At 53.8% G+C, this 110,373-nt stretch overlaps 3 protein-coding genes and 1 long non-coding RNA gene across 8 annotated transcripts; 2 read left to right on the top strand and 2 right to left on the bottom strand.

Annotated features, from left to right (window-relative positions):
* Positions 1-7,647: 7,647 nt before the first annotated feature.
* On the bottom strand, positions 7,648-22,356 carry LOC127391008 (uncharacterized). Its single transcript, XR_007890990.1, has 3 exons — positions 22,262-22,356; positions 10,450-10,840; positions 7,648-9,731 (listed from the first exon to the last, which is right to left on the bottom strand). It is a non-coding gene; the product is annotated as an uncharacterized LOC127391008 (long non-coding RNA).
* An 18,501-nt stretch (positions 22,357-40,857) lies between these two features.
* On the top strand, positions 40,858-56,972 carry RGS19 (regulator of G protein signaling 19). 3 transcript variants are annotated; one of them, XM_051632998.1, is made up of 6 exons: positions 40,858-40,898; positions 51,871-52,013; positions 52,559-52,695; positions 54,378-54,452; positions 55,343-55,577; positions 56,419-56,972. In XM_051632998.1, the coding sequence occupies exons 3-6, from the start codon at positions 52,595-52,597 to the stop codon at positions 56,605-56,607; spliced, it is 600 nt and encodes a 199-aa protein (XP_051488958.1). In that variant the 5' UTR covers positions 40,858-40,898; positions 51,871-52,013; positions 52,559-52,594; the 3' UTR covers positions 56,608-56,972. The 3 variants fall into 3 exon arrangements, with proteins under 3 accessions (XP_051488958.1, XP_051488959.1, XP_051488957.1); XM_051632999.1 differs by having other exon boundaries at positions 40,882-40,907; XM_051632997.1 differs by lacking the exon at positions 40,858-40,898 and adding an exon at positions 49,525-49,595.
* A 3,339-nt stretch (positions 56,973-60,311) lies between these two features.
* Positions 60,312-76,344, bottom strand: TCEA2 (transcription elongation factor A2). Of its 3 annotated transcripts, XM_051633046.1 has the most exons (11): positions 76,176-76,326; positions 75,016-75,108; positions 74,715-74,922; positions 73,495-73,557; positions 72,733-72,838; positions 71,306-71,396; positions 65,648-65,781; positions 64,474-64,530; positions 63,563-63,717; positions 63,145-63,291; positions 60,312-61,290 (listed from the first exon to the last, which is right to left on the bottom strand). In XM_051633046.1, the coding sequence occupies exons 4-11, from the start codon at positions 73,546-73,548 to the stop codon at positions 61,189-61,191; spliced, it is 846 nt and encodes a 281-aa protein (XP_051489006.1). In that variant the 5' UTR covers positions 73,549-73,557; positions 74,715-74,922; positions 75,016-75,108; positions 76,176-76,326; the 3' UTR covers positions 60,312-61,188. The 3 variants fall into 3 exon arrangements, with proteins under 3 accessions (XP_051489006.1, XP_051489005.1, XP_051489004.1); XM_051633045.1 differs by lacking the exons at positions 74,715-74,922; positions 75,016-75,108 and having other exon boundaries at positions 60,312-60,600; positions 61,219-61,290; positions 76,176-76,338; XM_051633044.1 differs by lacking the exons at positions 74,715-74,922; positions 75,016-75,108 and having other exon boundaries at positions 76,176-76,344.
* Positions 76,345-91,995: 15,651 nt separating this feature from the next.
* On the top strand, positions 91,996-96,363 carry SOX18 (SRY-box transcription factor 18). The gene is made up of 2 exons (XM_051633349.1): positions 91,996-92,626; positions 94,292-96,363. Exons 1-2 carry the CDS (start codon positions 92,215-92,217, stop codon positions 95,140-95,142), a joined length of 1,263 nt encoding a protein of 420 aa, XP_051489309.1. The 5' UTR covers positions 91,996-92,214; the 3' UTR covers positions 95,143-96,363.
* Positions 96,364-110,373: the final 14,010 nt, after the last annotated feature.

Here is a 110,373-nt window from a genome sequence, read left to right on the forward strand (position 1 = left end):
ACTGCTCCAATTTGCCGTGGCTGAAACAATTACTTTCTCCCACACAGTGTGAGTCAGGCTGCAGCTCCCCCAGCCTTTGCCTGCAGAGGTCCAAGGCAGTGGCTGATGGCAGGGAGGGGTGACCTGGTTAGGCTGATGGTCTGATAAGGGGAGAGCAGAAATCTGTGAGAACACACTGTAATGAACTGAACTCACTGAACCACTCACTGCTCCTGCAGAGCTCTTCAAAGCAGGCACTTCTTCCATCATTCTTCAAACCACGACCAGGTCTGCAGCCTCCTCCCCTGGAAGGTGAGTGACGGAGCAGCACCAGCACGAGGGGCAGGATGGAACCAGAGTGACAAGGGCAAGGGCAGGCATGTGAAGGACAAAGTAAAAACACCAGGTTGCACTAGCTCAGCTACTGCCAAAGCATTTAGAAAACACCCATCTGCACATCCAGCCTGTCTTGAGGGAGGACACGAGCAGGACTTTGGCTTTGCCAGGTCACGGCCACCTGGACAGACCAGAGGGAAGCTGGGCTGGGTGAGGGTTTGCATTCAGCAGCTGCCTCTCCATGCAGCCAAGAAATGACTGCAAACTACTTGATTCCACACTTATTTGCAGAGGAAAGGAAAACTACAGCAGCCCTGCAGAACAGCAGATGCCTGTGCTAAGCTTCCAAGCTGCTCCTCAGACTGGTCCCCTGCACCCTCTGATGTTTTCCTGATGAGTCTCACAGGGTGTAGCTCAGAGGTTGGACACTTCAGGGCAGAGGTTTGGGATCAGCTCTCTCCTGGCCCCTCCACCTGCCACCCTGCAGGAGAAGGGAGCTGGGATGCTTTGGGGACAGCAGCTCCCAGGTAGCTGAACCCAACCCCACACCATTTCTACAGCACAGGGTGTGACTTTTTCTCCTGAAAGGCTTAAGCATCCTCCAAATACCCAGCACACCTGAGCAACCCCTCTGCAGTAGCCAAATTGTGGAGAGCATCCTCCTAGCTCCAGGAGGGGAGGCACCTGCAGCAGCCAGGCTGGGGCTGCAGGAGTGCCCAGGCAACCAGAGCCTCCCAGTCATGAAGATCCACTCCCCGAAACCTGTGGATGGTTGGAAAAAAATTCAGCTCAAATGGAGAGCTGCTGCCTCTCCTGCACGGCCATCCCGCACGAGGCAGAGCCCACAGATTTCACGTGGCAGCTCTGAAGTGGCTCTCCCCACTTCCTCTGCCATCTGCTGAGCAGGTTTCTTCACCAGCTGAGATCTCAATTGCTGCACAACCCCTGGCCCGAGCAGGGAAGCCACAGCTCTCCTGCCACCACACCAGCACTTCCCTTCTAGCATGATTAAAGGTTTGCTTCAGGGGTTCCGGGCATGGAAGAAAGGGATGGGTCTGGGCTTTTTTAACTTTCTTCTGGAAATTGCTGCTGGAAATCACCCCCACGTGTCAAAACACGGGCAGGGAAAGAGGGTAATTTGGAGGTTGTTTGTGTGACTTTTGTTCTGTTATTTTTTACAGTGGCTGCTCTCCAAGTATGAAACAATTGGCTGAGTGAGGGATCCCACTGCGAGGTCGGGAGGGATATTGATGTTTCGGCTTTCCCAGCAAGGCTGGATTCACCAAGGAAGCAGGAAGGATTAGGCACCTCTTTCCTGGAGAAGTCCATAAAGGAGCAGAGATGTTCCCTGTTGCACCACCAGACCAAAGACACCCTAACGAAGCTGTGTTGTCCACACAGACATTAATTAAACCCTTGCAGCAGGGTTTTTTGGATGCCTTATGAACTATTGCAATGAACTACTGAAAGCCAGAAAAATCACCTTGTGCCACAAATTCCAGTGGCACTAGAAAAAGGTTATTTTTAGCCACAGAAGAGAAGACATTTCCCTCTGTTCAACTGCCCTCTGGTCAGTATTCAAAGCTCAGTGGCTCCTGCAAGCAGAAGAGAAGTAGGAGAGCAAAGTCTTTGTCCTCTGACTTCTTTTGCTGCCGGGCTCAGCAGGAGAGCCTTCCATCAGCACCATGTGGGGCTTGGCAAGCTCTTGGTTTTCACACCCACTCAAGCAAAAAAGTGTATTTTCTAGCTAAGGAAAGTGTGTCAGGCCATTGATTTCTTGGGCAACTGCACAGCAGAACAGACAGAGCTAAACGCAGCGATGCATTAGTCTGTTGGCTGCAAACCAAACACTTAGAAAAAAATGCTTTAAAAACTTTGTTGTTGTCTTCCTGCATCCGGAGAATATTCTCATTATTTGGAGAATATTCTCATTGTTTGGAGAATAACCTGCTCACTCTTAGGCCTCCCCTTCTGTCCTTGGCTACCCCATGCCAATAGGAAGGGGGTGTCACCTGGCATCACCTCACAGAGGGATGCTTCTATTCAAAATTAAGCAAACTGGAGAGAAAAAAACAACATTAAGTGATCTATTAGGAAGTGGTGTTTGCAGCCATGGTGGGGTGAAAAATTATCCCCAGAGATACTGCCTGGGGAGGGTGGCTTGTCCAGCATCCTATCTGCGTGGAGCCGGAGGGAGCCTGAGCTGCATGTGGAGTGGGGTGACACACCAGGATGTGTCCTCCTTGCCACAGACCATCACCACCAACCTGTGGTCAAACCAGGACCATTCATAGGCTGACAAGCTCAGGTCCATGGCCCCCTGTGCCAAGGAGCTCAGCACCTGGCAGCTGAAAGGGCAGCAGAAGGCAGCATGACACCTTTGTCCGGAAGGATTTCCAAGCCGACTCTCAGCAGCCACACCACGAATATCCAAAGAGGATCACGTCAGCCCTGGCTCTGGGAAGCAGTGGAAGATCAATAAAGACACATTTAATCACCTGCCTTAACAGCTCTGCATCTGACAGTAGCTTGTCATGGAGAGAGCAGCCCCCAACAGCCAGAGCTGCTACAAGCCACCAGCAACCAGCCAGCTTCCCTCTCTGGAGGTGCAGAGCCCTGTTAACACACTAATGAGAGCAGCCCCCCCTCTGTAGGGACTGATGAGCGCTGAACAACACTCCAGCTTTCATTTCACACAGCATTTGCTTGGTAGGTGTTGGCTGTGTAGGGCTCTGCTGTGCCTCTGATGGACACAAAGCCTGGCTGTGTCCTGGCAGGAACACAGGGTACAGCCAACATCTGAAGCCCTCCCCAGATTTTCCCTCCTTCTCTTCCCCATAGCTGATGATGTCTTGGGATTTTGGATGCTTTGATTATGAGCACGCTGAGTCTTTCCTTCTGGCCTCCAGTCCCTCTTGGCAGGCTTGGCCAGATGGAGAACCAGGATCACAGGAGCAGGAGCTGGCACCGCTCCTCCAGCCGCTCCGCTTTGGTTTGCAAATGTCGAGTCACAGGAAGGAACTGGCTGGCAAGACTTGGCCACCACAGGCTCCATCTGCAAGCAGCAGCATCTAAAATGCACCCACCCATCAGAAGAAGGCACAGGCAGGCCCACCTGCACCCCACACGCTTGGCTCTGATGCTCTCTGTACTCAACTGAACCACAGCAAGCAGAGTTATTTCAGTCCAGAGATGCAGAGGTTGAAGTTGCACTGATTTCATAAGGCAAATTTTACAAATACAACTGAGTTACACTCACAACGTTCATCCACAGTAAAGGTGTTCCTTGGAAATCTCTGCAAAGTGGCCTAGATAATCAACCCAGACACACATCTAGCAGGACCTGGAGGATTTGCCCCACACCGAAACGGATCCCTGCACGGCTCAGCCACCCTCCTGCACGGCAGGTAGATGACGCCTGGGTGGACCACATGCCTTGTCCACACCAACGCTGCCCACCTCACTCTCCCAACCCTCCCAGGCTCCTCTCCCAAAATCCCAGCACATCCCAGCACCATGGGCTTGTTCACACACAGAGAGAAAACCACTTAGCTGGAAGGACAAAAACGTTCCCTAGCATCAACAGGCAGCATCAGTACAGATGTTTTAAGACAGTCATAATTCCTTTAGAGAACATTTCCAGGCATGCCTGGATAAATTATTCACAAAGAATAAGAGATGAACCCATCTGGAAAAAAGGAGAAAAGGCCACTGGGATCAGGCCAGCAGCTTTTTCCTGTAATGCTCCTGCCAGCTTCCAGCATCAGTGTTTACTCTGTGAAAGAATATAGCAATTATTTATATTGGTTTAATGGAAAGGGGCTTCATAACATGAAATAAAACACGAGCAGAGTAGAGAATGAAGCTGTACTCCTGGACTGGCAGGGCAGTAGGAAGCAGGGAACACACCTCGCCCTTGCAATAATAAATAAAAGTCACCTTAGAACCAACATGGCTATTTTTTTACTCCATTTCCTTGTTAGCATGGAGGATATTAAAACTCTGTTGCCATTTTTAGAGAAGAAAACATATTTCAGTAATGTTTGCTGGAAGCCCCATTAGGATAACAGTCACCCCCACAATGTTTTATTGCAGGCATTTACTTCCACGCTGCCATTTGCAGTGATTACTCCCCAAATTACTCCTAAACATCCAAACTACAAAGGGAAGGAGTTAGTCTGGTGCTGGGATTGATTGGTGTGGTTTCTCTTGCAAGACTAATATGAATATATCTCTCTCTTCAGCAGCATTGTGTTTGAAGAGATCCTGGAGCACTTGGCAAAGAGGGGTAAGTGCTTCTCCAAGGCAGCAGAGCTGGCTGCAAAGATGCAACCTGTCACCCTCTGGTGAAGCCAAGCAAATCTGAAAGCAAATCAGAAGGACAACCCACTAATCTCCCATTAAAAAGCTATTTCTCTAGTGTTAATGTATTTAGAAGGTGGGGGAAAAAAAAACACCACGAAAAATAAAATTACACCAGGCAGCTGAAGAGTGCATCTCGCAGCGGTGACAGGTAACAAACACCTGGGATTTCAGCTTTTAATCAACATTTAGTGCAGGTTTAATGACGTGTATTAAGGGCAGAGAGGCAAAAGGAGTTTGGGAAACGACAGGAAAACAAAGTAGATAAATGCACTAATTGCAGCGTGTCTGACAGCTCCGCTCTCTCCTCTCCAGCTGAGGCTCCAGATCTAATATTTATACATTAGGCAGGATTGATTCCCTGGGATAAAGCAAGACTCTGGGTAGGGGTGACAGGAGCTGATGGATGGGCATCATAGCTCACCCAATCCTGGCAGATTGCTTTGTCCAGGTACTGCAAGTTGAAGAAGAACACATCCCGCAGCAGACACCAGCTGTTTGCAGCAGGGAAGACTTGATCCACCTGATTCCACAAGACATGTGGGCAGGGTTGCTTTACACTCTGAAGTAGCACCAGTTTTTTCATGTATTTATGTGTTCAGGAGGGGGGAAGTGGGCTCCACTCTTCTGTATCTAAAGAAGAAGCCCCAGGCTGGAAATCTGTATCTCAACCACACCCCATGAAGAAGAAAAGAGCTATAAATGGAGAAGGCAGATGCTGATGGACACAGCCCTGCAGAGGTCAGCAGGCAGCAGCTCTTTGCCTGGCATGAGGGCAAAAGGCAAAGCCCACCCAGTTCAGCCCAGCAAAGGCACCATTGTCCCAGGGTCTGCTGGAGGACACCCTGGGGCTGTCACCCTGCAGCTTCACATCTTGACTCATCCAGAGCTCCTCTTGTCGAGGGTCCAGAAGTCACCATCTCTGAAGCTCAGTTTTCTCTATAGCTCCATCAATTCAGACGTTGTTAAGCCAGAAGTCCAGAGGATCTCCCTGCAGTTAGGCAGCCAATGTGCACACTGGCTTTCCTGCAGGGTTCTTCTCCAAGCAGTGTGTCCAAAGGGCTTGCTAAAACGTTTGCTTCCATTTAGTGCTTAAGCAAAGAAACAGCTGAATCTGGGGTGGCCTCAGCTTGTTGCACAACTTGAAGGGAAGGCCTGGGATAGGGAGGGGGACTTTATCCATGACAAATCCCAGGCAGATAGCATATTCCTGGATGGCAGAAAACAGCTCCCTGTTCTTAAATGCAACCACAGCATCTGCAGACCCTTTTGTGCAGTAATCCATCACCAGGAGACTTGGTGGCAGAGCCCTGGCAGAGACTGTGTCAAAGTTCCTGAGCTCATGCATTTCCACAGAGAGCAGGATTTAATGAGGAGAAAAGCACAAATGGAAATAACAACCAGCAGCCAAAGTGCTGATCCAGCAAGTTCAGAGAAGGTTTGCTTTTTCTTTTCTTCTCTTTTAAAGAAAAGGGTGCCAAAATGATTGTTCTTGAAGCTCATCACTGACAAATTCATCATGAATGCTTCCAGCTCATCACTGATAGAAAGGAGATGAAAACGCAGGAGTGAAATCACTGCCCTCCTCTGGGCTTTGGGCTGTGCTTGACAGCAGGTTTCTCCCCTGGGAGAGCCCTGGCAGAGGACACTCATGGGTTAATTCTCCTGAACCCGTGGTGCAGAGTGCAGTTGTTGTGAACACAGTCTGCTGAGGGGCTGCCAATAAACAGGAGCTACCTAAACCCAGGAGGAACCCAGAAACAAGCCAGCCTCACCCCTCCCAGTGATTTCCCCTGCAACTTGTGCCAACATCTCAGAAAGAAATCCTCCCAGCCAGCTCCTGAGCCAGCTTTGGAGGGAGCAGCATCCTTTCTGCTTCCCTTCCTCTTCCTGAAGCACAGTTGCTCCCACTCCCCTGGGAAAAGCAGCCAGATGCCCAAGGTGGGGTTGCAGGCAGCAGCTCGGCCGGGCACTGCCAAACCGCTCAGCAGAGCAGCTCCAGCTTTTTGTTCTCTCTGCAGTAGCCAAGGATTTTTCTCCTCCAAAAGCTGCAGGGAGGCTGTGCCAGGAGGCTGCAGAGCCCAGCAGCGCACTGGGACGCGTCCTGTGGCACAGCTGCTGAGGCCACAGGTGAGTCCATGCACTGCTGGGATTGCCTGGAAGTTGGGCACGTTGCTCGGAGACAGCACAGCCCCTTGGTTGGTCCTCACTGAACCAGAGCATGGAGCATTTCAGCTCTGCTAACCCCACTTTGCTGCTTCCACCAAACCAAGGACAGGAGACTAGGCTTCTGCAGGCTGAGATTCAGCTCTTCTCCAGCTGTGCTAGCCCTCATTTTCACAGTGTGTGCAAAACAACATGAAATGTAATTACAATCCTGCGCTCACCCACGCCTGCAGTGCTGGGGAGGCAGGGATGCTCCTGAGAGAGCTGCCCAAGTGGACAGAAGGAACATCCAGTGTCTTTCCAAGGGTTGACCAGCCCCTGAAGAACGAGGACTTTTGCTGGTTTTCCAGCCAAAAGGCTCCAGTAAATCCTCTCCTTAGTGACCCTGCTCTCACAGTGAGGTTGGTGCAGGGGAGGACAGGAGACTCGAGGGTGCTGGGCTGGGACCCACGCACTGCAGGGCCACCAAGCAGCATGTGTGGCACCATCGATCAAGGCTTCCCAGCCATGTCCCAACTCCCCCTGAAATCCCTGCACCTACCTCAGATGTGTTGGGACCTCTCCGTGCCCTATGCCACAGTTTGCCCTAGGCAGAGCATTTGCTGGGTATTTTCTGGGGGTGGCTGCAGCCTGCTCTGGTGCAAAGGGGACTTCAAGCCTTTACTGGCACCATGGCCTCTCCGCCTGGCACATCTTGCCCACACCCATGGTTTGCAGAAGAGAAAAGCCCAGGTCTTGCTTGGCTTTGCAGGAGATCTCCCTTTCCCAGCCACAATGTTCCCCAAAGCCCTGTGCCCAGCCCTACCCCCCATCCCCGCCAAAACCAGTTTCCTCCGCTCAGCCTCCTGGGCTCTCCAGCCGGGTTCCTGGTGAGAAGAGGAGAAATTCAGTCTCCCAGGCTGTGATTTTCAACCCGGAATGATTTTCATTACGTCTGTCCCCGAGGCGCAGAGGGGGACAGGCCACACAGGCGCTGAGCAGCCCGGAGGTTGTTGGAGTAAGAAGAAAAAGCGACAGAGAGTTTCTTTGCAAAGTTAATTTGAACCAACCGGCGCCTGGCGGAGCAGGCAGGAGAGCCTGTCCTACAGCAACAGCAGGCATTTTCCAGGGATACCACAGAGCTGAGATGCTAGCAGGGAGGGGAGAGCAAAGGGCTTAAGCAAAATGTTTGGGCACAATTCTATCATGGGCACTCCAGGCGTGTGGAGATGGGCTCTGGCACACGTGGCGGGGACGTGCCCTTGTCTGGGCGTGCAGCTCCACGCCAGGCAGAAGCACCAGGAGAGCCCCACAGGAGGGTTGTGGAAAGCTGACCCCTCCTGTGGGCAGTGCTGGTGGCAGCAAAACATGGCATCCTACACAGGGTATGACAGTTGTTCAATGGGCATCCTCTCTCCAGCCTCCACTGCTCTCGCTTTGTGCCTAATTAATGGAGTTCTATTATTTTGCGTAATACAAGAGCTGCAATAAAGCAGCAATTACTCTGGATGGAACTTGCACTTGGGGAAAAAAATTGTACTTTGGGCTTAGTGAGACACGTCTCACCGTGAGCTGCCGATGGGGAGAATCAAGTGTAAAGAAAACAGGTAAGGACCAAGTGGCTGGAACCAGGGCCAGGCAGGGCTGGGCTCTCAGCTCCCTTGGCCAGGGCAGATGTGGGAACAATGCCTAAAGTATCCTGGGTTAAACAGCCAGGAAAGGAGCTCCAAAGCAGGGCTGGGAAGTAACAGAAGGTCCTCAAGCCAGGATATCAAAGTGGCTTTTCTCAGGACTAGGAAGAGAGATGGAGGGTTTGGGTCTGCTGGAGCAGAGGGATGGCAGAGCAGAGCAAAGATGCTGGGGCATCCAGGCGAGGTGAGCAAGGCCCAGGGATGTATCCTGCTGCTGGCAGGATCTGTGGTAAAAAGAGTCTTTCCAGCATCTCTCCTGCTTTCTTCAGCTCTGTTGCCCTGCCTCTCCTGTTTGGGCAGGAACTCATCCTCACCCCAGGCAGGTAAAACACCCAGCACAATGCTTGGGGCACATCACACAGGGCTTCAGCACAAGGCAGGGGACAGCAGAGCTCCCACCAGCCCCCCCTACTTGCAACACCACCAGGACACAGCCCAAATTACCTGGCTCATCCCAGCCTCTCCCCCCAGGCAGCCACAGCACTCAAGGGAAATCTCAGAGGCTGCTGCAATTGGCTCTAAACCACCAGCCCTGCCAGCTGGTTTGAATTTTCCTTGTGTTTGCAAAGGAAAAAAAAATATATTAAAAGGCCTTTTAATACTTATTCAGGATCACTCTGAAGGCTTCTTTAGCTAAACTAAAACGTATCACTCATGCCTTGCTGGTTTGCATTAACAGCCCGAAGGGGAGTTAGAGCTGGCTGGGCTTGTGTGTCCAATGCCCCAGAGAGCTCAGCCCAGGCAGGCCCTGTGCAGGGCCCAGCAGCTCTGATAGCCCTTTCCTGGTTTATTCCCAGCTTGCTGACACTGCAGCTCCTGGTCCGGGTTAGCTGCCTGCTCTAGCCTCCCAGCTCCAGCTCATAAAGGTTTGCATGTACCTGGGAGGTTCGGTGTGAAGGTAACAGCTCTTCTTGTGTCAAGGCCGGTCATACTGAAGCTCCAAGTGATAAGGATCCAAGTGCCAGGGCTGCTCCCAGGTCCTGCATGGCCCTGCCATCCCCTGGGAGCAAGAGCTGGACACACAGCAAAGGCCAGAGGGTCCCAAAACATACCTGGCAGCACCGTATCAGCTCCACCTGCACCAGGAGGAGGGGGCACAACACCCCACAGCAGCATGTTCCACCCTCCATCTCCCTTCACATCCCGTCGTCCCGGTGCTGCCAGAAACAGGACAGAGCTGCCCAGTGGTAACTGACTTCCAAGGGAGGTCTAATGAACCTGCAGGAAGCACAGCAGAATTACAGCTCACTTTGGCATCTCTCTCAATCCATCCCCTTGCCCCTGGCCCACACACCCACAACATGCAATTCCTCCAAATATGTATCAGGTCAATGGTATCCACCAAACTCATCTTGTTCAGCATCTTCATGCCATCTGGCCTCAGTCTGTCCCCTTTTCCTCTCAGGCTTTGTCAGATTTAATTAAATTTCCTACACATGGCTATTCTTTCACTCAGGGCATTGTCTCCCATGTCTCTATTGCCTGCCTCGTCGAGCTCATTTCATTAGGAATCCACCTCTTGGTGAATGGAGCCATATTCAGGAGGCAATACCTTGCCTGTGTTTGTGTCTGAGTGGGTCTGTTCATGCAGCCCCAGGACAAGACAGATGCCCCAAGGACCCATTCTCAGTGCTTTCAAGAATAAATGGGGTTTCAGATCAGAGCTGTTCATGCTCTGCATTTATTTCCATCGAAGCCATGGTTTGCTTTGCTGCAGGAAATTACAGCCAGGAAGGAGGAGATGGAGGTCAGCCTACCCTGCCCCTGCATTCATTGCTCTCAGAGTTGCAGGTCACACTGCCCAGCACACTGCTGGGACCCAGATGTGCCCACCCTGAGCACAATAGCTCTGTGGGTCTGTGTTTTACCCATCCTGAAGTCAACAAACTCCTTCAGAGCTTCTCTCTCCCTCCCTCCCAGGGAAATCAGATCTCACATGGAGGTGACAATTGATGCTGCCTTCTCTGGTCTCACACATCACATCTCGAGGGGTTCCCCTTGGTGCCTCATTGATCCAGCAGACTCAAAGGAGAACAAGGAATGGTCTCCAGGAGATGAAGGATGAACCCTCCAGAAGAAAGAGAAACGAAGAGCAAAAAGCAGCTTGAAGACCAGCAGGCACCAGCTCCTGGAGGTGTTCATCTGTGGCTTCATCAGCACACTCCTCAAGTTTCCATCCCTCCAAAGAGCCAGGGCTGAGCCACAGCGGTTGACTCCAGGTCGATGCAACAGGAGCACGTTGCCTCCTGCAGACTCCCAGGGGCACTGCAGAGAAGTTGGGCTGACATCCCCAGCCAGCTCGGACACTCCCAGAGCCTCCAGCCGCCCTTCAAAAATGGCAAAAAAACCTCTCGTCACCCAAGAGGCTACACGGCAGGCAGAACCATGCAGGGAGGCACCGGAAACCTGGCTCAGCACCAGCCATCTCAGCGTCATCCAGCCCAATGCCACCAGTTCCCAGAGGCTGGGACTGTCCCCAGCACCGTGAACTTCCCAATAGACACGCAGAAGCTGGAGGTGGCATTAACAATGTGCAACACTGTCCCATGAACACTAACTGAGCCACACACCTTCATCCAGCTCCCCAAGCCAAACATCTCTCTTTTCTGGAGCCTTGAAGTTCAATTTACATCTCTAACCTGACAGAAATGGCAAAATGATGACCAGGCTGGGGAAAGGAACTGGGAAAGCAGTAGTACTAACAGGAACTTCCTGGTTTGGAAATAGTCAAACATGGCATTGAAACACATTTATACTGAAATGTTCTTTACCAATTAAAAAAGATATTCTGATTTGTCTGAAAAGCCTAAAACATAGCAAATATTTTAGATCTCAGCTCAACCCCAAATGAATTTTTCCCTGAGCATTTTTAGTTCAGCCACCGAACAAGGAAACCTGCTCTTCACTCATCTCTACTGTTCCCAAGATAAAGAGTTCAAAAAAATCCCTCAAATGCAGACTTTATTATCGACGGGACCTGTGTTGGGTTGTCAAAGGTGGGGGAGAGATGGACCCAGCACCAAAGCAGCAAGAAAAGCAACACCAAAGCAAAGGCTCCCAAGGCCAACCCTGGAGCTGCAGTGCAAACCCAGGGGACTGTCACAGCCATGGGCTTCACAGGGGCTTGTCCAAAGTCCCCAGGACACCAGCCCCTCTCCTGCTGTGAGCAGTGGACCCGCACAAGCAGGAGCCTCAGGCCAAGCACTTCGGACACAAAGCACTTTTTGGGCCCTAACTCAATCTCGAGCCCAGAATTCAAGATATGCTCCAGATACAGAGCAGTGAAGCAACACAACAACTCCTCTTCCTCCTCCCCCGAGAAGTCCCCATCATCCTTAGAGGAACACATGTTCCAGCAGGCTCCTCTGGTCCCCATCCCATAAGCTGAGACACCCCCAGTCCCCCAGCAGCCCCCTTCCCTGCCCTCCCTGGCCATCCCACCCCTCCCCATGCTCTCCACTCGCAGAAGTAGCTGCTCACTCCCTCTGGCCATTCCCTGCTGGTTCCCATCCCATACATTCCCTTCCATTTAGAGATATTGTCAGTTGAGAATTAGAGCTCAGATGTTTGTTATTTCTAATGTAATTCCAAGCCAAAATACGAGGCAGGACTGTTTAGTCTTTCCCTGCGCTCTCATCACAGAGGCATGGCAGCTGAGTCAGCATTCCACATTCCCCAGCCTGGTGCATTCCCCACGGACAGATGGCAAACTCTTAACTCTTCCAGCAGCTCCTCAATACTTTTACTGCCTATTGCTTTTTTCGCCTCTGTTTATTATTTTTTTTCGAGCTGAAACAAGCAGAGTGATGGGAAAAAGAAACCTCCTGCAGAGCGCTGCTTCAGAGAGCAGATTCCCATGAGGATTCATTTCAGTGGAAACAGCAAGACCTTGGTTTTTTTGGCAGGGTGAACTCAGCAAGGGCTGAGCCCTGGATTGCCCAGCACAGCAGAGCTGGCTTCCTGTGCTGAGCATCCCTGGACCCTCCTCAGGTCTGGCTGCCCTGCCAGCACCTTCCTCATGTCTCTGCCCCCTCCTGGGCCTGCTTTCTTCTCCCAGCAGTGTAAGAAAAGCAGTGAAGAAATTTTTTACAATGAGGGTGATGAAACACTGGCACAGGTGTCAAAGAAGTGGTAGAAGCCCCCATCCCTGGAAACACTCAAGGCCAGGCTGGACAGGGCTCTGAGCAACCTGATCTAGTTGAAGGTGTCCAGTTGCCCTGCGGGCAGATTGGACTAGATGGCCTTGAAAGGTCCCTTCCAACCTAAACTGTTCTATGATTCTATGAGTCCTCACTGTCTGTGCCATTGGCTGGAAGGTGAGTAGGGATGGACAGACATTGCTCTGGCCACCACAGGCAGCAGAGCCCAGGGAGCAAGCTGGTTTCTTCCCTCATGTTGCTTTGCCTTTGTATAAAGCACGAGAACAGCTGCTGCCTGCAGGGCACTTTCCTGGAATTTAATGTAATGCTTAACAAGGATCCTTGGGTTTTTTATTAGTTTTATATTTGTCAGAAGAGCCAGGTCATCTTTGCCTCACTCTAATGCCCTGAGCAGCAGAACTGGCTCTTGTGACTGATGAATATTTCTTACTCAGTGCTCACATCTGTGAATGAGGTGCTAATGCAAAGTAATATCCTGCAGCAATTTCTGCATTAGGAAGCTGGAGAACATCAGCAGAAACTTCCACACAGTTTTCTTAGGAAAGGAAAGAGCTTTGACAGACCAGAACAGACACGAGAGCCCATTACTCCATTTCTACTTTACCTAAGAGAGTAAAGGGGAGCTTCAGGACCTCATTAGTAGAGAAGAGGTAAATGTGTCAAGACACAATCAGAAGACCTTGTTGATTCAGATCATCACTAAAGATGCTCCAAGCACAAACCATCAGATAGGCAGAAAAGCCCCATCCAAACTGTTCTGGGCTTGTCTGAGCTGGCCTGGAGCTGAGCAGCCAGGTCACCCTGGGGTGTGGGTGGCTCTGGGCAGACAGAGGTAACCTAAGGAGCACACCAGACCCCAGCCACACAGACGCCTGCCATCCCTCCAGGCTGGCTCTGTGGGAACATTACAGAGATTTGGGAATGCACAGGGATTTCCTGTCCAGCACTTTCACTGACTTCTGGAGTGGCATCGTGTGGCCCCAAGTCAAGTTCTCTGAAATGGGGATTGTGACACCAATTTGTGCCTCCCAGGAACTGTGCTGTGTTACGTGCTGCAACCCAAACTGCTCAGGGCCCAGTAGCTGATTTTAAGGCCAGGCAGGCCACGGCCATAGAGTGAATTCCCAGGAAAAACAAACAGCTGACACTGCTTTTTGCTGTGCCATAGCTGAAATCCACTGAAGGCAGAGTACAAGTAAAGAAATCCCAGCTGGGAGGATCTGGGGGATGAAGAAAGAGCACAGCTAGGCAGCAGTTAGGTTGTGTTAGCACTTCTACCCCTACATTTCATAGAAATCAATAACACCTTCTGGAACTGAAGCTTTCCCCAGGAAAAAAACAGAAAGGATCACAGCAAGAAGTGAAGATGTGCCTCTTCTGCGTCCACACTAAAACCATCCTTAGGATTGCTCATCTGGGAAGGGCAGCTCTCATGAGAGCTGCAGGGAGGCCTGGCACAGGGCTGGGAGAGCTGCCACCAATCCCTGCAGACAGAGATGCACATCAGCCCCAGCACGGGGGAGCCAGGGATGAGCTGCTGCAGAAACGAGCTCTTCACATCTCAGCAAAAAACCTCTGTTGACACATACCTGCCTGGCTCCTGCCAGAAGAGAACAAGAAGCTGCTTTCATCCTTCTGCATGAGCAGAGATGAAGCTGGAGCCCAGCATCAATAAATTAATGGAACGAGAACTGCCTTTTGAACAGGGGTAGTGCAGTTCTCAGCAAGCCCATCACAGCTCCTGCCATTGCCTCAGTGCATTCAGCTGGCAGGGAAACCACCAAGACAGGCTCTGCTGACACCACAGCAGCTCTGCCCTGATTCTCTGGTGTCCCCTTTGCAACAAACTGCCTTGAGGCCAGGCCACAGCTGTTCTGCAGCACATGTCACGTTGGTAGAAACAACCTCCTCACTGCCCGCTGTGGGGACCAGAGCCAGGAATCCAGGCAGCTCTGAGCCCTCCAGCATTAATGCCCCTGAGTGCAGCAAGCCCCTGCTGACAGCACAGACCCTGGGGCAGAAGCCTCCTTCCCAGCCCCGCTCAGCTCACAAAGGCTCTACCCCCTTGCTCCCCTCACACAGTCTCCCACTGCCTGTCCCCACTCAGTGATTTATTTCTCCTCTGGGGTAGCTGCACTCCCACAGCTGGGAGAAAAAAAGTCGTGTCCTTTGTGCCTGGGGCCAGGGCTGTTTATTTGCACTTCAAATCCCATCCCCAAGGCTGGGCAAAGGGAAGGAGGCTGGCAGGGACACCCTGCTGCCAGCAGCCCCCAGCAGCCCCGTGTCTGCACCAGCAATGGTGAGGAGAGGATCAAAGAAAGCTGCCTCTGACCCCTGCATCTTATAAATGAGAAATAAAATGAGCAACAACTAAGAGGAGGATACACCTGAGGGGCACCAAGACACAAGGGCTGAGCAGGGCTGCAGCCCTGGTAGCTGGCACAGCCAAGGGGCACTGGTGGGATGTGAGGGGAGGCACGAGGGTGGCCCGGAGGCAGAAGAAGCAGGAGAGGTGGGAAAGTAATGCCTGAAGCATCTAAGTGGATGCAAACTGGCCCACAGAGAGTTTGTTGAGTCCAAAAAAGGGATATTGCAGCAAGTGGAGAGGGACGTGATGAAAGACCAGGCAGAAGTTTTAGTTTTAGGAAAGGCTTAACAAGGTTACGCAAGCTCTTGAGGTGGCCAGGATATGAAGACACAGGAGGAGGCAGGAGATAAAGACAGGACTCAGATCCTGGCAGAGAAGCAGCATCCTGGTGTTGCTGAACTCAGGGAAACACTAAGAAGGAGAGGTTAAAAGCTCTGATTTTACCATGTTGTGCTTGAGCGGGTGGCGAGACATTCATGGGATGTCAGAGAGCTCCTCCGAGATATGAACTTGGGCACGAAGCAGAGAGCCTGGAGCAGGGATACATGCCTCTGAGTCATCACCATAGAGATGGTATTTTAGTGTAGCTGCAATGAGATTGCCCAGAGACAGGATGCAGAAGGAGGGACACAGCTCCATGAGCTCCTACAGCAACCCAGCCTCCAGCAACAGCCCAGCCATCAGCCACTGCAGAGGACAACAGGTGGCCAAAACTGGGACATGCTCCAGGCAGGGCTCAGAGCCAGACCACAGCCATGGCCCTGCCTCGTCTCCAGGGTGTGATTTGGGCCCTCTTCAGAAGATGTCCACCTCTTCTCCATCAGCCACACAGGAAATCAAGGTCCCCAAACCATCAGACACTGAATTCAAGCACTTTGAAGAGGACAGAGCTGAGTCCTCCCTCTGTAAAGCAGGGGGATCCCCACGCTCACACAGAATCACAGAATCCTAGAATCCTAGGGGTTGGAAGGGACCTCGAACGATCATCTAGTCCAACCTCCCTGCCAGAGCAGGGTCACCTAGAGCACATCACACAGCCTGCTGTTAAGTGACACAGCAGCCCCATCACCACTTGGCTGGGAAGAGAAACCCCACACGGAGCAGAGCTGAGAGAGGACTGAGACCTCCTGGCCTCCTCCTCCTGCACATCCTCTCTGACCTCCAGTGCCTGGAAGTGCCATCTCATCTCCCTCTCCAGGCAGGGGTAGGAAAAAGGGTGCTTATGGTGCTCTGGGCATCACCCCCAAGCATTTTACCCCCAGGCTTCATGCCCCAAGCTGTGGTTATTCCCGGAGAATCTGACCAGAAGGTGGCAGGCTCAACTCATCTGTGGATGATGGCATGGGACGATGGCCTTGGGACAAAATTGCTGGTAACACAGTTCTATCCCCTCACCTCAAAAGGAAGCCAGAGCACCAAAGTACTGGAGGAAGAGGAGAAAAACAGACTGTTCAAGCTTCCCTGAAAAGCAACCTGGAAGAGCAGTTCCTACAGTCAAGGCCAACGCCTGCTGGGGACACAGTCGGACTCAACACCAGAGCTACTGTGGGGAAAATGGCCAAGCTGGTATTGTAGGAGATGGTTTCTCTCTGCTCCCGTTTCAAATAACTCACATGGATCAATGGAGAGGAGGAATAAGTCTGCATTTCCAGCCATCCCTCCCCACCCCCAGCGTTCTGGTCCCTGGGAGAGCATTTGAAACACTGCAATCGCTATAATTAGAAGTAACACTCACTTTCCAAGAGGAAACTGTGCAAAAGGTTGACTTCCTCTTTAATGCCATTTCAACTCGTTAGCAGCTACATCTCTGCAGCTCCAGAGCAAGGGGATTTGCTGAGCAGCCTGGATCACTAACAAGAAATGAGTTTCCTCCCACTCGGGTGGGGATTACTCGCTCCAGGCACCAGGTACTAAGATGCAGAGAATACTGTGATATTCTGTCCACTCCCTTTGCAAGGAGCAGAGGCCAAAAGCATTTTCAGTTACTCGTTATCTCATCACTATTATGCATTGTCCCCCAGGGCTAATTAACACCACTGCACACAGCACTGGCTTGGGAATGCCAAAGACATTGGGAACTTCGTTGCTAGAGCTTTCAACAGGGCTACAAGCCACCAGCAAGCTCCTTGTGATTCCATACAAGGAAATATTCACAACATTCAATAAAAATAGCCTCCATCACTACATGTTATAATCACATCAGGGAGTTTCCAATCTCTGCAGTAATAAATGATGCCCTCCCTCCTCACCAAAGCATTCACCCGGAGTGCTCTGCAAACACTGATTAACCCTCCCGACACCCGAGGATGGGCACAGACCCTAGTCAGCAAAAAGGCACAAAAAGCATGGCAGGGACTCAGCACCAAAGCCTGGACAATAATGGCCATTTTCTCTAACAAACTCAGCAACACAAGGCAAGCTTACACTGTCTCCTGCCTTTTCCAGCCTTTCTGACACCTTAAGGCCAAAAGAAACTGCTGCATTCTCTCTGCAGGTTCCCCTCTCAGAGTTATTTTTACTCTGAGCCCAGGAACTTGTGATGGATAAAAGCACCTCCCGAAAGGCACTCAGCCTTAGTGCAGGATTATGGAGAGGTGAAGAAACTCCTCAGCTCCCTTTGGCAGAGTGTTCCAGTGGTTAAATCTCTCGCTGTTCCAAATGTTTGCCTCCTCTCTAATTGGAACTCATCTGCATTTTGCATCCAGATGTTGATCCTTACTGATCCCTTCTCTATCCCATCACAGAGCTACCTCCTCCGAGCAGCATGTTATTCAGACACCACAATCAACTTTTTGCTAAGTTAAAGGCCACTTTCATCTCAGAAAGACATCAGACTCACTACTGAATGCTCCTCTGGCCATGGCAGCTCACGACAACAAAACCTTGGGAATTTCTGTAATTAATTCAGAACCCCTCCCTAGCCCCTCATTAAATTCACCAGATAAACTCAGGCTCTCTCTCAACCAACACTGACATGGAGGGCATTTCAGCACCCAGCCCTAAGATGGTTTTCTGAATACAGATTTGGGCTCGGTTCATTTATCTACAGAAACCCCTTAAAATATTTTTTCCCAACTTTTTTCAGGCAAGTAATCAGACCACATTTTTTTTCTCACTCACTTAAATCCAGCCCCAGAAGTCAGACGTGCTATCCCCATGTTGTGTGTCACCTTTGACCTCCTCTGTAATGCCAGAATTAGATGCGTGTGTGTCAGCCTGAGCTGCTGATTCCTCCTGCCTCCCCAAAAACATCTGCAAGGCAGTGAGAGGTTTCTATGGAAGCCATGGCTCCCATACAAGGCAACTGCTCCCAGGCCAGCGAAGGGCAGCTGGGAAGGCTTGACCAAGTAAGAGTCTTACTTGGCTGGGCATCACTTCAATCTCTACAACAGGGAGGGAAGGCAAAATACAATCAACTCACCCAAAAAAATATCCTGTGTTTCTTGTTTCCAAAGGGTGCTTGAGTTTCTGCAAAAGTTACATTCACCCCAGACAAGTGCAGAAGAAACTCTGTTAAATATCTTCCCTTCTACCCCTCACTTTGCAGGGAAGAGTGCCTTGGACAGGTAAGTTCCTCCACCAAATCTGTTGGTGTTTGCTTCAAATGTGCAGATTTGGTATTTAGGAATATAGTTTAGCACTGGACTCAGCAGAGTTGGGCCAATGGTTGGTAGATCTGGGTTATGGTTGGACTAGATGATCTTCAAGGTCTTTTCCAACCAGAACAATCCTATGATCCATGGGCTGTACCTCCCCTTGCAGCATAGCTGGGGTGTGCAGGGGCAGGCTCCCTGCAGCAGGGCTGAGCACCAGCTCCTGTCCCTGGCCAGGCTGCGCCTGCCTGGGAGAGTGCAGGACCCTGGGGAAGCTCAGGTCACCCCACACACCCCTGTGCAGACCTGGCCTCATCGTGATTTGAAAGAGAATTGCACATGTCAGGCAGATTAGGAGGTGACAGGCAGGCAGGCTGCCTTTTAAATAGTCTTTGTATTCTTCCCATGACATCTATCTGCCAGAGTTTAAATTATGATTCTTACTTACAGCTTGCAAAGGATTTAAAATGCTTACATCCCTGTTAAAAACTGAACTACCAAAGCTTGGCTGGATACTACATTTTTTAATCCACAATGAAAGCAGCTTGCTGCATTTTAAGGGCTGCAGAGCTCTCATGGAAATACCCTGCAAACACTGAGCTCCTCCTAATGACCAACCTGCTACAAAGGCAGTTTGGAGCCAGAGTTGGATCCCAGATACATCACATCTGTGCTGAAGGGAGTCCACCAAAACTCGTTCCTCCTTCTGGGTGAGGGATCAGAGTCTGGATGTGCAGTTTGTCCTGTTTTGAGACATCACACAGGCTTTAACTTTGATCAAGCGGGCCCAGATGCTGGCAGGGACACAGAAGAACTGATTTAGCTGCCTCTCACCCCAGCAAGTGCAGGCAGGGAGCAGCAAGTCCCAGAGCTAACTGCTTTCAGCAGGACAAGCTGCTGTTGCCCACCAAGCAAAGCAGCTCTATGTCCTACATGTTATGCTTCCCCACAGGGAAGTGTGGCAGCAGTGGGGTACCATGGTGCCCCGAGCACTGTTCGGGCACTCTCCAGCTGCAGCCAGGTCCGAGGTTCTCCACCTGAACAGACTGCAAGAAGGTCTTCAGCTTCCCAGGCTGCAGTAGCCCTGCCAGCCCCTCCACACCCAGGCACAAGGGGGACACAAGGCAGGTTCCCAAGGGCATCACTTGCCCAAGCCTTTGGAAAAGCTCTTTTGTAGCATGAACCACAGATGATGAAATCCCAGGGCAGACCTTCAGTTCTCCTTAGCCTTTACTTATCATCCTCTTTAAGACAGCTGGTTTAACTTCCACCTTCCCATGCTGAGCATAGCCTGCTGTCTGCAGGAACTTCATTGCTCCAGGCAAGCCCCAGACTTCCCAGATTCTGGCCAAAAACCAAAGCATGGCCAGAGCATGAAGAGCACAGCAGCTCTCAGCCCATCCCCTGCCCAGTCCTCACACTCTTCGCTCGCTCTCAAGCTCTGTCCTGGTTTAACTGTTGCACTGACGGAGAATTACAGACCTTGACCTACCAGGGAGGGTGAAAAAGGGAACAGGAGTCCACCCCTGACTGAGATACAGAGACACTCTCACCATGAGGGACCTCCCCACCAGAGGCACATGATCACTGCCAGATACAGTGCCTACAGCTGGATCTCACTGCCAGGGAAAGGTCTCTCACTTCTGACTATTCTGTTTATCCTGCTGAAGACCATAATCATTTTACTAATTGTTTGCGTTTGTTTGGGTTTTGTTTATTTTGGGTTTTTTTCTTGCAAGCTCCTATTTCCATCATGTGCCACACTCCCTCTGCTGGCAGGCTGGCTTGGGCTGGGGAAGGGGAAAAAAACAATCCTGTTCCCACTGCCTGGAGAAAGTCACACCACACTGCCCAGGCCTTGGCTTCACTGAATGTAAGCACTGGGACCTGAGAGTGGCATTCTTCTGCCAGCTCTGCTCCTCACAGCCCGGTTGTGCTGTCCTGCCAACAACAAGAAATGGGCAGTTTGCTGAAATTCAAGCAGTCTTTGCTTTAGGGGGAGAGGTCCTTACACCTGAGTCACATCAACAGCAAAGAGGCTGGTATTGCTGATGGTTTTGAGCTGTGGCCTTCAAAGGAAGACATGAGTCGTTAACACCCATGACAAACTGTGAGCAAAACCATGAATGAAAGCAGGTCTTGAAAATCCTGATGCCAGCAAACCTCCTGAATGGCAGGGAGCATCCCAAGGGGAGGCCACAGCAGGGAGCCCTCCCAAGCCCCCAGCCAGGAAACATGCTTCCCAGAATCCCAGCAGCACGTTCTCTGACTTCAGGCTACCTTTTTGTTTTGTGTATGTGACAAACAACCCTTAAACCCACCCCAGCACAGCAGGGAGGGCTCCTCACACCTCACCCTTCTCTGCCCCAGCGCTGTGAATTCTTCACAATCCAACACCACAACTCGCCCAGTTTTCCCATGGGGGTCCTTCCTTTCTGTGATACCTCAAGCAAAGCCCAGTGCAAGAAAGTCCTTTATGCTTCAGAGAAAGTTCCTCATCCATAGAATGACTACTGGGAGCCTGGGAGCTGCCTCCCCTTTCTGGAAAGGTGGAGAATGGGATCAAGCCAGGGGTCTGGCAGCATCTACAGTGCTACTTTCATCATCAGAGGAGAAATCTTTCCATGGACATGAGTATAAGCCAGCAGCCAAGTCATTAACCTAGGAGTAGACTGTTTTACAACCCTATTCAGCAGGGAAGTCAGGAAATGCTAAGGGCACTCTTAAAAAAATCAGCCAAATAAAAGGCAAGACATCCCCATATAGACACTTTCTTGCTACAACTATTAATAAACATTGCGTCAATCTCTGAAGGTCAAAGCAATCTTCTCCCCTGGTGGAAGCTCTTATGGAGATTTTTGAGCTGCATTTTATGCCTAAATGTGCATCTTTAATGGTGCAATTTTACATCTGCTCAGGTAAAATGCCTTGTTGTGCCTTTACTTCCTTCCCTGGCTTTATTATACCTATTTGGCTGATGATACTTAGCCATGAGAAAGGAGAGAAGCTGGGGAATAGGAATGGAGTACCTGAGAGTACTTCTCTTCGTAGTAATAAAAAAAAAAACAAACCCAAAACAGCCACATGAAGCAACGTACTTCAGTACCCGTTTACTGAGACTTCACCATATGCCTTATCCTAATACCAAAAAAAAACACTTAACTAACGTAAGACCCCTGCATTCTTCTGCTAAACAAGCCATTTGCTTCCAGCTGCAACATGCAAAGGAAAAACAAAACGACTGTGAAGGGCCCAGAGAGGCACAAAGGCTGCTTGACACAGACACCCTGCTCCAGAACCTCCTAATGAAATCTCCCGTGGCTGGAGCACGGAGCAGAGATCAAGGATCCTGCACACAGCCCAGGCCTGCAGGCAGGAGCTGCTGCTGGAAACCCCTCTAAAAAACTCCAGTAAATTAAACCACAGAAAAACCGGCTCTTCTCTCTGCTGGCAATGAGAAGGCAGTAGAGAGCAACGGATGAGGAAAACTCAAATTGGTTCGCCCATGAAAATAACGGCAATTGGGAAACATTGCCGCAGCCAGGTGCCCCCCAAGAGCTGGGCCGCCGCCCCGGGGCAGGGCTGGCCGCCACACCCGCGCCCACACCCGGGCAGGACAACGATTACCAGGATCACGACCGCGGTTCCCGGGGAGCTCAGGGGGCAGCGAAACAGCCCGACCTCGCCTCGCAGGCCCCGCAAGGCCCCGCAGGCCTCGCCCCCACAGCGCCCGCCATGGCCGCCCCGTCCCTGGCAACCGCCCGTAGCAACGCCGAGCCACGCCCCCGCCTGGCCACGCCCCCGCCTGGCCACGCCCCTCCCGCCTGGCCACGCCTCCTTTAAACCTCGGGGGCCCCCCCCGCAACGCGGCCGCGTTGCCTAGCAGCGCCGTGTCCATGGCAACGGGCGTCCGCAGGCGGCGGGATGCGCAGGCGGGAAGGGGGACGCGGGGGGACCGGCACCCCCGGCACCGGCCGGACGGGCAGGGGCCGCGGGGAGGGGCGGAGACGCGGCCCGGCTCGGCACGCTGCCCCCCCGAGGTCCCGGGGCCTCCTCGCACTGGGAGCGGTAGTGAGGGAGGAGAAGGGAAGAGGGAAAACCCTGCCGGCAAATATCCCTTTGGGGCTGGGGGCAGCCCCGGGGCCTCGCCCTGAAAGGAAACCCCAAATCTGTAGGGGGGGGGGGAAGGCGGGGTGTGGGGATTCCCAGCAGGACATGCCAGAGCTGCCAGCCCAGGCGGCCAGGCCTGGTGAGGAGGGGTGCCAGGGTGCTGCTGTGCCATGGCCCGGGTGAAAGTTTCCTCTACATCACGGTGGGCAACAGCCTCTGCTGTTAGGAAGGGTCTCAGCCCAACGCTGGGGGCAGGGGCAGGTCCCCACGATGCCTTTTCCCAGGACACCAACCTGTGGGGTGTCAGGATTCAAAAGGTAATTCCCCAGTGATTTTGGATCAGGTTGTATTCCTCAATCTGTCATTTCTCCCAGGCCTTTCTGGGGAAAAAGGCAATTAAAACAAACAAATAAATAAATACATATACATCTGTATATCTATTTCTGGCCTGTTTCTTCAGTGTCCATGGGAAATTAGACTCGTGGTGTTTGAACCCAAACACCTTCTCCTGGGGTTGTTCTCAGGCAGAGTCAGCATCAGCTGTGTCAACAGACAGACCTGTGAGGTTGTCTGTGGTTTGCTCCAGCAATGTGTGTGTTACAGAGGTTTTCTAGAGAGCTTGGCTGGGTTTGGGGTTTGGTTGGGGCTTTTTTGAACCTTACGTTTTATTTAGGAGACGTACTTACTATAAAGGATAGTTCTTGAGGTAAAAGGGGCTTTTTGCTGCCAAGAGCAACATCACAAAAACCGGATTTCTGTAGCTCTCATACCCTCTTCCCTGCCTGTTATTGGTAGTTACATAATGTTCAAAGAACCTTAGGCAGAAGATGTAGGAAGACACAATTTCTGCTACCAAAACCTACTGTTCTGAGCTACAGAAACAACAGTGAGTGACAGGTGGCAACAGGCAGGCCAGGGAGAAGGCTACAAGAGATCTCCAATTGTATCAGTTTAATGAGTTCTTTCCTTATCAGCTCCAGTCCTTGTCCAGATCTGCTAAGCAGCTTTTCTTAGAGATCGAATTACTATGAAGTGTGTGGCAGCTCCTTTTGTTACACAACTGACCAGATTTTTCACAATTCAGTCTCTAAAGAGCTGAACTGTTTTCAAAGCCAGATTTGAGGCCGTGGGGCCTCCACTCTCCCAGGCAATACCCAGGGCCTCACAGGGAGCCTGTGGTTGTATCCAGGATGTCTTGGGAAATACTTTGGAGTAGCCTAGGAAATGCCACTGGAAAATGAAGTGCACTGAAGCAATCCTTACTCTCCCTTCTTCTGCCCAGGGAATAAATCCAGCTCAGGAAAGGCATCCATGGGGATTACCTTAGCCCCAGGTCTTCCTTCTCCAGGGCTCTTTGGTAACTTTCAGAGTAGTGTAGAACAAGGACCTCACTTGTCTCATTTCTACCATCATGAAAACCAATGTTTTACCATGGACCACAGGAACACCAGGGGCTGGACCTGCTCTTGAGAACCTGGGTGAGCTCTAAACCTCAATGTGCAACCATTTTTAGACCTTCAACCCTCACAAAGACCACCTCCATCAGCAAAGAGAAACCTGGAAACTAAAAAGCCAAACCACAGGTGGACTTTGTTTGTGAGGTACTTCTTTTTCCCCCAACAGATCTGAAATTGACTTGTGCTTTATAAACTGCAAATGTAAAATGTGACTATACTGATACCTTTTGTGCATAATATTTTCTTAGAGGTGCAAAAGCTTTTCCCCTCAAGGTTCTTAAGATGTTTTTTTGTTTAGCTATGAAAGTCAGGAAATGAAGTGACATTTTGCATGGAAGATGAAGGCTCTCAACACATCTCAGGTGCATGAGGACAGGTAGGGCTGCTGATGCAAGGGACCCTTGCAGCCCCACAGCTGAGGGGGGGGTTTTTTCTCCATGAAGACTCATCCCTCCAATGCTCAGGTGACACTTAGCAGGAAAATATATTTCAGCTTTGTAGCAGGAGTTGACAGAATTGATGCATTACTGCATTTGGAGATTTAAGACACATGAACAGGCAGCCAGATCTTCACTGGCTCTGATTAAATTAAGTCCTGAGAAATCAGTCTCCTGAATTTCTATTTGCAAGTAACCAAGAGCATGGAGGTGAAAGCCTGCACTTTGCTACAGGCTCACCAATAAAATGTTTTAATGAACTATTTAAGAGCAAGTCTTATCAAAAACTATTTGAGTTTGGCTTTATTTAGGGACCTTGACAGAATTTAAGGTTTTCCAGCTTCTGGTGGCTACTGACCTGACCTGCTTTGAAGCCATATAGATTATCTGCAAATCAGCCACATTTCCTACACAGTAAAAGAAGTCCATGCAGAAATGCACAAGCACCTTCACTGAAAAAATGCCAAGTGTATATATCCACACACACAGATTTGTACACAAATTCTGGAGGTGCACCCTGTGCCCTGCTTGTGTGCACAGTTGTTTGTAGGTGTTTTCAAAACCTGTAGCAAACGACTGGCTGGAACCGAAACTCTGCGCTGGCAGTTGCAGTGGCTGCACAAGCTGGCATGTCAGCTTAGAAACCACCTCATGCCACTCGAGGCAAAGAGGTATTGTGCTGCTGCCTTTGAACCTGCACACCACATCAAGAGTGAAAGGAAAACAACACGACAAGGACCTCAGTAAACAGGGATTATCTTGTTTACCGAGCGCTTAAAAATGGCCAAGGCAGCCTCGAGTGCTGCAGGAGCCAAGTACTTTGCCCTGTGTCTATAACAAGGTCTCCTCATGCCTTGCCTGCCTCCCACATGGTGTATTGAGTCGAACAGGACTCCCAGTTGGTGGGGCCTTCACCAGACAGCTCGGTAGAACTTCAGAAGTTTCCTGAGCAGGTTTGGCAGGAGCAGCGAGAGCTGGGAGACAGAGGGGCTGTATCCCACCAGGAGCCAGGGAGGTTTCCAGCAGAATTCCCTGGGCTGTGGGCAGAGCCAGAGGGAGCAGGAGCAGCTCAGGGGGTATTAACTGAGGGAGGGACACCTCAGTAGGTCAGCCATCCCACTTGCAGAGTCCAATGTCATCCTTAAAACCACTTCCTCCTTCTCAGCAGCAGCATCCTGTGCCATTTCCTGCCCTGTTTTGTAAGAGCAGCACAAATGAAAGGATTCCTCGTTTATAGAAAGCCATTTTCTGTCTTGAGCAGCTTTTCTTTTAAATCTGCTTACAAACCCCCTTTTGAAAGCAATTTTCTATCAATCTTTCTTTCTCTCTTTCTTTCTTTCTTTCGGAATTCAAGTTATTTCTCTTCACAGTCAAAATCCTTTTCCTGGCTTTATGTTGGTTTGGTTTGTGCTTTGGTGTTTTGTTTGTAATACAGTTATTGTTAACATAGAATCCCCCAAATTCACTATTTCTGTTACAAAATACATTTTCTGAGATGCACCAAGTTTTCATTGCAACCATAAGAGCTAATTTTCCACTTAAATCACATCCTGATCTTAATAACTACATTCAACTCAGGCTTCATTTCAAAAAAGAAATTAATTTCCTTTCCATCCTCATCCAAAATCCACTGCAAAGAGCAAATGTAGTCGGTCATTTACATGCCCCATGCTCCACTGCTACAATGGTCAGGATATCACTCCCTCTCACAAGCAGTAAAGCTGCTTATTCAGTGCTTAAGGCCAAACTCTAACACCACTTTGGTAGATCCCAAACTGAGGAAAGCTGGCATCTTCTGGCAGCTCCTGAAACAAGCTTTTGGCAGAAATTTAACCTCCTTTTCACTCAATTAGATTATTTTAGTCTCACTTAAACTGCCACCCACCTTCCACTGTGTTATAAAGCCTCCAAACACCTTAAATTTACTTCTTTTGTATTAATATGTAAATTAAATCAATTTCCCTTCCTGCTAGTCATGTTCATCAGGGTACAAATCAATCTAAGGAGAACCCAGCTGAGGCAAAGGCAGACAGCTTGTACTCCACCAAATCCCACTGCTCTGAACATGTTATTCTCCATGTCTTGGCTTGTCTGCTCAGAGTCAAACCCATCTACCCAATTTCTTTTGTTATTGAGAATATTGTCAATGAAATAAGCCTGAGGATCTGTGTGGCACAGACAAAGTAGAAGGTTAGTCAGGGCTGTGGGGACCAAACGCATCTGTTGCTCCTGACCAGCAGCATTTCCTGTGATAAGAATAGTCTCTGGTTACCACAGGCTGTCACATATTTATGCACAAATTCCAGTTTCTGAGAACTCAATGAGTGTGCCTCGGGCTGCCCTTCGTGTGAAACTTGACAGGTTTGGTTCACACGGCTTGGGGAAAAACAATCTCAGCTCCTGTAGTGAGTCCATGGGTTTGTACCCATCCTGCCCAGGGCTCTCAGCTCCAGCAGGCACCTCACCACATTCCAGCCCTTATACCTGTGTTTCATCCACCTTTAGTATAATTTTCACCTGCAGCCACTGGCCACCTCGTGTCAATCTGCAGTCAGTTATGTTGAACGCTGAAGGTTGAAACCAGGAGCTTCAAGTTTCATTCTAGAATTCAGCTATGACTCCATGGAACCTGTTTCAGTAGCAAGAAGCCAAATTCAACAGTAGTTTCTATTTTGCACAGACTGTTTTCAGTTGTTGTTGATCTAATCCTGTCCGACTTCTCTGCCTTGACAACATCCTAAATGTGAGCCCCCTGTGTTTATGTCACAGTCCTTTATTCAAGAGCTGTGGTTCCTCAGTGCTGGGATCTGGCCAGTGCTCACCAGCTGCCTTGCGTGCTGCAGGTCCAGGTCAGCAGCAGCAAGTGAGGAGCCTAAGAATGCTCCCACTCCCAATTTTCATATGGGTGCTGATGTTTGCAGTCGTTACTCAGCTAATTACTCTTCGTGGTCTCAGTAAAATGAGGATTTTGCTGCTTGGGATCTTCCCAGGCCTCTTATGAGGATCAGTTGGTTAATGTATGTGGAAGGTTAGAATAAATATGATGCTTTCTGAACAACAGATGTATTTCTTGATTGTCCAAGTATTTGATGTCCAGTGGCTTCTACCTTCTCTGTCACTTTCAGCCAGAAGTAATCAGCACCCACCAGTCTCTAGCATCTTTGCACATTTATACTTGGCAAGCCTTTTGTGTCCTTGACTCATGCTCTCAGCTCAGGCTGGTGCTGGGGCAGCCACTGGTGACCTTGGTGTTTGGACTAGGATTGAATAGAGTTCCAGGAACCCTGCCTGGCCCAGCCTCCTCACTGCTGTGAGCTGGGGTTGCTCCAGCTCCTCAGTGGAGCTGTGCTGACTGACTCTGCCCAATTCCTTCCTTAGAGTGCAGTTTGGAGCAGGTCACAGACTGCCTTGGAATCAAGGAGCACTGTGACTCTCTCAAGATGCCCTTGACAAGCCAACATGGCCTGAGCTACTGAAACCAAACACAAGCCATGGACAACTTTCCCTGTGGTCCCTGAACATTTCCAGTATTTCACTGTATAGGTGAAATCATTCCCTGTTGTGTTTCTGCTGTGGGTTTTCTGCTTCCATCTAGAGATGGCTTTCCTCAGAGCTTGTAAACATCCTTCTTTAATCATCTCAGTTGGACTTTGAATCTCCTGAAGTAGCAGGGACCAAGTGCAGTGTCTGTAACGCCCCATCTGTCTTCTCTGGAGCTGCACAGAGCAGAGCCAGGGGACCTTCGGGCTCATCCGAAACTGTTACACTCAAATGAAACCTGAACTAAAAGAAGTAATTCCTGGAAAACAAAGGGGAAAACCTGAGGCCAGAGTTGGCAGCCTTAGTGCAACAGCAGTGATATGTCATTGTCTGCATATTTCTAAACTACACTCGAGAACAGCTTCCAGGAGCTCCCAAGTAGAGGTGCACACACACATAGCTCTGGCAGATGGTTTCTCCTTACAGGAGAGAGGGCTCCTTGGGCTATCCAGGCTCCATCCCAAATACAGACTAAGCTGTTTGGCACATTGCAGCTCAACTACCTGCACAAGCTCTCAAGTGGACCAGAGCTGGCTTTTTCCTGAGCAGAGGATTTGAACAAAACAAAATAACCTTGATAAAGTAAGACTGGGTCACTGTAAGAGCGATGCCCCGTGTGGTGCAGGAATCCCAGTGGAGGTCAGGGTCCTCTATTATTAGGCAGCCAACAGATGTCCTGCAGTCAAGGTGGAGAAAACAAGCACAGTATGAGAAATGACAAAGATTTGAGTTTGCTGGGGTTAAAGCACAGGTCAGCATCAAAGCCACAGGCAAGCTGCATAGCTTCTGAGCCTGAAAGCAATACTTTTATTGACTGGCTGTACCAGAGAAACAACTGGTGCCATGATTAGTACTAATGCCAGTGAGATCTCTTCTAGCCACTGCCTTGGCCCGATGCCTGGATATTTTTTCATGTAAAATAAACCAGGTAATTCAAGAAACCTCTGTCCTCATACACAAATGCAGTTCTCCTGTCGTCTTTTTCTGTTTTCCCCTTTAGGTTGCTTTGCAATTCACAGCTGAAATAAAGGTGGTTTCAAGACAGAGATTCACACACACAGAGGGCTGTCTCCAATCCAAAAGCATCCCTCCATTTAACACAGCCCAAGAGAAGGCAAGGTATCTGAGTCCAGTGCTGAGAAAATGAAAACCACGGTGGCCTCCCACCTCTCCATGATGGAAAACTGCTACTTCAAAGAAGCCAACCTAGCATAGACAGAGAGTAGAAGAAAGAGGCCAGGGTCTAAAGGCTAAAGCCACAATGACCTTGCAAGCTGAGATTCTGCCATCAGGAGCTGGGGGTAAGTGAGCTACCCGTGGATCTCCCAGCAGGGATCAGGCTGCAGCAGGGAGAGGCAGGGCTGATGACTGCAGTGTATCCACCAGACTTGCTCAGACTACCCCAAAGTGTCACTCTTCAGATGTTCTCTCTATGATTAGGACCAGGAAGAGCAGAAATAAAAAGTACTTTTTTTATGTACTCTGTGTGTTCATGTTTCTCCCCTGCTTTTCTTGGGGGGCTCTAATGAAATGGCATGAAACGGAGGGAAAACATTGCAACAATTATCACAGACATTTTTGCACGTGGCAAAATTCTCTTGCCTTGCATTGGAGGAGACACGAAATTTGATACAGAAGTTTGAACCACAGCTCTACGGCCCGTTATGCCAGGTTTGAGCACTACTGGATCATTTAGCAGGACAAATTCAATCCAGATCATGCCTGGGCACACAATGAGGTTTCTGTGGAATTAGCCAGAGTCCATAACACAGCGTTGATGCTGGCTTGGTGCCAGCAGCAGGAAGAAAGACAATATCTAATCTGGCATGAAGCCTGCCAGTGCAGACTTCATGGCAGAACTTCTTGAAGAATTCTGAATGGGATCAGTGCTTTGGGTTCTGTGGTCTAGCATTTTGCAACTAGGAGCCCTAGAGCCAGATTTCTTGTTTCATTAACCTGTGACCATTTCTGCAAAGTTCAAAGTGTCTGTTTCTCCATAAATTCTCCTCTGGTTCTGCCTCCTCACATGAGCCCCTTGTCCCATTTGAGGTTCTTGCTGTAGCACATCACAGGGCTGCACAATACGTAGCACATATTCAGGATCTCTCTCTCAAGAGCCTTTCTGTGTTGCTCCCAAGGTGCTGCAGAATTGTACCTGCAGGGAATCGTGTGTAAGTTCTGTAACACAAACATCAGAGCTGTTAGTTAGACCAGCCCAAGGGATGCACGTTCACTGTCCTCTGCTTGCACAGCTCCCACCCTGCAGCCATGGGAACTGTCAGCACCCATCCCTCAATCCACCTCTCTGGTGGTCATCAGTGGCATCTGATTGCTGCAGGGACCTGAGCTCCTGCAGGTCTCCATAAGACAGACCTGGTGTTGGAAAAGCCTGTGCTTGCTGCCACTCACAGAGGTGCTGTTTCCTAAGAAAGCTGACGCAGTGCCAGGCTGCCATTCACTGAGGAACTTGGAAGAGTCTTCCCTCTGAGCTGTTTTACCTGCTGACACTTCTCAGCCAGTCGGTTTTACCAAAGTAATCCTTCAAATTTACAGCTACAGGCTGGAGTTTTCTCTGTGTATTCTCTGGGAGAAAACCCATTCTGGAAAAGGTGCTTATTTTAGAACACACAGCCTCAGGGAAGATATTTTCCCCTAATCCTAAACTAAATGATATCATACTTGGCTAGTGCTGTAACCATGGTACTGAAGTTATTTATGACTCTGAAATTAACGCTATAGTTAGCAACACTGGAACAGGGTTTCTTCTATGCTACTGTCCAACTGCCTCCCTCCCCCTGCCCGAGGCTACACTGGAAAGCAAGACAGAGTGTCTCCAGAGGGTCTTTAATTTACAATAAACATGTCAGCCTTTACTGATTTCCCCAACTTGGCAGCACACAAGTGGATATCCACAAAGACGCATCTTCTAAGCAAAACAAAGCACTTGGCTACCTTCTTATTGATCTTATTTTGTTAGGAGATTTATTTGGTTTTGTTTGGTTTAGTTCCTCAAGTAAATGTTAATTTCTGTGAAAGGACCTGGAGCTCCAGCGTGCAGAGCCAGGACTGGCAGGAAGAGGGAGGGCTCAGTTGTAAACTGCTCATCAGCTCTAACATCAGGGAATCACCACAAGAGCAAAGAGGAGAGGTCAGTTTTTATGCCTGGGACGCTCTGTGAGAGTGGCTTCATAGAAATGGATAGCTTGTGTACACATGACATCTGGGGACCAAACCAACATTAGTTCAGGCTGATCCATCTGCAAAGATCCCAAAGAGAAGGTTGGGAAGAATCCAGTAAAGCAGAGAACTGAAGAAACACAGAAAACCACAAAATGCTGTATCTCTCCTGGTCAAAGATCAGACAGCTCCCTGCTGCCAGGGCACAGATCCCTGAGGGAAAAGCTCTTGGCCACATCCCGAGGCTCGGGCAGCAGCCTGGTGGTCCAGGCACCTCCCTGCTCTCCTAAGGGACTCACTCCAGCAGCAGCAGCTTCTGCATCCCTCACACAGCTCATCACCTCTCACCAGGGAACAAGGAGAAGTGTAAAACAAAGAGTCAATAAAAATATGGCAAATAAAATGAATACATCAATAGTGAAATGCAAAAAGAAAAAAACGGAGGAGAAAGGAGATCCAGGCAGAGAAAGTCAAGTAGCATGAAGAAGTGATGGGATACTGTGCTGGGATGCAAGGGGAGAAGGGCAGCCCATCCTCTGATCCATGACAAAGGGCAGTTGGAGAGAATTTAGCTCTTGTCACGAAACAGGCAAGCCTGTCCCCACCCTCAGTGCCTGCCTTCAGATAGCAGCCTGGCAGACACAGCCTGGCATTTTTGGTCTCTCATGCCACTACCTTGCTTCCATCTGATACAGCAGTCTGACTTCATTAACCTTCTTATGCTGTCTTTGCACACAAGTTGACACAGCAGTCTAGTTCTGCTCACCCCAAGAATAATGAGGAGCCAAAGCCCCCTGGTTTGGAGCTTTTCAGGTGCTCTGGCCTTGGGCCCAATCTGATTTACAGCTCAAGTTGATGGAAGAATGTCCCGAGGCCTTCAGGCAGAGGTAGGTAAGGCATTCTGGGAAAGTTTCTTGGGGAGAATGCAGCATTTCTTTGGGGTTTCAGTTTTATTTTGGTTTACAGTCTAAACTTCTAATTCCCAGAGCCACGAATCTCCCGTTGCCTTCGTGGGATTTATACTGGAGCCACTTGGCTGGGTTTTGCTCTGTCTGACACGATTGCCTTCTTTCTGGTTTGCTTTTTTTTAAAAAAAATAAAAATAAAAAATTTCTCCTTTTGACCACAGGCAAAGGAAATAAATCAACTGATACCCTGCCAGCAAACTGCCATGGGTTCTCTGAGACCCAAGGCATTTCTCCTGCCCTGACAGAGCATTAGAAAAAAAAAAAAAAACAACCAAAACCTGGCTGATAATTTGGACAGGGTTCAGGTATGTTTGTGCACATACCAGCAGTTAAACTGATTTCTTGTACTATCTTATCTGTCCATTTCTGGTTTTAAAAGGGAGAAAGTTTGGCAGGCAAGTTACTCTTGGAATGCACTCAGTAAACCATGGGCAAGAAAAGCGAAGAGCATAAATAGAAATAAGCATAGGTGCAGCAGCTGGGAGCCTGGCTGCTGCCTTCTATTCCTGGCTTCACCCGTGACTCACTTGGTGACCTCAGAAAGCCACTTCACCTCTCCCAGCTCCAGCTTTCTCACAGGCAAAATCCCCCACTCCACAGGTCACCCCAGGCAGAGGAACCCTCTGCCTGGGAGCTGGTGTCTTTGGAGGAAAAACCCCATCCTGCTCCCCCTGCCAGCCCCACCAGGCAGGACCAGGGCGCAGCAGATGTGGCACCTCCCCAGGGGAGCTGGCAGCTTCAGCCCAGTGCGTTTTGTGAAGCTTTTTGGGATACTTCAAGAAAAGGAAAAGCACTGTAACAAAATGTCACTAATTATAGCCTGACAGCCTACAACACATTCCTGCTCTGGAGAGAACTCTGCTATCAGCCAACTTCATTATACAGTACCTTTGCCCAGTTCCCTCCTTATTAATTACGGCCAAAGCACAGAGGAAAGCCAATTTGCTGCTTGCTCTCTGCTTCTCCTTATTTAAGACAAATTTCTTGACAGCAGCAGCTAAACAGTGAGACTGTTCCACTGGGCTGTGTCTACTCCCCCACCCGACACCTCCCAGCAGTTGCAAACATGCCTCTCCACTTTATTGCTGCCTGCCTGGAGCAGATTCCTGGGATGTTAATGCCAGATACAGCCCTAGCCTTGGACAGGCAGTCCCATAGCTGGAGCAGGATGGAGCTGCAGTGCTGTGCTGAGAACCTGCAGACACCCTGGAATGGGCCACTGGAAAAGCAGACCCTGTTTAGGCAGGGAAAAGCTTTTTAGTGATGCTTGGGAGCCTCCCGTGCTGGTCAGAGAGATGGCCCTCCATCCATCTCCACCCCAAGGTGAGGGAGGGACAGAGGGTGGGTGCCACCAGCAACCAGGAAAGCTGCCCTGAAAGCCACAGAGCTCACAATCACTGGGAGCCCCTCTGCACACATCAGGACCAGCAGCAGCAGAAAGGCATCCTGGATCAATCTAATTTCTCTATAAAAACAGGAAACTACCCCTCCCTTTGCCAAAGCAGAGGAAGGGCTGCATGGCCTCTATCTGTGTCACCAAGAAAAGGGGCAGGGGAAGGAGCAAACTGTTCCACTCACCCAGGAGCGTGTCAGAAAGAGGACACCTCAGTCTGTGTGTTCTAGGAATGCTTTTAAGTCTGTCCCCAGCACAGGTCTTGGAAAACAGAAAGTGAGAAGACCTCTGCTCCAACAGGGCTTAAGACCAGACAGGCTCTGACCTCTCCTAACACCCGTTTCCAGCAGGAGAAGCAGATGGGGGTTTGCTGCAAGCAGCAGGGCAGGGGTGCCTGCCCAGACACCCTGGGCTGCAGGCATTTCAGGTGGGGCCTCCAGTTCCAGTTCGGGCTGGTGGCAGCTGAACCCTAGTGCTATCTGATGGTGGGCTGGTGACCTGGAGGAAACGAGTCTTCACACAAGCCCACCAGCCCTGCCCTCCTGCTCCAGCACTCACAGCAGGAAAAGCTGAGATTGCTTCAAGACTGAGAAAAAACAAACCCTTTCCCTTCAGAAACTCTGCCTTCCAGACTAGACCCAGCATTTTAAGGCAGGGGGGAGGTTCTTATTTTTGACACTTCTGTGATGAAAAACATCTTAAGAGTGCAGGGATGTCAAATAACACCTTCCCTCTGTCCCACATCCATTCCAGAGAGAAGAGGGGAGAGTGAGAAAACATCTATATCCCTACTCCTTGTCTTTATTCCCCTGGACTGAGGTGAATCAACCACCAAAGGATGGAATTTGGGAACCAGCACCTGAGCCAACATCTCCTCAGTGCACCCTGCTCTCCTCTAGCCCACCATCTCATCCACTGTTCTGCTACAGAGGAGTCACACAAAGGCAGTACCAGAAGATGAAAGAAGCAGAATATTTATCAGAAGACCCTGAAACTTTGAGGAACTCTTCAAACTAGTTCAAGACAGCTGATGAATTGGGACAGGGGACCAGGGATAGCCAGATGTTTCAGCTACCAAGGTAAATTAAGTTTCCCAACATGTGCAACAGCTTTCACTCCAGTAGAAGAGCCTTCAGTGCTTGCAGTGTGGAAGAGCTAGAGGAACAGGCAGGTTGGCCACAAGAGTTAGCCCAGGATCTTACTAACATAAGATGCAAATGTAAGTCCTGCAACTTGGTTGTGTTTGCTCTGGAATTGCACGCACATAAATCAGGTCATAATCCAAGTTTTACCCATTTAAGCATCACCTGATTAATTAGAAATAGGGATTGGATGGTGTTAAACCAAAAGCCACATACAAAGAATTGTTGTTCTGCATATGGAACTTTTTCTCAGCTCCCCACATAAGTGAGAAACCTCAAAGTCATTGTCCTGGTTTGGGCTGGGACAGACAATGAGCCCTGTTCCTCGTTGGGTTAAAACAGAAGCATCAGAATGATCCCTGTTCACACAGTCATAACCACCCTTGTTTTTGCTGTCTTGTAGCCAGCAGGTCATGTACACTTGTGCTTAGATGTATCCACAGAGGAATCCAATCTGCAAATAAAAGAACTGCAGCAGAAGTTGTGGTTTTGTTATTACTGCTCAAGACTGAGATTGTGTGAGAAAAAGATTTTCTAGTTCAGAGTGAGGAAGTGGAAAGCATGAACATTCATTGACTTTGCTGTTCAACAGGACAGATTTCTAATGAATTCTGTCAATTTAGAGATGAGGAAGTGATGGAGGGATGCTTTTCATGCAAGTAGACTAAAAACCAGAGAATACAGGTCTTGTGTTAGATTATGCAGCCAATGAGATCTTTACCTTACCCTCTTGTGCAAAGTGTTACTTTTTTTAATTAAAACACTTGACCTTGACTTCTAAAACCTTCCCCTGAAGTGCATGCTTCCCATTTCTAATAATCTACATCATCTTCCCCCTTCAGGCAAAGAGAAGAGACTTTCCACTAGTTCTCCAACATACCAGCAGGAGCTGTTCCACCTGCCTGTGGATTTCTGTTCAGACACCAGACCAAACTGTGCTTGTTTGCACAAGTGGAAGGTCTCCAAAGAGTCTTTCAGCTCCTTCTGTCCTGTGAAGAGTCAAATACGCTTTTGAACCATCAGGATATTGGAACAGACTGGATTAGGTCCAACTTCCTCCACTTGTGTCCATTTCGTGGTCAAGAGAAGGTCACAGCTGTCTAGATCTCCTCTGCAGGTCTTAATTTCAGCCAAAAGAGTAAATTAAGAGTCCCACCACCTCCATTTTGTCCTTATTGTCACCACTTTTCAACTTCTTTCTGACATACTTCATAACAGCTCTTCAGCCATCTCTCAAATAGTGCTGAGAGTTTGAGACAAAGTCTGTAGATCACAGAATCATCGAATAATGGTTTGGGTTGGAAGGGACCTTAAAGATCATCTAGTTCCAACCCCCCTGCATGGGCAGGGACACCTCTCACTACAATGGGTTGCTCAAAGCCCCATCCAACCTGCGCTTGAAGACTTCCAGAAGCTCAAGTGAAAACCACAGTGGTAATGTGGATTAGTGCACCCACGGGTCCTGCCAGCTTGTACCACTGGCAGGAGTTGAAAATTTGCAGTGATTCCTTCAAGGGGGACATCTCTACAATTCCAAAGGCTTTTGGGGCTGCAGTGCCCACACTTTTCTTCATCCCATCCTCAAGTTCCAGCACCAGCCCTTTTGGCTAAGGCTTCTGCTGAGCTCCTTCTCCCTGCCTGCAGCCTGGCACTGAAAAGCAAACAAACAGCTCTGTGAGCTGCAGGATCTGCAGAGTCTGGCTTGCAGCAGGCTGGCGTCTCCTGGGGGACTGACCTGGGTGCCTGAGAGGGCACAAACTCTCACTGAAGCTTTTCCCACGGTTTGGGCATCCATCAAATGTCAGCTCCTTGTGGATTCTCTAGTGTCTAATAAGGTCTGACAGCATGTGTTGGTCTTTCTCACAGTTGCAGCCCTGGCAGGGTCATTCCTTACCCAGCTGATTGTAAGTGTAGAAGCTGAGCTCTGGACCTCTGTCAGTTTTGGACAAAACTGGCCAAAGGGTTAAAAGGTTTTAAAAAGAGAGGAATTTTGAAGAGAATGAGTGTGCTGATCTACAATGTGATTGCATAAGCTGTTACATTAGGAAATCAAAATAATCGGCCCTTTTCCCTCAAAATGTGATAGAATTTGTAGCTGTGTTGCTCCTGGTGGTGCAAAAGCCTGTAGTAAACTTTGCTCTACAACCTGCAGAGAGCCACACTCTAGAACTTCAAGCTGTTGCTTTATCTTCAAGCTTGAGTACAAGAGAAAAAATCCTTACACTTCAGGCCCTGTGGGAAAAACGTGACCCCAGCCAGAATGACTCTTGAGTCAGCACGTGAGCAGTCACGGGGAGCTGAGGAGATGGCAGGTATACAGCTAAGGTAGAGATCAGTCTGGGAAACCTGGCTCTGACATTCCCCGGAAGTTCTGGGGCCTTTAAAAGGGCAACAGAAAGGCCATAGAGTGCCCAGGTGTTTCTCAAAAGGGAATGAATTAGCTGTGGTAGGACTGCACAGCCCAAACCAGGTGTTCTGCAAGGACAGCTGTGAGACTGAGACACACAGGCTGGGTTTCTGCCCCACAGCAGGGCTGGGCTCCAGGGCAGCTCTTGGCCTCCTGCACCCATGTGCCAGCTCTTTGCACACATGTGTGTCCTCAAGGCTGCCCTCAGCAGACAGGAGATGCACATTCAGGGACAGGATGCACACGACCTTTACAATCTCAGCTCTGATGCGTGCTTCCTGCAGGGTGACAGCTGAGTTGCTTCTCCTGTAACTCCCACCAGGGCTGTAGTTGCTCAAGGAACTTTGTCACCTCAGAGCTCCAAGCCCAGGTGCATCTTTTTTTGCTCAATCCAGACAAAATACACTCTGCTGCTTGGAAAGGCTTAAAAATCTCAGGTAGCTAGTAGGAAAATAAAACTTTTCTGAAGCAAAACATCTCAACAGCCTCTATACATCCCGTTTAATGACCTGCCAGCCTCTCAAGGAGCACACAAACTGGAAGCATCCCAGGAGGGACCAGCCCATTCTGCTGGTCCAGCAAGGCTGATACTGCAGAGCACTTCGGAGATGAGTATTGAGCAACTATTGACAGGATTTCTCCACCAAATGGTGCTTTGCAGACCCATCAGGAGCCTTGCTGTATATCTCAGTCCTGACACAGGCTGTCTCCTCTCAGATATTTGTCAGAAGAGGTTTCCTGCTCCCTAGCATCCTGCCTGGAGTTACTGGAGTTCTCTTTGAGGAGGAAAACAAGCTTTGCAGGTGCTTGCTTGGAGCTGTACTCACAGTTCCCTGCTGCCCATGCACAGGTCATGGAGTCATAGAATCACAAGATGGTTTGAGCTGGAAGGACATTAAAGACCATCTAGTTCCAACCCCCCCTACATGGGCAGGGACACCTTCCACCAGCCCAGGTTGCTCAGACCCCCATCCAACCTGCCCTTGGACACTTCCAGGGATGTGGCAGCCACAACTTCTCTGGGCAACTTGGGCCACTGTCTCACTACTCTCACAATAAATAATTTCTTCTTTAATCTAAATCTCTTTCAGTTTAAAATCATTTCCCCCTCATCACTCCCTGCCCTTGTCCAAAGCCCCTCCCCAGCTTTCCTGGAACCCCCCTCAGACACTGGAAAGTGCTCTAAGGTCTCCCTTCTCTTCTCCAGGCTGAGCACCCCAACTCTCCCAGCCTGTCTCCAGAGCAGAGCTGCTCCAGCCCTCAGATCACCTCCGTAGCCTCCTTTGGACTCACTTTGGAGCCTGTGGGATGGCTCATGGTGATGTTCTCCTCAACCACGCTATCATATGACAACACCAGCGAAAACGTAGAGAAATTGCCCACCCAAACCCCTTCTCTATGCCTCCAGAGCAGGCGCCTCTCGGGTACCAAACGGACGCACCGAGCAGGATGGTGCCCGGTGTTCTCCGGGGCGGGAGCTGCTCTGCAACACGCAGCGAAGCCTCCGCTCTCTGCGAAACGCCCTTATCCCCCCGGGAGAGCAGCGGGTGCCGAACCGGCCCCCCACCCCGGCAGCGCGGAGGGTCCCGGTTCGGGTTGGCCCGGGGGGAGCAGCAGGGACCGGACCGGACCGGGTCCCCGCCCCTCGCCGCTCCCGGCCGCGCTCCCGGCGGAGTCGGGCGGCCCCTGCGGGCGGATCCCGCCGCTGCAGGCGGGCGCGGGGGCTGGAAACCCGCTGGAGACGGGAAAGGCTGGGAAAGGGTCGCGTGGGAGAGCCCGGGGGAGGCGGAGAAGCGGGAGCGGCAGAGGGTGGGGGCGAACCGGGGGCGGGGGGGGCGGTCCAGGCAGCGGCTCCGCCACCGACTTGTCGCCGTTTAGCGCAGAAACGGGTCGAGCGAGGCGAGGCTGCCGCTTCCCTCCCGGGTCTCTGCGGGCGCGGGCAGGACCCTGCCTGCGCTGCCCGGGGGCTCCTGCTTCCCAGCCCAGGCTGGCACCGGGGGAAAGCGGCTTACCGGGCTCCCAGCCGAACCGGAGCGGTGTTCCTGGCCGTTTATGGGAGCGATTTGCAACTGCGAGACAGGACGCGTTTCCCTGCCCGCTGGGTGTGTTTGCAGAGCGAGTTGTCTAGGCCGAGCTGCAGCACCGTGAGCACACAGGGCTGGGCTGGGAGCTTGGCTATTTATTGACAGCCCTGCTGCACAGGTGATTCGGGAGCTCCAAACACGTTTTCCCAATCTACACCTTCTTTTTAAAAAGGTGATTTATTTTAAAGCAAAACCTCGTCGTCTTTTCACCGTCAGAAGGGACAGGCTGGCTCGAGAATCACAAGGAATCACAAGCCTAAATGTTCCCGGGCATTTCTAAAAAATCCCCAAGGCACACTGCACAACAGTTCCTGAAGATTTAGGAGCCTTTCCAGGCATTTGTGAGCTTCCAGTGAATTGCTAAAGCAAATCGAAGGGCTGGCTGCCGGGTGGCCCGGCGGGGGGAGCAGCCCCGATGACCCCGCTCCCCTCTGGAGCTGGTCCCGAGATTTGGAAAAGTTGACAGCAGAGGAAGGACCCTTCTACACCCGCAGGGGTCCTCGGGCAGGTCCTCCCTGGGCAAGCGCTTTGTAGCTCCCACCAGAGAGAGCTGGGTGGCTAAAAAGAGGAAAATTCGGAGTATTGGACAGGGCAGGTTGGAATCCTGCGCAGGGCAGGTCCAGCTCCGAGGTGCAGCTCACAGGGTGGGTGTTTTCAGCTGAGCAGCCACATGGAGGGTCCTATTTTAAACACATTCTCCACCTAGAACTGTGCACGTCTGGAGGATCGAAATAGACGATGGTTTTGATCATTGTCTCTCCCAGGGAAATGGTTTTTAACGAGGTTTTAAATAATAAAGTGGGATAATTTCCCTGGCTGGCAAAATCATGAAAATTTTATGCCTCCTTTCTCTCCCAAAGTTTTATCACCCTTTATTTTTAGCGACACACAATCCTTCCTTTTGGAAAAAAAAAAAAAATTAAATTTAAAAAATAAAGCAGAGAAACCACGGATTTAGGGAAAGTCACTCCTCGGCAGGGACTCTCGTCTGGAAAGCAATCAGGGGACAGCTCCAGAGGCACCCCCCAGGGCGGGCAAGGATCCCGCAGGGGCAGAGGGGACCCCCAGTGCTGATGCAGCAGAGTTCCCATGTTGGGTACTGGGAGTTGATGGAGGGTGCTGGTACGGGGTGCAGGGTGCTGGTACCGGGTGCATGTAGTAGGTGCTGGTGCAGGATGCCAGTACTGGGTGCATGCTACTGGTATCGACTGCCAGTATTGGATGCATCATCGTGCTGCTGGGTGCCCATCCTGGGTGCCGGTGCTGGTACCGGGTGCCCATCCTGGGTGCCGGTGCTGGGCGCTGTGTGTGCGTGTATGTGTGTGTGTGTGTGTGTGTTTTGACGTGAGGAAGTGCCAAAGCTGCAATTGCTTTAGGAAGTCAATCGCAGGGGCCGGGGGACGCCTGCGCAGTGCAGCCGCTCCGCTCCGCTCCCGCTGCCTCTCCCTCTCCCTCCGGTGCCCAGCCCGGAGGCAGCGCAGGCGGCGGCGGCGGCGGGGGCAGCGGGGCGGCGGCGGCCGGGGCTGGCGGCGGAGCGGATGCCCGGCCCGTGAGTACCGTGCGTCCCGGCCCGGGGATGCCGCGGAGGAGAAAGGAGGGGAGGGGGGGGGGGGGACACACACACGGACGCGGGCCCATCGCCCCCTCCCTCGCCCTCTTGCCCAGCCCAACCTCCCTCGCCTCCGGCTGCGGGCGGACCCCGCTCTCTCGGGGCGGACCCCGCTCTCTCGGGGGTCCCCGCTTTGCACACCCGCCCCCCTTTGCACGATCCCCTCTGCATGCACACACCCCCACCCCGTGCATCCTCCTTTTTCAATGCTTACACCGCGCCCCCCCCCGCTCCCCTCCGCTCCCTCCCCCCGCATCATCCCTCCCGGACACGCACCGGGATTGATGGAGAGCTCGGGCTGTGTGTGCGCCTGTCTGGGTGTGCGTCCGTGTGTCCGGCTGCTGCCTGTCAACCGGCCCCATGTGCGAGGGCTGGGAAGGGGGTGGGGAGGCAACGGGATGCTCCGTGGGGACTGCCCGGCGGGGCGGGGGGGATCCCCGAGCACCGAGCAGGGAAGGGACCCTCCCCTCCGCATCACCCCGCGGGAGGGCAGGGCTCCGGCGAGGAGGATGGAGAAGGAGGGGGGCACCCTCCAGCCGCAGGGCCGGCTGCACCGGGGCTTGCCCAGCCCAGGATTGCAGGGACCCCCTGCGGAGGCCTCCTCGGCCCAGGGTTGTCCCGACCCTCCCTGCACCCACAGGTGGGTGCCGGGGCGATGCTGGAGCATCCTTCACCCAGGCTGGGCCAGGCAGGCTCTCTTCCCGTGCCCCGGCTCCAGAGAGGTACCGTGCCTCATCGTAGAGAGCCACCGCAACCCGGAGCCCCGAGCTGGCCGGCCGGGGGGCGGGAGGTTGGCTGAGGTCAGGGCAACCGCGGGGTCCCCTCCCTGCCGCGTCCTGCGGCAGCGACACGGCCGAAGGCTTGTGTGGAGGGACCGGGCTCGCTGGTGTCCTGGCTCTGCCCCGCAGGGACGTGGCATCCCGCTGTCACCCAGCACGAGTCCACCGTGTGGGCAGTGTCGCGGGATGCCAGGACTCGGCGCCACGTCCCCAGGGCCCGAGGGATGGAGAGGGCCAGGCGCGGGCGCCGGAGCGGCTCCGCCTGTGGATCACGGCGCATCCCTGGGCACGGAGAGGTTCCCCCGGGAAGCTCCCTCTCTCCCGCCGCTTCCATGAGGCTGCTCTGGCACGGATCCATGGCCTTATTTAAGAAACCAAAAGTGTTGAGTGGGAGGGATTTCCCTGCTGCGAGGGGAGTTCATTCCCCTCTGGATGCGTCTCTTCCATCCCCGTTGGCGGAGACGCCCGCCCGGTGTCGCGCTGGATCAGTGGAGCCGGTGGTGTTTGCTGACCTGGTGGATATCATTTTCTTTGGGAAAACAGGTCGCTCCAGTGGGCACATATTTCAGAATATCTCCCAGGGGAGAGTGCCACATCAGATTTCCCTACAAGGATTTTAGCTCCTCCGCGTCAGCCCTTCCCCACAAATGACTCAAGCCGCTAATCAAAATACAGTCGTGTTCTTCAGCAATTAGACAAACTCCACCTCATAAGATTATAGTGGAGGATCAGGAATTTAGTGACATGATATCTCAATCAGGGTGTGGGTGCCGATTTTGATACTGTTATTAAAAAAAAAAAAAAAAAGGGGGGGGGGGGCCGAAGGCAGATAATCAGATAATGCAACTCAAACCTAGAGAGGGTAAGAGGGAAAAGTACCTTGACAGAGTAGTCCATGCTGAGCCTGCCTGAGGTGCAAGGCCAGCACCTCTTTGCCTCCTCCCAAAGTGCATCTTCTCCTGTCTTTGCTTGTCTTTGGTTGTCATCTCACTTTAAGGCTGTACTTGTGCTACAGCATCTTGGGTTTCCACTGGGCTTGTGCACAGGGGGCAGCTGAGCAACAGGTTTGGCATGGCAGCACAGCCACCGTGTCACTCCTCGACCTCTGCAGAGCATCAGCTCAAGCTGCTGTGGCTCTTCCTCTTTTGTTTGTTTTTTTTTCCCAAATTTGTATCGTCTGAATAAACTTATTTTGAAAATTCAGCTCAAGAGGAGGTCAGAGCCACGCTCGGTGCTGGTGCCGCTCCTGAGCTATCCCACTGGCTGCCCTGCCTTTCCCTTCCAGCTCCTCGGGCTGGTTCCTTGCAGCACCCCCTGGCCACGTGTGAGCACCCCGGAGCAGAGCAGCCAGGCCAGCAGGCACTGCTGCCTTCATGCCACGCACGCTCAGCCTTGGTGCTTCGGGCTCTTGCCTGGAATAACAGCAGCTTCCGGATGAGCCGGTGCCCGCGGCCTGTGCCCAGACTTCCTATTACTCAGTTCCTTATTCAACTCTGCACATCCCTCTATGCATTTCCATTACAAAAGCTCTTCTGAATGGGCTGGACTTAAAGCCAGTTGTTTATATACATTATTTTGTAGCTACCTCTTAATTTAGCAGGGGGAAGAAAAGATACTGGACCTTATCGCTGGTTATTTTTGTCCACCAATGTGTTACAACGTGGTTTTCGCCTGTAGAGAGGACATGGTAGGGGAAGAGTGTCCAACATTTGTGGAGTAAGAGGGGAAAAAACTGGACTCGCTGGCTCACAGGGACCCCAGCAGCACTGCTGCAGATAGGGAAGCTGCTTTGTGGTGGCCATCACCACTCCTGCTCCAGCCAGCTCAGAGAACAGGCATCCAGCACTGTGAGCATCTCCCTTTTCATACCATCCTGCACCCAGCACTCTGTGAGCCTCCTCCAGCTTGTTTCTAGCAGTACTGGTCTTGGCCAGCCCATTTCTGCTCCATGCAGCACATGGAGCTTCCTGCAGGAAGTTCCAAATCCTTATTGCCACAGCCATGTGATGGTAGCATTGAGCTGTGGTGTCGTTTTGCTGCAAATAACCACATCAGCTGGCTCTTCCTACCATGCCCACCAGTTTCAGGACACCCAGAACTTTTCACAGGGTTCAGATGCCTTAGATGCCACTGTGCATATGCTGCAGGAGCTGCCAGCCCTGTGCTGAGCTGGGGCCATGCCAGTCCACGAGCTGTGGGGTGAGTCCCCTGTGCAGCCCCCTGGTTTGCCCAGGTGCTGCGTGGGACCTGGGTACAGGGGAACTGGTGGCTCTGGGGTAAAACTATAGTGAAGTAAAATCCTGGCTCTTGCCAGATTCAGAGCACCATGTAGAACAAGGCAGCAACCCTGGAGTTTTGATTGTCATGTTGCATTTCTGCAAAAGCCCTCTCTGGGACCACAGAATATTATTTTATTTCTGTTATTTTGGGCATTAAATTCACTGGGTTCCTTCTTTTGGGGGGACCAGTGATGGTGACCTCCCAACTGTGACTTCTCCTCTCCCCGGGTGGGCATGGAGGGTGATGCCCCAGGCCATCCCATCAGCTCCTGCAGTCCATGGGAACACAACTGTCCCATGAGTTTCCCAGGAGAGGAAGGGAGCACTTTGCCTCTCACCCATCCTGCAAAACCTCCTGCCTTTGGCCATTCCATGAAAGCAGAGATTTAACTGGGGGGAGGGTGGAGCAGCAACAGCAACTAAAGCAACAACAAAAAATCCTTTGGGGTTCAAGTTAACATTCATCTTAGACATGGAAAAAAGGGGGTTTCCTGACAGCAGGAAAATGCTTGGTAGAGTTTTATAACAAGCCACCCTTCCAGTTCTCTCAACTGCATGGAAACAGCCTTGGTTAACCTTTTGAGGGCTCTCTGCTCAGGCTATGAAGATCTGCTGGGTTTGGGAGCCCAGCTCTGCACGCTCCTGACTTGCTTGTCAGCACTTGCCTGCTCCAGAGGCAGAAACACCACAGATGCTCCAGGGCAGTGACAGGAACAGAGTTCCCAGTGTCCCTGTGCATGGCTGTGGCTCTGGGCTCAGAGGACAGGCTGTGGGTGCACCAGCAGCTCGCTCCCTGGGATGGACCTACTGCTGGCTTGGTGTGAAGTAGGTCAGGGAACCAGCAAAGTGATTTGGGGTCAAGGGTTTGGGTTTTCCCGTTGCTCCTGCAGCCATGAAACCAACTGGGGCTTAAGTAGTTTCCTCTGGCAGAAGGGAAGTGCCCCAGCAGTGTTGCAGTGCAAAGGGCAGGAGAAGAGCAAACAGGTACATACTGGCATTAGCGGGCAGGATTCCTGGGAAAGGAAGGGAACGCTTCAAACTAGCCTTGGAAAACAAGAAAAAACAAAGATGCCACCTGTGAGTCTGGTGTGGATTCCACCGTGAGGAGAGAGCTTGCAAAGGGGATCTCGGGCCGGGGAGAGGTATTGCTGTGGCAGTGGTGGCAGGTGAGCTCCTGTGTCCGATGGCACAGCCGAGCCCTGCAGCATCCCAGGGGCTTGGCAAAGGGCATCACCGTGGCCTGGCACCTTGGGGTTCTCACTGACATCCCCAGCAACGGCCTCTACCACCATCTGAGCCCAAAATGTCTGTGGTGGGCACCCACCTGTGGCAGAGCTCCTGCTGCCCCAGCCATCTCCCACCAGCCTGTCTGGCAGCAGCAATGCCTGGCAGTGAGATGCAGCCCTGCGGCTGCCTGGCACTGCCCTGGGGCCAGGGGCCACCTCTGAGGCACAGGGGCCACACAGGGTGACAGCTCTTCCTTCCTCCCTGTGCATGGCTGAGCTGAACCCCACCATCCTTCTTCCCTTTTGGTTAGGTATTAAATATCAGCACAGACTGTCTTGGAGGACAGGAGCTGCTCACAGAGCCCCCCATTGCTTGTCGTGGCTGGGGCAGGGCAGAACATCACTGCTGCCCTGGCACCTGTGAGGTTGCCATGACCACAGCACAAGGATCACCAGTGTCTCTTGGGATGCTCCAGAGCTGGGACAGGGTGCCAGGTCACCAAATCCCCCTTGCCCTGGGGATTTGCCTGCAGGAAAGTGTCCTGGGGAACTCCTTCAGCACACCCACACTGTTTTAACATGGAACCAAAGTTTGATATAAGAGGAAGCTTTCTTACTGGTACAAGAAACAGCTCATCTCAGCAAGCTCTGGTGCGTGGCTGGAGAGCAGGGCCAGACCTGTTCTCAGCACGGCTGCACCCTCCTCCCTCTGTGCTGGCACAGGCTCCAAAACTTCCTCCCTGTGCCTGGCCAAGTCTCTGGATCCAGCTGATGGGGTTTGGTTTTATGCCAGGGCTGGAGGGAAAATCACTCATCGGCCACATCAGGAATCACTCAGACTTGTGGTGAGCGACCCCATTGATCCAGAGTTTCCCTGTGATGCAGGCTCCCCCCTTTTCATCCCAATCCTGGGCTGATTCTCTGCCTGGTTCCTCATTTCCTTATAAGAGGCAATTCCTTGTCTCCATATTCTCCATCCCTTTAGCATCCCTGTTCCCCCAACTTACCACTGATGCCCCCTCCTCTGCCCAGTGGTGCCTGGAGGGGCACAGTGCTGCCCACACTGAGATGGGGATGAGCAGGTTCTGGGCTGGCAGCACCCAATGGATGGTCACCCTGCCACCCATCCACCTCAGCTCTCCCCCTGGCCTTGCTGATGCTGTATCCCACCCTTTCTTTTTCCCTTCCCTCCTGTCAGCCTCCAGGCTCGATCTGTGGTCCATGTGGTTCCACCCCTGCTGAGTATGGATTACCATCATCTTTCTTCTCCTTTCACATGGATTGTTACCAAATGCTTAACTGGAGTCTGTCTTAACACTGCCACGAGACCTCTGCTAATAGAAACATAATTGTCAGGGCTTGCCTTATTAAATCCCCCAGCTGATTGCTGCGGGTGCTATTTTTATGCTATGAAATAATTAACCCCATTTCAGTGCAAGAGCCAGGGGTGGAGGGGCAGGTGTTGCCCATCATGCCACCCATGGTGACCATCTCAGCCATGCCAGGACAGAACCATGGGTCTGCTCATCTCTTTCCAGCAGGTGCTGGAGAGGTTCCTGGGATACTTTCAGGGGAGCTCAGAGGATGCTCAGTGTGGAAATACACCCTGGCTACAGGCAAGGAGAGGGGCAGGGAGGAGAGGAGGTGGCTGGTCCAGAGGATGACCCCAGCATCGTCCTTATCCCAGCAGGAGAGGTGCCCACAGGACTGTCAGCCCTCATTGTGCAAAGGACTGGGGAGGTGTTGGGACACGCTGCAGCATCTCCCGGTTGCCCACCTTCAGGACCTGCCCTTCCAGTCTTGGGATGGCAGAAAAATCACAGCTGGGCAGAGAAACTCCCCAAGAAGTGTCTGCTCACCACTGCCACGTGCTCAGACACATCTGCCAGCGTTACCAGCAGCGCACACCCGGCAGGGCAGCGGGGACATGGCTGGGGTGCAGCCACCTGAGCATTGTCACCCCTTGTCCCAGTGGGACCAGGGGAGCCCAGCTTAGCTGGCACCTCTGTGCTGGGAGCATCGGGGTCATCCCAGCCCTGTCCCCGCAGAGTGTGAAGGGGGCGCTTGAGCCTCACCTCTTCAGTCTTTTTCTAATAGATTGCTAAAGGGGGCCGGGGGGGGGGGTAGTGTGGGGAAAGCCAGGTCTAAAAATAGCTCCTAAAACTTCCTGTGCCGCTGGCAGGTGGCTGGGGCGGGCTGCGGGGGCGGGCGGCAGCTGCGGGGCTCGGCGGCTGCCCACGGGGTAACCCCAGCAAGAGGGGGGCCCGAGGACTGCCAGCCCCCCACCGCCCCCCGGGGCTGGCTCACCTCTGGGTGCGCTCGGTGGCCGCTTTCAGCCAAAGTTGCAGAGGTCGGAGGTGCCGGGTCCTTCCCAGGAGAAAGGCAGGGAGGAGGCGGAGGAGCTGCAGGCTGGGCTCAGCCTTTATTAGCCGCTGGAGAAGCCAGCTGGGTGCGCAGGCGGCCGCGGCTGCTGCGCTTTGCGAGCGCTGATCCAGCAGGGCCGGTCCCGCAGGTGATGGGGCTTTGCGGCTCCTGCCGGGCACGGAGCGGGGCTGGATCCGGCGCGGGGCCCCGCCGAGGCAGCGCCCGCATGTGGCGGGGCTCGGCCGTGCCGGGGGCTCGGCTGGGGACACTCTCTCTGCCAGCACCGGCGGGGTTTTGGGTGTCACCCATGGCTGAGTGGTCTCCACGGGGGTCTGTGATGAGCAGCAGAGCTGCTCTCCCGCTTTTGTCCCATAAAAACCAAAGTGAAGGTCCCTCCTGGGGAAGAGGGGTCATACTGTGGATTGAGGCAGCTGGAGAGTAAAATCTCAGTGCCAGCAAGCTGGGGGTGCTGGGGTGTCCCCATGGGAGCATGGCCACATCCTGGCATCCCGAAGCTCTCAGAGCTGGCTCCACCTGGCAATGACAAAGGGAATCCTGGAAAACCCGCTGGAAAAGAAATGAGGTTCAGGAGAAGCAGAGCCACACTGGGTGCCCCTGAGGACAGCAGCGATGGTGGGGCAGGTGCCGGCAGGAAAAGGGGCTGCCAGAGCAAAGGGTGACTTTTGAGTGAGGGGGCATTTGAGATAGTGTTGGGGGTGGCAGCGCCGTGACCGGGTTGGGTTTTGGGTACTGGGGTATGTGGTGTTGGGAAGAGAGGAGATAACAGCTCAATATCCCTGAGGAAGGCGAGGGAAGGGGCTGTACCACGCTGGGGTGGGCTGATAACAGGCACGTGCCATGGTCGGGTGCCTTGCCCAGCCCTGGGGGAGAGAGTGGGGGTGCCAGCATCCCCCCATCCCTCTTCCTCCCCTTTTATCCCCTTTTCCACCTGCAGCCAGTCCCTGAGGGCGAGGGGGCAGCTGCTGGCTGGGACCACAAACTGGTTTCGGTTGCCGGTGCGATGCTGGGGCCAGAGCTCCCTGTGCCCACAGGGGTGCTGAGGACAAATTTAATCAAGGAAGTGGAGGTTGGGCATCTGATTTGTCTCTCTCTTCTTTCTCTTTTTTTTTTTTTTTTTTTTTTCTTCTGAAGAGGTAACAAAAAACAAACCTAACAACTTTGTTTGTGAGTCACTCTTGGCCGAGGGAGCCGGGCTCTGCTCGACACGGCAGGCAAGGCTGGCACATCCCTGCCTAGCAGGGATGATGCTGCAGGGGGCTCTGACTCAGCCCCCCCACGGGCACCCACTCCCTTCTCTCACAGCCCACCCTGCTGCCTTCATCCCCACCCCACGAGCAGCACCAGAGCCCCAGGGACACCTGCGGCACAGCATGGGGGAAAGCACCAGTGCTTCCAAGTGGCCTCAGCTGGATGCCAGGGACTGGCCTATGCCCATCCTGGGGACATATCCTGCCCATCAATCCCTGGCAAAGCCAATTCCATGGCCATGGGGTTATTCCAGCGCCAGTGTGCCCGGACTATCTCCGAGGTGCTTGGTTGCAGTTGGCATTGTGGTCAGTCGTGGTGGTGGCTGAGGAGCCCTGCCTTGGCTGCCCTCCTGCCTGGGACAGCCGCTGGATCCAGCCGAGGGGCGGGAAGCAGGAGGATGACCTGGCTGAGCTGCTGGTGGATTCACTCTGCCCCGCTGCTGCCCCGATGGGGCGGCCGGCCCTGCCGCAGGGAGAGCAGCCGGGCCCTGCCGGGGCTTTCCCAAAAAAGGTCTGAACTCTTCGGTTGAGTTTGCCACTTCCCTTACCACTCCCTTTCCTGTGAGAGGATGTGTTCGGCCGCTTTTCTTTTCTCTTTCTCTCTTCTTTCCTCTCCCGTCTCCCTGACCTCAGAGCCGCCGGTCCTGGCAATGCCGCCCACCCCCTGAGCCGGCCGGGGTCACCCTGGCTGGCACCCGCCGCCGTGATGGCCAGGCTGCAGGTAGGGACATGCTGGTGGCTTCCTCCATGTCCTCCCGGGTCCTCTGGCCAGCCATGGCACGGGGTCGGGTGAGCACTCAGGGGGCTCAGCACGGGCTGTGCCCGGGGGTGCCCCTGCACTGGGGTGGGCGCTGGTTTGTGCCCCACTTGGCAGAGCCAGGGGTGGCTGGGACGGAATGCCACACTGCTGGGAGCATTGTCCTCTGCACTTGAGGAAAGTGGGGGGCATGGAGGGGAGTTATCCCCATGGCTGGTGTCTGCCGTGGCCTCAGCTTTGCCCGTGCAGGCACCCCAAATGCCACGGCTCCTGCAGCAACTGGCACAGGGTGATTTTGGTGACTACTTTGCCCAGGGTGAGCAGGACACAGGGTGCTTGCTGACCCAGTGCCCCAGCAAGGAGCACCCTGATGGAAGGGGAGGTTTCCCTTCCAAAGCCATTTTAAGGAGTGCTCATCTTGTCTGGTTGCATGAGGGTTCCCGTCTCTGTTTGGGGAGAAGACAGGGTGAGAATGCCATGGGTGTGTGAGCTGGCACAGCCTGGTGACACCCAGTGCCCAGGGACTCCCTGACCAGGTGCTGCGGTCACCAGGCACCCATGGAAAAGGCTCATGGGGGGGTTGAGGAGCTCATGGGGTTTGAGCAAGGGAGGCTTTTGGGGTGTCTCCTCTCTCTGCTGGGGAAATGTCCCCTTTTTGTCAGCCTTCCTCTTTTTGCAGCCTGACATGCGTGTCCTCGCTGTCCCTCTGGTGCTCATAGGTTCCGCTGGGACTTCCTTATCTGCTGCCCCAGGGCAGCCAGACATGGCCCTGGGGCACAAGGCCCCTGCCATAGTGGTGGGATGGGGTGCTAAGGGGTGCACGGGGCTGGGAAACAGGCCCGGCAAATCCAGCGTGTGCTGGCATCACCCTCTGGTGCCACAGGCCAGGAGGGTGCTTTGCAGCCCCACATCTCTCTTCCCCTCGCCATCCCCCTGGGTGCAGCCCACACAGCTGAGGTGTCCCCAGAAGGGTGCCACAGCACCCAGGATGGTCAGGGAGCTGATCCTGCCTCCTGATCGGGTGCTGAGTGCACTCTGTGGGGTGCACCCTGCTGGGGGCTGCTGCTCCATCCTGCTGCCTCACTGGGGTGTTTCAGCTCAGCCACTTGAGGGGCTGCTCTGACCGAGGTCAAGCACAGAAGCAAAGTGCTTGGGAGCCCCCCAGAGTGATGCCATGTGCTGTCCCCACAGGGGACAAAAAGAGAGGGGTTAAATGGACCCGAGGGCAGTTGGGTGCAAGAGGGAGCAGAGCCTGCTGCTGCTGAGGCGGGTGACAAGGTCGCAGCTGTCCTGCCAGCACTCGGGGCTATAAATAGGGACAATTGGGAGCGAAAGGCAGACTCTCTCCTTTTTCGTTCCTGTGGGAGCAATGGGAGCCAGCGGGAGGGTTTGGAAGGGCCCAGACAAGGAGCTCATGGAGAGCACTGCTGAGCAATGGCCATGCTGGGGACAGGGAGGGGCTGGACCCACAGTGGTGGCCATGAGCTCAGAGGAGCTCTGGGGACAGCCTTGTGGGACCTGCTCCCTGGCTCCGTCCCCCTTACTGAGTCAGCAGCAGGACTCGGACCTGATGTGATGAGACCTGGGCCAGCTCAAGTCAGGGATGCTGGTGCTGAGGGGGCCAGGGGCTTTCCCTGCTCACTGCCCCCCATTTCCTTCCTTCTGGCAGAGGAAGGACCATGATTGCTGCCCACCACCCTCAGCCAGCCATGACCACATCCTTACCACCACCGTGCACAGGGGTGGGCACTGGACAGGCAGGGACAAGCAGGCCTGTGAGCAGAGGGGGGACAATTCTGCAGCAGTGGTGAAGAGCACTGGACTCTGCCAATGATGCTTGGCATGGGGCAAGTTTTGGTTTAGTGCTGGGAGCTGTGAAACTTCCCCCCACCCACCCCGTTTCCTTCCACTCACATGATGCTGTGGAGAGGCTCTGACTTCCCCATCCCAGGCCCAAATGCACCAGAGGGTCTGTCCCCACTTCCCCATGGCATGGGGCACAGCAGAGGGCTCTGTGCCCATCTCGTGTCCCCCATGCTGTGCCCAGAGGGGTCCTGGGTGAAGCATGGGGCTGGCAGAGCATCTGCCACCGTGTTTCCACTCCTCTGTTTCTTCTCAGTTCCTTTTCTTGCACTCTTTATTTTTGCCTGCCATGCCCTGGCCTTGAGCATCCCCCTCCCCAAAACCAGGGGGTCCCTCTGTGAAGGTAACAGGGTGCTGCTCCTCTTCCTCCCCACAGGCTCCGTCCAGGAGGCGGCAGGAACATTAGCTGGGGAATCCCGGCAGCACGGCTCACGGGGGGGCTGGGAGGAGTGGAGAGCAGCAGAAGAGCCCCCGAAGCAGGACCCAACCCCGTCCACCGTGTATGAGGCTGGGGCGCAGGTGAGGTGGTGACCATCTCGGGGCCGGGATGGCAAAATGGGAGCTGCAACTAAACCCCAGCAAGTCACAGCATGGGGATCCCGTGTTTAGAATCATAGACTGGTTTGGATTGGAAGGGACCTTAAAGATCATCCAGATCCAACTCCCTGCATGGGCAGGGACACCTCCCACCAGCCCAGGCTGCTCCAAGCCCCATCCAACCTGTCCTTCAACACTACCAGGGATGGGGCAGCCACAGCTTCTCTGGGGAACCTGGGCCAATGTCTCACCACCTTCATAGTGAAGAATTTCCTCCTAATGTCTAATCTAAATCTCCCTTCTTCAAGTTTTAATCCACTGCCCCTTGTCCTCTCACTAAAAAGTCCCTCTCCAGCTTTCCTGTAGCCCCTTCAGGCACTGGAAGGCCACTATGAGGTCTCCATGGAACCTTCTCTGGGCTGAACACGCCCATCTCTCTCAGCCTGTTTAGCTCCAGGTGTTTGCAGATGGTGGGGGATAAAAGCAGGCAGGTTGCTGACCCTGCTCCCTGCCCTGCTGCCTCTCAGTACGCAGGACCCGCGTCCGCAGAGACACCCCTTCCGATGTCCCGGCATGAGACTTCACCGACAACGGTGCAACCCGCCAGCAACCACCGCCCCAACGCCTGCTGCTTCTGCTGGTGCTGCTGCTGCAGCTGCTCCTGGTATGTCCCACCACCCGCCCCGGCCCCACCATCACCCACCATTGCCTGGTATTCAGGGATTCCCAAAAGCAGGGGAAATGTGAGGGTTGCCTGCGCGTTGCCTGTCCTCTGTGCTTGGTGCAGCACCAAGTGCTCGGACACGGCTGCTGCCCAGGCAGGCTCCTGGACTCAAGGGAGATGGGCTCTTGTGGCAGCTCCCACCCCTGGGTGCTCTTCAGCCCTTTGGTGCTTGCATTGGGTTGGGAGTAGAGAGGAAAATGGTTGGGAAGGCTGTAAATAGTGTTTTGGAGCATCAGCAGTGCCATGGCACGTTGCTCTCCTGGCGCTGCCCAGAGCCCAGGACATAACCAACCATTTGCCTGTGGCTGCATCTCCCATCCTCTCCATGGATCCCTGGCTCCTTATTCTCTGGATAGCCCAGATTTTGAAGAGCATGTCTGCTCTTCTCCATCCTCAGCCTCAGCCCACTCCAAGATTGCTGATGGCTTTGAGCTTTGCAGCAGCTTTGGTCTTTAGGGCCACCAGCAATGCCTGGAGGAGCAAACAGCCCCACAGCTCATCCCCAGCACCAATGTCAGCCCCGTGCAAACCCCCACCGTGTCCTTGGGGCCCCACTTCACCTGATCCCATTTCAGTTTCTCACATTTGCAAGGCAGTGAGGGCTGGTGAGCAGCTCCCATCATAACCTGCCCCAAACATCTCCCTCCCAGATGCTGGCCCAGGCTCGGTGGCATCCAGCTGTGGGCAGGGTGACCCTTCCCTGCGTCCTTCCTCCATCTCTACAAGAGCCTGTGAGCAGAAATGGGGAAGAAATCCCTCCTGTACCCCACTCCCAGAGCAAGCAGTGACCAGTGCCAAACATCTGGGGGCTCAGGCGTGCTGGGCAGCGAGCCCAGGGGTGGCCTGGACAGGGATGTACCCGCAGCTTCACCCACACCAGCCGCCCACGCCGCTGGGGGAGAGGTTTGCACACAGAGGTTGTGCGAGGGACGCTGTCGCAAGCAGGAAGCGCTGCGGTCGTCGCCAGGCGCCGAAATTTGAGGGCTTGAGGGAAGTAGGCTGGAGGCAGCTCCCCCCCCTTGTGCCACCAGCACCCCTAGGGGCGAGGGATGGGGGGAATAAGGGAACACTGGCATCCTGTGCTCAGCCTCCAGGCTGTACGGGCGCTGAGGTGTCCCCGGGGGTGCAGGAGCGAGCCCTTCGTCTGTCTCCATCTGTCCTGCCCACGGTGAGCTGGGGACATCACCAGCTGGGGACGGTGATAACCGAGCAACACCAGGGCACGGAATTCTGGCAGCCACAGCCCCGAGCCCTGCAGCCACCCCCATTTATTTATTTATTGATGTTAAGCTGTGACTGTCCACGGTGACTTTGCCACGGGCTGAGCCGGCACTGACCTCTGCCGGCTGCTGCCGCCGGCTCCGCTCGGCCCTGGCACACGTCCCGGGCGCTGAAGCAGGAAACACCTTTGCTGGAGGGCAGAGAAATTGCACAAGGAGCCGCCGGGTGTCACCGGGCAGCGGGTGCCAGGGCGGGCAGGGTGCTGGGGAGGAGCTGGCATGGGGAAATGCTGGTGCCCACAGAGGAGATTCCGTGGGCAGGGCCAGTTGGGGGGGGAGGGTGCGGTTGGGGGTCTGGGTGCATCCCCAACACCCCTGACTACCTTTCCATCTCCCTGTTAGGAACGAGGACCGGGAGCGAGCGTGGCGGCCGTCCCGGGAGACCAAACTGGAGACCATCCCAAACTGTGAAGCGTGGTGAGTGCAAGGGCAGCACCGCGGGGACGGGGGCGGACCTGGCACGGAACAGCACGGCACCCAGCCCTGCTGCCACCATCCGTGGCACCCAGCCCTGCATCCTGCCTGCTGGTCACATATGGGGAGCAGGATCAGTGTGCCAGGACTCAGGGTTCCCGGTGCTGCTTCCAGTGGTGTGTCCCCAGCTCCCACCAAGAGCCCCACTACAGCCCCCTGCGATTCTGGCCCCTTGCAAAGGGAAACTGAGGCACACAAGGACCCCAGTAGCTTTCAGGCCATGTCCCGGGGGCCAAGCCTTGTCCTGCAGGCACACTGCTCTGGGAATGCCCTGCACTGAGCACCCACTCCCTGGGGGACCCGTACAACCCCCTACCCCACAGCCCAGCTCTGGGTGCTCTGTGCCGTGCCTGGCATTGCAGGGTTAGAAGTCAAACGTGCTAATTAGCCGCTGATAGTGATTGCTCCTACCCTGCTTTAGCAGGTAATGAGTGTTTGCTGGGGAGCAGCCTCCCTCCCTCCCAGCTGTGACGGATGATGGAGCAATGTCTGTCTCTCCCCAGCTGGAGCTGCTGCTCTGCAAGGGAAGGGCTTTTGCTCCCCTCTGTGTTTGTGCATCAAAATATCTGTCAGCCTGGGAAATTCAGCTGAAACCAAGCCCGTGCTCCAGCCGGGAGCCGGGACAGACCCTGTGAGTGACCTCCGAAAGCCTCCCTGATACAACCGGAGCCCGAGCAGGAGTGGCCTCGGTGGGAGCACGGGGGGATGCGTTTGGGCAGGACCGGGGACAGGGCACGGCCGCGCTGCGCGGGGAGGGACACGGCGGGGAACCCGCAGCCCTCCCGGGCTGGCTGTAACACTGTCCCTTTGCCGTTCCCGCGGGGACCCGGCAGCACCAAACCCACGCCGGAGGAGGTGCGGGGCTGGGCACAGTCCTTCGACAAGCTGATGAAGAGCCCGGCAGGTCGCAACGTCTTCCGGGAGTTCTTGCGGACTGAGTACAGCGAGGAGAACATGCTCTTCTGGCTGGCGTGCGAGGAGCTCAAAAACGAGTGCAACAAGCACACCATCGACGAGAAGGCCAGGATGATCTACGAGGACTACATCTCCATCCTTTCGCCCAAGGAGGTAGGGGGCAGAGCCCCTCCGGAGGGCTCCTGGGGGGTGGCTTGGGCTAAAATGGGGCGGCGGGGCCCATTGTGTTTTGTAGGGTAATGGCTCAATCCCGGCTGCCCCCTGCAGCCCTGCGGCAATTTAGGGATGGGGTGGGTGGTTGGGAATGAGTTTGGCAGGGCAATGGGTTTGCTTCGTGCTTGTGGATGGCGGTGGGGAGGACATCCCCGGCATCTCCGGCAGGGAGACCACGGGCCGGGTTGTGCTGCGGGGCTGGAACCTCAGGAGGGCACCAGCGGGCCGAGATGCTGCTGCATCCCAGCTCTGCATCCCGGGGTCGGGGGGAGCGCCCCAACCCACCTCCCCGTGCCCAGCCAGGGGACACAGGGACGCCTGACCGGACCCCGAGACCTGGCCCCTCTTCCCTGTCTCCCAAACATCCTGACTTTGCTGCAGATCGTAACAAGTGATAGGACAAGAGGAAATGGCTTCAAGTTGTGCCAGGGGAGGTTTGGTTTGGATATTAGAAGAAACTTCACTGAAAAGGGTTGTCAGTCCCTGGTACACACTGCCCAGGGAGGCGGTGGAGTTACCATCCCTGGGTGTGTTTAAAAGCCGTGTAGACGTGGTGCTGAGGGAGCTGGTTTAGCACCAGACTCGGAAGAGTTGGGTTAATATTTGAACTCGATGATCTTCAAGGTCTCTTCAACCAGAACAATTCCATGATCCACTGTGATCTCCCTGTGTCTGGCCACGCTGATACCCAATTTCCCACAACAGTTTGTGCAGGGGTGGGTGCTGGGGGGCTCAGCACTAGGGGTCCTTCACCTCTCCACTTTCTCTCCCTGCTGCCCAGGTGAGCCTGGACTCGCGGGTGCGGGAGGTGATCAACCGCAAGATGCAGGACCCGTCCTCGCACACCTTCGACGACGCGCAGCTCCAGATCTACACGCTCATGCACAGAGACTCCTACCCTCGCTTCCTGAACTCTGCCATATACAAATCGCTGCTCCAGAGCGTTTCCCGCTCCTCCTCGGAGTCCTAAGGCTGCCCACCAGCCCTGGGGATGCCAGCAGGGACAGGGTGGCTGGGGTTGGGGCTCAGTGCCCTCCTCCCCTTCGCCGCCCTCCCTGCCAGCCCACCCTGAAGTTTTTAGCTTTTTACCTACGAACCGTCACCCTGGTTTCTGGGCCACCCTCCAGGACTGTCCCTGGGGCTGGTGACAAGGTGGCAGCGCAGCCCGGGCCGGCTCCTACTACTGAAGCCCTGCCCCATCCCTGCCGCTGGCCGGAGCAGCCGGGGAGGCTCCCGGGAGCACACGGGGCCGATTTGAAGAGGTCACTTTATCCCCTCTCCACCACACCTGGGGACACCCGTGTCCCACCCGAGACCCAGCTCGGGGGAGTGGGTTGGGGGGTTTTAGGGTTGAGGTGTTTTAGGGTTGAGGTGGGGGGGGGGGGGGAGGGGGCAGGGAGGTTGATTGTTGTTGGTTTTTATTTTAAATGCTTTTTTTTTTTTTTGGTTGGCTTTTACTGGAGGGACTCGAGGGGCGGGTGGGGGGTTTGACAGTGTCTGTACAGATAAAAACTTGTCAGGTTTATATTGCTCTGTCTATTTGAGGCAGCCCAGGGGGCAATGCTGCTGCCCTTTTGCATTCCTGGTGGATCCAAGGGGGGAAAGCAGCCACTGTTGGATGGAGCAGAGAGGAGGCAGCTCCCTGCCCTGGGGCCTCAACTTCTCCCATCTCCAGATCTGCCCCAAGGGGCTAGAAGGGACCATGAGGATATGCCCTGCTGGTGAGCAGAGGGTACCCTCCAGCTGCCCCCTCCATGGCACACATCAGCCCTGGGACATCACACACTTGTCACCCCCAACCCCAGAGCATCCAGCATCCTGGTTCCTCGACCTCAGGGAAGGAGAAAACAGACTGGGAGGCAATGCAGGGCTGTTTGGCCTCCTGCAGAAACCCACAGGCACCTGGACCCCTGAAAGTGAAGGCTCCTGGCTGGCCCCCCATGCCCCACCAGTGGGGAGAAGCCCAGGGGCCTGCCCTGGTCCCTCAGGACCAGCTTGGCTCCAAGCAGGGGCACCAGGTGGGATGGGAAACATCACATGCAAGATACTATGTGTGGTTTTATGCAGCATGAGGAACAGTTTACTGGAGCCTCAGCACCTGGAATTAAAGCAATTCTGCTGTGAGCCCCTGCCCTCACATGAAACCAACACCAGGGTCCTGCCACCCAGCTCAGCCCTGCAGCAGACCAACATCAGCCTTTGCTTTTCCTGATCCAGAACAGCCCCTGGTTTCCTATTTATCTACCCCTTCCCCTCCTTCTTCTCTCCTCCTCTCTTTCAAAGAAAAAAAGAGCAAGCACTGGTTCTTTTTATTGAAGATATTTTTTAAACAAACAAACAAAAAATTCTTTCAGCTTTTTTGTTTGTTTGTTTGTTTCCTTCCTCATGGCACAACTGTGTGGAAATTCATGTCAGTAAATTTAGTTTTGTTTGCCAAGCTGGAAATTCAGTTCAAGAAAATGTATTTTTGAGAGAGACCAGAGATAGTTCATTTGTTCAGGAATGTTGGTATTGTTATTATTTGGTTGTTTTTGGCAGGTTTTCCCCCCACAAGTGCCAAGCCTGCACCACCACAGCCCTGCAGCATCCCTGCCCTTCAGTGGGGAGGTTTTAGTTCTGGGCTTGTTCTGAGTAAAGGAAATATTTCATGTGGGCTTAGCTCCAGGTTTGGAGATGGAGCATCCCTGAAGCTGTTCAAGACCACAACAAGGCAGGTCAGAGCCACTCTGCATACCATGAAGGTCTTGACCCAGGGAAGCCGCCTGTGTCACTAGTTAATTTAGTCTCTTGCTCCCACTCCTCACACTTCTAAAGACCTTACAAGTGAATCTTTACAGTGTTGTCCAGTGGCTTTCCCCTCACTAGCTCTCCTTGGTGTCATCCCAGAAAATGGCATGGTGAAATGCCCCGAGACACCCTTCCTCCCTCACTTCCAAGGGGCTCCTGCTGCTTGGGACTCTCCATTCCTAACTCAGCATTGTCAGCAAACCATACCCAACTCCACTTCCCTTCCTTACAGTTACACAAGAAGAAAGGCAACAGCAACTGGTAATGAGTTGGCTCCTCTTCACAGCGCACAAGCCAGAGGGCTTGGGCCAGCTTTGGTTTCAGATCCTGAAGCTTTTTTTAAGCATTACTTTGAGGACACTGTTCCCTCCCAAGCCTGGCTTGAATAACCCCATTCGCCACAAGACTCGTGAGGCTTAAATGACTTGTCAGCATCTTTGAACCTTTTCCTTCTTGGGAGACTTGGCTGCATCCTGTCAAGTGAAAGCCCTGAGCAAAGGATCCTGTTGGGATTCCTGCCTCTGGAGGAGTGCAGCCCTCAAAGGGGCTGGGAGCACGTTTTCCGTGGCTTTCATGTGGCTGCTTACTCCTCTCCAAGGTCTCTGCTGAATGTCTGCTGTCTGGCATGCTGAAAAGCCAGTGGAAATACTTGTTTTTAGCTCTGGAAGAGGGTAGCGATGCCACAGGAGATGTGACTGCAAATGCTCCTGTTCTGCCTGTCAGCACAAGAACTGCAGAGCACAGGGCTGCTCCCGAGCAGCCTCAAACTCAGAGGCTTTACTGGGGTCCCCCCAAACACTGTATCACTCCAGTTAAAGGCTAGGAAAAGGAAAGAAGAGGGATTTTTCAGTCTCAGGCTGAAAGCTGTTCAGAGGACAAGCAGAATTTCTCCACCAGGTTCCAGTTACCTCCCAGGAAAAGCCTGATCCTGCAGGTCCCATTCAGCCCTGGCTGCAGATTTGGCACCTGCTTTGCTCCAGTTCCAAGCTCACTTCAAACCTCATCCATTTCTAGAGCTAAGTGCTAACAGCTCCCACCAATACCCATAATCCCTACCTGCCTCCTCCAGGTCCAAGCCGCTGGCCAGTTTCCTCTATTTGCAGCATTTCCCCCTTCCTGAGCCTCTCCAGCCAGTCCCTCTGAAAATTCAGGCTGCCTTTCAGCTGTCCAGCTCAGAGCAGAGCATCGATCAGCAGCAAAGTGCATGGATTCCCTTTTAACACTCCCACCAGCCAGTGGACTCCCTCCACCTCCTTTATTGATGGCTTCTCCCTGTATCAAGATTAACTGTTCCCAGGTTCCCTGCATGATGCCCATGGGGAGCAGGGGGTCTTGGGGAACAGCCTCCTGCCAGGCAGCAGGAATGGCAACAGGCTTCCTAAGACTGCTCTGACCTCTCTGCTTCCAGCCAGAGGCAAGGGAGCCCTTGGCTGAAGGGTCTCCTTCCCCAGAGGGATGGAGTGCTAGGAAAAACTACCACCAGCTGGGCCCAACAGATTCCTCCTTCTCCTGGTCCCCCATATGGGTTTGGGGTTTTTTTGTGGCTGGTGTCACCCTGTTTTCTATCTGTTACCATAGGCAGCCTGTGCTCATCTTTGCAGCAGCCTTTGCTGCTGGCATTGAAAGGCCTGAAATGACAACATAACACATCACTGCAAAATCACATGAATGCTGCCAGGATGGAAAGCAGCATTTAGATTTCATGAGCTGACCAGGAACAAGCCTGCCTGTACCTACAAGTGGCTTTTCCCTGCCTGGTGATCCTGGTGATCTCCGTGTTCAGTCCTCATCCATCTGGACACTGACCATCTGCCAGGCTCCTATGCAGTTCCACACCACAAGAAAGCAAAGTGCTGCAGGCCCACAGTTCAAACAAAAGTCAGAAACTGACCAAAAAAACCCAAAACACATTTAATTAGTTTAAAAGAAAAAGTGACCGTACTTGCTTAGATGAGAAAAATAAACGACTAAAAGTGTGTTTAGTGAGCTCTCCTGCCAACCTGCCAGCCCTTGGCCCTGGCTCTGCCCCGGGGCCCGAGGGCACTGCTCTCTCAGAAGGTGACAATGGCAACTCACTCGGGACACAATTAAGACAATTGCTGGCGTAGGGAGGGTGTGCTCTGTGCTCTGCTCTGCATTTGGCTGCCGCTCGTGGCCATGGCACAGGTCAGCAGAACTGCAAGAGAAGGGAGGTCAAACCCCGATTAGAAAAAATTGCCCAGGGGAGCCTGCAGGTCATGCACGTGCTGGCCTAGAAGAAGACAGGAATCCAGGTCTTGTTCCTGAAGCTGGCAAGGGCCTGGGGGTCCCACAGAGACAGGGCTCAGCTCCTGGAGCAGGGGCCAAGCAGAGCTCCCCTTTGAATCTCTTGGATGTGGCTCTGTGGCACTGGGTAATGGTGCCATTGCTGCTCACCACTGACCAGAGATCTCTGCTCACCCCCAGCTCAGTGCACAGCATGGAAAGAGCTGGCTTCAAATCCTGCAGGATGTCATCACCACCATCTCTTGGGGCTGAGGGGTGACAGAGGGAGGATGGAAAGCACAGTGAAGTTGGTCATGGCAGAAGAGGGTATGTGAGGAGGGAGGCAGGGAATGCAAAAGTGAGACTTGACCCCAAGCTGGTCTGCAAAGGTGGGATGAACCCAGGAGCTCCTGCCTCTGTGCTGGGAGGAAAGATCACTTGCTAGAGGCAGTCAGTGTTTGCAAGCAGCTCTGAGGGCAGCAGCTCAGCAGCATGGTGGGTGCAGCTACCCCAAGACCCCTCAGTGCCAGTAATATCCTTGGTGTGCTACCTTCCAGCGATTCCCACACTCGTTGCAGACGACGAAGGTGGTCATGGGCTCATCGGAGCTGCGGGTCTGCACCTGGGGAGGACACGAGGGGCATGAGAGCCCAGCACTGCACGTGGCCCCCCTTGGGGGGGACATGGGGAGCTCCTTGTCCCTCTGGCCACCAAGGTCACACTGTCAGAAATCAATGACAGACTTGGGAGGGCAAAAGGAGCTTCCCTGTAAGATGAGTCTGTTGTTTTGCACACAGATACACACCTCCATACACATCTCCTGACCTCTCTCTAGTCTGACACTACCTGAGGGACATGTTTTAGGGCAGCAGATTTCCCTCCTCACCACCCCTGCTGCCCATTCCTTGTGGATGGATCTGGAGGTGGACCAACCCACAGCCAGTCCCTCTCTATCATTCCCCAGGAAGGGAAAGAGCCCATGTTAAGACAACAAAACCCTCAGCCCATCAAGCACCTGCTCCACCACAACAAAAAAAAGACCAGTCCCATGTCCTGGCCTCACAGCAACATGCTCTGGGTTACCAGGTTCTGCACATTTCCAGTCTGTTTTGTATTTAAGCCATTAAGGAACTCTGCTATTTAACCCAGATGTGACTGCTGCCTCTGACTGGTTCTTGCCAGAAGCATACACTTTGCTAAAAAGCAGATTTTCATGGCATTTGAACACCACAAGGCAGATCTACACTGAAAATACTGGTACTCCCTGCACAAGTCAGACAGCAGAACCGTCAAGGGGTAATTATGGTGATCTACATGTGTAATTACCCAATATGTAAGAGTGACAGTATTTGCAAGATGCAAATGAAGCATGTTTTGCAAGAATGCTGGATAGCTAAATCCTGTAATTCTCACCCAGTGTTACTGCCTGGCTTCCTACACTTCCATAAATGTCAGCTCATCTACTCAGAACTTAAAACACCTCAGTCACCAAATAGTGATTTCACTGGAAAACCAATAGAAACACAGAAAACCTCCTGACGTTTCTATTCAGAAGACACTCTTGCCAGTAGCCACAATTCCAGGCAGTTGGACTCCAGACTGCTACAGGTGGAGACAACAGTCCCATGCTGCTGAGGTGAGCCAGTCGGCCTAGGCAGCACCTCCACCTGAACTGGGATGCACTGGTGGAGCCAGGCCTCCAGCCTGAGCCAGCCTGTGGGATGTGAGGCTGTGCTGAGTCAAAGGAAAAAACCCCCTCAGCTGCCTGGCTCTGGCCTGCACGTCACATCCAAGCGCATGGAAGAGTCTCACCCAGTGAGACACACGCAGCCTGCACACCAGCTCAGAAGCCATCATGAGACTGCTTGGTGCATTTTTAGGTATCTGCACATTCTGAAACACTGACTCACAGAAAGGCACGTTCATCTCCAGATGCCCTGGAGCCAAGATGGGTACTAAAAAGCTCTGGTAATGTACAAGGCTTCCAGCAGCTGCTCACTGAGGAGAAAAATCCCCACCACCTGCTCACATCACTGCTTCGCTTATTCCCTGTGGTTCACCTTTTTCATGTTTGATTTTAAAATCAGTTGGGATTTGTCCAGCCACAAGTAATCTACATTCTTAATCTGCACTTTTAATACCACCAACGTGCCTGTCTCAGTTTCTACAGTCTCTCCCCTCTACACTACCCACTCCTTTCTTGTCTGCATTTCCACATCCCCAGCACCTGCTTTCAACAAGCAGCTCTCCCGAGCTGTGCAGCCAGCAAGGGAGCTTCCTTGGTGCTGCACAACCCCTGCTCTTGCACCAAGGAGCCACAAAAAGTTACCCAAGCTCCAAAGAAAGATGTGTGCAAACTCACTGTGCAAAAGCAGCACATTTTAGAGAGCCTCAAGTGTGCAACAAGCACTAAGAGCTCATGACTGTCCTGTGCAGAGGTCAACAATGTGGAAGCTGAAGGAGCTGGAAGACTAACCTGGGTGTAGGTGCAGTTCTTCTTCTTGCATTTCCCACAGGTGAAGAGGTCAGTCTGTGTCCCTCCTGTCTTGGCCATCTGATGCTCCCGGATTGCTTCTTTTGTCATGGCTTTCCTGATCTCTTTCAGCTCATTACTGGCCATTTCCTTTCAAAAAATAAAAGCCAGTAATAAAATCGTATCTGTCCAGTTTTGCCACCACACCCACTACAGGTGGAAAGTCAACAGGACAGGGTGCCCTAACAGATAGGTATTCCCACAGAAAGCCTTTCAAGGCTGGTTTCTGGATCTGAAGTCCCAACAGATTACCCTCCCCATCACCAGCTCCCTCTCCCTGCACTCCAGCAGAGGCTGCTGAGAAATCTGCAACCCTGGCAGATCAGCCCCTTGCCTCCAGCCAAAACAAAAGCCTCCTCACCTCCGAGGTCATCACGGCGATCTGCTCAGGGGTGATGGCCCCACAGAGCACGTTCTTCTTCAGCTCAGGGTTTTTGGAGTCCTTCAGGTTGGAGATGCGGCTCCTCACCCGGTTTTTGTATTTCATGTCGGTGTTCTTGACATCCTGGTATATGCGTTCCTGGCAGTCAAGGAGTCTGAAACCAACACAGAGGCCTCCAAGCACTTTCTACACCACTCATGAAGAGCAGGGAGGGTTTACCTGCTGGCAGGACACAGAGGAGGGTGCTGGAACCCAATAGCAGTGTCTGCTCTGGGAGGTTAATGCTGGAGTTCAGAGCAGGCTCATTCAATCCCAGAGCCTAGGGGATGTCAGCTCTGGCTTTTTCACTCTGCTGGAAGTAACCTTAATTTTCAGTTATGCTTCAGTTCTTCAACCTGCTCTCACTCAGCAAGGTAGCTGGAAATCCCTCCTACCCCACAGCCCCAAACCAAGCAGACTCCTGGTTTCTCTCAGATGGACATGCAACTTCATCCTCATTTCCCCATCATTCCCATTGCTTTTGTCTATATCAGCACACCCTCCTCATCAGGGAGACATGTACTTGGAAGGAGAGCTGAGGGCAGGAAATAGCATTTGGATGGGAAGGACAAACTGGGGATTACAGTCCATTTCAGGTGCAAACAGGGAGGAAATAACAGTGTCCATCACATCACCAGGGGGTCTGTCCTGAGCTCCCAACTCCACACTGATAGTTCCTTAGTGACCCAGGACTCAGCTAAGCAGACCCGGAACCAGACCCAGAGCTCTGACAAGCAGAGTTGCAGCAGAACATTTATGCAAAGAAACACTGCCCCATTTTTCCTCCAAGCACATGAATCCCATGGCCTGGAGACATGCAGGCCCTCAAGAAAGCCCTGTGCAAAGGATATATTCTTCAATCTGGGCTGCTATGTGCTCACAGTCAGCACCAATGGCAATGTAGTCATCTGCAAGACAAGAGAAACACAAGGTCAGCAACTTCCAACCAGGCAAAGGGGTCCCCAGGCTCACCATTTCTGAGATACAAATCTAGACAGTTTGCTATTCTGATTTACATGCTCTTTCCATTAAATGGTGTCTTGGCCTTTGCTCTAGCAGCCCTTTGACCCTACTGAAGAGGGCAGAGACAAAAACAGATCAATCCAGGCAGTCTCTGCCTCTCTAGGAGATGGACAGGAGTAGACAAAGCCAAGAGGAACGTGGTCCCCAAAACACACAGTTCTCCAATATATTCTTGGTATAGCTGAAATCAAGCACATATAGGCATGAATTCTCATCAGATATTGGTATCAATGAGAAGAAGCTCTACTCAGACCAACAACCTGGCAGTGCCCCAAAGCTTGCAGCATCAAGCCTTTATTTCCCTTCTCAGCTCAGGACCCTGCCTGCCCCTCCCTCCTCCTTCACACACCAATTAAACAGCATCACACAGACTGCAGTAACTGCTGTGAGTCTGGACACTGGGTATGGTGACCAACACCATTAGGCAGGGGAGACAAGGCAGAGCTTGGTGAAAGACTTTGAGGGGCCCATTTCCCAGACTTCATATGGAAAGGGTTTTTCTAAGAGTTATACAAAGTATTTAATGGATCCTACATGCTGGAGCACTGGAAGGCAATAAATAAAGACTTTGTGAACTTCTCCATCTGCTGCCTACATCCCTGGCTCCAAATTAATTAGACTCTGCAGCATTTAGACCCCAGTTTTCCAAAGGGCTCTGCCATTTGGACACAAGCACGTGTTCAGCCTGAGGTGTTTAAAATCTGACTCTCAGAGATGCCGAGCACCTGCAGCTGCCTCTCATTTTAGATGGCATAGCCTGAGCACAAGAGAAACCTGTTCTCTTGTGATCCTTTGGATCTGCTCCACTCCAGACCCACAGGACCACAGTATTTAAGAGTCTAAGAGCAGATGTTGAGCTGATGGCAATAATCCCTTGACAAGGCTTCTCCAGAAGAGCATATCTAAAGAGGAGCTGGCACTGATCTCCATGCAGGGGTCTGTCTGAATGCACCAGGAGCTGTGAAGCACCTCAGGCAAGGCAGGGCTTCCCTCAGCACTCACCATCAGCCTGCAGAGCTGCTGTCAGCATCTCCCTGCACTTGTTGCGAACAGCATCGCAGGTGACGGGCGCCGGCGGGAATGTGGTGATTTTGGGGGTGGTGGGAGTCTTCGGAGGCTCCTGCCTTTTGTTGGAACTAGAAGAGAAACTTCACCTGTCAGGATGTCTCAGTTCAGGTCACTGAGAGCAGAGAAAGGACCAGCAGGGATGCAGCCAAGCATCCTGTTAATCATAATACAAAACCAGTCAAGGGAAAATCGAGTAAAACCCCATGCCCTGAAGCAGCACAGAGCAACTAACACCACTCACCCAAACACCAGCTCTCTGTGGACTCTGCTGGCTGTCCATGGAGCTCTAATCCAAGAAGCAGGCCTGTCAACCACCTCCTGGTATTGGACATGTATCACTACTGCTGCATCACCAGGTCTGGTTGCCTAGATGGATGGCACTTCATTCCTCAACCATTTTGCAGGACAAAGTCCTCAACTGCTCTCAGCAGCAAGGGAGCAGAAAGCAACATGAAGGTGAATCTTGGCAGGTGCTGGTTCCTCATCTCACCTCCTTTATTACCAAGATGTCAGCAGCAAGAAAGAAAAGAGCTGAACAAGAAAGCTCTGACTCTCTGCAGCAGACAAGGAGCACAGCATGCTGCCTTCTGGGGCAGAGATCAGGGGAGCTTTCACCAGCCCCTCCAGAAGGAGCTCCTATGCTAAGGAAAAGAAAGAAAATGGCTCCTTCAGCTCTGGTATTTTTAAAAACCAAAACACCAACAAAGCATAACACAAGAGAATCTTCCTTTCTCCTGTAATCTGAACAAGACTCAGATTACTCATCTCACAGGAGCACACCCCTACACAACCACACACCATTCCAAGGCTGTTGTGCTAGAGAAAGAACCTCACCCAGCAGCTCCTCTGGGTGCACACCCACAGCCTTGAGATATCTTGCCCATAAAGCCCCACATCTGCTCCTAGGGTTAGTTAGCCCTGTTGGTAAAAGATTTGAGCTATTATGATTCCCAGATGATTTTATAGAGCTTTTTCCCCTCCCCCTTAAATCTAAGCAGCAGAACAGCAATTTTTTTTCAGCAGAAGTTGCTCTGACTTTAGTGTTTGGGCCATAAAATACACTGTATTTATGGCCAATGCCTGGAAACATTAATGCAGCCAAAGACAAAAAAAACAAGAGAAACCCTGGTATTTCAGCCATGCCATACTGGCAACACCTTGAAGATCCAAGTGTCTTGATAATCACTTAAGCTGGGTCACTACTAGCCATTCTGTGCCACCAAAAATAAACCTGTTATGAACAGGCACCTCCACCACACTGTCCTGGAGGAGATTAGTCAGCCCACAGAAACACAGCACTAAGCTGGAAACCTGAATCCACTGTTGAACAAACTGAGCCAGGCAACTTCAGGGACTTACCCTGGGATAAGCCTGGCTCTGCACTGCCTCAAAGCCCATAAGACCATCTTTAGGGCTACTGGATTTCCACAGTTCAAAACCTCACCAGGCCCTTTTAAGAAGCATCCACCTCTGCACCTTCAGCAAAGTGTTCAGCTCAAACTGTAGCAGAAGATTAACTTCTTGCTCAGATGAAACATTCTATCAGGGAGATCATATTCACAGAATCATAGAATGGTTAAGGTTGGAAGGGACCTTAAAGATATTGTGAGCTTAATTAATTTTTCTTTGACCACCAAATGAATAAGAACACTTTTTACCAACTAATTTTACTGGTCAGTGCTGCAGGAGACTACTGAGGAACAAATTTGTGTCAAAACACTCAATAAGATCTACACTGCACATATTACAAAAAGAAGAAACAACTTAGCTTGCAAATAATCCATTAGATGATGATCTTGTCCCATCTGGGATGTGCAAATCACCATCAGGTCCTTTGGTGCTTAAGTTGTGCACAGACCACAGGCAGCACACATGGGGTGCAGAGCAAAGCACACACAACTCAGGAATCAATCATCTGAAAATCACAGCTGATCATGTTGCATAAAACAGCTTGGAAAAATGAGACTTCCCAAAGGACAAAGGCAGAAACCTAGAAAACATGCCCACAACAAAAGGGAAGACTGAAGGAAACAGAGTGGTTTGCAGGAGGGAGACTTAAAGGAGACAGGTCCTGAAACACCCAAAAACTTGTAACAAGGAAGACAGCAAGAAAAATCCTCCATGCTTGCTAAAGACAAAAGCATGAAAAAACAGTCTTAACAAGGCAGTTTTGATTAAGTTTCAAATCATAAAGGTGAATTATGAATTAGAAGATATTACCAAGGGCAGCTGTGGAACTGTTTCACCCTGAGGTTTCATAAGGGTTTGTCCAGGACAGCTTGGGCAGAGGTTGTGCTCTCCTGGGATGGGGTGGCAGGACAAGCTTTCCTGAGAGCTCTTCTAGCTTTAACTTTTGTCTCATTTTGCAAACAATAGCAGGTCTCCCAGAGCAAAACACTTCATGCAGACTCTCAAGACTCAGCTTCACCACATTCTATCCCTCATGTCAGGTGTCCAAACTAATATTCACACATGTGACACTTGATTTTCAGGAAGATTCTACCTGCAAAAGCTACTGACTGAAATATTGAGATTTTTTATTCCCTGAAGGTGAAAAAAAAAAGCTAGACAAGATGGATGGTTATCCCAGTTCTGTTAGCTGATGAGTAAAGACACATTCGCCTACACACACATACATGTCATACATGCCCTGAGATGACAACTGTTCACTCATAAATTAGATGAAACAGACTTCTCAGCCATTCCAACGACTGTACAAAAAGTTAGCAAGCTTTAGAAGTTAGTTTATAATTAGAATAGTTGGGAGATAGACCTCAAACACACCTAGAAGACTTATTTCAGGAAATCCTTGTGGTTCACACTGTTCCTGTTAAACAGGAGAAAGGAGCTTGTAAATCTGTCCAGGCAACAAAAGTTTATACATTAAAAAAGGCTATGCTGGAACAAAATGGTGGCAAAGGAACAGCCAGGGACTGCAGGAACTCAGGGCTGCACTGGAAGAAAATCCCATGGAAGTGCTGAATTCAGGCCACAGACACAAAACCTCCTAATAAAGGCAGTTTAGAGAATCCTGGAAAAGAGAAAGCTCCTGCTGCCAGAGACAGAGAAACATTAGACACAGCCCATTAAAATGTACTACCCTAATGCTCTAAAGTACTACAGCACAACAGAATATGCCTTGGATTACAGAAATGCAGCAGATAACTCCACAGCTCCACACTGGCTGGCTCAGAGCCCTCAGGTCTCACAGTGCTCTAAGCTGTCCAGTCACTACAGAGGGATTTCCACATCTGTGTTCCAGAAAGCAAGACAAGTTTCAGGCCAAGAGCTACTCAAGTATTTCTCCCTGACAGAAGAGGAAGGCCTAGCCAGAATCTATCAAAGTAAGTGGCTGAAATACCTGAATACCAGCTGACCTCTTTGGTGTCCTGAGAGCAGCCTCATCTGACCTAGCTATCACACACTGAGCAACTACCCAGACTCCCTTCATCACAGTCTTTGCTTCCAAGAGCAAAGCTCTTCACTGCTAATAAATGATGTTTTCTTGTCAAGGCATATTAGTAGCTTATTTTGCAGCACTGGAGAATAAACACTCCTGTCTCTGGAAAGAGAGCCTGGTTCAACAGACTGACACCAGGATCTAGCCACTTCTGCTGCCCTGTGTTACACTAATCCATTTGCCTCTGTTTATCCTGCACAGCCAAGGGGATGCTTTGCCATTCAGAAGATGGAGGCTGAGTAAGTGTAGAGAGCATAAAGGAGAACAAACTCTGCAGTAGCTGCAGCACATCCTTAAGGCACAGGGAACAGTTAGCAGCACAGGCCAGAATGCTCCACTCCACACACCCCACAGTAACTGTCTGACACCACAAGGAGACAGTGGGGCTTTGCCTCTCTGCCTCCAGCCAGGATCCTGCTCTGAGTGAAAATACTACAAGCCTCAGCCTCCAAACCAGCTGTCCTTGTCTTAACAGGCCCAGCTCACTTTGCTCATGAAGTGTCTTCTGCAAGGAACACCTGACATTTCCCTCCCTTCAGGTTTCACATTCCCCAAGGGCAATTTTCCAAAGGTTAAATCAGAAGCTTCCCTTTCTCTTTGAACTGCAACACTCCTTCCTGGCTTGAGCAGTACAGGCAAGTCAATAATTCTTACTTTCTCCTTTCCCCACCAGGAAGAGCCAACAAGTCCTTCCATGCAGGCTTCTGCCCTTTCCCTGGAGGGAAATCTGCCTCCCTCTACCAGTAAGGGCAGGCACAAAGGCTCTTACTGTGACTGATTCTGTTTCTACCTTCACCAACTCTACAATAAGGCCTCCCTGTGTCCACATCCTGTGGAAGGCAGTGCCAGTCTGCCCTTGAGAGTACAGGGATCATGAAGAGAAGGGATGTGCACCACAAGGCTGGTGATACCACTCAGACCAATTCTCTCAGCTCACAACACAACCCTTCCTTGCTATCACTGACTGCTCTAGGGCCTCCAACCTCCATCTCTCTCCAGGACACACAGGAAACAGCAGCTGGGAGACTCCATCCTCCTGCTTTTATCTCAGTATCCCTGCCACACACCAGACTGGCACTGGACATGTCACACACAGATGTGGACTGCCCTTGCACTACATCCCTCAAGACTCAATTCTGGCTGCGAAGTCCCCCCAGTACTTTCATTCCAATACTCAGCAAATCCTTTTCCACATTTTATGGAAGTCAGATAACCAGAAGTGCAAATCAGCTGAAGTTATGTAGCTCAGCACCAGGAGCCTTCTCTGTCAGCAGTTCTATGTAGAGCTCACAAAGCATCAAGCCTTGAAAGATCTGAGCAAAAAAACAGGAGAGCCTGCAAACCAGTAGGACTCTAGCCTCAATAGTCTAAATCTTCTGGCAAACTTGAGAAATTGGCTAAATCACTGAAGGGTCAAACCCACAAAGCACACACCCTCCTGGGATCTGAGGCTGAGGGGACTCTGTCTCCTCTGGAGCAAAGCTTTAAATTGCATTTGCCCCCTCCCCTTTATCATCACTGTCTTCACTCAACTGCTTGGCAAGTGCACTCACAGACCATGGGAACAGGATGGAATGTTCCAGTCATGGCAAGAAGTGAGTGTGCAGCAGACCTGCCCCATAGGTGGACACCAGTCCAGGGTGAACAGGGGACTTCTGCTGGGACTTGTCCAGAAGAGAACAGGGAAATGGAAGCTTTACTGTAGTGATGTATAAATCAACCTCATCCACCACTTGAGATTGCAAAGGCCAAAAATAATCTTCATTCTGAGGAGTTCAAAGTTGGAAGTAAGTAAAAAGATAGAAAAATGCAACACAAGAAAAAAGAGGATTGTTTTACAAACAGAAAAATCAACATATAACCAAGAGTAGAAAAACATGAAATAAGATGTGAATAAGGTCAGAAAACTCCCTAAAGCCAGTGTATTGTGTAGGAGTATATTTCTGCATTACAGTTTATGAAAAACACCACTCAGATCATCTCTGAAGAAGTCTATACTTGTGTTGATTCTGACCAGGACTTTGGCTGTGCAAAATACCCAACTCAGACACTTAAAAATAAAAATTAATGTTAAGTTGCCTTAAGGAAATTAAAATTCTGTAACATCACCTTTGGTGAGAGGGAAGCTTTACCTTTGGTCTCTCGAGTTACCAGCCTCCTTGGAGGAAGATGTTGGCAAGGACAGGCTTTTCTTTTTCTCCTCACTTTTCTCCTCAGAAGCATCTATGTTCAACAGAAGAGAAACAGATGCTAAAGGTTCAGAACTACAACCCTGCACACACTGATCAATGTCTTAACACTACAGAGTGTTGGCCTAAGTTATTACTCTCCAGAAAGAATCAGGGGAAAGAACACCTTTATGACTCTCCATACTTTCAAAAGACCTTTTGCTTGCCTTTAAGTAGACACTAATTGAAACTAAAAGCTTTCCTCACCAACCTAAAGAGCCATCACCTTCCCTGTCTAGGAGATAAGCTTCCTCACAAAACATGCCTCATCACAAAAGCTTCTTTCAGAGACACCCGGGCTGCTACATACAGATTAGATCAAGTTCCCTAAAGCACCACTAAAAGCAGCTTTTACAGCCAACACCACCTGAAGGGCCAGTGCAGGCTCGTCCTTCTGGGAATCCAGCTTCTCAAGTTGTTTCTCAAGTGCTGCTGAAAGCCAAGAGTACAACCCTGGAGAGGACTTGCATTACACTGCAGAACAAGTCTGACCCAGAGGTAAACTGTCCCAGCCTCGCCAATACACATCAAGCCTGAGGTGCTGCTCAGGACAGAAAAACAGTGCTCTGAGCACTCATTTAGCCTGCTAGGAAATGGGGAGTCCTGGGGTGCAGGGCTATGTGTAATACTGCACAATCAGCTGCACATTTCACCACATCCCTCTTGTCCTTTTTATGAGCAGCTGCCCAAAAGAGCTGCCCTTCCAGTCTCAGATGCCTCATTCTTTTCTCACAAAGGTAGCCACCAAGACCATATTTGTAATCCCTCCATCTGTAATTTTGATATTTGTGCTATATTGAGCATTAGTATTTCCCAGACAGAATTACAAGCTTCTGCTTATCAGCATGCATCACCAGGAAAGCCTCCCCAGCAGGAAAAAGTCCACATGAATTTGTCTACAACGTGTTAAACTGAGGTTCCTTTACCTCATCACCCAAAAATCATCCCAACTTTCCCTTTCCAAGCCACTGCACAAGGTCGACAACAGATGCTGTACTAATGCCACACAGCACACGTGGGGATGGAGGGTCCATGGTGCAGATATTGCTTCTACAAATAATGCTGCTAATTATTATATGGACAGGTACACATTAAGAATAGTCCTGAAGTGTTCAGTGCTCTCTGGAGGCAGAGCTAGCTGTTGGGCTGACAACAGGAGATAAACCTAGAGGAAGGGAGGCAAAAACTTGAACTACAAATCAGCTCACAAAGCCGATTTGCTAGAAAATTCTATGTAGACCATTAGATAAGCTCTCCTGAGAAACACAGCCTCCCACTGAAGCCAGCTCCTTCATGAGTTGAATCTGAAAGGAACGTGCTGATTTTCTTACCTAGAAGTTTCTTCCAAGATTTGATGAGGGATTTGGCAAGTGATATCACTTCTTCATCTGTGCTCTGCTTCCTCAGCGCGTTCACTGACATCCCAATGCGGGTGGACTGCAAGTGAGCATTCAAACCAACCACTCAAGAACAGATTCATTATTTGTTACTAACTGAAACCAAAAATAAGCATAATGAAGTCAAAGCAATGACCAAGATATGAAATATCCAAGGACTTGTAGCATCATTATCTCCTTGCAACTCTGGAAGAGCAAGATGATGCTCCAATTTATTCAAACCCATCAGCACCTGGACATCCCATCACCCACAAACACCTTCTCTCCACACCTGTGACATTCAAGCTTACAGTGAAAAAACTCCCAGACACCTACCTTAATCTCTGAATTGTCATTCTGTTCACACCTTCCCAGTATCCTGAATATCACCATGACAAAGACTTAAAAAACTTCTGCCATGACTGCCCTTTTTTTTGCCACTTTAATCTGCTCCTTCCTCTTTCTGAAACCTTTTGAAAGGATTTGAGCAGTTACCCACGTTTGCCTGACCAGCTGTGCACAAGTTTCAGGCAGCACATGGTGGCTCAGAGCTATTTAACTGCCAGTCCAAAGCTGAGGCTCAGTGCTAATTTCTGGAATTAATGTTTATTTTGATACTTTGAGCGAGGCAAGAAGTGAAAGCAAATCTATTAAGACAACATTTTGGGCTCCTCTAGATGCAGACTTCAGCTTTTTTACCTTAACTGTGCAACTCACCTGCAGTAAGTCCAGAGTCATAGGCATGGTTTTCAGCTCTTTCAGTAAATCCATTGCACCATCCTGCAGAGGACAAGAGAATCAGAATGAGTGCCTCAGCCTTCAGTAAGGAAATCAAACAGCTCAGGAATAAATTCAGAAGTTGAATTCAAAGGGGAAAACACCAACAAGCCTTCCCTAAAACATCAGTAAGATTGCTGCTGGGATTGCTGCTCCAGACAGACAGTAGATCCTACAATCTGGAGGCACCTGAGATATTGGGATGGGCAAAACAGAAGAGCACTGGAGCACTACAGATCTCTTCTGGTGTATTGTACAACTGCAGTGTATTGTATAACTGCATCATCCTTACCTGGCAAGCTTAACAGTTTTAACACCTGAAAAATACACCTAGAATCACAATTGTTCCCTCAGCACACCACTTAGCTTCCAGGAGTACTCCTACCATCAGACTCACTATTTTAGGGGCTCTGATTAATGATGTTATTAGCTCACAAGAACAGTTTAGCAGAGTTGCAAGAACTTCAGTAACTCACCTGAAGCTCAGAACCATTGCCTAGACAGAGCTAGAAATATCCTCTGCCTACAGCATGAAACTTAATGGAGCTGGATCTTAGTTTTCATGTCAGTACCTCACTCTGCTCAGGACAAGAGCTGATACCAGAAGCAAAGCCATCAAGCAGCAAAGCTGAAGAGCTGGTCACTTGCAACTCATTATATGTAGTTTCCTTGCATCAGCTCTGCATCCCAGAACACAGATCCCAAAAAAATCTGACTAGGCCCTCTGTAGATACCTAAAATTGGTAGTCACTCAGAGAGATGGCAGGGACAGAAGCACCAGCCAAGTCTCCTTTCAGCAGCACCCAGCAGACAGCCTGGAGCGTGCCCGTCTCCATTTAGCTGGCTCGTTTCTCCCATCCCCCTTCCATCAAACAAGGCCTTCCCAAACAGCTCATTTCAAACACCAACCACTCCAAGCCTGTTTGCAGCATAAGACCTACAGAGCCTGGGACTGTAGAGAAGCAGAGGAGCCTGCTCTGACAGGCCCTGTCCTCGGATCCCGTGCTCCCTAGGCAGAAGGGCTGTTTGCTGCAGGAAGCACTCCAGCTGCCAGGGCCATCCTTCAGAGCAGATGCTGAGAAAGCCAAATCAAAGCAGAGTCAAAGCTTCCAGTGTGCACAAAAGCAGCTCACACCAGGGTAAACCACAGGTTAGCATACCCAGAACGAGTGACTTCCCCCTCAGGCAGTTTCACACCTTTCCCGTTCCTCCAACTCCAAACGACTCCATTAAATCTGGCCCTTAACATACAAAATGACCCGGTGATTCCTGTCTCTCTCTACAGAAACGGAGCCACTTGGCACAACGGCAGCAAATGAGGATCCACACAAAAACTAGAGGAACAAACAGGTACTCCAGGCAACCATCCTGCAGGAAGAGTTTGCAAATTAGCTGATAAACAACAAACACACTGAAGTTCAGTCCCGTATGAAATGCCAACCAAGAGGAAACATTGCATACCGCTCATTTAAGAAGCTGCCTCTTTCTCAATGAAGCTTGGAAGTAAATTCTGCAAAGTTGCTCCTTTCCTATTTCAACAATGTCGTTGAAAACCTGCCATCAACGGGAACAGACATCACAGGCTGTGGTTTAGCCCAAACACACGGCCCTGGGTTGTTACCACAGCTACAAGTGCCAGCGCTCACCCCTGTCCACGGCTGGCAGAGCGGGTCCAGCATCCAGATCTTCACACAGCCAGCATCCCATCGCCCAAACACCACATTCCCACAACCCCTTCCCCTCCTCACCCATCTCCTCCCAGCCCTAAAAGCCCTCTCCCCCACCCAAAACACGGCCTGCCTCTGTCACAAGCCCTCATCACCCAGCTTGCTGCCTTGGCACTTGCACGACACTGTTTGTACCCGTACGAGCATGACAGGGAAACACTTGCTGCTGTTTCCCCAGTCACAACACACCCTGTGGGACCCCATGTGCAGCCAGCAGCAAGGCCAACCCTCCCCACTCTGAGTGAGAGCCAGAAGAGGTGATGGGGATGCAGAAGTAAATGCGTTTGGGTTTTTTCTGAGGGCAAAACAGAGCTCCAGGCCAGCGCTGGGGGGATGCACAAGGATTCTGCTTCCCAAGGAATCCCAAAGGGACAGGGGAGGATGGCTTAAGAATGGTTCCCTGGAGGGGAACACCCCAGCAGGCAGGACGGGGTGAGCGCCAGGGTGCTGAGCTGCGGGGCTGGGGGGCACAGCGTGGGGAGAGGGGCTCCCACAGCACCACAGGGGGAAACAGGGAGCCCCCCCAACCCCTCAATAAGATGGGATGGAAGAGGGTGGATCCCACGGCACCACAACAAACGGGGAATGGTGAGGGGAACCTCTCTGCTGCAACCAGCTCTGGGGGCAGGACCCCCCCCCTTCATGAGGGGGTAGGGTCTGCACCAGCAGGATGACGACAGCTTAGAGAGGGAGGCTCCCAAAATGGGGGCTGAGGAAGGAGGAGGCCCCCTCAAACGGGCACTGAGGGAGAAGCGGGGGGGGGGTCCTACAGCACGGCAGGGAGGCCGAGGGCGCCGCGGAGAGAGAGAGGCCCCAACTGCCACCCCACAAACCGGGGGAGGGGAGGCCCCTGCGCCCCAACCGGGCTGCGGGGGCCCGGCCGCCGCCACTCACCGCGCTCTTCTTGGCCACCATCTTGTCCAGCCGCCTGGCGATGCGCACGATCTCGTCCTCCCCGCCCATGGCGGCGGCCGGTCCCGGGGGCCGGACGGGGGGCCTGGCGGCAGCTGCCCGGGACCCACCTCAGCCCCCGGTACCGCAGTCCGGGCGGGTAGCTCGCGGGGCACGACGGGACTTGTAGTCCTGGGGGCGCTCGCCCGCCTCTTCCCGCTGCGCAGCCCAGCGGCGGGACTACAGCTCCCGGCGTGCCCCGCGCCCGCCCCGCGGCACCCTGGGAGGTGTAGTCCGCCCGCTCAGGAGCCGCAGGCCGCCGCCCGGGCCATCCGGTAACGGGGCGCGGCGGGGGAGCCTCGTGGCCCCCCGCTCCCGTGGTGCCCCCCCCCCCCGCGGTGCCCTTCCAGGGTCTTCCTGAGCCAGCGGAGACACGCGCGTCCCACTCTGTTGTCGTCGGGCACCAGCGGCTGAGCCAGACCCCCCTCAGCCTGGCAGCGCCCCGCACGTGGAGCGCGCCCCGCTGCTCAGGGACTCACCCCGCGGGCTCACGGAGCCGTGCCCCTCACGGAGCCGTGCCCCACGCCCACCCGCGCCAGGGAAGCCCCCGGCGCTCCTGCACCGCACACACAGCCCTGCCCGGGGGGAGCAGCGGGGCCCCCTGCCTTTTATAGCCCCGCAGGGGGGCCTCACTTGGCACCTTCCAGCTGCAGCTGAGCCGGCCCCTGCGGAGCCGTTGCAGCGCGGGAGGCAGCGCTGCCTGAACAAGCACCTGTGTCCCCAGCCCTGTGGTGCTGGGAGCCCGGGAAGCGGCTCCAGCAGCCCCCGAGCACGGCAGGTCCCTCTCGCACGGCTGCAGCCCCGCGGCAGCTCGTCCTCAGCCCCGCGCTCAGCCCAGCACGGGCTCGGGAACACGAGGCTAGCGAAGGAAAGACGGAGAAGGGCCGGGAGGGTTCCGGGGCGCCGGGGCACGGAGCCCCCCGTAGGTGGCACTCGTACACTGTGCGAGGGCGGCGCGTCCCCCGGGAGCCGCGGTGTCCGCTCCCGGGACTCGCTGCCCGATGTCGCTGCTCTCTGCAGCTGGTTCCTGGCAGGGGGAGAACTTCGATGCCTCCGTCGGCTTCGCAGCTCTCGCCAAGCGTGGATGTTTCGGAGAGGGCCCTGACTGTGCCGGTAAAGAGCGGCCGTGCCCTGCCTCGGCGGGGCTGCAGATGGAGCGGGAGAACGGAGACAGGCTACGTGTGGCCTCGGGCTGCAGGGCTCGGTGCTGGGAACCAGGGCTCCCTGAGCTCAGCTCTAACCCTGCCCTGTCCGGTGGCGACTGAGTCAGTGAGGGCAGAGCTTAGATTTACCAGCGCACAAAGGTGGGGGGTATTGAACAGATTGGTGCTAAGCCTCTGCTGGGGTGGTTGTCCCCCAAAACTGCCCATTAAGCACCCAACACTGCCAGCTTGCTGTCCTTTACGGCAGCTCACACAGAGTTGGACAGACCTCGGGGATCCCCTCAAGCAGGAGCTTCTCCCCAGATGTGCAAGACATGTTTCCATTCATCCCCGAACCAGCAGAGGTGGCCCCAGACCAAACCTGAGCTCCAGACCCTCTTCTCCTTGGCATGACACTGGGAGCTACCTTCAAACTCCTTGGCTTGGCCCCATGTTTGCGAACACGAGTTCCCCCCAGCCCTCTGCCTGGAGCCTCCGCAGCCGCTGGAAAGCCTCCATCCCTTGGCAGGGTCTGGCTGTGAAGCGAGGGGGTGCCATTTTGGAGAGGCCCACCTCTGTGAGAGAGGAGGAGACGAGTCCCAGCAAGGGGACCTTCTGGAGGTCCTTGGAAGCGGGCAGCTGCCCGCCCCGCGTGTGGGGTCGGGTCGCGCCGGTCCGTGGCGTCAGCGGCGCGCTCGAGCGGCACGGCTGCCACCGTGACTGTGGTTTGTCTCGCTGCAACGCGAAGATGGTTCCCGACCACAAGTATGGCCGGGGACGTGTCTCAGATTCCAGAGCGCACAGTCACCGCGCCGAGCGCCGTCACCCCGTCGCTCCCTGCCTCCGAGCGAGGAGCCCGTCACCCCGCCAACCCGGCCTCCCGCCGCCACCGGCCATCCTCGCCCAGGCCCCACGGCTGCCTGCCTGGTCCCCAAGGAACCTAAAGGCATGAAATCCTCACGCCTGCAGCCCTGTCCGCTGCCTGCCCGGGGGGGGGCAGAGGAAAATGCCCCCTGCCCTGGCACACCCACGGGGCAGCTCTGGAGCCTGACCCTGCCAGGCTGCAGCTCCGCTCTTCCCAAGGGTTAACGGGACAGGCCCTTGCAGAGCGGGAGGGTTCCTGGCTGACCTTGGCTGGGAAGCAGCAGCGGCGTCGCTCAGCCCAGCCCCCCGCGCGTGGAGCCGCTGGCTGGAGCGCTCCCCAAGCCTGGGTGGAGGTAGATCCAGAGGAAACTCCACCTCCGCGGGAGCCAACCTGCTATGGCAGGAATTCCCAGAGAAATTCCCGCTTGGGCTGATCTGTCAGCGGATCCATGAACTTTCTTTTACCTCTTGTGAAAGCAAGCTACTTGAATGTGCTAAAAACAGAGCAGGGGCGAGGCTGTCGCTGGAGCTGGGCTCCAGGGGGAGGCTGGGAGGGGGCTTTTGCTGACCCTGCACCCCGAGAGGCACCAGGAAAGTCTCTGTACGTGGTGCCTTGCTGGCAGCTCCCCTTGGCACACAGAGCCAGTGGAGACAGAAGAGTTTGCTGCAAAATAAAAACCCACAAAATCTCACCTGGTTTTCCCACTGGCCTACGGTGTTTCCCAAGCTGATTCAGACCTGATGTGTGGGCTGGATGAAGTCAGATGAGCTTTCCTTGCTTCCAATATTCCCAGCAGATCCAAGTCACCATCATTCATTTGGAGATTCGCCACCAAACCCCACCCTTTCTCTTGCTCCCAATCACTGGAGGCTCAATCTGGTCCATGTTTTGGAGAAGACAAAGATGAGAATCCCTCCTTAGTCCAGCTTCACCACCTACCCACCATGAGACCCTCAGGGAAGCTCTATCCTGAGACATCCTTTCAGTTCAGGTGTGCTCAGGTCTCCAGGATCTCAGCCTTGGGTCACAGGCTGTAGGCACAGGAAGGTTGGCTGTCCCTGGGTGACACGCTGGGCTCCAGGCTGGTGGCAAGGGACACCATCCAGGGAACAATGGGCAGCAAGTAGCTGGTAGACCCTGAGCCCTCTTCCAGCACCAGGAATGCCAGCCAGGAGACGGGAGCAGCTGCTGAAGGCTTTGCCAGAGCGGCACTGATTTTGGGAAGGGTTTTGATGCATCTCCCCTCCTTTTCACCCTCTGGTGCTTGCCTTGGCAGCAGAGGGCTCCTGGCTCTGCTGAGTGGCTCACTTTTGGCTCTCAGCTGTCTCCACCTGACACAGCAGCTGCCACAGCAGGGCTTCTGGGCATCACTGGTGAGCATGTCCCCAGCCAGCCACCCTCTGCACTGATGGTCAAGCCATCCCTAGCACTGACCACCCTGGGGATGGTTATTCTGCTCTTCCTCCCTGCTCAGATCTGGGAGAGGAAGAGGAGAGAGAGATGGGAACTGATCCCCTAGATATGACCTTGTGCCAGCCCCAGACTAGAGGCAGGGATCTGCCTTTTGTCCCCCTCCTTGCTGCAGTTGTCCAATGTCCTTCGTCTCCTACTCCTGGCACCAGGGACACTTGGCCATGGAGACCAAAATCCTCCATCCAAACGTTGAAGAAAACTGGATAATCTGATTCCGATGGAGACTGGCATTTCTGTCTTGGAGACCGTCCTGTTTTCTCCTCTGAGGAGCTTCTCTAGACCTCGCCTTGTGGCACAGGCCCTCCTAACACAGCAGAAACCAGCATAGCTCCCAGGAGATCCTTCAGGCTGCAGCCACACTGCTCTGGCAGAGCAGCCCACAAAGGCTCCATGTCCTCCACTCCCCACAACCTCCCACCGCATCTGTCCTGGAGCTGCTGGTGAGCAGCCTGTGCCTGGGGACACTGCCATCTGGACCTCCTTGGACAAGTCCTGCACCAGGAAGGGCTGCAGGATTTGGCTGTGGTGGGCAGCAGACGCGGAGGGGAACATGGCCAGGACCACCCTGTGTGGTAGCCCAGCCCCTGCCACCCTACGGAATGGAAAAGAGGACGCGGAGAAGATGATGGTTCCCCTGGGCCCTGCTCACTGCGAGCACGAGGGTGGAGTTTGGACCTCCAGCTTTGCAGATGCTCTTCCGAGACACTTTTGGATGTTCCCTAAGCCTCTTCTTTCTAACGATTTTAATTAGACTGGCTGCTGTTCAAAAGAATAACGACGGGGGAGGGATGAGCACTGAGCAGCCTGTCACGCTCGGCGAGGTGTTCTCGGGGGACACTGGGCCAGACAAGCAGCTGGCCCTGAGCTGTGCCAGCCAAGTGGGTGCAGGCTGCCATGCCACACTGGCCACCAACCATCTCTGGGCTAGCCCACGTGTGCGTGAGAGCGTGTGCAAGCTCTCAGGTCTCCTTTCTCTCCCCCTCTCTGTCTCCTTTTATTCGCCTCCATAAAACATAGGAAGTTCAAGCCATTCATTTTGCTATTTGTGTCTCCCTCCCCACGCCCCGGCTCCCTCCCTTGCCCCCTGCAGCCTCTCTGCTTGCTGCTTGCCCAGCATCCTTGACCCCGAGAAGTCTGGTGTGTCTGCACTTCCCTTTTGGCCCATGGAAAGCACCACTCTGAACTGGTGCCTTGATAAGTCTGCTGTGGGAAGTCAGGGGCTCCTGGGCTCTCACACAGGGCTTTCCCATGTAGCGTTTCCTATGCTGTCCCCGCTCACCAGCGCGATCTCCAGACCAGGGTGATGGGAAGCTCTCTGGATGGCAGCAGGTCTGTCCTCCTCAGGCTCTCCTGTCTTGTTCTGTGTCAAAAGCCATGGCATGTGGAGGAAGGAATCCTCCCAAGGAGGAGGATGGTTACCTTCTCATGGGCTGATGTGGCACCTCAGCTCACCCACAGCAAAGGATTGTGAAGGGCTTTGTCCCTCTCAGCCCCTTCCTCATAGTGGTTTTGCAAGCAGAGCTCTGATATTGTCTCCCACAGAGTTTGGGATTGACAGGACCTGTGTCCTGCCTGCAACGGAGCAAGCACATGACAGGGCAGGCAGGGCTGGGATTGAGACCTCAGAGGGGCTGGAGACAGGGATTGACTGGTAGAGAGAGAGAGGAAGGAGAGGCTCAGCAAGGAGGACTGGGGCACCACAGAGGGGCCTTTTCTCAGAAATCCTCTCCCAGAGCTGCCCTTCCAAAGCACAAGGCCCTGATTGTTTCAGCCATGGGCCGTGACAGCCCCTCCATCACCACCACCATGGGGACAGAAGGACAGTGGCTGCACAGATGCACACCTCCCACTACCCACCGACAAGGCAGGGGTGAAATCCAGGCAGCAAACAAGCAGTGCTTGGTCTCCTCCATCCATGGCTGGAGCAAAAGCTGCTCCAGCACGGAGGGCGAAAGCAGTGTGCTACCTACCTCTCTGCCTTCATCACTCCCTTGGAAACCACTCAGGTTTAGCTGCCCTGTGAGGCCCAGCAGAGCCAGGTCACCAGAGTTTCACTGTGCCCTCCTCTCTCCAGCTCTCCCTGCATGGATGGGACCACCGACAAGAGCCTCCTCCCGCTTATCACCCCATCAGCAGCCCTGCAGAGGCTCAGCTGCCCCACCGCCGAGCACCGAGCCCTGATCTCATCAGCGAGCTGCACACTTGCAGCTCAAACAATAACCTCCTTCCCTGCCCGACACAATTCCCAGAAATGCACAGCCTCCTGCTAAAGCCTCCCTGGGGGAAAACATGCCAGCCGGCCTGTCGGCACCAGCACAGACATCACTGCCAGCCACTGGCAAAGGCAGCCTGCTCCGTCCCCGGCACGGAGGCACCTCTGCAAAAACAAGAGTGTGCTGGGTGGGGTGGAGGGAGAGGCTGAGCTGGAGTCCTTGGGGCCATCGTTTAGCTGGCTGTGCTCAGGAAGTCCCTCTCCCTCTGGGTGTTCGCCACCAGGCGCCCTGCCCTGTCCCCATCTGCAGCCCCTCGCTTGGCTGCTCTCACCCTGCCCGCTCCTTGTGCTCCCTGGGGCTGCTCCTGGAGACACGAGGAGAAAACAAACCCCATCTGCTTGGGCTGGGAGGGTAGAGATGGGATTCATGCCTCCCCTTGCCCCAGCAGAGCCCCAGCCTGGAAAGTCTCTTTGGCATCACAGCATCACCAAGAGCCTCAGTCTGCCAGAGGGTTTCCTCGGCACATAGAACTGTGGAATCATTTTGTTGGATAAGACCTTTAAGATCATCAAGTGCAACCATTAACCCAGCACCACCAAGGCCAGCAATAAACCATGTCCCTCAGCACCACATCTATACAGCTTTTCATTCCCTCCAGGGAAACATTTCAGTGAAGAAATCGTTCCCAATATCCAGTCTAAACCTCCCCTGGCACAACCTGAGATCTGTTCCTCTTGTTCTATCAGTTGCAACTTGGGAGAAGAGACCCAGACCCTCCTTCACTCCAACCTCCTTTCAGGGAGCTGTAGAGACAGAGAAGGTCTCCCCTCAGCCTCCTTTTCTCCTGGCTAAATACTCCCAGTTCCCTCAGGTGCTCCTCATAAGACTTGTGCTTCAGAGCCTTCCCCAGCTCCCTTGCCCTTCTCTGGGCACGTTCCAGCCCCACAATGTCCTTCTTGTCATGAGGGACCTAAAACTGAACACAGTATTCAAGGCATGGCCTCACCAGCACTGAGTTCATTTGAGTAATCACTGTTGCCTCTTCAAGATGGAGTATCTGGACACCTGGGCAGGCATGGTTGGATGCTCAAGGCAGGTAATTACTTTGCCCCAGCTGAGCAGGTAGTGGGAAAGGGCCAGGCCAGCAGCTGGGATGGCTGTTCTTTCTCTAAGGGCTTCCTTTGGGGCTTGCCAGCCTGCCTACCCTGCACATCTGGCTTGCCAGGGCCAGATGTGCCATGTAGAGAAGCCCAGCAGCAGCACTGCCGGTGCAGGCAGGGGCTGGGCAGCCCAGCTGTGCTGGAGCAGTGAGGGCTGCAGCCGACTCACACCTCCACACCTGGCAGCCCTGCAGCAGCCACACAAATCCCCATCCAAAAGGTGCAACACCAGCACCATCCCACAGCCCACGAGGACAGGGAGCAGCACCCAGCACGGCGCAGCAGCCAGGATGTCAGCGTGGGTGCAAGGTGGCTCTGTGGGTCTGCTGGCAGTGCAGGAGGACCAGCCTCACAGCGTCCCCTGCATCCCTTAAATCTCCTCTCTGTGCCCTTGCTGATGTGTGACATCAGGACCTTGCCTGGTGCCCAGAGGAACAGCACAGCACCAGGGCTGGGGCAGGCAGAGCTGAGGGCTTGTGCCTCCATCCCACTCATCTTTCCATCCCACTCCTCCCACTCAAAAATCTCCAAAAATTCCCTGTTTATACTGACAGGGGCCCAGGAAGGCTGAGGAGGAAGAGTGTGGGGGGGATGCGACACAGGGGTTGGAAGGATGCTCCCCCTGAAAAAGGCATGGAGGGGCTTGTTACTGTGGCAGCCCCTCTCGCCCTCCAGCCCCTGCTCTGCCATGTGCAGCCACAAGTTTCTTCCCTGGGTGACTTCTCAGAGCATGACCTCGGGCTGCAAATCTCCCTCCTGCCCCTGCCCAAACCCGCTGCCATCAGCACTTCACTGCAGCTGCTTCCAGCACCGCTCTAAGAGTTTTTCCTTGTAGCCTAAACCCCCACATCCCCCCCTCTGGCTCCATCCTTCTGGCTCCAGCCCACTGGGGATGGAAGGTTTCTCCTTCCCGAATACAAATATAACTGTAATCTGCTAAACCCTGCTGTTGATCCCAACTGCATCCTCCTGTCCCCAGCTTTCCTACAGAGCCTTTTATACCGGTAATAGCACCAGGCTCCTTCTCCCATCATTGTTGACTCGACAATGAAAACTGTTTGTATTATTGTGTCCCCGAAGCTTTGCCAATAGCACATGTGTCCTGAGCTGATAGCAACAGGCTTTGGCAAGGCTGCAGCTCCATCAGATAAGACCCTTTAACCTTATTTCTCCAACACGAGCTGGAGTCGGGAGCCTTGTCTTATCCTTCCCCAGCACTTTTCAGATCTGAGCGAGGTTGAACAGGCCAGGCAAGAGGGGCGGCTGGGAGGAGGGCAGAGGTGGAGGTGTTCGGAGCCAGCAGCCTGGGAAAGGGCTTAGCTTGTGGGGAGAGAAGAGCCCTGGGGGGAGATGGAAAGATAGAGCCGTTTTCCCAGGCAATTTAAGGGCTAAACACACGGCTGTCCCCTGCCTTCCTCGGGGACCCGCTCCACCCCGCCGTGCTCCGCCTTGGCCCGGCTCCCGCGCACAGCAGGAGCGAAGTGGAGGAGAAACGCTGGAGCCCGGAGGCCCTCGCACGCTCCCGGCTGGCCCGTGAACAAAGCCTTTCCCTTGGAGCCCTTCCCCTCCTCCTGCCCCCGGCCCCCCCTGCGCCCCACCAGCCGCAGGGATCCTCGGCATCAGCACGACCTTCATCCCTGGGGATCCACGCCGCCCTCCCAACCCCGCGTCCCTGTGCCAAACCCCCCCACAGCCACTCGCAGCATCCCTGACCCCCAGCTCCTTTGCTGGGGGATTTTGCTGCTGTTTTCAGATGCTCTGAAATCGGAAAGTGAAGAAAAAGATGCTGCCTGTGGCAAGACTTTATATCTCAGTTTATAGGGAGGATGTCACAGTTCTTGGCGTGTTGAGCTGCAAATGCAGGACCTTCATGTTTCTTTCCCTCCCCTTAGTGTCTCCAGTACAGCACCAAAAAGCAAAAGTTATTTCTCTGCTTGCAGGGAAGGAAAGCTCTCAGGTCCTTTTCTTTATTCTTGGTTTTATTATTGCAATTATTATTGTTGTTCTCTCTCAGGAAAGAAGCACTCTGACAAAATTACCCTGATACATCCTGCCTTTTGCCACAGAGACTGTTGTCTCTAAAGGGCTCAAGGAGAAGCTGTGCTGCCCTGTACCCTGCACAGCACATGGGCAAACTGAGGCACAGAGCCCACAGCAGTGTCTACCTTCCTTTGAGCCAAAACTCCTCTCTTCCACTTTGGTTTGGTGCTGAGGGTTTCCCTGGCTATATGAAGGTGAGGTTGCTCTTAGCAACATCCTCATCCTTTCTACTGGGCAGTGACTGCTTTGGAAAAGCAGAGAGGTGGCCACAAGACCTCGACTGCAAGGAGATGGGCTGCAAGCTTCAGTGAAGGTTGTTGGTGTCAGGGATGCTGGAAAGGGCACCTCTTCCTCCAGGGATGCTGCAAAAGGGCTTCTCTTCCTCCAGGGATGCCATAAAGTGTTCTGCTTCCTGAAGGGATGCTGGAAAGGGCTTCCATTCCCCCAGGGATGCTGCAAAAGGGCTCCTTTTCCTCCAGGGATGCTATAAAGTGTTCCCTTTTCTCAAGGGATGCTGCAAAACAATCCCCTTCCTCCAGGCGTGCTGCAAAGGGCTCCTCTTCCTCCAGGCCTGGCCAGGGCAAATGCTCAGAAACCAGGCAACCACCGCCTCAGGATCTTTTGAGCAAACTGCCCAGTGTGTGGAAAACCTGAGCAACAAGAGCTGGGTTCAGGGGCTGGGTTCAGGGGCTGCAGACGAAGCGAGGGGAGCAGCGCGCGGCGCAGCCAGCAGCCATCTGCCATCATCTGCGGCGGGCTGCTGAGGTAATGCCTCGTGCTAAGCTAAAACATGTCAGGAGCCACAGCAGCTCTGGAGAACAGCAAACCTTTCCCAGATGGAGACGTTTTACCCTGCTGCATCAGCCCTTCTGGCAAGGGACAGGCCAGGAGACCCTTCTGCTGCCGGCACAGGGCTCAGCGGGTGCAGGGGTGCAGCTGGCCACCCTCTGTTCCCTGCTTGCCTGCTGATGGAGTTTCATGTCAGGGCATAGAGAGGCAATAACTGGTTCAGCACTTGCTGATGAGCTCCTGAGGACTGAGACTCAAAGCAGTGGAGATGTGACAGCTGTGTTGCCTTCTGTAATTCCCCTCCTCTCCCCTGCTTGCAAGCAGCATCATGTAGCATCAGCCCATTTATCCGCGGCACTTCCAGCCATATGATGCTTGAAGAGCAAAGGATGAGCAAACACACAGGTCAGGAACCTGGAGAGCATAGTTCCATCAAGAAAGGTGCCTGCAAAAGGAGGGCTGCACTTTTTCCGAGGGGGGCACATCATCTCCTGGCAGTCTCCACTATGGCAGGTTTGTTGGTGTTGGAGGAAAGCAGGGGACATGGTCACCAAAGCCACAAGTGAGGGTTAATGGAGAGGAGCCACAGTGGAGCAGCACCCAGCGTGGTGCTTGTGGGCACAAGTGGCTGTAGGGCCAGGGAGGCAGCCCCGACCCACCCCCAGAAAAAAGCCGGGCTCAGATATCCCTGTCACTGCAGTTTTCCTTTCCTCAGCATCCAAGAGGAGGTTGGACAGCCAGGAGCAGCGAGCCTGGACACGCAGAAAGAGCAGGATCCTGGTTCTTGGCTGCATCTCCCACACAGACACCAGCGAGCAGCATTTTCTGCCAGTTCAAGTGATGGAAGCAACGAATAACCCCGGCATGCCCAGGCTCTGCACAGCCCAACTGTCGGCCAGCTGCCTGTTCCTGGGAGGACACAGTGCCACAGGCAGAGCACATTTTCTTGCTATAATGGAGAAAAGAAATTGTGCCGATCGGAGCAGCTGAATGGCAGCCAAATCTGCTTCTCAGCGGCTTTTCTACACTCCGTATTCATGTATTTGGCATGAGTAACTTTGCATTGAGGTAATTCATTAATGTTGAACCAAAAATGTGTTTATGGGAGTCTTGAAATAGTTGGTAGAAGTGTAAGACTTTCCTTCCTAAAAGCCTGGGCTCTGTCTGTGATGGAAACCGAGGACTAAAGCGATGGCTGTGGCTGCAGTCAGCTGCTGGGGAAGCAGCTCCAGCCAGCGTGCACATGTGTGCCCCGAGCACACCCACCCTCTGCACCCTGGGGCTCAGCCCTCCTTGTGCCCCATGCTGTGCCGAAGCCTTTTCCTGGCATCAGCCCAGCCATCAGCACCATTGTGGGTGGGATTTGCAGCAGCTTCACTCACACTTGGGGTGTGGGGGCTGCACCCCAGGTTTCAGGTGGCGCAAAGCCAGGGGGATGTGGCTGGAAGGGCAGCTCCCCAAGCTGGTGGGGCTGTTACCAGGGAGCCAGGGCTAGGCAAAGGCAGGGAAGGGGAGGCAGGATGATCCCAGTGAGGTGGCTCCAGCCACCCCTCAAGAAGCTGCAGCAGCTGCACCTGCCCCAAGCAAACAGCTTTTTTGGGTTAGCTGTGGGTTTTGCTGCTCGCACCGCGGGTATCGCTGTTGTCATTCCAGTTACAATCCTGCACAAACAAGACTGGCTGCTGGTTGTTGGAAAGAGCTGAAAAAGAAAGAGAGCTTTCTCCACTGCCTTGGAAGCAGTGCCTGATCACCAGGCTTGGCTGGCACGGTCTGCTCCTGGCTCAGCCCCACAGCCATCAGGGACCTGCCAGAGTGGGTGGCAATGAGCACCCCAGGGCAGAGAGCCATGGTGGCCCAGGGCACCTTTCCACTATGTCCCCAGTGCCCTTCACTTGTCAGATGGAGCTGGAAGCCAAGAAAAGAACAAATGAGCAGAAAACAGCTGAGCCAGCCATTCCTGGGGCTGGGACTGCCTGTGACCACGCGTTCTCCACCCGCTGCCCCAACTGGGGGCACAGGGGACATGTCACCCTTGCACAGGCACACGGTGGCTGCCGGGATGCCCCTAACACGGATGCCCTGCAGCATCTGCCGGCGCCCGGCAGCCCCCGGCCAGCTTGCTTGGCCCTTGCCAGCTCTGCCTGGCCCACTGAACTAATTGTTCAGAAGGAAACGGAGCACTGAGCTGGGCCCTAGAAAAAGGGTGGCTCCAGTGAAACACAGAGCGTTTCCCAGCAGATGACTTCAGCCTCCCAGCAGGATTCACACACAGCCCTGGCTTGGAGTCCTTCGCTCTCCAGGAAGTGCCTTTCTTTGGGAAGCCTTTGTTCCAGCAAGGCTGCAGTGGCCCCAGTCCCAAGGGAGCTGATGGGACCCACTGGCACAGGGGCACCTCTTGGGGTGCCAGGGAAGCCACCAGCCATGGCCACCCATGGTGGCACTGAGCAGCTGTGCACAGGCCCCTCTGCCATCCCTGGTAAAGGGAATCTCTTCCAGGATGAAGAATGGAGTGTGGGTCTCATCTGTCCCTCCTGGCAGCAGGTATCTGTGTTGTATGGCCTAAATATAATTATTGTCCATAATTAAGAAATCTCTGCCTGTGAAAAGTCTCATTAATCCAGTCGGACACACCATGGTACCCACCCCATGCTGGTAATTTCATTAATTCAGTGGTGGCACAAGCACATGGGGGAGGGAGGCTGGTCTGTGTCAGTGATGGAAGGTGGTGTTGGTCACTGCAGGAGGGATTCTGCCCCATCGGCTGCTCCCCTTGTGCCTTGCACCCTCTGCAAAACAAGGGTAAAAAGCAATTTTCCCATCACACTTCCAGGCTTTGCTGTTCCTAAGCTCCAGGGGCCCTGCCAGCATCCACCTGCTGCCTGTGTAACCTGGATACAGATTCTGGGGGTAAATCCCTTGGATTTGGTTACACAGACCCTGGGGCTCCTGCACCCCCCCCCCCGCAGCCATCAGCAGCAGAAATAACCGTGAGGCTCAGCCAGCAACACTCACTGTTACCCTCTTGCCATCCCCACTAACGCCCTCCAGCCCCCAAATCCCCGGAATCCCTTGGGATGGTCCAGGTGGTGTCGAGTCTATTTTTAGGTGGGTGGGAGCTCGGCGTCGGACCTGCCCGGGCGGAATAACCAGGAGCGAGAGGCTCGGGCTGGGGGCAGGGAGGGAGAACGCCTTTGTGCTGGGGAGCGGAGGCTGCCGTCCCCGCCGCGCTTCCTCTCGTAGGTGTGGTGCTGGGACGCTAGGAAGGGAAACCGGGGGCCGGGGTGGGGGCAGCAAGTCGCCAGCCCAATAAAACTGGACGGTGGGGAGGAGAAGGAAAAAAAAAAAAAAGGGGGGGGGGGGGAAATACTATACGACTGCTGAGTCTGTGTGCCGGGCCGGGGTCCTGCTCACCCGACGCCAGGGCTGGCGAGGAGGGTGCAGGGAGAGGTCACCCATCTGGGAGCACGTCAGGCTTATCTCTGCCCAGGGACATCCAGGGCTTCCTCTCCATGTGCTGTTGCTGGCGAGGAGCTGGGGCCAGCCAGTCGCCAACCCCCCCGGGCTGTCCCCCGTGTCCCCTGGGCAGCAGGGTGAAAGGAGGGGTTGTGCTGCAGGGGTTTTGTGTGTTCCCGTGCTCCGGGAAAGCTGAGCTGGGCACAGACCCTGTGTGCTTCACCCCAGCTATGTCAGGGTCCTTTGCTCTCCAGGGTGGATGCCTGCTGTGGGGAAGGGGAGCAAAGCATTGTCCCCTGCAAGCTCCTCCTGAGCTGGTCCAGGCATTTTTGCATGTTTTGCAGGGACAGCAGCATCATTCCAGCCTCACACCCAGGCTGGGCTTTTACCCTGGAGCCATCAGGGCATCCCTGCCCAGCCATGTCCCCAAGGGTGCTGGGGACCACCTTTGGCCCAGCTGCTTTTCAAGGTGGGCAGCAGCTGCCAGACACAGGCAGGAGGTTGAGCCATTCAGGGCATCCAGAGTCTGGGGCAGTGGGATGAGAGGGTCTTCCCCTGCACAAGGAAAGCCACATGATCCCACTGGCATCCCATGCAGAGGAGGCCCGGGCTTGGAGTGGTTGGACGGAGCAAGGGTGGCAGGCACAAGACTCAGCTCTGCCTCCCCTCCAGGAGGGCTTGCCCAAGCTCTTAGCACTGTGTACATGCCTGGGAAAATGCGAGCTTCCCCCTTCTCCCACCCAGCTGCAGCTCATCCCTAACATATCCCAAATGCCAACTGGTGGCACTGGATCCAACCACAGCTCCAGGGCAGCCCTGAGCCTGCCCAGAGGCCAAGGGTGATGCTGGGATGGTGTGGGAGGCCTCAGGGTGGATGTGGCCAGGGAAACAGCCATGTGCTTGGCCAAAGCCTGGGAGAATGGCCAGGACTGGGAGCAAAAGGATGTGGCTGGGGTGTCTTCAGCAGCTGCCCAGTCCCACTGCCCTGAAATCTGCTCACTTCACCCCACAAGAGTCAGAGGGCCTGGGTTTAGGGCCCCCAGGTTCCCCCCAGCACCCACCTTGCTGCTCCAAGGGCAGGGGCAAAGAGCCAAAGCCTCAGGCTCAGCTCAGCTCCGGACAGCGGCGTGTGGCTGCTCCTCCGGCTGGCGATGCTCCGACCTTCCTCGGCTGTGCGGCCAGGGCAGGACGGGGGAGAGCGGGGAGGAGGCTCCTTGCAGCCCTACGGGCTCTCCTGTGGACCGGTGCTGATTTGCTCTTGCAAAATATTAGTAAGAGGCTCCAGGAACGTAAAGGAAACGTAGCCCCAAACCTCTGTCATTCCTGGTGAGCGACTGAAGACCAAGTGGGACAAGATTTTTATTTTAATTTTTTTTCTAATTTCTTTTTTTTTTAAGGCCTTTGTTTTGTTTAGGGTTAACAGCAGATCGGCTTCTTTTCAAATCACTTCCAGACACACAGAAACCATGGCATGCAATACCCCACGGCTGTGAGGAGGCTGGAGCTGGGCTCTTGCGCAAGCCGGTGCCCCGAGCCTTCCCAAGGCTGCAGTTCATATTGTGGGCTGGGGTGCTGGGCATGGCTGCAGCCAGAGGGAGATACCTGGAGGGAGAAACCCGGGGCTGGGACATCCTTCACGCATCAACCCGATAACCTCGGGGGGTGGCAGGGAGCAGGGACAACGTGTTCCCTACTTGCAAACGGGTCCCTTGGTCCCTAACTCCCCCGTGCCAAGGGTGGGATGGTCCTTGGGACCCCCTCACCTGGCGCTTGGCACTGCACGTCTCTGCGGACTGGCAGCTGAGCCGGCAGAGCAGTGACCTGGTGGCTGCTTCTCGCCGGGTGCTGATGGCAGCTTTTAGCCGTGGGGACACTGCCGTGCCCACGGTGCGTGGCACTGCCACGGCCGTGCCAGCCCAGCAGCTCAGGTCGAGGGGCAGCTTTTAGCCACGCTCACCCAGCTGCCCGTGAGCCCACCATTCCTCAACACCCCCCTAGGCTGGAAACGTTTCTTTCCATGTGAACTGCGCTTAACAGCAGGGAGATGTTTCTGCCCCCGGCACTGAAATTCCCAGCAGAAACTTGCCAGGGGAAGTGGGTTTGCCCCAGCCTTCACCCCAGGGCTGCTCCCGTCCGCGGATGGGGAACGCTGGCCAAAACACACACACGAAATAAGTCATAAGGAAAATAATTACAAAGCCCCCAGCATCCCTGCCTGCCTGCGAACAGCCAGCCTGCCAGGCAAACCTAAACACTTTCCTGCCCGGCCCGGAGGGGCTGTGGGCAAATCGCAAGTAGCCAGAAAAGGAGCTTGGAAAGAAAGAAAGGGAAAGAAGGCAGAAAAAATAACAACTCTTCTCTTTGGAAGGAAGGGAACTGGGCAGCAGCGTCCACACCGGTCTCAGCCTGGCCCTCCCCGGGTGGCTCTTCCTGCGGGTGCCTGGGGACGCCCCCCTTCCTCCTCCTCCTCCCCCTCATCTCCTCCTCCGCCTCCTTCTCCTCCTCCTCCCCCTCATCTCCTCCTCCTCTTCTCCCTCGTCCTCCTCCTCCTCCTCCTCCCCTCCGTCCCGCTGATTGGTCCAGCCCGGCTATATTTTGCCCCTTCCAGCCCAGCATCATCCCAAAAGTTTTTTTTGGGGGGAAAGGGGGAAAAAAAAATAAAAGAGAGAGAAAAAAAAAAAGAAACCAAAACAAACCAAGCCGACCCCAAATCCCCCCGAAGCGCAGGCGAAGGAGGCGAGCGGCGAGGCTGCTGCTCGACGGCTACTGGACCCGGTGGGACGCGGCGGGACCCGATTCTTTCTCCGGCACCCGGTCGGGTCGGACACAAAGTGCTGTCCAGCTGGAATGAATATATCTGAGTCTAACTACTGCCGAGAGGAGATATCGCAACCCCGGGGCGACTGTTCATGGGTCACCGCCGCCGTGCCGGCCGCTGAGCCCGGGCTCGCCTTCCCGCGCCCCCCGGGAGCCGCTTCCCCCGCCAGCCGCACGCCCAGCCCCGAGCCCGGCTTCGCCTTCGGCCCCGGCCCCGGCGCGGCCCCCGGCGCGGCCCCCGGCGCGGCCCCCAGCCGCACGCCCAGCCCCGAGCCGGGCTATGGATACAGCCCCCCGGCTGGCCGCGCCGAGGGCAAGGCCGGCGAGGATTCCCGCATCCGCCGGCCCATGAACGCCTTCATGGTCTGGGCGAAGGATGAGCGCAAGCGGCTGGCGCAGCAGAACCCCGACCTGCACAACGCCGTGCTCAGCAAGATGCTGGGTGAGCGGGACGGGCTGCGGGAGGAGGAGTGAGGGGCTGCGGGTGTGGGGGTGAGGTGGGTTAGGGGGCTGGAGGTGCGGGCTGCGAGTGTGCAGGGCTGCGGGATGTAGGGATGGCGGGTAGGGAGCTAGGGATGCAGCGGTTCAGGGCTGGGGATGCGGGGGTATGGAGCTGAGGAGGCAGGGATGAGGGGTACGGAGCTAGGGATGCAGTCTGCAAGAGTACAGGGCTGCGGGGTGCAGGGGTATGGAGCTGAGGAGGCAGGGATGCAGGAGTGCAGAGCTGGGGATGCAGGAATGTGGGGGAGCCAGGCGAGGGATATGGGGTTTTAGGGCTGGGGATGCGGGCTGCAAGCATGTAGGGCTGCAGGATGCAGAGATGTGGATCTGGGGATGCAGGCTGTGGGAGTCCAAAGCAGAAAGATGCAGGGATACATGATTGGAGATGTGGGCTGCAGGGTAACAGGGTATTGGGATGTGGAGTTACAGGGCTTGGGACATACTCTGCAGGGGTGTGAAGCATTGGGATGCAGGGATACAGGGCTGGGGATGTGAGTTGCAGGGCAGCAGAAGGCAGGGATATGGGGCTGAGAATGTGGGTTGCAGGGATATGGGGTGTTGGGATGCAGGGATACGGGGTGTTGGGATGCAGGGATACCAGGGTGGGAGCACAGGACAAACGGGTACAGGGCATTGGGATGTGTGCTGCAAGGGGACAGGACTGCGGGATGCAGGCTGCAAGGATATGGAGCTGCAGGAGCTGGGTTACAAGGATGGGGTGCTGTGGGATATGGGGCTGAGAGATGTAGGGGAGGGGGGTTCAAGGTTAGAGGGCTGTGGGATGTGAGCTGTAGGGATATGGGAACAAGGGATGCCAGCTGCAGGGATACAGGGCTGCGGGGATGTGGGCTGTGGGATATGTTATTAGAGAATGTGGGGGGATGTGGGGCTGAGGGTTGTGGGATGTGGGGATACAGAGCTACATGTACTCAAGATGCAGGGAAACAGGGCTGAGGGATGCAGAGAGACAGGGCTGTGGGACACACAGCTGTGGGATGCAGGATATGGGGATACAGGTCTGCAGGATGCGGGATACACGGCTGTAGGATGCGGGATATGGGAACACGGGAAGCAGGATATGGGTAGATGGAGTCGCAGGATGCGGGACTACGGGAAGCAGGATATGGCCAGACAGGGCAGCAGGATGCGGAGACAGGGAGCTGCGGGGAGCAGGGACATGGGATTCAGGATACAGGGCTGCAGGGTGTGGTGTTTGGGGATGGGTGATTTGTGCCCCAGAGGAGTGGGGCTGTAGATGTGGGATGCGGGGAAGCAGGAACGCTGGGGACCAGGCTGTGCTCAGGGGCAGCAGGAGGCAGAACTCCCTGTCCCGCAGAGGGGTTCCTGCAACCCCACGAGGCTTTTCACCCCCATTGTCCTCCTGTGCTGAAGCACCCAGCACTGCATGAGCCCACTGCCAGGACAGCCCTGCTGGGGCTCCCAACTCCCAGCCCTTCCTTGTGCAGCACCAGGACCCCACTCAGGCGCTGAACTGGCCAAGGGAGCCCTTCCCGCCCCATGGGTGCCCTCTCCCTGGGTGCCCCTGTGCCCCAGCCAGCACCAGGTGGCCGAGCCAGTGTCACAGAGCTTTGTTTTCCCCTTCCAGGCCAGTCATGGAAAGCGCTGAGCGCCAGCGACAAGCGTCCCTTCGTGGAAGAGGCAGAGCGGCTGCGAATCCAGCATCTCCAGGATCACCCCAACTACAAGTACCGCCCAAGGAGAAAGAAGCAAGCCAAGAAAATCAAGAGGATGGAACCCAATATCCTCCTGCATAACCTTTCCCAGCCTTGCAGTGACAACTTCAGCATGAGTCACCATGGCGGCAGCCAGCCGGGCCACCCCCAGCCTCCCCCACTTAACCACTTCAGAGAACTCCACTCCATGGGGTCGGATATTGAAAACTATGGCTTGCCAACTCCTGAGATGTCTCCCTTGGATGTCTTGGAACAGACCGAGCCGGCGTTTTTCCCTCCGCACATGCAGGATGACTGCAACATGATGCCCTTTCGTGGCTACCACCACCATCACCAGATGGAGTTTCCCCAGGAGAAGTGCATGGGGCGGGACGTGGCAGTGCCCTATGCGCAGACCCCCTCTCACTTGGCCGATGCCATGAGGACTCCCCACCCCTCCAGCATATACTACAACCAGATGTGCTCTGGAACTCAGAACGGGCTTTCAGCTCACCTGGGCCAGCTCTCCCCCCCACCTGAAGCCCACCACATGGAGAGCGTGGATCACTTGAACCAAACCGAGCTGTGGACAGACGTTGACCGCAACGAGTTTGACCAATATTTGAACATGAGCAGGACTCGTCCCGATGCCTCGGGACTCCCTTATCATGTCTCCCTGTCCAAAGTGACTCCTAGAAGCATCTCCTGCGAGGAGAGCAGCTTGATATCCGCCTTGTCCGATGCCAGCAGCGCCGTTTACTATAGCCCCTGCATCACCGGTTAGGTTGGCCCCGATGCTCCCACCGGGAGAGCCTCGACTCTCCTCTAAAAAACAAAAAGCCATCCTCCTTTAACCATGAGCTCCATAATATTTAGAGTATCTCATTAAATGCATCGCTTTCTTTTGAATTTTTTTTTGTTTGTTTGGGTTTTTTGGGTTTTTTTTTAGAGAACAAACATGCTGAACTCACTGATATACCATATAACTATATACCACAGATAGACGCCTTTTCCCACTGCCTGCCGTGCTCCCCGCGCCAGCCTTCCATAGCTGTAGCTCCCACCAGCTCCAAGGGACATTTTAAAGTTGATTCCAGTAAATCCTGCCTGAAACAACCAGCACCAGGACGAGGCGAAGCAACCTGCCCCCCCCCCCCCCAGTATTTAACCCAAGGGCAGGAGAACTTGTGGGAGGGGAGAGAAACTTTTAGGAAGACTTTTCCGGGGCTGTTGAAGAGTCGGCGCCCATTAGGGGTGGGCTTTAGGACAGTTTTTACTGTATTCTCAGCAATATATTTTAATTGGGCAACAAAACTATATTTTTACTAAGCATTTTTATATATAAAATGGTATTTAATGTCTTTTGTTGTTTGTTTTTGTTTGTTGTTGTTTTTTATTAGACTTTAAAAAAAATAAATCAAGGGATATCCATGAGATCTAAAGCATTTATGTAGCAAAGCTGGATTTAAAAAAAAAAAAAACAAAAGGGAGGGGGGAGGTAAAGGAGATATTTTTTGAAAAGGGAATGACAATGTAAATATTATGGAACAATTGACTGGAATTTTGTACAAAAGAAAAATATGACTGCAAACACTTTTATTGTCTAGAACTGTATGGAGAGCAAACTGTTTTATACTGGTTAATTATTAAAACGTCTTCATATAATTGTTCCCATCTTGTGTGCTTGTTGTGTGAACACATATTTTCCGCAAATACATGTTGTCCCAACCATTTCCAGATTTTTGTATCCGTTGATTAATGTTTTGACAACCTGGCAGATGTATTAATTTCCAGGCTGCCGCCCGCCCGCCTCGGCAGCCGCCTCGGCTTGGGCTCCGTGCGGGTCGGCGGCTCCGGCGGCTCCGGCAGCGCCGGTGTCTCCAGCAGTGGGATGGGATGGCAGTGGCCACCCCATGGCACCGTGCTGTGCCACCCAGAGGTGCCTTCTGCAGGACAAGCAGCTGTTCTCCGATTAAAATAAAAGATGTGATCTCCTCCTCCGAAACCAGCCTCGGTGTGGTTATTATTTTACCAGCCCATTGGTGCGTGGTTCCCCCACGGCTCACCCTGTTTTCCCATGTAACACCCCAAAAATATAGCCTGGTTGTTTCAACACTTTTGCTCCAGTCCTTGGAGCTGGAAGGCAAACCCATGTGCCGGAGCCCTTCCACCTCCTGCTTCCCAGCTCCAGCAGCCGGCAGGTCTTGCCGATCCATGGCTGTGCCCGGCGGATCCCGCTCGGAGCTGCCAGTGCTTTGCCAGAGCCTCATCCCCCTCCTGTGAATCCCTTTATGATTTACAGTATTTTTGTGTTCAGTTTGAAAAGAAGAAAGACCAATCTGTTGCATAAAACCCCAGTGGCATCCGTTCCTTGAACGCCGAGTGATTTAAACCAGGCTGATATCCCCAAAAAAGGCTACTTAAAAAAAAAAAAATTAAAAAAAATAATAATTTTGAATAGAAGAAGGGGTTTTTTTGCTGTTGTTGTTGGCAAAGAATTGCCTTTTAGGGGAAATGGATATTTAACAAATGACATTAATTTTCAGGCTTCTCCTAAATTAAATTCACATTAGTGTTAACAGGACGAAATCCTGACTCACTTTTTTTTATTTTTTTGGTGCTGTTTAATGTGAAGTGCTAATAAACAGGACCACTCTGGGGGCTGGCAACACGTTCCCATTAAACGCCAGGAAGGCGCTTCATTGTCTTTCCATATACAGTATGTAAAAAGGGGGAATACATGGAAAAATGACCTCACTACCTACACGGGAGGGCTGGCGGGCGCCCGGCGGGTGCCAGAACCCGCGCCGCAGCAAACAAACAGAAAACCAAATGAGAAGCATCCTGTGCCTGGGCTGCTGATGACTATGAAAGGAAGCAGCCGGCTATAGGCTCCATCCCTGGAGTGGCCTGGGAGGAAGGAGATGGGGAGGTTGAGAGAAGAAAGCCCTGACTTATTATTTTCCAGCCCCCAGGTACCTTCCAGGCGAGGATGCGATCACTTCCCACCCTTCCAAGAAGCCACGCGCACGCCAGCCCTGGCCCCGCTGTCCCGTGGTGCCGGGAGATGCCGGTGGTGGATCACATCACAGAGGAAATGTTAGGTCATTTTTCAGGCAGCAGAAATTCCCTTCTTCCCCCACAGCTCCAGCCACACCAGTTAGCCTCTGATCTCAGGACATGGTTAGAAATCCTTGGGGTGGCTCTTTTTGGCTTCACTTCTTCACTCTGGAGCAGTTTGCATCTGGTGTGCCCCGTTTTCGGGTGCTTGTCAGGATGGGTGGTGTGGCTGGGCAGAGCAGGAGCTTTCCCAAACCACCTGTGCTGCAAACTCTTGTAAATAGAACTCTACTGTGGGGCTGGGTGGGCAGTGGGGGTCTCTTCACTTCACCCCCAAGAATGCTGCCACAGGTACCATGGGTACCCAGACTGACAACCCCAGGATGATGATGGTCGCTCCCACCCATAAATGCACCAGGGACACATCGTGTTGCAACCACGGCTGCAAAAGCACCGAGTGGTGCTGGGGGGATCTGCAGGGCCTTGCCATGCCCACCTGTCCCCAGGACCAGGTTGTCACCAAGATCCAGCAACAGATTCTGTCTCCCCAGGTCCCCATCACGCTAAGACTGCCTAGTGTTTGCCACTGGCTCACTTCTAGACAAAAGCAGACGGGGCCCTGCCAGCTCCCCCTGCCCAACTCAGACATGGGTGTTTTTATTAATATTAAAACCTAATTGCAATCGAGGCCCCAGACCATGCACAGCTACCCTGTCTGTCTGACCAGCCCTAGCCCAGGTTGCAGGGAAAAGAGAAAGAAGGAAAAGGAGAAAGGAAGAAAACACGTGCAGGAGCCCAAGGATGCAGCCTCCTCCCATCCCTCCATGTTTCACCCAGACTTTTTCACCTTAACTTAATGTTTTGATGTTAAATTAATCAATAAGCATCCCACAGTGTGGCTGTTCCTCCAGCCCAGCCTCCCAGCAGGCAGTGTGTGGCCGGCACAGAGCTGGCAGGCACCTTCCCATGGGATCAGAGCTGCAGCCTCACACTTTTAGCCATTGCCAGGGCAGGATTTGTCCCTCCCCAGAGCCAGGGTTTGGCTGGGCTGGTCCAGCTCCATCAGGAGAGCAGGGAACTAAGCAGACCCTGCAAGGGACTCTGGCTCCTCAACAAGCTTTAACCACACCACTAATTAGCTGCCTTCAATTTGATATTAAATCCTCTATATTCCAGTTTCACTTGGCTTTGGCTATGTGGCCACCTGGGTTTGCTCAGTTTAGCATTAGTTAATGCAAAACACAGGTCAGGAAACCCAGCTGGGGGTGGGGTGGGATGGGACGGGATGGGAGCTCAGCCGTCCAGCCAGCCAGCCAGGACACATCCTACACTGCTTGGGCACCAGCAGCAGGCAAGGATTCTGCCCTGTGCGCTGCCAGAGCCTTTTTATTCCCAGCAGCCCTCCTTTCCCTGCCCCCACCCCCGGACGGGGGCCAGGAAACCATCCATCCACCCAGCAGTGTTTTGTTTCACTGCGTGCCGGTGGCTCAGGTGTGACGCGGGACTGGAAGTGGAGGGGGCTGGAATAGTTTGGGGATGATTTCACTGCCGTTATAGCTCAGGCCGGGGCTGTTACCACGCAGCCCCTTCTGATTTTTATGACTTAATCTCTCCAAAGCTCAGGGCCTGATGGGTTTGGACTGAGGAGGAGGAGTGAGGGGCTCTTAGCAGGTCGTTACGGCAGAAATATGGAGAAGGTATTTGACAGGTATATGTAAATCCTGACAGATCTGTCTGGCTGGCTTTCCTGGGATGGCTGCAGGAGCAGGGAGAGGGGGAGGCACCACGAGGACCTGCCTGGGGGTGTGGGGCTGTGGATCCCTCCCAGTCTGGCTGCCCCACACACTGGGGCTGCTTCTGCAGAGATCCCCACATGTCGTGACATGTGTGAATGCCACCAGCCAAGGCACAGTGTGTGCACCACGCACCTCTGCCCTGTCCTTCCCCTGCCGCCTGCCAGGGCTGTCACTGAGCTGGACACCAGGGACAGGGTCAGGGTGGCGTGAGGAGTGCATGTGTGTGTGTGCATCCATGTGTGTGCATCCATGTGCAAACGTGTATTTGTGTGTGCATCATGTATGCATTTGCAAACATGTGTGCCTTGGTGTGTATGTGCATCCATGTGTGCACACACTCATGCATGTGCCCCTCTGGGCAGCCACGTGCACACATCTGAGTGTGTGTGTGTGTGTGTGTGTGCACATACATATGTGTCTCCATGCATCCTTGCCTGCATCTGTGTGCATGCACAAGTGTGTGTGTGCATGTCCCTGTGCACACGCGTGTGTGCATGTAGCCAGGTGTGCATATCCACGTGCACACACATGCATGTGTGTGTGCTGCTGCTGGTTCACTGCTCAGGTTTATGGACGTTCTGGGGTTTTTATGGCATTACATGCCATACGTGCTTGATGACATCACCCAGATATTAAGACAGCATGTGCCAGCCCAGCCGTGTGCAGCTCTGGGCTCGTTGCTCCCAAGGCTGGAGCTGTCCTGGCCCAGAGCACACGGGAGGGGACACTGACATTTGGACACGTGGCCTTGATGAAGTCATCCCAGCTGGGATGATACAGGGGGATTTGAGCTTCTGGGTCCATCTATTTTGGGTGCTTAGGACCACATGTCCCTGTCATGGGGACATCAGTGGGAAGGGGAAGATGCTGCTGGTGCTGGTCCCCTCCCCCTGGCATCAGGTAGCTGCTCCACAGCCACTGATGGCATTTATCCTTTTTTTTTCCCTCTTCCACTAAAAAAAAAAGAAAGAAGGAAAAAAAAAAGAAAGAAAAAAGATTTATCAAAACCAAACCTGTTTATGGGAAATGGCTCCAAAACATTTCCTGACTCGAGAAAAAGAGCACTGGGGAAAAAAAAAAAACACACCAAAACTTTCCAGGTTTTTTTTCAATGGGAGGCAAACCATTTGGAGATGTAACAGCACTGTATGGCAAGGAGGTTAACCACAGGGAAAAGGTCAACATGCAGAGGAAGGTTTCAAATGTTCCCAGCACAACCTCTCCTGACCGAGCAGAAGAAAAGTTCCCAAACCTTCCTCAACTTTCTTTTCTGCAGCCTGGTTTGGGAAAGGAAATGTTTGAAAATCTCAGCTCTCCGGGCAGGACAGGAAAGGCACCAACTGCTTCCTGCACAGGGCTGCCTGGAGCAGCCGGCCGGGCGGTGGTGGATGCTTTCCCTGGCTCTTCTCCTCAGCCTGTTCCCACCAGCTCCACTGGCTGCTGCAGGCAGGGGAGTGCAGCTGCCTGCAGGGACTTGGGCTGGTGGAATCACAAATATTACAGGTTTTGTGAAAGAAAAAGAAAACAAGCCAGGAAGGAGTCCTTAAAGTGCCCCGGGAAGCCTGTGCAGCCTGAAACGCATTTTGTAAAGCGTTTTCTTTGCTGCAAAGTTCAGCCTCTCCATCAGCAGTGGAGCTCTGGCTGTGGCCCCCCAGCCTTCACATTTCTTCCCTGCCTTGGGGCCACAACCAGCACCTGGTCCTGCAGCCCCCAGCCCCATGCCACCCATCCCCTCACCCAGTACCCTGCTGGGGTCCCTCCCAGACCATAGGGGAGGCACGTTTGGTCATCTTTGTGTGAGCCATGGGGGATTCTGGGGACTTGGACCCAACACAGCCCATCACAACCCAGTGTAGTCCAGTTCAGCCAACCCAACCCAAAAGAAGCCAACACAAGGCAAACTAAGCCAACCCAACAGAAGGCAACCCAACCAAACAGACAGCAATCCGATCTAGCCTAACCAACCCAACCCACCTAACCAACCTTACCCAGCATAACCCAACCAACCTATCCCAGCCTTGCCCAACACAACCCAACCAACTCAACCCAGTCTATCTCACCCAGCCTCTCACGCAAAGCAAGTTTCCCTGTCACCTCCCTCACATCCCTTCTGGGATTTTGCAAGGGTCTTGGTGGAAACCTCTTCCTCCTCCCATGCTCATCAGCCCCCAGGGTCATGAGCCCGGCAGGGAACTGAACCATGTCCCCCCTCAGCAGTGCGGGAGCGTCACAGACTGTCTGAGGCTCATCAGGAGAGTCAGGCCAGGCCGCACGGGGCCGTTCTGGGAAGCCATCCAGCCATCCGCTGGAGAGAGGAGCCTGCCTAAAAATGACTCTCCTGGCTCCTCTCCACACTCCGACCATCCCATATGGAACAAATGTACATTTTCCATCAATTGTTTGTATTTTTCATTTAAAGAAAGAGGGGAGTAAAGACAGAAAAAAAAAAAAAAAAAGACCTAAAGCAAGCGGGCTGTACATCCAGCCGAAGCGTCGGTGACAGCAGATAGGCCCCATCGTGGAGAGAGAGAAACACTGGCCGGCGTTCAAGAGACTCAAACGTATGGTATGAAACAATAAATTTTAAGTGTGTTTTGACATATTTGGTGGTCTCTGCTTCGCGCTTAATGAGCGTTGGTCCGTGTTATGGGGGAACTGTGCAGCCCAGGGTGGTTGGCAGGCTGTGCTGGGGAGGGGGGCTGGTGGCCAGTGAGGCCGGAGGTGGACGTCGAGGTGGTCCCAGCGTGTGTGCCCCAAGGGGACGGGGCACGAGGACGTGGCACGGGGACCCGTGCCAGCACGCTGAGAGGAAGGGATGCTGTGGGCACCGCGGCGCCTCAGCACCCGCGGGGGACGAGCCGTGGCAGGGGCGATGCCAACTTGCAGGAAGAAGCATCAGGAGGTGGAGCTGGGTTGGCGGGGGACGTGATGTGATGATGATGTCCCAGGGCAGCATCCCACACCCCCACAGGGCTTGGGCAACCTGTGCTGGCATCTCCAGGCTGGGTCCTGGCTGCAAGATGACCACAGACTCCCACCTCTCTCTCACTGCGGGGAGACAGCCCGAGTAGGACGGGAGAAGAGGCAGGAGAGGCGAGCGCAGCCCTCCCGCGTCCCCCGTGTCCCCCGTGTCCCCCACCGCTGTGCCAGGCTGCTCGGCTCCCCCTGTCTGACAGGGCTTGATCAGAAAGATGGACATGAAAGTGGAGCTTGGCTCTGGTTTCTCTCTCATTCAGAACATTCAAAAACTATTAACTGTGGTGGGGGTAAGCGAGCAGCTGGTTTTAATATTGTGCTCTTCCAATTGTGTTGGGCGCTTTTTTTTTTCCCCTGCTTTTCGCGAGCACTTTAAGTGACATGGTTACATGTATTTGATTAAAAAGCTGTAATTCAACGAGTGCGTTTTCTTGTACTGTACAAAACGGCTTAAAGACACAGGATTTATTTACGGTGGTCTCCCAGTTTTCCAGCTCTGCCGAAAGAGAAGATGACAAGGAAATCACGGAAGGGGGGACGGGTAGTGGCAGAGGGGGACATGCGATCCTGCCTGGCTTTCCCAGCATGGGGACTGTGACCAGATCCATTCTTCTGCTGTAAGGCTCAGCCTGTTGCCACCAGCCTGGTCCTTGGGGCCACCCACCAGTCCCAAAGGCGTGATCCCCCTTTCAGCGCCCACAAGGTTGGGTCTCAGCTCCTGGAACCTGGTGGAGAGGGGACAGTGAGGAGGGCACACCAGGGTTTGTCCAAATTGGTCCCCATCTCACCCACAGTAAGATGTTGCAGGACCTGGTAAGGGGGTGGGAGAGATGTTTTCTGCCCATGCCCACCCCTTGCCCTGCACAGGGATGCTGCCAGTGCCGAGGAGCCTGTCCCAAGACAGCAGCTCCTTTTCCTAAGGAGGAAAAAGCCTTGATGAGATCCCAGCAAGGAGCCATGGCCCGATGCCGCTCAGAGCCCTGGATCCTCTCCCATTAATCTCAGCATCTCCCGCAGCACAGTCAGGGCTTGGAACACCTCCTCAGCTTGACTGCTTCAAAAGTGATGTGTTTTATCCCAAAAGGCAGGCAGGAGGCTGCAAAGGAGGTGATGAGAGAGCCAGGGGGCTGCTCTGCACCCCTTGTGCACCCAATAACCCTATCTTATCCCAAGGGACCATGGCACGGCTGTGGGACAGCCACTGTGCCCCATTCCCAGGCTGGCTGCAAGTCTCTGCATTTCCCTGGCCTGTGTGTGTGTGTGTGTGCACACACGTGTTCATGTTTGAGTGAACACGTACACATGTGTGCATGCAACACCAGCCCTGCCACAGAAAGCAGCTGCACTGGCACAGTATCACCCCTCTCACCCAAATTTGCTTATATATAAAAAAAAAATATATACCCCAACAATGCCTCCACCTCACCTGCCCTGAGGTGCATCCCCAGGGACAAGGACCCCAGCCCCAGGCAGAACACCCTGGAGCATCCCGGCTTTCCCCCCATCCCTGCCGGGGGGCAGCCAGCCGTGCCGAGCCGTGTCTTTCCCTGGGCTCGCTCCTGTCCGGGGATCACCTGCAGTTCAGTTGATTTATGAACGGAGAATTTTTCAGTCTCCGTTTCCTTTTCATTGTTGTTTCAGTTGCTGCGCTCGCTTCCGCCCTCCTTTGAATAATTCCTGCCACGCTGCGAGCGGTGAGAAAGGCGGCGAGTAAACACTCACACTCAGCCCCGGAGCTGGCGGACAGGAGCCTTCTCCCCCCGTAAGAAAAAAAGAGGGGGACGCTGGGCTGCCCACCGGCCGGTCCCACCTGGGGGGGGAGAATGCCGGGCTCAGAGCGAGCAAAGTCCCCAAGCGGATCCCTCTTTTCCTGCGGCTGCGGTTTGGGACGGGGGAGCAGCATCTCACCCCCCCGCGGCACAGCCCCTGGGAGGTGGGGGTCCCGCGGGGGTGCTGCTCTCCCACGCTGCGGCTGCGGGGGGTTGCGGTGGGTGGTTTTACTGGAGGGACCCAAAAAAGTGTCTCTGGGAGGGATGGGTTCATCTCTCCGGGGAGGGCAGGGTTCCCCACCCACCCCCGACCCTGGTGCAGGGCTGGGCTGAGCGGTGGTACCCGGCTCCATCCCTGTTCTCACGCTGGGGTGATGCCCGAGAAGGGGGAGCTCCTCCAGCCGGTGGAGCAGAAAAGGATGCTACGGAGGGACCTTGGGTTGATTTAAAGCGAAATCCTTAAAAAAAATAAATAAATAAGTAAGTAAATAAATAAATAGATAAAAGAAAAGGAAACAAACCCCATCCACAATCTCAGCTCAGCCAAGGACCCGCATCCCCACCGCTGCCACCTGCCAGCCCCGCTGCCACCTTCCTGCCCTCCCCCCCTCCCCATCCCGTCCCCTTCCCAGACCACCAAACCCCCACCCCCCAACGCAGACCCCCGCCACGGGAGGTGGGCAGCTGCCCGTCCCTGCCTGCGCCCATTGTCCTGCCCTTCCGCCCCGCGCCCCGCAGCCCCCCGCCGCCACCCCCGGGGCCGGGATGGGGGGGAAACAGGAAGCTCCCCCCAGCACGGTGCTGCGGAAATGAGACAAGCGGGCTGGAGCGGCGGCGAGGACGGCGGGAGGAAGCGGACGGGATATTTGGAACCGACGGCGAATTCTTGGGCTTATCTCTGCGCCGCAGAGGCCCAGGAGTCCGTACAAAACAGCGCCCAGCTGGAGCGGGGCCCGCGGCCGGGGACGCGTCCCCGTGTGGCCGCCCCTGGTTCTCCGCTCGGTGGTGGTGGGATGCTGGTGGTGGTGGGATGCTGGTGGTGGTGGGATGCTGGGGGCAGGGAGAGGACACCCGCCCGGCGCGGTGGGTGGCACCTGCGTCCCTTTGGTGGTCGCAGAAGGGACCTGACGCCTGACTGGGGATGGGCAGCCCCTGGGCTGAGTGGTCCCCAGGTTCCACGTCTCGGCCTTCATCAAGGACTCGGGGAGCGGGGCACCCCCCACCATCCCTACAGCCTGGGCAAAAATCGCGTTGGCTTATAAATCCCCAGGGCACGAGTCCCATCTTACCCATCCTGCCCCCAGTCTGTCCCCAGTCCTGCCCTATGGTCTGCACTGGGACGACTCGAGCACGTCACCTCCCCTTCCGCTCCCGCAGGCACCGGCGGCAGAGCTGGGATGCAGGATACCGGTTCCCTGCCCGTCCTGCCTTCCCTGCCCGGCCCGTGTTCCCTGCCCATCCCGCACGCCGGGTTGCCTGCCCACAAAGGGTTACGGGCAGCCCGGCTTGCTCCGATTCAGCCCTTCCAGCTGCTGCTCGCCTTTTTGTTGGGTTTTAATTATTTTTCCTAACAATGCCGCCCTACTTTATATTCAGCACATTGGGCCTGGCTGGGGAATAGAAAGCGGCTCCGGGCTGGGAGCGCCGGACCCAAAGGCAAAGGTTTCTGCAGCACTTCCTAAAAGCCAGCAGCTGCCTGCTGCAGGCAGGAGAGGGGGCCGGGATGGTGGCATCATTCCAGGGGGAGTCAGGGCTGCCACCGGCACCCAGGGATCCCCAGTCCATCTTTGGTGGTGTGAGCACCTCATTTCTGAAATGATTTGTCCATCGATTGTGGAAATGAGGAGCCCTGCAGTGGGGCAGAGAAGGGGGCACCCCGGGGTCAGTGCGGGGAGAGACTCGAGGTGGGCATTGCTCTGGTGGGATGTCTCCAGCCTTGTGGGGACCCACCGGCTGAAGGCACCCAACGTGGTGGAACAAGGAGGCACCTCTGGAACCCGAGAGTGCGGGCGGTGGGGCGATGCTGTTGGCCGGGACCCGCCGGGGAGCGCTGCTGCGGCCAGCGGAGCTGGGTTTGGTGGCTGGGGGTGGGGGGGGAAACCAGGGTGTGACGGGTCACCCTGGCAGAGGCTGAGACTCCTCCTCTGCGGGAGGAGGACAAAGGATGGAAGCGGCTGCCCCGTTGCAACACATCCCCGGCGAGCACAATGGAAATGCCATCCTCCGTGTTGTGAAACAGGAACCTCATATGATCTCGTTGAAGGCTGGGGACACTCTTGTAGGTCTGAGCGTGACGCTCCCCGGGGCTTCTTTCTCCACCCGTAGGGGACAGGGACAGTGGGGACTCCCTCAGAGCATCCCTGCCCAAGGGAAGAGGACTGAGCTGCCACCAACATCCCCAGCAGCACCAGGAGGAAGGGGACCCCACAGTGGAAGGAAAGAGACGCCCTGCAACCCACCCCAGGGCCAAAATACCCCCTGGTGCCACCCCAGCCCCACCGAAACACTATCCCATGGGGTGACACTCAGCCCCACTGAGCATCCCCCTCTGTTCCAGGACTCCAAAATAAACTTTGTTCTCCCTTTATGTTCTTGACCCCAGATTTAATTAGACCCCCCCAATTTCCTGCCTATATGAAAAATCACTTCCCCGAGCAGGTGGCTGCGATACCGCCGGGGCTGTTGTTGTTTTCTTCGGGGCGGGGGGCGGGGGGGGGGAAGGTGGTAAATGGGGGGAAGAGTTTGTTGTTTATTTTTGTATTTACAAAGCGCAGCTTTTTCCTGGTGCCGGGCATCGGAAGAGTGGCAGGATGTGACCTTCATCCATCTCCTCCTCGCTCACACAATACTGCCGCGAGCGCCGCGGGCTGTCGCCGACATTGTCGTCCCCGTCCCCGTCACCCCCCCCCTGCGGCTGCCGGGCACCTCCCGCGCCGTCCCGCCGGCACCTGGCGCCCGGCACCCGGCACCGCTGCCCCCCAGCTGGGCCCCGGCACTCCACACATGGACAGGGGAGAAAAAATAAAAGGGAAAAAAAATAATAATACTAGCAAGGTTGTCGATTTCCTCTCTGGAAAACAAGCGGGAGCAGGGCAGCAGCGTGGGAAGGAGAGAGCAGGGTCCTCTTGAGTCTCCTGGGAGCCTCCCTTTCTGTAGGGGGCTGGCCAGGACATGTTGCCCCCTCCTTCACCCTGTGCATGGGGCAAACAAGACCTTTCCTCCTGTGCATGGAGCAAATGAGCCCTTTTCTCCCTGTGTGTGGGGCAAATGGGCCCTTTTCTTCCCATGCATGAGACAAACGAGCCTATTGCTCCATGCATGGGGACAAACAAGCCTTTTCCCCCTGTGCATGTAGCAAAGGAGTACTTTTTCCCCCATACACGGGGCAAACGAGCCCTTTTGTTCTCTGTACATGGGGCAAACAGCCCTTCAGCCCCTGCTGGCTGCAGCCCAGGCCACAGCGGGGACAGCAGGCAGAGAAGGGGTGAGGACCCTACCCAGTTCAGCCCCAGATCGTTCTGGGAACACCCAGCAGGCAAGAGCCCACCCAAAACCCTTCAGGGACTGGCAGAGTGGGTGCTTCTCCCCATCCCTATCCCATAAGGCTCCTCTGGAGCACCCTTGTCCCTGTGGGAGCTGCAGCAGCAGGAGGCAGAGCCGGCCCCAGCACAGGGTGGTGCTGCCCGGCCTCCCCGTGCCCAGCATGGGGCAGATGAAGTTGGAATGAAGTGCAATCTGCTTCCTTTCATTCTTCTCAAGAAGGACCACGCTATAGAGAGCTGTGCTGCTGCTTGATCCAGGGAGAGACACGCTCCCACCCTGACTCCATCCGTTTTTGCAAATTAGCATCCATGGTGATGAAGCTGGGGGACAAATACATGGTGTGACTCCCAAGCCTAGCATCTGTCACCCTACAGCATCTTCCTTGATGACACAGGGCTGGTGTGTCCCAGGGCCCTGCTCTCAGCCTGGCTCCAGGGTAACAAAACACGGGTGGAGGGTGGTGGCAGTGTGGGCACAGCACATGGCACGGCACAACGTGGGACAGCGCGGCTCAGCACGGCTCAGCACGGCACAAGAACAAGCCTCACATTGCAGAAGTGCCACCCAGAGGTACCAGAACATCAGGCCTCTTCACCCTCACCCCAGCCAAGCACTTACAAGCGGAGCTGGGCGGTTTGCTCCTTATTTGTCCTTCAATTCCCCGGCATCCCCCCTACCCCATGAGCCAGTCGGGCCCCATCCTGCCCCAGAGCACCCACGGAGGCAGGTGCAGCCCCCTGGGGGCACAGCACCCATCACCCCCATAGGACCCCACTCCACAGAGCCTTTACCCCAGAACCTCTACCCTATGGGACCCCCACCCCAGAACCCCCAAGGTGGGTCGGGGGGCTGTGGGTGCCCACCTGGGCGCGGGGCGGGCGGTGCTGGCGGAGCTGCTCAGCACAGTTGGTTATCATTACACTTGGCATCAGTCACTTCCATTGGGCTCAATAGGGGAGGGAGAGAGAAAAAGGAAAACTCAGCTCAGGGCAATTTAATAAGTTCAGTGTTACGAGCTGGGGAAAAGCTGTGGAACACACAAGTGGTAACGCAGGATTAATCTTTCCTTTAGTCTTGGGAATTATGTTTTCATTAATCCTAATTTTTCCAGATGTTTCACTCCTTATACCATGCTCTTCAAAGCCTCTGTGGCTGCAAATTCTAATGAAGCCATGAGAACATTTTAAAGAGAAAGATTCAAAGCTTAAATTGCTTCCTTTTTTTTTTTCTTTTTCTTTTTTTTTTTTCTTTTTCTTTTTTTTTTTCTCCCCCCCAGCCCCCCTTCCCCCTCCTCTTCCTCCTCCTCCTTCTCCCCCCAGTTGGGCTGTCAGGGAGTGCATGTGTGTGCGGTCCCAGTGCCTCCACATGTTGTGTTACACAATGTGCTAACAAGATGGAGAAGGCCACCGGACCCCGTGATGCCTCTGTGACGTCTGTTGGGCTTTGTGTGTCTCCCCCTCCCCTCCCTGGTAGGACCCAGCTGTGAGGGGCTGGAGCAGGGAGTGTAGGGGGGGTGAGGGCTGGCCCCTCGCCCACCCCCTGACAGCCAGCAGCGGGGATCCTGGGGTCTGAGCTGGACTGGGGTGTTTAAAATGCTCGTGGTGCTCGCTGCCGGCTGGCTGAGACACCAGGCGGGTGTTTATGTGGGACCTACAGGGAGGCTGGAACGGGAGCCAGGTGTAGCTCCATGGATCTTTAAGGAATTTTTAGGGTGCTCCAGGCTCAGGAGAGCAGCTGGTGGGGAGCTGAGCGATGCCAAGGTTGTCCCTCCCCACTACGTGGTGCCTCGGCTGGAGCTTCGCTTGCAGCCCCGCGGGGATGAAGCCGGAGCTCCCGCTGCCTCCTGCCCCGCACCCCCAGCACCCATCCCTGGCTGCCAACACATCGCCAAGGCATGGGGGCACCCAGTCACCCCCATGCCACCACAGCATTCCCAAACCTCCTCCGACCAACCCCAGCCAAGCACGGCTGCAGGATCCAGCTGCTGCCGCCCGGCTGGGCTGAGCATCCCCTCCTCGCCGGGAGCCCTCGGCTGACGCAGGAGGTCAGGCAAGATGATCGGAACAATCCTCCTGCTCTGCAGCGCCCGGGATTCAGATCCATGTACTTATATGGCCTGCAGAACACGGTGGGAGCATGACCAACGTCTGGAAATCCAGATATGACTAGATCCCTTCATTAGTAATTTCTTGTACATGACTTTCTAGACCATAGGGATTTGTTAAATTTGCAGGAGTGTTTTCTCACAGTGCCATGGACTGGCTCTTGCCAGCATATATTGGCTCAGATCTGTCAGATCCTGTTGCCTTATATGACCCTCGGTTAATTCAGCTTTTCTTTGTATCCAGCCCTCAGCGGGGAACTCCTCAAGCAGGCTCAGTGTGGATCATGCTAAAATGGTTCCCCAGCCCTCCTGCCATAAAACAACTGCCCACACAGTGAAAGGGGGATGTGGGGGGTGGATTTCAATGGTCCCCTCCCTGCCACCCCAGCCCTCTCCAGATGCTTCCTCCATTCCCGCTCCTTCGGTACCCAAAGAAAACTCTGTGCCTGGAAAATGTTACTGGAGGGACTGGGCCTTCCCTTCTAGTGCTGGATCCTGCCAGAGAAGATGGTGGCATTCCATCGGAGCACCCTGTACCATGGGGTTAATCATTCGCTACTCTCTGGGGTGCTCTGGGACCAGGGCAGGGACTTTTACCTTCCCAGTGACCTCTTGAAACTTCAACCTTCTTTAATGGGTGCCATAAAGGTTACTTTTTAATCTGCACCCCAGCAGGGCGTCCCCCCTGGCTGCAGCAGGGACAGTTTGGCCATCGCTGCTCTTTGTACCTCCTCTGGTTTGGGAGGCTAAATCAGATGGCCTTGTTC

The sequence above is a fragment of the Apus apus genome, chromosome 15 (genome assembly GCF_020740795.1).
Source record: "Apus apus isolate bApuApu2 chromosome 15, bApuApu2.pri.cur, whole genome shotgun sequence".
NCBI classification, from domain to species: domain Eukaryota; kingdom Metazoa; phylum Chordata; class Aves; order Apodiformes; family Apodidae; genus Apus; species Apus apus.

Excerpts from the sequence above, each read along its gene's own strand:
- SOX18 (XM_051633349.1), top strand. The coding sequence starts at position 92,215 with ATGAATATATCTGAGTCTAACTACTGCCGAGAGGAGATATCGCAACCC. Across the intron at positions 92,627-94,291 it reads CGTGCTCAGCAAGATGCTGG|GCCAGTCATGGAAAGCGCTG; the intron begins GTGAGCGGGACG and ends TTCCCCTTCCAG.
- RGS19 (XM_051632998.1), top strand. The coding sequence starts at position 52,595 with ATGTCCCGGCATGAGACTTCACCGACAACGGTGCAACCCGCCAGCAAC. Across the intron at positions 52,696-54,377 it reads TGCTGCTGCAGCTGCTCCTG|GAACGAGGACCGGGAGCGAG; the intron begins GTATGTCCCACC and ends TCTCCCTGTTAG. Across the intron at positions 54,453-55,342 it reads ATCCCAAACTGTGAAGCGTG|CACCAAACCCACGCCGGAGG; the intron begins GTGAGTGCAAGG and ends GGGACCCGGCAG.
- TCEA2 (XM_051633044.1), bottom strand. The coding sequence starts at position 76,244 with ATGGGCGGGGAGGACGAGATCGTGCGCATCGCCAGGCGGCTGGACAAG. Across the intron at positions 73,558-76,175 it reads TGGTGGCCAAGAAGAGCGCG|GATGGTGCAATGGATTTACT; the intron begins GTGAGTGGCGGC and ends TGTCCTCTGCAG. Across the intron at positions 61,291-63,144 it reads AGAACTGCACCTACACCCAG|GTGCAGACCCGCAGCTCCGA; the intron begins GTTAGTCTTCCA and ends TGTCCTCCCCAG.